Raw genomic sequence first — 131420 nt, forward strand, 5'->3', positions numbered from 1 at the left:
CAAAAACACATATGAAAAACCCTTCTTGGCTTTGGTTTCCCATGTTGGAGGACAAAGGGAATTCCAAGGGGAGCTGCAGTTCCCGGCATCTTTCCTGGTTTGGGATGAATTTCTGCCATGAAGAAGCAACAAAGAAGAGATTGTACTAACTTTTACAAAAATCTATCTACACCAGAGCTTCTCTAATGGTGAAGATATGCACATCTTAGCTGAAGTTTTCACAGAACTCTGAGAAACAGAGATAGCTTTAAAGTTTGCTTCCACATCCCCACTTGCCCCATTCCCAGCCCAGCCTAGGTCCAGGGTTTTGACTGGTCTTAATATTTAGCTAATTAGACTAATTTGATGAATAAGACACGGTAGGGATTTGTTAGCAAGTTTCTGCTGTTGCTTTACATCAATAGATTAAGATTCTCTAAAACAGGACTCCAAGGGACAGCAGGTCATTCTCTTACTCATTGAACAAGGTGCATTTTTGTAATAGTAAATCTTAGAGTTGCTAATGCATTGTGCAATTGCAGAGAAGAAAGAGGAGCAATTCAAAATTTTTCAGGTTGGACACTGACCACCAAGAAGAAGGTCAGGCTGTCCTAAGCCTGCTTCAGAGGGTTTGTTCTTTTATACACAGACAACGTACCTTGTCTCTGCCCCTGTTTCCCTACTGCACTCGATCCAGCAGAGAGGAATTAAACCTTTCCCCTCGTGTCTGACTTTGTATTAACCTTTTTGTTTTTACTGAGCTCCGTAAAGTCAGTGAGGCTCCACGGAGGCACAGCAGATGTACAAACAGCTCAGACAGCTCACGGCTCCCCTCAGGGCTCCCTCCGCCCCGCCTGGCTACGAGGGTCCCGGGCTGAGGCGGACGAAGCCGAGAGGGGTCGGGGGAAGGTGTGATGGAGCCGGTGCAGCCGTGAGGAGCCGTGTTGAGGCGGGGGAAGCCGTGAGGGGGCGGCCGGAGCCGTGAGGGGGCGGCCCCTGGGGCGGCCGGAGCCGTGAGGGGCGGCCGGGGCGGTCCCTGGGGCGGCCGGAGCCGTGAGGGGCGGCCGGGGCGGTCCCTGGGGCGGTCCCTGGGGCGGCCGGAGCCGTGAAGATGCGGCCCCGCTCCGCCTCTTCCTGCGGTAGCCGCGCAGTCGCAGCCATGGCGCCCGGCCGGGAAGCGGCTCTGCTGCTGCTCCTCCTCGTCCTGCCGCCGGCCGGCGCGGGGCTGAGCGGCTACTTCGGCACCAAGTCCCGCTACGAGGAGGTGAACCCGCACCTGGTGAGCGACCCGCTGTCGCTGGGTCCCGCGGCGGGCGGGTCGCTGCCCCCTTCCTGCGCTCCGCTGCAGCTCCGCGCCGTGCTCCGGCACGGCACCCGCTACCCCACGGCCGGGCAGGTGCGCCGGCTGGGCGAGCTGCACGCCCGGCTGCTCCGCCGGGCCGCGGGAGCCGCCGCCTGCCCCGCCGCCGCCGCCCTGGCCGACTGGCCCATGTGGTACGAGGAGAGCCTGGACGGGCGGCTGGCGCCGCAGGGCCGGCGGGACATGGAGCAGCTGGCCCGGCGCTTGGCCGCCCGCTTCCCCGCGCTGTTCGCCGCCCGCCGCCGCCTGGCGCTGGCCAGCAGCTCCAAGCACCGCTGCCTGCAGAGCGGGGCGGCTTTCCGCCGCGGGCTCGGGCCCACCCTCGACTTCGGCGGCGACGGTGAGTGCACGACACCCACCCCTTTCCCTGGGGAGCCCTTGGATTTTCCTGAGAGCTTCCCAGCTCCCCCGAGGGGACGGGCGACTCCTGTGCCCTCCGTGAGGGTGTGCCAGGTGCCCTGCTCCCTGAGGGGTGAGGGAGACTCCCATGTCCTGACTGAATGGCTGCCGTGTCCTCCCTGAGGGACTGGGGCAGCCCCTGGCCTTCCCTGAGGGATTCCCGGCTCTTCCACAGGGTGCCTCACACCCTCTCTGCGGGAGCTCCATCCTTCTCCTGAGGGAGCCCTGTGCTTTCCCTGAGAGCTCGATCCAACCCTGAGGGGACACCGTGACCTCCCTGGGTGGCTGGAAGAGTCTGATGCTCCCAGAGGGTTTTGGGATGTCCGCTGCCCTCTCTCCACAAGACAACCCACATCTCCCGTGCCAGGTTAAAGGTGACCCTGTGTCCCCTCCATGAGGACACAGCTGTGGTGGGTGGGCTGTTTTGTTGGCCACATGCTGGTACCCTTGGGGATGGCGGTGCTCCCCCTGATGCCCGCGTTTGCTTTCAGAGGTGGAGGTTGAAGTTAACGACTCCCTGATGCGGTTCTTTGATCACTGTGCCAAGTTTGTAGCCCTGGTGGAGGAGAATGATGCAGCCATGTGCCAGGTGAATGCCTTCAAAGTGGGGCCTGAGATGAAGAAGGTCCTGGAGAAGGTGGCCAGTGCCTTGTGTTTGCCAGTGGAGGAGCTAAATGCAGGTAAAGAATTCTGTTTGCAGGTGGCTTTGGCTCCAGGGCTGGCCAGGAACAACTTCCAAGACATGTAGTTATGCAGAGTAGGTAATTTAAGGTGGCTGTGATTTGGAGATGCAGTCTCTAATTATTAAAGCGCACAAAACTGTAGTTCTGTTTTGGTGTTGCAGCAATGAATGATTGTTGGATAGTGGTCAGAAGAAAAAGATGTTTGAATGCATATTTCCTGTGGATGAAATCAGCTTTTCCTGGTTTTAGAGGGATTTCAGTATTTTTCTTGTAGCTTTTGTGAAACCAGTTACAGTTCAAGCACTTAAATGACCTGAGGAAGAGCAGCGCTGTGGGTCTGTGTGGTAACTCACCTGTCCAGAACAGAAGTGCTGGGTTTCCCTGTGAGGTCAAGTGGTGGGAAAAGCTCCCCCAAAAAAGTGTTGCTGTTGGGATTGCAACACTAGGGACACGCTGGAAACAAAGTTCAGCCTGGTGCTGCTTGTACTCAGATGCTGACGTGGGAAGGAAGTTGTCCAAGACCTCACACCTTCTGTGTTGGCTCTTCTGGCCCGTGTGGCTACACCAGCAGCTGGCACCTATTACACATCAGCAGACAGGCAGCATGTTACGTGAAATGCTCTTGTTTTCTCCTTGTAATGATATAATGTGGAGAGCTTACAGTCCAAAATATGGATTTTGCACAACAATTCTGTTGAACTGTGTATTTCTGGTGTTTGGTCTTGGTCCTGCCAAATATTTATTTGATTTCATTGTTTGCATTGCCAAACACTAGTTGCAATTATTTTTAGAGGTAAACTGAGGAGAGGAAATTGCTACTTGTGTAGCAGTGGCTTATCTCGTGCTTGTTTGTTGGATTTATTGCAGATCTTGTTCAAGTGGCTTTTCTCACCTGCTCATATGAGCTGGCCATAAAAAATGTGACCTCCCCGTGGTGTTCACTCTTCAGTGAAGAAGATGCCAAGGTATGTGGGACTTGAAACCTGCTCTGGTGGAAAGTGTCTCTGTCTGTGGCAGAGAGCTTGGAATGAGTGATCTTAAATGGCTTTCCATCCTAAGCCATTCTGTAATGTGTGTTTTTCACATGATAGAAACACGTGATAAAAGTCACTCCAGGGTACATCAGGTGAGGTCTGTCAGGGCCTCTAAGGCTCTCTGTTTGGTTTTGGGGGCTATCAGCTCTCTAAGCCTAATGAATGCCTGTTGACAAAACCCAGTAGAACCCAGATAAGAGGAAGAAACATTTGTCTCCTTTCTTTCAAAACTGCTTGATGTGACTTTTGATGTTTGGTAAGGCTCCCCCAAGGCTCTTAAGGAAATTTGCACCCCTGGGAAAACAGGAGACCTTTGCATAGGTAGGTGTTTGGCTAAAGGGTGGGCAGTTAGGAATAAGTGATCTCCTGTCTGAGAGGATCAGGGCCCCCATGGGCTTCTGCTGAGACTTGCCCTCTTCAGTCTAGTTTTGAATAATTCAGCAGGGAGGTGGGAAATGACTTTGATGCCAGAAATTGTCAGGAAAGGAGCAGAGAACAAGGAGAGCACCATGTGCTCTTGCATAATTCCAAGGCACAGTTCTGTCTACTTGAGATGTGTACATGTCTCTGGAAAACAGACGAGCTGGGCTAAAGGTGTGGGATGGATTCTATGGGAAGAATGATGAGCCAAAGGCAAAATCAGAAGGGTTAAAACAAGCAGTGGATATAGTGGTTGTCTCATGATGTGCAGCACCTCACCTGACTGTAATTGTTGTCAGAATTGTTGCTGAATTTGGTCACTCTTTGGTCTGATCTGTTGTCTGGTTTAATGCTGGAGTGGTTTCAGCTGGAGCCTTGATGTTTGGGGTTGGTTTTGTGTCATTGCTCCAGGTTGGGAGCTTTTTGTTTTCCCTTGGTGCAGTAACAAAAACCTGTGAGCTCTAACTTTAGGTGCTGGAATACCTGAATGACCTGAAGCAGTACTGGAAGAGAGGATATGGCTACGACATCAACAGTCGCTCCAGCTGCGTTTTATTCCAAGATATCTTCCAGCACTTGGACAAAGCAGTGGAAGAGAGCAAAAGGTACATCAAGAGGCTTCAGTGCTTTGTGTGTGAGCTTTCTCAGTCAGTTCTGAGTCAGTTCTTGGTCAGTTCTGAGCTAGGTTTCACGTGAAAGGAAGCTCATTACTGTACTTCCACAAGTGGCAGCATTAGGAGACTGGAGCTAGGCGAATTTTAACAGTGAGAATACAATTTTTACTGGAGCAGTATTATTTGAAGAGTGTATTTTTTTTTTTTTTTTTGCTTTCATTGATGCTTTTGTGCTCAGCTAAAGTATCTCCATCTTTTAACTTGCTGATCTACACAGGCCTTCAGGGGACAGCCAAATGCTGTCTGACAGTGGTGTTCTCTTCCAGAAGTTTGAGAGAACATGGAGTTAAAATAATGAGCTGTTCTGTTAAAAAATAATTCGTTGCTTAAATGTTAATTTGCAGCCTACATGCCTGTTCTTATGTAAACTGAACAGTTACAAATTTGTGGTTAATAATCAGTCACTTGAATTTATACCTTAGCAGATGAGTATGGAAATTTTATAAAAGTACAGGACATCAAGGATAGGGCCATAAGATTGTACAATGGAAGGAGAGTGATCAATTTTGTTCCCTTTTAGTGTCATTTCCTCTTTGAGCAGTGAGAACCTTTCAATCCTTACATTATATGCACTAGTTGCAGCTGTGTGTCTCAACTGTATATAAAACATCCCTGTAGTTTAATAACAACAATTTTTAAAAACCCCAAAGCTGTAGCTGGAAGAGAGGGGTACAGATGGAGGTTTCTGATTTATTTGGAGCTGGATCAGTAGTTGCTAAATTGGGAGTTGAGAAGAGCAGGTGTGCAAGGCAGAGCTCCAAGCACCATGGTAACTTCGTGTCCTTTCAGCATTGGCTGTGGAAGTTCACTTGCAGCACCTGTGGCTCTTGTGTTGTTTTGCCATCACAGGGGGAAGCAGGCAGTGAGTGTAGCGGATCAGGACTCTAAATCCTGCAAAATTCTGAGCTGGGTGAGCAGTCTTCAGGATGAGCCTCATCCTAAACAGGAACCAGGAAGCCGAGGTAGCCAGGAGCGAACAGGAATGTGTTATTCCCTTCCACAACAGAAGGTGGCAGTCGTAAAGCACTGGAGATCTGGGAATAAACTGAGTTGGGAAACTCAGATGTGGGCATCTACCAGGGCCAGCTTGTCTCCCTTGGAATTTAGGGAGCAGAGATGCAGCCAATCCTATTTCATCTACAAAGAGATTTATCTCTTTTTCGTCTATGGAGAGAGATAACCTGTGGCAGTGTAGGAGTAGAATGAAAGCAAGAAAGCACACATACAGATAAAAAGATATGCCAGTATCTTCTTTCTTTTTATGGTGATGGTCAACTTCAAGGCAACAGGTTAAATATTTTTGTAGCATTTTCAGAAAGTGAGCTTTCGTGGTGATGAAGTGTCTTTCAGTGGAATGATGTTTCAATTTAACAGTGTTTTACATTGATTTGTAACTGGCTGATTGCTCTAGAAATTTAAGAACTAGAAATTTACTTCTAGGGCATTATCTTTACTCCAAAATCTTTTTGGAAAGCTTAGATTAGTCTATCCAGAAATAAAAAGGGAAGCATTTCTCTTCTGGGAAGAAGCCGAGGGATCTGGATTGTCTGTTTTGCTCCAGACTTGGCAGTGGAGAGCAGTGTTGGCAAAGCTGTTTTTCTGTGGCATACTTTATACATTTATGTTCAATAGCTTTGTTCTGTTTCATTTCCAGTTACAGTGAAATTCAAGAGAACCTGTTTCTTCCATTAAGTGATTGTTGCCCTTGCAAGCTTCTGACCAAACTTAGTTGCCTTATCAAAAGCTTGCTTTTATTTCCTTGGTGGAAAACCCTTCCTGCTGATTAGTCTATCCTTGAGAATATGATGAAGGTGGTAATAGATATCTGTTGCTAATTAGTCTCACTTTCAGTTTGCAGTGCAAAACTTTAAGGTGTTTTCAGGCTCTTCCATCATGTGAATTCCCATATAACTCTGGGGTTTGAACTAGCAATAGTCTCTTGTGTGCAGGGCTTGCTATACAGCAAGATGGTGTTAAAAGCTGTGAAAGGGATAGGTTGGGAGCCAGGACTCTTTCTTCCATACAAATTTTCTTAGTTGGAAAAATATAATGAAATGTATCACAAGAGACATATATAAAAGTTTCTCTTGTTCCATATTGAACTCATGTGATTTGCTGTACTGAAATGTCATAGTTGGACAGTTATCTTATGTCTTCTCAATTATAAAGTCTTCACAATTATAAAGTGTTATTATATTTTCCCAAGTCTGCCTGCTAGGGATGGAAAATAGCCAGAGAAGCTGGTGAAGAATTGCTTTTTGCTGCTGGTTTTCCTAGCAGTTTAAAATGACCAGTGTTTTGCCCACAGGAACTCTGATGAGAAATTCAGGTATTTTGGTACTTAATGCAATATGAAGCTGCTCATCTGATTTTCAGAATCTTTGCAGCTGCACGCTTGGGCAGAGGTAGATTTGCAAATCAGTGTGGCACACTTTAAAAGCATATCAGCTATTCAATAAAGCTGCTTTAGACTTCTTTTTTTTTTTGTTCCTTCTAGTTTCAAATATTTAATATTAATATTTCCTGCTGCTGGAAGAATATGAAATACCTGTTATTGCTTGTACTGTCCAAATGGCTCATAAGGCTCTGGAAACTGGGAGGATGCTTTGTGCAGCCATGTCAATATTTACAATGTGTGTTGATAGCACTAGCCTAGCTGCACATAGGCATTGCAAAATATTTGATGATTGTTTCCTCAGAAAGTAAATGGGTCCAAAGTATTAAAAAAAAGGTACTTATTTGAATATGATTCAAGATCAATTGAAGGTGATCTTTGTGAGATTACCATACAGCTTTGTGGTATAAGAGACCAATTTGGTAATATATTGGTAGCTTTTATTGTTGCATGTAATTTGCCTTCCTCTTTGCAGGTCACTTCCCAACACAATTGGTGACCTTTCAGGAGTCATTTACTGCTGTGCCTTAATTGTTCTTTCCAAACCTATGACTCAGTACAAAGGAATATAATGGATGATCTAAAACCACTTCACAGTTCAAAACTGTACAGAGGGAACTGAGCAAAAGGCTTCTGTGTATGCAGTAGCAATGAAATAATTAGGTTGAAAATCTCCTTTGCTCAGGTTCAAAATGTTCAATCAGGTGTTTTATTAAAACCCCTTCACTGCTGCTGGGATGACTTTCATTAATAAACAGTCAGTGTCTCAGTCAGTAGCTCTGTGTATGATTGGCTTTGACTGCTCCATCTTTCAAAGGTGGGACTTCTGACATGACTGAAGGGAGCTTTTGGGGAAGCCAGAGGTGTGAGATTCACCACAGATCCTTGTGGCACATTCAGCAGCTTCCCTGTGTCTGCATTTCTGAAGTATGTGTGTTTGCTGACTTCTCCCAGAGAGCTGGGCAGCCCAGGGTCTCTCCCCTGGGAATGTGGCTGTTCATCTGTCTGCCCAGAAGTAGAGATTTCAAGTTTTTCTTTTCAGACTCCCCAGCATGTCCTCAATCTCATATTAATTAGTTAATATATGCTTGCTCAGGATTGCCTGAAAAAGTAAAAGTGTCTGAGCAACTTTGATAGAGTCTTACCTTTTTATGTAAGAATGAAAAACCCAAACAGTGCCTAGACAAGAAACAGACAAATGAACTGGTCTGACCAGTGTGCACCTTGGGCAGAAAGGGTTTGACAAATGCCACCAGCCCCTTGCTTTGGTTTTGGCTCATGATGGAGCAACATTGAGCATTGCTGTGGTGCTGCTGCAGTAATGCATTTCACCTCTGAGGTTTGAAACAATGGGAGAGGTGGTGTCAGCCAGGAAAGAGCCTTTGAAAGTGCAGCAGCTCTGCAGTGAGACACAAGGAAGCCTAGCCTAATTAGCTCCAAGTGATTAAGTGTTGCAGGACTAGATAAGAGCCTTTTAATCAGGGTTTTTAATGAGTTTTGTGTAGTCCAGTCAGCTTTTCAAGTTGGCTTTTGTCATGAGTGAGCTTGTTTCTTGTTGCAACAGAAGAAAAATTTTCTCTTGCTGGTATTAGTGGAGGCATTTTGTTGAGTTGGTGCTTATTCTGGGGATGATTTGCTTTCTTCTACTTATGGTGGAAGTTTTGACATATGAGGACTTAATACTATCTGACAGGTGTTTTAAGAACTTTTTTTATTCCTCTTCCCACTGGTGAGAACCCTCTGAGCTTTAACACTGTTAAATATTTTTGTGCTGCCCTCTGAATGCCACCACTGCATTCCCTTATTTCTGCTGCTTCCTACTATGTTTAGGGTTTGTCCAGCTTTTTTTTTTTCTTCTTGAAATAAAAATAAATCACAAGAGGAAGTGAGAAGGATGAAGAATCCATCCTATAGTTGAAAGCAGGTTTTGGAGTCCTTTGACTGGCTTTTTATTAGAAAGAAAAGGGACAGAATGTAGTCTAAGCTTGCTTGTTAAACAGGTGTTAAAACTTACCTTTCTGTGCAGTTGTTGGAGGGATTTTTACATGAGGTTTGAAGGTTGGCCAGATGAGCTTTGCTGCAGGGAATGTTTCATCTTATCCCACTATTTCCTGGGGTTTGAGTTATTTCTAACTGAAAGTTCAATCAGTGCTTAGGAAATAAACTCTGGTTAAAAGAGAGTTCACTTTTACCATATGGAAAATGAACTATCAGTAGTCTTGGGAAGAGTAGGAATGGTCTGCTCTTGAGGATGGGTGAGTGGATGCAGAAGATTCAGTTAAACCCAAATCTGCTGAGATCCAGGAGAACTAGAATTTGCCTGGATGATAAATCCCACATCTGTGCTTCTCCATGATGCTTTTTTTTTCCCCCATGGTGAAACTTAGCTTTTGGGGTTGTGCTGCTGCATTGTTCAGCACTTTCTTCATTTTCATCTGTGGTCAGATTTACTTAAAAGATAAAAACCAAACCATGAAACCCCAGTGTGGGCAGTGCAGGAGCTGGCACATCTCCAGTGAAACCTTGTGCTCTGCCTACTAAGAGCCCCTTCTGCTCACTTGGAAGTGTCCCATGAAGTTATTATGAAACCAATCACTTTCAAACAAACTCTTAATATCTTATTCACAGTCCCTTCATCTCCCTTCAGAGGTGGGAATGAGATTTCCTCAGTGGGCTTTCCCAAGCTGTGTACTAGTAAATAAAAGGGAGGGACAAGTGGATTGAAATGCCATTAGTAATTGCCAGAGTACAATATTGAGAACTTTGATGCTTCCAACAAGATGTTGAGTCACAGATTGTGAGGGAAATTGAGTGTGGAAACATCTGGCCTGCCATTTAATATTTTATTAGCCTGTGCTACTGTTTATCAGTGTTTTGTTGCTTGTCCTGCCTTTATCAGAAATGCAGGAGCAGCTCTAACCTTTGCCTGTGTGTATTCATTCTCTGAAGAGGTGATCTGTCATCATTTTCCCCACAATTAAAAATACTGCTGTTTAACCTTGATGGCCGTTTTGATTGTCATTGCTGGGTGATAGGAAACCACATCTGACCCTGGAGAACTGAGCAGGGAGTGCTGGAGTGTGGGAAGTCACCAGCACTGGTGGCAGACCAGGCATGCTGTGCTAAAGAGGCTGTGGAGAGCTCAGGGTTGTGTCACATCAGGAAACAGTTTTAATCCTCATTTAACTAATCTAGTGGGATAGCTCTGAGTGGGAGAGGTTCATTTTGCCTCCCAAGGCTGTTTGGCCTGTTGGCATGAGGATTTCATGAGACTAAAGCAGGTGAAGGAAAAACTCAGGCTACACACAGAGTGAGCACCTTGTTTAGTCCTTTTTTCCCCACTTCTTCCCTTGTTCTTAAAAACTTACTTGTGCTATAATTTGTTTCCTGCTTTTCAAACATATGTGTTGCTGATACAATTATTTATTTTTTGCTCTAATTTTTTGTGATTTACTTCCATTTCAACACTTCTACTTAGCATCAGCTGGAAAGTAAAGCCAAACTTTGCTTAAAGCCAGCAATGATAGCCAGAAAGTTAATTTTTTTTTTTTGTCTTAACATTTCTGAAGCTTTTTTTGAATGGTGAGATGTGAAATCCATTCCCTATGGTCAGTAATGTCTATGTAAGGTTGTTTTGGAGATTCTAGAAGCATATTTGCATTCCCTGCTTCCCTCTTAGTTAACAAAACAATGACCACCATGCAGCTGTGTCGACATCAAAATACAAAAAATTAAATAAGAGAAAAATTTAAATACCAGCTCCAGGGGAGAGTCAGAATTCCAGGCCAGTTTTGTGGAAATAATGCTCCAGACTAGTACTGCTGAGCACCTTGGTGAATCTGAGAAGTGTTAGGATAGCTCTTTAAAAGGAAAATATTGCTCTTGGAGCTCTTGGGAGGGATCAGCAAATATAAAATAGGATGACCTGGTAGCCAGAGTCATGATTTCCAAACATCTTTATGATCAAGTTTCCTTATCTAAAGAAATGAAGCAGATGGGGTTAAGGGGAAAGGCCCTTACATAGGGGAAAAAATTGATTAAAATTGCAAGAAGTGGAGGGTAGAGACAGCTGATTGATTTTTCCTAGCAGAGATAGAGCTGGAAAGGCCTGACCTGTTTGGAATGTTGTAAATGACTGAGGAAAAAGAGGTGACAAGTTCAGTGGCATTGCAAACGTGGCAGTTTTGTTCAAGATAAATAAAATTAAGTGCTTCTGCTAGGAAAATTGTGAAAGGACCTGGTGAGTCTGACTGGGCTGGAAAACTACAGAGCTGTCAAGTAATCCACGTGGGGAAAAATGATCTTATCACCTGTTGGATAGAACTGGGAGAACCTATTGCTCAGAGGCTGAGTTATGAGATTGTTGTAGCTGTCTGAGATCTCAAACTTGAGGCAAATGGGGTTTGGAGCAGGCTGGTCTATGGAAGGTGTCCCTGACAGGGACAGAGAATTGGAATGAGATGATCTTTAGGGCCCCTTCCAATCTAAACCATTCAATTAATTCAGGAATTGAACAGAGAGCTTGTGGATATAGCATGGATTTCTGTGTAACTTAAGGTTCTTGAGTATTGTGCATCCTGATATTCTGATCTAAAGGGATATAGCTCATGTGGAAAATTGTGGTAGGATTTCTCAACTTGGAAAGAACACTATTGCAAAGCTGTGAGTAGAATGGATTAAATGGGATGTGGCATCTACAAACAGAAAAAATTAAGAGCAGTGTGTGAAGCTGTGTAGCTCCTTGCCAGGACGTTGTGTGTGCCAGAAATGCATGTGGGTTGAAGGAGAGATTTAGCAAAGGAATGATTCATTACCTAGAAGCCACCTCTGGCCCTGGAGATTTCTGAGCTGGAAATTGCAGGATCAAAGGAATGGCCTTCCCTTTCCTTCCATAAGACATCTGTGTCTTGCTGCTGTGGCAGGAGGGATGTGAATGTGTCTGTCCTAAAACATAAAGATACTTCCCTGCAGGTGTGTGTGGACAGGAATTGGCCAAGTGGACAAGAGAGGGAAGAGAAAGGGATTCAAGGATACAAAAGCTTTACAATTTAAAAATGAGTGAAGGGGTCATAAACAGCAAGGGGAGAACGTGGGCAGGAGCACTGATTTTGAAGGAGCTGGAAAAGTGTGAATGTAAACATCTTGGTGTTACAAAGCCATAGGTGGGAAAAAATACAATGTCCTTCACAGAGAACCTTTATGTGGTTTGAAGGCTGCTTCTTTTGAACAGAAGACAGAGTCAGGGTTTGGATATATTTTTTAAGGAATGTTTTGTCTAAGGGAAGAGTCAGAAGGGCTCAGGCTCACTATGGTGCAAGGTCTGTGTCAGACTGTACAAACACCATGGCTGCACTGAGCTGGTAGGGCCCATCCTGGCCCAGCACTGAATTCCTGCTGAGCTGATCAAAGTTCCAGTCTACAGGCAAGTCTCCCAGTTAACTATCTTTCCACTGCTTTAGGTTAGAGCAGAGGAAACACCTCCTTTTTAGACCAATCAAGATGTGTCTCCTGAAAGCTAAACCTTTATTTACCTGTGCTAGATCATGTGACTTGGGCCACTTGGAAATGGTCCCCAAAAGCCATCATCCTTGTCTGGAGCAAGGGTCAGATTGTCCTCTTGTCTGGTGTTTGCTGGCACAGCAAGCCAGCTCTTATCTCCCCTTTGGCTAAGCAGTGTATAACCTTTTGTTACATAAACTGTCCTCAGTCATAGTAGAAGTCAGTGGCTTGATTTGCTGCCCTGTTCCTGAGGGAGCATCATCTCCTGGACTGCTTGGTGTCCTCAGGAACTGGTAATAGCAGTATTCCTGCTGGTCATTTAGGCTGCTAAACTGGGGTGGATGACTGTCCTGCGTCACTGCATCTCTGTCTTCAGACTAAATTTGGTAAATGCTGCTGATGCTTTGAGGGAGACTCTCACATCCAGTGAAGGGCTTGATATTGTGTATGAGCCCCTTCCCTGGACACACTCCAGCCCCTCCAGGGCTCTCTGGCCACAGCCCTCGAGGTCCCTCAGCAGGGCCAGCCCAGGGGACAGCCCTGCCCTGGCTCTGTGGCCACCCAACAGCTGGCACAGCCCAGGGGCCATTGGCCTCGTGCCCCCTGGGCTCCCCTGGGCTCCTGTCCAGCCCTGGCACAGCACCCCCAGGGCCTTTCCCCAGGGCCCTTTCCAGCCCCTCTGCCCCAGGCTGGAGCTGCAGGGCTTGGGGTGACCCCAGGGCAGCACCTGCCACTGGGCCCTGCTGAACCTCACTGCACTGGCCTTGGATAAATCTCAGACAAAGTTTAGGAAGGTGCATTTGAAATGTCTAACAGACTGGAATTCCCAGATGGGTTTTCCCCAGGAGTAACAGGGGTTCAAGGTGTCCTTCGAGGTGGTCGCTGGCAGCTGTGCAGCGTGTTGGTGTTTTGTTTTAAAGCACAGCCTCTTGCTCATCCCTTCCACTTCTTTTCTCTTGTAGCTCCAAACCCATTTCTTCACCTTTGATTGTCCAAGTTGGGCACGCAGAGACCCTCCAGCCCCTGCTTGCCCTGATGGGTTACTTCAAAGATGACGAGCCTCTCCTGGCCACCAACTACGCCCGGCAGGCGCAGCGGAAGTTCCGCAGCGGCCGCATCGTGCCTTACGCGGCCAACCTGGTGTTCGTGCTCTACCACTGCGACCACGTCAACGCCTCCCGGGAGGAGTACCAGGTGCAGCTGCTGCTCAACGAGAAGCTGCTGTCCTTCCACCACTCCAACAAGACCACCTCCACCTACACAGACCTCAAGGACTACTACAAGGACATCCTGGAGAACTGCCACTTCAAAGAGGAGTGCGAGCTGCCCAAAGTCAATGTCACTGCTGTTGATGAGCTGTGAGGGAATGAAACGGTCAGACTGGTCTGGGTTTGGTTCCACAGGCCTTGGGAACAAGCACTTTGGAGGATTTGCTGCTGCTGTGTTGACTTTCTAACCTTGCAGATTTGGGGGTTTGTCTCAGCTCAGTGCATTGGTTCTCTGTTGCATAAGCAGAACTGCAAAAACAGCTGCTGTCATGGGGAAGTTGTGTGAATGTGTGATGCAAGGCATACCTGTGTTTATGTGTGCACATAAGCTGATTTCATTGGTCACTGCTGTTATGAATGGGCCATAGATGGATTTAACAGCTGGGGCAGCTGCTGCTTCATTGGATCTGAAGGTGGTTGAACTGATTCAGTGTTGCTTTGTTTCTGCCTGCTGTTTTTCCTGTGCCACGCATGAAATATTTCAAGCCTTTATTTGATCCTTTTCCCAAGCTTCTAGAAGGGAAAGGGTACATAGTTGTTCTTCAGAGCTGCACAACTTTTGCCTGGACAGCACCATTTCTATTTTTGGCATTTTAAAGCAGGAGTTCCTGCATGCATCACCTGCTTGAAAAGGGGCAAGGGATTAAAAGTCTTGAGGTCATCATTGACCCATCCTGCATAGCAAGATAGTCTCCAGGGTAAGTAAATTATCTTTAAAAAGAACTAGGAAAAAAAAAAAAGTGAGTGCAACATAACCACTCTTCCCATAAGGTGCTCTGGGACATGCAGTATTTAGAGAATAATACTCTGGAGTGTCCTTTAACACCATTCATTTCTGGTGTTATTTGGGCCAGGGCATTCATGTTAGGCTGTGCCATGGCTCTGAATCTCTTGGTCCTGGCCAGGTGTTGACAGTTTTCCTACCAGCTCTGGCTGGAAAATTCCTCTGTCTCCAGCCTCCTGCTTGAAATGGAATTGTTGCTAACTCTAAGTCCAGGTTTTTGAACTGTATAAAGATTGGGCTGAGACTTGACTTCTGCTAACTTTAAGGCATGAAACAAGCTGCCTCTTAATGTAAGCCTTGCACATTTGGTGTGCCACCTTGCTTTTGAAATGCAGCTGGTTTTAAAGAGGTGAATGGCATTGAAGGACTGGTGATATTTTAAAGCAACTGCACTTTAAGTAGGTTTCTTATGCCTGAAATCTGGGAAGTGTTTTAGAGCTCTGCAGTGACAGTAAAAGGAAAACTGAAGAAAACTGATGAGAAATCTGTGAATTAAGGTAAAGATTAGTTCATCACCTGCAAGGGAATGGCTGTTTAACCAAGTTGCCCCAAAGCAAATGTAGGTATGGATTTATGTTGCTGGTAGCTCTTGAAGTGGGCACTCTCATCATCTAATGAGCACTCAGATCTCACCCTGTAAAGTGGGGTTTATTTTGTTGTTTTTCCTGGGCAGGAGGTGAAGACTGGAAGTAAATGATTACCACAGTACAGCCTGCAGCAGTTGAGGGTATAAATGTCTATAGTGCACCTGATAAGTCCTTTCTGTAGGTTTACCCCCAGAACTAGGGACTTAACTGCTGCAAAAACAGAAAAAAGAAAGCCAAACTCCCAAGCTGAGAAGTTACACTTAGTGCTTTTTTTAAAATTTTTTTTCTTGAGGACTTGGCCTGTTGTCACTTTTTTCTTCTTAATATACCTTGTATAAAACCACTTCATGTTTACATACCTGTAAGTTAAGGAGCAATTGCACACCTGGTTTTTGCTTTTGCTCTCTGAGTTAAGGGCATTTCCCTACCTGTGGTTGAAGGGCCCTGTCTGATTAGTGCTGCAGACACCAAGAGATCACTGAAGATACTGATTCAAATATTTCAGCACGTGCCTGTGTTAAATCCACAGCTCTTTTTGAAGCTGGGGAAATGGCTAGGGAGGAGTTCAGTGCTGCAACAACCAGAGGAATATAGGTCAGGATAATTGTCAGCCCCTGCATATGACTACTGCTCAATCACCTTTGCATGTCTCCTTTTTCACATGATCCTACCTTGAGACTAAGTCAAGTGATGGCAGTGGTTGTGACAGATCCCAGTTAGGAACTTTGTTGCAACATTTGAGTCAGGCTACAAAGAAATGAGCCTTTGTTTCAAGGCAGTTAAGTTTGGAAAGAGCAGATACAAGAGTGAGAAAATCCGCCTTTGAACAAATATTTTTCTCTCCGACTCAGTGATGATTCATGAACAAAAGGTATAAAAGCCTGACTATGGGAGATGAATGGAGGATTCTGTTGTCAGTTCAGCAAGACTGATTTTTTGACATCACATTTGTTAAAAGATACATCCTTCTTCCTTATGAAGGGAGGAATCCATTGCTCTTGACTGCTTTTTTTATTGTGTGCCAGATGAGGTGCAGGAACCAAAAAATTCCTATTGTGGAGTACCCTTTGCATTAGCAGGTTGATTGTGTGTTTAAATTCTGTGGATGATGCCTGTTTCCTGTTCCACCTTGGAGCCCAGGTCCCTCATACTCCCAGTGTAACAGATCTCTCTTCAGTGACTGTTGGCACTTAAGTGGAGAGGAAAATGTGCTGTTGGTGCTCTGTGTTTTGAGGATGCTCTGACTCACTCCTCTGGCAGAATTAGAGGCTCAGTGTGGAAATTTTGCACCATTGTGGCACTACAGAGGTGTTGGGACATGTAAATACTCCAGGCACTTACTCTAATTCTTAACACTGGGAAGGTGACTTCACTCTGATCCTTTTGTCTAATAAACAAAGACATTTGTTTAGATAATTAGAAAAATTAAAATGGATCAAGATACTTCTCCAAAGTTGGGCACTAGCTCAGTATGCAGTGTTTGATCAGGCTGCCACATCTCCTACCAGTGTGCATTCCCACATTCTGCAAAAGTCCTGCAAGACAAATAATGCTTTCTCCTTTTTCCTGTGCCTCTGGAAGCCTCATCTCAGACATCTATCAAGGACTCTCTCTGCAACCTTTCTGAAACTGGAAACTTTCACTGATGGAAATACCAACAGTGTTCTTGTATGCTGGCCTTCAATATGTGTGATGTGCATTTTAATTTGTTAAATGTTTAATCTTTCTGGGAAGTGAATTTTTTTCTGTCTAGTAAGAGCTGCTGTTCTGGCTAGTGTGGAGCTGTCAAATGCAGGTTTGAAATGAACTGGTACTAACTGGATTAATTTGGAGAACCTGTGGATTTTTAGTGCTGTGAAATAAAACTGCACACTTTTTTTCCGTTTTCTGAGCAGCAATAATGACATGATCTTTGGAATCATGGTTGTGTTTTCTTTCAAAATACAGTTGGAAGGCTGCTGTTACATGTGTTGATGTCTCTGATTATTTTAAGTCATCAGATATCTTGGTGGTTAATAGCAAATGCCTTACTTAGGTTTTTATGCTCACATTTTGAGGGGACTAAAGACTTACTCGTTTCCAAGAACCCTGGTGTAAAAAGCAGCAACAATTTCCTGACAAGGTTTTTGCAGATGCCAAAAGGGTGTGGTGGCTGGGATGGCATCATCTTCAATTAAGGGCTGTTTCTGCATTTTTTTTTTGTGTGGATATATTAGTCTGTAAGGCATCTGGAAATTAAAAACAATAGAGGCTGTTTTGTTTAAAACAGGGAAAAAGCCCCCCAGACTGTGCAGTCCCAGGTAAAGGAGTGAAGTGCCTCTCAAATTAAGACACCCCATAGAACCTTTGGGGAAAAATATAATTACCATCCATCTCCCTCTCTCCCTGTTTTTTTGTCTATAATACATTCAAGAGTTGTTGTCTAACTTTTCAAAAGGAAGGTAGTGTTATCAGGTGCTGCTGAGGCAGGAATAATGGCTTATCTTTAAAGTGTTAAATTCTTGCTTTCATGGGCTTTAAATTATAGATTTTCTGGAGTGAAGGTCAGGACTGAGGAGGTTCAGGCTAACAGCATGAGGGGTTTATGGTGCTGGAGTAATTTATTTATTTTATTTAATAATTCCTTAATGTTTAAAGGGACCATTGTTTTTCTGACATTCTGCTGAAAGGTTAGAGCACACCTGTGTTCTGTGTTAACAGAAACAAATCCCCTTGTCTTCAGGGAAGGGATTATTGTGAAAGGAATAGTATGGAGTGAGTGAGATGGATTTTTGTATTGCTTATTTAGGGGTCAGAAAAGCTCTGCAGGCTTGTCCACATTAGTGACCTGTATCTCTCAAGCACCTCCCTGGCTGTGATAACAGGTCCTGAACCTCCTAGAGAAAGAGAAGGGGCCCAGGTGATCTGAGGAACCACTCCAGAAAGAGGATCCAGGTGGGATCAGGCTCAAGGCCCTTCAGCCTGGTGCCCTCTGGCTTTTGGTGGGACGTGATGCCTTGAGCATACAAACACAGCAAACATTCCCCATCTGCTCCTGATTGTGGCTACAGGGGTTTTTTGAGCTAAGGACAGCAGATTTGTTTAGCTTTATTTATTTCTCTTAAGGAATCTGTTCTACACAGCTCTCCTGGTGCTTTCCTAACCCAAAGGCAGGGTTTGCCCCTCTGCCCAGGTGAGACCCCACCTGCAGAGCTGCCCCAGCACAGGAGGGACCTGGAGCTGCTGGAGAGAGTCCAGAGGCTCCAGGATGGTCAGAGGGATGGAGCAGCTCTGCTGGGAGGAAAGGCTGGGAGAGCTGGGATTGTTCAGCCTGGAGAGGAGAAGTTTTGGAGTGACCTCATTGTGGCCTTCCAGGGCCTGAAGGAGCTACAGGAAAGATGGAGAGAGATTTTGGGCCAGGGCCTGGAGTGGCAGGACACAGGGAATGGCTTCCCACTGCCAGAGGGCAGGGATGGATGGGATATTGGGAAGGAATTGTTCCTGGCAGGGTGGGCAGGCCCTGGCACAGGGTGCCCAGAGCAGCTGTGGCTGCCCCTGGATCCCTGGCAGTGCCCAAGGCCAGGCTGGATGGGGCTTGGAGCAGCCTGGGACAGTGGGAGGTGTCCCTGACACGGCAGGGGTGGTACTGGATGGGCTTTAATGTCCCTTCCAGCACAAACCTTTCTGTGATTCCAGACTTGCTTTGCAGTGAGATGTGGTGGATGCTGGAGCTCAGCTGGAGCTTTGGGAAGGTCCAGCTCCTCTCTTTTGAGTCTCTGCTAGACTGTAATTTCAGTCACGTTTCCAGGAGCTGTGATTTGAAAACAGTGAAAGCTTCTAACATTCTCAGTTAGCAGAGTTAGTTACCATATGCAAATGGTGGGGCTTGGCATGTGTTCTGAGCAGCTCTTGTGATAGAGATCTTGTTTCAGTGTTTTTTCCTCTATGCCAGCAGTTCATTGGAGCACTTTTACTGGAAGAGGAGTTAAACATTTGACCTCTTTGCATCCCATTTGTGCTACTTGTGACTTTGATTTTCTTTTCCCCGCATGGGAGGGGCTCATCTTGCTTCTTTATTGCTTGTGCTGACGTTACTCTGTACTTCTCATTGCTACTTTGATTTTTGGCTTGGTTTTACCCTGTGCCTATAAATATGTTTCCTGGGCCACACTTGCACACAAGGTGAGGCTGTGCTGTTGACTTGAAAAGGAGTGAAATGATAATTCTTGTGAACTTCTGTAGGTTTTTATTTCACACTTCCCCCACATAAAATAGCATCCCAAAGGTGTCCTTGTGTATGATGTATTGCTCCTTCTTGCTATTAATGCTGTTTGCTGCTCTCTGAGGATTTTGATTGCCTAAAAATACTTCTGAAAATTGGAACAACTTTCTAATATTTATGAGTGTACAATAGCCTGTATTTTTTAATTATGGTAGTTTGAAATGAATAATTGGTTTGTTAGAATAAATATACAAGGGATGAGGTAGAGGGAATATTTTCAGGCAATCAGATAGTTCTGATAGTTCTGTCCAAAGCACAGGGAGGTGGCTCTTGATCCTCTGTGATCCCACCTTTGTGCTGGATCAGCCAGGACAGAGTTGGCTTTCTGGGCTGCCAGGTCATGTCCAGCTTCTCATTCACCTGTGAATTTAAAAACCCAACCCCCTAAGATCTGGTTCCTGGTTTATGTGCCAGGAGAGAGATTTGAAGTCCTTAGGGGGGTTGATTTTCAGCCTGTAATGTTATACTCACCCTTTGTCTCCCTATTCTGTGTCCTAACATAGTCATTGACCTGCCTGATCCCTCTGGAGATGCCACTTGCATCTCATTTCAGTCTTTGCTTTGCCAGATCTGATGAGTTGGTCCCTCTTCATCCCTCCTCCTCCTCACCTGACTTATTTTAAGTGTGTGCTGGCTTGTTTCACTTCAGTTCTTTTGAACTTTAATGATTGCCATTGTACTTGGTTTTCCAGATGCAGTCTAACAAACAGCTCACTGCTGGCAGGGAGATCTCCCCACCTTTCTTCTTGGGAAGGTTAATCATTAGGCTGATGCTAGTGAGGTTTTAATATTTATTTGGTAGGTAAGGGCTGTTTTCTGTGGCCCTTTGGAGGTTTTGTGCTCTGATTCCCATCTTCTGCTGCAGAACTTTCTCCACCAGATGCCACAGGTCATTTCTTGCACGCAGATTTGCATAGAGCAATTTTTATTTTTTTGCAATATAAAGAGTGTTTCTAGCTATATCATGTGTTTCTCTATTTGCCTGCATGCCTGCTGCTTTTATTATCCAGGGCCTGCTCCCCCAGGGAAGGCTAGGTGCTCCCAGCCCTCTCAAGCATGAAGCATATGCAAAGTCTTGGCTTTGAGGAAAGCCTTTGGGGTTCAGATTTCATCTCCCATAACCCAGAATTATCAGGCTGTTCTGCAGCCCTCGTGGTGTGGCACAGTAAGAACAGCACATCTTTGCTCTGCAGGGAGTGCAGGCTCTGCCCTGAACCCACCAGTGAGGTTTACAGGGGTTTATTATCCCTGGGGATAATCTGGAGGTTTCCTCTTTGCCTTTCTTCTCCTGGGTTTGAGGTCAGGTGAGATGGATCCTCCAGTGTTCCCATGGAGCAGATCTCCCCTGTCTCCATCTGCATCTTTTCCAGGCAGGATTGGGAGCAAATGCCACTCCCAGCATGCCATGGCCTGTCCTGTGCCCCTGTGCTCCATGTCCCTGCTCAGGAATCTTAAAGTTGAAAGGGAACTCAGAGGGGTTCTTGATAGGTTCAGGTTCTTTTTTTGTTTTGTTTTGTTTTCTTTTTCCTTTCCCCTAGGAGCTGCTGCATGTGTTGATCAACCCAACTTTGGACTCAGGGCTGGAGTTGGGTGTCAAAGCCAAATCTGGGGGTGTGCTTGGAGCTTCCAGCTGGATGAGGCAAGACAAGGAGCAGCAGAAGCTCATGACCTACTTCTTCAGCTCTCACACACAGCCTGCAGAGCAGAGACCTGAGCTGCAGGAGACAGCTCTGCTGGTAAATGAGGAATTGTTTCCATCCTGTGTGGCAATGGAGAGCTTTCAGGAGTTTTGAACTCTGTCATGGTTATTGGGCCACTTTGCCTGGAGAAGCTGTAGCTGCCCCTGGATCCCTGGAAGTGTCTAAGGCTGGGTTGGATGGGGCTTGGAGCAGCCTGGGATAGTGGAAGCTGTCCCTGCCCATGGCAGGGGATGGGCTGTAAGGTCCCTCCCAACCTAGACCTTTGAAAATCAGTGTTTGAATGAAGACCCACCTGTCACAAACAGTAAATGTCACCCTGTTTTTTTTTTTTTTTTTTTTAAAGCTTGCCACCTCTACCTAAGAATGGCTTTTCTATAAGAGTGGTAAAAAGTCTTTTCTGGATTTTTCTAAAAATAGCAAAATTGAGATTGAGTTTACTAAACCAGAAACAGTTTCCCTTCACATGGTTTCCTGTGAGAACAGTCACTTTTCTTAGTTGGTGGCAGCACACATCTGTCATGGTTGAGAGCTTGTCTGGAAATCTGTGGGATTTGTCACACAAATCCCCCTAGGGAATGGCACAGGGGGGAAAGTGCTACAATCCAGTAGTGTATTGCAGTTCCTAAATCTGCTTCTGCACAGGAGTGAAGACAGGTGAAAACAGGTGGGGACTGTGGGGTTTTCCCTGTGCTGGCTGGAAAAGAGCTTGGTGCTCCTGTGCACAAGTGTCTGGAGATGGAGGGAGTGACAGGTAGGAGCTGCTGTCACAGCTGGCTGCTTTGTAAAAGGATTAGGTTGAAATTAAACTTCAAAATGTGGTAGGTGCTGACTTCTCTACCTGTGCTTATCCAGCTCTAATGCTGCCTGGCCCTGGAGAGGCTGGATTTTCAATTGCCTCCTTTTAAATTGGATTTTAAATTTAAGTGATTCTGTTTCAATCACGACTGTCCTGGTGGCAGTTCTAGCCAGCCTGCTGTCTTTGTAGATATCTTTGGCCTTTTTTTCTGCCAGCCTGCTTTTGGAAGAAGACATAATGTGACTTATAATCTGAGTTCCTGAGATTACTGGAGGGAAAGTGAATCTGAAAAAATTCCAGGAGCTGAGATCTTTATTCTGGTATTGTAAAAGGAGCAAGGTAGGGATATGGGTCAAAGTCTGTGATAGGGATAAGGAATCACATAGGGCAAAGGCAATACACCTGTAGCAGATAATCACATTCAATAAATAAATATCTTTACTGCAACATGACACACCATGAAAGGATAAGAATCTTTGTTTTGCTTCCAATGGAAAATGTTTGTGAAGTCAATATTTCCTGCCTTGTAGAATGCTGTCCAGGCCCTGGTAGGAATATATATTTTGTATGTTATATATTTCCTGTCTCGGAAGTGTGGTGTGCAATCAGGAGAGCATGAGATCTGTCTGCAAGTGGGAGCTGGGATTGCTCTGGGCTCTGTGGGACAAGCAGGGAAATCTCAAAGGCACTGAAATTTTATAGATAGGCAAAGGGAAAAAGAGAATTATGAACATACAAAAAAAGAAAATAAAAAAGTGAGTGACAAAAATAAAGGATCCTGTCAGAACTTAGTTTATGGATCTGGTGGGCAGTGCCCAGGAAGTTCCACCTGGACAAGAGGCACAGCTTCTTCCCTGGGCACTGCCCAGCCTGAACAGATTGCCCACAGAGCCTCTGGGCTCTCCTCCCTGGGGCTGTTGCAGAGCTGTGTGCACACAGGGCTGTGCCCTGTGCTCTGGGATGGCCCTGCTGGAGCAGGGAGGTGACACCAGGTGCCACTGAGCTCCTTCCAAACTGACCCATCCTGGGATCCTGTGCTGAGCAGTGCTTGGAGGACAGGATACATTTGTACCCTCTCTAAGAAACAACGTGACAGAAGCAGCTGTGGGATTGTATATTTTGCATTTTTACCATTTCCTTAATGATTATGGGGATTTGGTATGTGTGAGATGCCATCCCCAAGCCTGGACCAGTTGCATTGGGAACCTTCAGAACTGTCAGCACAGCTCAGAGTGTGTGTGGGAAAGCAAGATCCTGCTGGGGAGCAGCAGTGGTTGTGTCAGTGGGGCATTAAAAACCCAGCCTGGCATTAAAACCTGGCCTGGCAATCCCAGCTCTGGGTTGTTTAAAGTGAGAGCTGCAGCACTGTGAGAAGACCCAGGTAGGTGCAGAGCCTGTTCCTGGCTTGGGCTCCTCTCTCCCGTTGTGAAATCCTGGCAAACTGGTTTTGAACTTGGTTTCTGTAGCAGTTCTCAACAGCAGTGGGTGTTGCCAGTGCTGGAGGCTTCAGTGGCTGATTTCTTGTCCTTTCTGGAGCTCTTGTTCTCTCAAACAGATTTCTGAAAGTTGGGGATGATCTTGTGTGCTTGAATTCTAGAACAAGGAAAGGAAAAACGTTTCCTGTTCTCATTAAGGTCCTGATTGTTGACTCCAGGAGGTAATGCCCTAAGCTGGATCTCTGGTGCTTCCAGCAGTCTGTGCTTTGCTTTCATAGCTTATTTCTGCTTTGACATCTCACAAGTGAGGCTTTAGGGCTGCAGATCCACCCACCCTTGACTTATACACAGAATTCAACCCCCTTTGTGCAAAGGGTGAAAGGTGAGGTGGATAAGCTGGAAGTGCTTGTTGGGGCAGTTCAGTATCTCTGGTATTTCTGCAGGCTGATGCCTGAGGAGTTACGTGAGTTCAGTTGGGGAGTATGCGGATTTCAAAGGTACTGATCCTAACTGGGGGACAGGATGAGCAGAACTTGTCACACTCCCAGTGACTGGAGGATGCTCCCTTAACTGGGTGACAGCTGCCCCTGGCATTTTGAAAGAACAAAGCCAGAGAATCTGAGAATAAATGGTGCTGAGGGCAACAACTTTGTCTCCATCACTTGAAAAACTAAGCAAGGCACTGAACCTTCATCTGCAGGTTCCCCAGTGCAGGAAAGCAAATTGACAAGAGCAGTGAAGTGCAGGGAGTAGTAGAGTGCTTTCCCACCTAGCAGTCATCAAATAAGGGAGCTCCTGCAAGGATTTAAAAGTATAGTTGTGCAAAGTCAGAGAGAGACAGTGACCTCCCTCCTGTATCTTCCATGTGGCAGAGCTCTGCAAGGCACAGCCCTCTCCTTCCAGTGTGCTTGCCCAGGGGCTGCAGCACTTCTGGGGCTGATAGCTCAGAGCAGAAAGGATGTGGCTTCTTAATTTCCACCTCTGCTGCCTTGTAGAAGGTGTCAGTGAACCCATCCCACTGGTCATGGCCAGCTTGTGACCATTGACATGAGTGTTGGTGGTTTGGGGCAATTTCTTGGGTAATTCTGGGATAGCAATTTCAACTAAGAAGGTGATTTGGAATGAGGAAGATGGATGGAGCAAATGCCTCTCAAGCAGCTGCTTGCTGGGCCTGTTTGGGGGAGTTATTCTGCTCTCTGTTAGTGTAAGAGGTTGCACAATGGGCTCCTAAGAGAGCTTTTTCACTAGGGATTTATTGTCCCTTTGAGATCAAGGTGTAGGGCACTACAGACTTGACAGGAAAATGCTGAATCCCAGTGCACAGGGCAGATCACAGGGTCATGACTTTCTTTTGTCAGGAGAGGAACAACAGTCTCCTGTAAGCAGAGTAGGAGTCCCCACAAATAAAAATACTCCCTGCAATCATGAAATCACAGAATGGTTTCAGTTGAAAAGCATCCTAAAGCTCATCCAATTCCACCCTGTGCCATGGGCAGGGACACCTTCCACTATCCCAGGCTGCTCCAAGCCCCATCCAGCCTGGCCTTGGACACTGCCAGGGATCCAGGGGCAGCCTCTGCCTGCTTTGCTGGCATCATGCTGCTTTCCCTGGCTGTGTGGGACTGAAGCTCTTCTTCAACAGCCCAAGAAGTTCTTTGATGAAAATTGAGTGTCACTAATTTGTGAGGCAATCAACTCGAATTTTTATTTCTTGCTTCATTTCCGACTGTCTCATTTGTTGCTTCCTTGAAAATCCCCACACAAACTAAAACTTGTGAGAATAGCCAAATATATTTAGTTACTGTAGCTTAATGTAACAAAAGTTCATGCCATTCTTAGCATTGAGCTTGGGAAAAATAAGTGAAAAACCCTTGGATCTTATACACAAAATATTAGTTGCTCAAATTCTCAGGCAGTTTATGAGCAGTCAGTTTAATTCCTGGAAGGGAAATAACTTTGATGAAGTTAGAAGTGAAGAATGATGCAACAAATGGAGATAATGTTGACTCATTTTCTGTCTCACTGATGGGTATCTAGGGGAAACATGGAGGTGTTACATGCTCTGGATGCTAATTTTTCTATTACATTGTAATTGTAATACTAATTTCCTGCCTTTCCCCTCTCCTTTCTACAGCTGACTTAATGAAAAAAAAAATGTTTTCCTTGAGAAGTGCCCTGCTAGAACCACTTGTGTGTCAGGCCAGGATGGTTTAGAGTGGTCAGTTGTTACAGAAGCCCCTCTTTGTGCCTTTTCTTCTTCACAGTCCCCTTTGTTCTGCTCCTTGTTCTTCAGTAAATGTTTCCCTGCTGCCCTTGGTTGGGCACCTTTTCCACCTTGCTGCTTTACTGGAGGTACAGAAAGGCAAGGTAACATGGAGAGGGAGTAAAGATGTGAATTTAAATGTACCAGGATGGACTTTTCCAATGGATATTGTATTCAGCCTTCTTTCCCTGTTCTTCCAACCTTACCGTGTTGCTCCTATGGCAGAAGTTTATTCTGCCCTTAATGGAGAACAACAATATTAGGAAAAGCAGGGAATGAGTGATGCTGAAAAGCGACCCTGGTATTATTTAGCTGAGTTAATCCCAAATGTAATGCCATGGGTTTAACTGGAATTACACTGGGGATTAGTTCACTTGATAGCTGATCACACTCTAATAGCTGCCTGGCTTTGGGAGTTGGTAGAGCAGGTGCTGTTGCCTCCTTCCAGCCCCATTCCTTCACCTCCATGTGTTCCCACAGTGGCTCTGCTCTTCCTGCAGCAAGATCTCATTTGAGGAACCCCATTTATCCTTTCACTGCTCCCCTGGGGTTTCCCATTTTATGTTTTAAGCATTGCAAAATCCCAACACCTTTTTCCTTTTCCTTCAAGGGGCTTCACTCAGGGCCCAGTCACAGCATCAATGATTTTAAACTCTGCTGGAATGAAGGACAGAGACTAAACAGGAGTAATCTGTGGACTGCTAGTGATCATGAGCTGAACAGGTCCCAGGAAGTAACCTCTGCAAGCTGGACCTGGAGGAAGCACTTGCTCTTCCAGGCACAATGAGCAGTGAGGTATCTCCTCCTAGAGGAGAGGCAGCACAGTTGGCACAGCCATCCTTGCAGCCCTGGCCATCCATGGATGGCTATGGAGCAGGAGGACAAGTACCGTGCTGGATGGGACCGTACACCTTAGGTGTAGATATACCCTCCCACCAGGATCTTCCCGTCTCTGTCCCTCGCTCAGGGGCCATCCCAGAGCTGTACTGTGGTTTCCCTCCACCAGGACATTGCCTGTGCTTCCCTCTGTTCAGCAGAGTTCTGCGACCTGAGCTTTTCCAGCAGTGGAAATCTGAGGATTTTGGGCAAAGCTGTCAGTCACGGGATTTCTCTTCCCCTCACCTGCTGCTCTTTTCTGGGAGGTTCTTCTGCGTTTCTTTTCAACTTTTTTGGTATTTTGGCCAAACCCTCAGGGTCCGACCTCCAGCACTGCTTGGTTTTAAACATTTTTATCATCATCATCCTCGGGAGGTGCTTTTCCTCCCAGCAGTGTCGTGCGGGCTGCTGTTCCTCCTCCCTCTCCTCGAGCCGGGCCGTGGCAGGAGAGCCCCGAGCGCTTCATTCTGGGGCACTTCCATCGGGAGTGCCGTGGCGCTCCTTCGGGGGGCTGGGGCGGCGCCCCCCGGCCCGCAGCGCCCTGCCCGGTTCCCCCGGGGGCCGGACCGGAGGAGGCGGCGGCGGGGGCGGGCGCAGGGCGAGAGGGGCCGGCCCAGGGCCGCGCTACGTGTCCCGCAGCCCTTATAGCCCCGGCCCGCCGGGCCCGCCGCCGCAGCACCATGTCGGGCCAGGAGAACACGGTAAGGGACGCGCCGGGGAGCGGGGCCGGGCGGATCCCGCTGGCTCTGCTGCGCTGGGATCCCCGGGCAGCGGCAGCGGGGCGCTTCGGGAGTTCCCCAGCCCATTCCTCCATCGCTCGGGATGGCAGCGGGGCGCTCCAGGAGTTCGCCAGCCCATCCCTTCCCTCCTCGGGGATGGCAGCGGGGCGCTCCGGGCGCTCGCCAGCCCAAACCTCCATCACTCGGGCCGGCGGTGATGGCAGCGGGGCGCTCCAGGAGTTCCCCAGCCCGTCCCTCCATCGCTCGGGCTGGCAGCGGGGCGCTCCAGGAGTTCCCCAGCCCGTCCCTCCATCGCTCGGGGATGGCAGCGGGGCGCTCCGGGAGCTCGCCAGCCCGTCCCTCCATCTCTCGGGCTGGCAGCGGGGCGCTTCGGGAGTTCCCCAGCCCGTCCCTCCATCGCTCGGGATGGCAGCGGGGCGCTCCGGGAGCTCGCCAGCCCGTCCCTCCATCGCTCGGGATGGCAGCGGGGCGCTCCGGGAGTTCCCCAGCCCGTCCCTCCATCTCTCGGGATGGCAGCGGGGCGCTCCGGGAGCTCGCCAGCCCGTCCCTCCATCGCTCGGTCCATCATTCAGTGCGCGCATCCCCCGCTCCGCATCCCGCGCCTGTCCCGCTGTGCCGACATCCACGGGTCCCCTCCAGGATCGTGCCTCGCTCGTGGCTTTTTGTGTGTCCCCTGCCCCGGTCCCAGGCGGGGGAAGGAGTTGGTGAGGCGGTCACCGCCGCCGTCAGGTTCCCAGCATCGCTGCACAGCCAGCGCTGTAGAAAGCGCACGGCAAAGCGAAGTAATCGCAGTTCAGTGAGAAATTAAAATTGCAAATCACAGCCGCAGCCAGACATCGCGTTCCGCTTGCCAGCTGCCCTCCCCTGCTCCTTGGATCTGGGATGGGAGCTCTGGGTCCCTCTGGCTGTGCGGACGTTTTCCAGGTTTTAAATCAGAACCAGAAGAAATCTTGACGTAAGTCTTTCGGGCTGCTTTTTGCTGGTTGATTTGGAGTTTTCTCTAAAGTTCGCCATAAACTTTTCCGATGGATTTGGTGCATTCTGGACACAGTGGTAATCTGTCCGGGGAGGAATGCACCCAAAACCACACGGAACAAAGCGCGCCTGTGCGGCGGGGTGTTCTTGGAAACGCAAAAACCTGTGGTTTAGGGATTATTTCAGGCAGGGGAGGTGCGAGCCGTGAGCTGTGTATGGGAGTTCTGTTTATTGCTGTGACAGGAGAGAGGCATTACTGAACTTCCAGAATAATCCCTCTCCTTTGCCTCCACCCTGGGCTGGAAAAATGACCTTTATAAGCGAGTTTGCGGCTGACCTTTGTGCCGTGGCTGTCAAAACAGATGCTATCAGCTTGACAGCTGTAGGCGGATCTTTGTGCGCTTATCCGCCAGGTATCTGATGGAGTGAGAAAAGGCGTGATTTCGCCAATTACGAGAGGTTTGGGGAGTGATGGCGAAACGGTGATGTCCCATTAGTGATCTTCCTGTCCCTTGCCAGGAAGATGCGGCTGCACGGAGCGTAAAGGAAGTTCTCTCCCCGAACTGCAACCTCAGCAGTTTCTTGGTTTCAGCCATCTCCAGTTTATATCAAAAGCGTGGATAAGGAATTTCACTTTGTTCAGGGTCCTTCGACCTTTTTTTGTGCCCGCAGACAATTTGTTGTGATGCCTTTTGTAGCTGTAACAGCCAAAGGTGTTCCATTTAAAAAGGAAGACACAATAATTTATCCTGTTGAGATCCCTATTGATACAGCAGTAGGATCATCCTTCTGTTGCCCCTTCTTACTCCCCATTCTTCATTCTCCCAGTGACACGAATCCTTATTTCTCCTAAAAATCCCTGTTGCTACTAAAACCTCAGTTTTATCACAGTTTCATGATGTGGGCTGTGCATTAATCTTTGTCCCACAGACCAGGTTTTGTGAGGCTGGATGTTACCAGCTGAAGGGATGTCAGAGCTGGGTTTTGCAGGTGATGTTGATCAGCTGTCACATTTTGGAAAGGCACAGCAGTGCCAGCTGTTGTGAGATGGACCACTGTGTTATTTGACATTGCTCCTCATTTTGCAGATTGGATAACTGGAAGCCCGGGATTTAAATCCTAAGTTCATCTTGAATGCTCTCTGGAGTTTGAAGAAAAAAATTATTATTTTTTTTTAATCTGCATGTGTTGTTATTATAAATGAGCATGGCACCTCAATTCTGCCTTGTGTGAAGACCAGAGTCTTGGTGTGCAGGAATCTCTTTGGCTGGTTAATGTGGAAACGCTTTATGCTCACTTCACTTCTGCTCCTGCCACTGCAAGAGCTATGAAGTCCTCTACGTGCCAGGCACTGCCCTCCTGTTCCCAGCCCTCCCTGACAGAAAGCCTTTATTTCTGGCCAGGTTCAGGACTGACTTTTTGGTCAGAAGAACAGTCTGTGTCCATGACCTTAAAGCCTCAATGTCCCTCACAGAGCCCTCCTGTGTGCCTGAGTGGCAAACCCCGCTCTCAGGAGCCAGCACACCGTGAAGGGAGCAGTGAGGGAGGTGCAGCTGCCCTTGTTCATTGTGTGGGCTCTTGCACAGCGTGGCTTTCAGGGCTGAGGGGTTCTTTGAGCTCTGTGGAACGAGCAGCTCGTTCCCCCCGCACCTGCGGCGCCGCCGGAATTTCCGCAGCCTGTGCCCTGTGCTGGGCGGCTTTTCCTGCAGGGCAGGGGGACACAGATGCTGCACTGTGCTCCAGGGAAGCTTTCCATCAGCCCAGAGTCACCTGGCAGGGTGACTGCCTGCGTGGCTGTGTGTCCCCAGGGCTGTGTGGAGAGTGCAGCTCAGCACATCCCATGGGATGGAGGCGTTGGGAGCCCTGCTCCCGGCCAGTTGAAGTTTCTCTTCACCTTGCAGGTGCTTGGGGAGAATGAGAGCCCACTCCTGAAACTGCCTTTTCCAGGGGAAGAGTTTCAGCTTTGTCACCTGCCTGGTGTCACAGCAGCATCTCCAGGAATCTGGCTGGTGTGGCATCCCTGGCTTGCAGCTGTAACTTCTGCTAGCTCACTTGTGTTTGTGTAGGGCTTATGTGCAAATGATGTGGGCTTATTTAAATTTATTTAAAGAGGAGCAACAAACCCACAAGATCAGATGTCAACCCTGAGGAAAGAGGCTTAGTTTCTTTGCCTATAAACTACTCCCATGTCAAAAAAACCAGAGCTGCAGGGCAGAGTTCAGATGGACTGAGTGATACCCCAGGCGAAGCAGAAACATCTCCATCAATTTAATTGCCAAGCAACATGAAAGAAAAAGCTTATTAAAGCACCCAAAGCGTGCATTCATCTCCTCTCACACTTACTCTTAATTGTTGCCTTGATCATAAGGAGCAAAACAACTTGAAAGATGTTTATTTTCAAAGCAGCTCTGAGTAGCTCATTGCAGTGACACTGCTTAGGGGACAGGGCAGCAAAGCCCTGATTTCAGGGAATTAACGTGGCTTGCTCTGCATTGAGTCTCTCAAGAAAGTGAGTTTTCTAAAAGCCATGTTTTATCCAGCGAGTCACAAGCTGCTTGTCCTTACAGCATGATTTATTCTGTGGAACACAGTGCCCAGCTCGTTGCCCCGTGACATCCAAAGGTGATTGTTTTCAGCTGCTCATCACACGCTTGGGATTTCTCGGTTTATTTCCTGTTAGTTTCTTTGCTTTATATCTCTTTCCTTTGGAGACCGTGGAAAGCTGAGGTGATTAACTTTTGTTGCTTTATTAATGATAACTTTCTCCCCTTTTCTCCCAATTTTTTCTGAAGCCCTTTGCTATTAGAAACTTCCCTTTCCAGTCTCTTGCCCCAGCATTGCTGTTTCATTCACCTGGGCTGCCAGTGTGCCAGACCAGTGTTTAACAACCACACTCAGCTCCTTAAGAGCAGGCAGGTTCAATTTGAGGGATTTCAGGGAAGAAAAGCCAGGAAAAGTTGCAGGTTCCTAAATATGAATGCCTTCTCCTTTCCATGCTTGAGCCCTCCAGGGGTTGGGGAACTAAATAACCATCTTGGTGTGGTCTGAGCACTTCTGCTGGTGGTGGTGGTGGTTGGAGTGGTGCCGCCATCCAGGGGGATGGCCAAGGCATCAAAACCCAGCTCTAGCTCCTGCAGCTCTGAGAGAGAGCACTGGAGTCAGCATATTCCTTCCTGTCCTGCTGCTGGACTCCAGATAAACACAGGCTGCAGCCTCCTCTGGTTTTCAGGCTGCACACACCGAGGCACAGCCAGCCACGAGTCCCTGCCAAAACCCCTAACACAGGTGTAGGTTTCCATCCCTGCCCCTGCAAGAGCATTTAGTCAATCAGCAAGTGATGCTGAAGGCTCCACACCAGCCAGGCATGTGCACTGCAGCTGCAGCTTAGACTCAGGCCACGGAGATTTTGTTTTGCTGGAGGGTTTTCAAGACAAACACTGGCATATTTGCTTTTTTATTTTATTTTAACTGGGCTGATGTTGATCCTGGAGGGTGCCTTTAGAAATGAGAAGCCCTTGCCTATCTGAAAGCAGGTGTTTTAGATAAACTTACAGCTCTATGTGCCCCCAAAAGATAAGAGACACACAGGGCCTGTGTGAGTGCTTGAACCTGTGCTTTGGTCACACTGCTCATACACTTTGCTTCCCCAAAACCCATTAAGAAAAAGGCTGTGTAATTCAGGTTGCCATTTATGAATTTGCTGTTATCATGAGCAGGGTGTCACAGCTGAAGGGAGTGAGAAATAGCTCCTTAATGGTTTCACAGCTTAATCATTTCCAAGTGAAAATTTACACAGAGTGTATCATTAACAAAAGGAGGGATGCAAAAAAAGCCCTGGGTGTGCGTCATGCCACGGGATGCTGGGAAGTTGGGATTTGCCTGTGGGGCTGGTAGTTCCTTGCTAGCACTGCCTCCTGTCCCTCCCAGAGTGGTCTTTGCTCCTTTGCTCACAGCCTGGCTCGGTTACAGCTCCATGTGTCAAAAGCTTTGTCTGCTGAGTGGGTGCCAAAGTGTGTTCAGAGAGCAGAGCTTGAGGAAGGAGTTGTTTTACACAGATTTGATTTTATTTTCTGTTAGCTGCAGCACTCTGTGGGTTGTTGAGAAGAGCTTTTTCTGTGCTTTGCTGGCAAACAACAGTCTGCACCTACATTTCCAAGGCTTTCTGACCTGGAGGTCTTTGTGGCCTCTCTGGCAGAACAAAATGTTTTCTTCGATATCAAACTGTGTTTTAGCTTCCCATTGTGGTGCAAAAAGTGTGGTTGGGCTGGAGGTCATTTTTCATCCCTGCCCAGCCCTTCTGATGGGAAGATCATTAGGTTGTGTTGCCAGTGAGCGTGGGAAGAGGGGGAAAAATTCCTTTTAGAGGAGGGGTTTTTTTAGAGGGCTGCTATGGGGGTCTGAGCTAGGCACCTGCCATGGCTGGGGCAGCTCATTGCATCTCTGGAAAGCTGATCTGAGACCCTGGGGATGGATGTGAGAGGTGTCAAGCCCCTGAAGTCCAGGGGAGCTGCTCTTCAAATGTAAATCATTTTTATGTCTTATATACTGTCGGAGCTGAAGTTTCCATCTGCTGTTGGTCTTATTCTCTACTTGCCTTCTGTGGTTGTAAAACTGGGGGTGATGCCACCCTCTGAGAGATGCTGGGAGTTTGCATGAATGTGTGAGGGACCAATTAACAATAATCTCCAAGGAAAAGGTGGAACTGTCCTTGGACCAGCCTTTTAGCAGAGTGGAATGACTAAGGGCTGTGCCTACACCTGCTTTAGGGAGGGGTGGGGAAATGCTGAGCAGCCACTCACTCAGGAAGAGTCCAACATCCTTGGTGCTGACTTAGGCCAGGGTTTAGGTAACCCTGTGTGCACCCACACATGGAAATCCCCTCTTGGAGCTTGTAGGGTTCAGGAAAATTCATCCTCCTGGTGTCCTCAACTTGGACTTGTCTCCCACAGCTGGTTTTGTGGAGCAGCACATTCAGTGGTACAGCAGTGGAAACAGCCCTGTGTTCACCCAGCAGGAATTCTGTGGCAGGGGCTGAGGAGGTGCTGAGTGAGGGAAGATCTGGCTTTGTCCATCCAGCAGCTGAGAGTGGGAGCCTGGAGAGAGTTTAAGGCTGGGACACCAGTGCATTGTCCCCCTTTCCACTGGTTTACAGCCTGAGATACCAGAGGCTGTGCCTTTCCTCTTGATAGTCCTTGATGAACTTTCCTTCCATGAATTCTTCATAAGGATTTTTCCAGCCTAGTGAACTTTTGGCCCGCCAGACAAAATTCCCCCATTTAACTGTGTCCTGTGTGGTGCTTCTGGCTGAGCTCCCCTGCTCTCCTTCCTGCTGCTGCTTTTGCACTTTGGAAACCCTAAAGGAGCTGCTGAGGTGGAGAGAGGTGTCCCATGATCTGCTGGTGACCATTGACCCCTGCAGAGTCAGGCAGGGAGAGGAGCAGTGTGGCCATGGCACTGAGAGCCCCCAGCCCCCAGCCTGTCACCAGGCTGCCACCAGGTCCTGCAGAGGAGAAGCCTCACAGAATAATGAGTTCATTTACACAGTCACAGAATCATTGAAAATCCCTCCCAGCCCATGGAGCCCAAGCTGTGCCCAGTGCCCACCTTGTCCCCAGCCCAGAGCCCTGAGTGCCACCTCCAGCCCTTCCTTGGACACCTCCAGGGATGGGCACTCCAAAGCTCCCTGGGCAGCCCCTGCCAAGGCCTGAGCACCCTTTCCATGCAGAAATTCCTCCTGCTGTCCAAGCTGAGCCTCCCCTGGCACAGCTTGAGGCCGTTTCCCCTTGTCCTGTCCCTGTTCCCTGGCAGCACAGCCCGACCCCCCCTGGCTGTCCCCTCCTGTCAGGGAGTTGTGCAGAGCCACAAGGTCCCCCTGAGCCTCCTTTTCTCCAGGCTGAGCCCCTTTCCCAGCTCTGTTCCCTTCCCTGGTATCAGAGATAGATGTATTTTAAAACCTGATGAAGCTGCTTGAGACACAGACCCTCTGTAACTCCCCCTCCTTATGAAACCACTGCAGCTTCTCTAAAGACAGAGGATTTCTTTCCTTATGCTGGGCATGGTAAAAAGGGGTGCCTTATCCCCATATCATTGAGAACTGTTTTCAGGTTTAGGGTGCCTGTCCTGCCACAGCAGGAGGCAGGGCATGTACAGTGCCATATTTACCATGGAGAACCACAGCCCACTAATTAAATTCCTGAATCTCATATTCGGAGGTGGGGGGGAAATTATTTACAATTCTACCTGGAAATCTTTTTGATACTGAAGTTAATGTGTAGTCAGAATCTGTACCTTTGCCCTTCTCCTCTCCTCCCTGCAATGTGACTGACTGATACTCAATTTCCCCTTTCCATAACTGGATCTTTTTCTCCAGGAGAAGGTAGAAAAGAGGGGCTGTGTGTTCTGGGTGGCTTTGCTGGCAGACATCAAACCAAGGCAGCTCTTCTGCAATGTCAAACCCATTGTTTGCAAAAGGAGCAGGGGCCCAACTGCTCAGGCAGGCTCATCTGGGGGAGATCATTTAGCAGAACTGCTCTGAAAATTAAACACTGGGCAACCACGGAGGGGTTTCATGTTTAAATTGTTGTTTTTGTCAGTGCCTGACAAAACGCTTTGTTTGTTAAATATTTGTTGCCCCTGCAGCTGTCCCTTGAGATTTCAGGAATGAAGATTGGGAGATTGTTTTTATAACATCTGTCCTGGCCTTACAAGTTTATCCCAAAAATGCAGGCACTCAGGATGAGTCACTGGCTTTTCTGCATCGAGGAAATTAGAGTAGTGATGTCACCTCATTCCAAGATAAGGGAACGCCTTAGCTGGGAGCCTTCAGATTCCAGTACCAACTGCTGATTTGGACTCACAGTATAGAAATCAATGATTTTGTTGATTTTCTTCTCTCTTTTTTTTTTTTTTTTTTTTTTTTTTTGTGTGCCAGTGTTGTATAAAACTTGATTGTGACAATCCATATGAATTCATGCCAAGAGAAAAATATTTGAGCTGCCATCAGCAAATAAGGTCTTGCTAAGAGCTCAGAAATTCTTGTGACTTAAGAAAACACAGCTTGAAAATCTGGTGTGTTTAGCAGGGTTTGGCAGCTCCAGCTGTCTGTCTGCAGGCTGAAAGGCTGCTTGTTTTGGGGCACTGGGATGGCTCTGCTGCTCTCCTTGAGGTTTTCTGTGTTCCTGGCAGGGCCCCGGGGGTGAGTGCCAAGGAGAGACTGAGTGTGCTGGGCTTTATTCAGAGCATGGGGTGGAGAAAAGAACCCCAGCCCAGCATCCTGCTCAGGACAGGGAGTGCTGGCAGCCCCTCAGCCTCAGCAGGGCTTTGTTGGCATGGCAGTGTCACTGCTCAGCTCAGTCTGGAAAGGAAACACAGTTTTCCTGGGATTCCTGCTCACCTCCAGGTGCTGGGAAAGGAGACTCATCCCTGTGGGTGGCACAGCAGGGACAGCAGCATGGGAGCAGGGAGGTGGGCAGTACAAAAGATGCTTGCAAGGTGCCACTTCCCCACCTGGGCTTGCATCCTGAGGGGTTAAACAGGCAAAATTTCCAGATTAACTCTGCCTTGCTGGGGTTTTTCTCTTGGGAAAGAATGGGGCTGTGTTTAAAGCATTTTCTGCCTTAGTGCAGTAAATGAATATTTGGGGAAAGTCCATGGGTTTTGGGTTACAAGAGCTAAGCTAGGATGTAAGAGATGCCAAGGTTTCTCCATTGTTCTTCAATATGATTGTAATCAAATCTTTGCTTCCACAGACAAAATCCCCCTTTTTCCTCTCTTCTTCCTTTTCTTTGGAGTATCAGTTTTGCTCTTTTTCAGCAAATGACTCTTTTACAGGAGGTTTTCCCCCTTGGTTGCCCATGGATACATGGATTCATCAGGGCAGCTCTGGTAGAAGAAAATGATTTTTTAAGAAAACTTTGATGAATAATTTTTATACATCAAATGCAACTGGTAGGAATAAATATTTTTAGTTTTGGTTTGTTGGGTTTTTTTGGGTTTTTTTTTCAGTATGCTGGCAAGAATTGGGAGAGTTTTTTTTAATGATAGGGTAGCTCAGTCTCCTGAGGCTTAGGGAAGTGTTTGACTGCAAACTCAGAATCACAGAATCTCCTGGGCTGGAAGGGACCCACAAGGATCATCAAGCCCAATTCCTGACCCTGCACAGGACATTGCAATAACCCCTCCATGTCCTTGATCCCACTGCTTGCCTGTGCAAGGCAAGTGAAGGCTTGCTTGATGATTCTATAATTTTAAAAGCCCATTCTACCATTTGCAAATAGGATCAGCTGAAAACATTTGGAAAGCCTCTATTTTTATTTTGATCTAATTTTTCCTTCCTGGAGACATGTCCAGGCTGCGGTACCAAAATAGGGTGTGTGTGAAACGCTTGACTGGAAAAAAAATGAATCATATTCCTGGTGCTGTGAGCTTGCCCTATAAATAAAAAGGCAGCTGGGGGAGTCCTGACCCTGCCCTGGCTGTTGGGTCAGGGTTTCCCCAGGGCTCTGAGTGCTGCCAGCTGGATGCTGGTCCTGCTGCTGAGCGAGCCGGACGTGTGAGTGACGTGTGCTCGGTGTGATCCCGATTTCGGGAGTGAGTCCCTCTCTGGAGCAGGATGCTGCTGCAGCCTGCCACGAGCTGTGGCTCCTGGACAGCTTCCAGATCCATGCCTGTGCCAGCTGCAGCAGGCAGGGGTGAATTGAGGGCAGTGTAAGGACACAGCTCGGACCTGATGGGCCACCACGATGGCTTCGTGGCTCTCGGGTGCCCCATCTCCTGCAGCATCAGCACCTTCCTGGGTGGCTGAGCCTGAGGGTGTTGTGTGCACTCAGGGGATCTCCCTAATGGCCTGCTCAGCTCCCATCTGTCCTTCATCTCCACCCCTCAGCTGTGGAACGTGGTGCTTGCAGTTGGTTCTTGCCATGCTCCCACTTGTGATGCTCCCAGGGAGGTGCTGGTGGAAGAACTGGGGATGTGGAGGCAGGAGGAGGTGCTGCCCTAAGGACCAGAGTTTATACTTGAATTCCTAGTGGGAGATGCCAAAACATCTGTTCAACTTGTTGGGACAACCCTAAACCCAAAGGGGCCACAGAGCTGGGGAGGGATTCTGATGAGGAGCAGCTGAGGGAGCTGGGGAAGGGGCTGGAGCCCCAGGAGAGGCTGAGGGAGCTGGAAAGGGGCTCAGCCTGGAGAAAAGGAGGCTCAGGGGGACCTTGTGGCTCTGCACAACTCCCTGACAGGAGGGGACAGCCAGGGGGGGTCGGGCTGTGCTGCCAGGGAACAGGGACAGGATGAGAGAAAACAGGCCCAAGTTGTGCCAGGGGAGGCTTAGACTGGATATTAGGAAACTTTTTCATGGAAAGGGTTGTAGAACATTGGAATGAGCTGCTCAGGGAAGTGGTGAAATCACCATCTCTGGAACTGTTCCAAAAACATGTGGATGTGGCCTTTGAGGACATGGTTTAGTGGTGGTGCTGGGTTGATGGTTGGACTTGATGATCTTGAAGGTATTTTCCAACCTTAGCACCTCTATAAGCCCATGATTATAAATGTTTCTTGTCTGGTGCATTTTCTACTAAAAGTGCAGTGGTTCTGCTCCCAACAAACACCAGTGATGTCTGGGAGAGCCCTGCACACCACGTGCTTGTAACTGCCAGATGAGAAGAGAAGATGCTCCCTGATAAGATCTCCTTGAGTAGTCACACATAATTTATGTGGGCAAGCACAGCTATTCCCTTCCAAGGCCAATAACTTCAGGAGGAGCTGAGGTCACTCTTTTGGACGCTATGAATTGAGCAATGGTGGCTCTCAGAGCAGAGGACTGATGGTTCCTGACCTCCAGCAAGACTCCCCTATCTCAGAGGCCACATCTCATTGTTCAGGAGGATCAGTCAGGAAAAACTTCCTGCCTCTGGCTGCAGCCTGCTTGCACACAGCAGGGCAGCATCTTGTCCCACCAGGGTGGTGATGGAAAGCTTCTTCCCTTTGGAAACCAAGCCAAGAGACCCTTGGCAGGCAGCTCAGTCAAGCCTGATCTTGGCATCTCTGTGTCCATGGAAGGGTTCAGGAGGAGGGGAAACCAAAAGCAGAGTTGGGATTTGGTTTCTTGGTCCTCTGCAGCCTCAGTCCAAGGTTTGGAGCAACGTGTTTGTTTTTTTTTCTCATTTCCTGGATGAGGTAAGGCAGGGTGGGCTGAGCACTGAGCTCATCCAGACAGGGCCAAACAGCAGATTTCCAAGGGATGGGGAGAGCGTGGCCATGTCATCTTGAACCATCTGTCTGGCAGGGAGTGCACAGCCCTTCTTTGGATATGATGCTGGGACATTTAGTGCCTTGTTTGGGCTGAATTATAAATCAGAAGCTCCTCTCCCAAATCTCATTTCCTTGACCCAGATTATTCCAAGACTTACCAGTGTCCTAAATTGTCCCTGCTTTAGGGCCCAACATCCAGCTGTCAGTGTTGTGATGATAATTGGATTGTCTACTTAAATGTGTTTGATTTGCAGTGACAGGGTTAAAAACCTGAGAATCAAATCAGTAGGACAGCCCTGAATAAACCCCATCCACTGCTTCTCTCTGCCTCCCAACCATCTTGCAGGATATATGCTCTTCCTAGGCAAAATCTCTCCAGGATTTGCCATTAATGATCAGTTTTCCTGGTGCCTTCACTCTCTTCCACCACCCTTCTGGCTTCCCAAACCATTCCTAGCTGGTGGATGATGAGGTGGGAAGTTGGTCTTTCCCACTGAAGAGCCCATTCCCAGCTAAGCAAGCTCCCAGCCCAGCCATCCCATTGCTCAGGGCTGGGAAGAGTTTCCTGGGAAGTTTATGAGCAGAGCAGGAAAATCTGAGGGATTTGGGACCATCTGGAGCTCCCAGCAGGTGGGAGATGTGTGACAGTGCTGCTGAATTGCAAAAATGCCCTCAGTGGTGCTTTCCCAAGCTCCCAAAGGTGCCAGTGTGCAAAATAACAGCTCTGAGATGCTCACACAGCACAGATTTATGGCACAGCAACCTGTACTTAGAACAATCTCCTTACATCAGCTGTGCAGGAATGTGCCAGATCCTGCATCTTCCCGAGGTATGGATGTTATCGTGGCTCATCTCCTGTGAGACACAGCCTGAACTCCTGGGAATGGGAGAAAATTAATCCATGGTGGTGCTGTCTTGCCTTTGCCAGCTCAAAATGTTCAAACTTTTGACAATCCCTTGCAAAAAAACCCCACAAAAAGCAACAGAGTGGAAAAACCACAGAAACCAAGTCATGAGCTATTTATCCTTTATTCTCTGAGTCACAGGATGTGTAGCATTCACTTGCCTTTTCAGGGGCAGGTATAGAGATGTCTTGGGTTTTTTATAGAAGCACAGACTGGTTTGTGTTGGAAGGGATCTTAAAGCCCATCTGATCCCACCCCTGCCATGGCAGGGACACCTTCCACTGTCCCAGGCTGCTCCAAGCCCCATCCAGCCTGGCCTGGGACACTGCCAGGGATCCAGGGGCAGCCACAGCTGCTCTGGGCATCACTCCCCAACCTTACAGGGAAGGATTTCTTCTGTATGACTAATCTAAATTTCCCCTCTTTCAGTCTGAACCCATTCTGCTTGTCCTGTCACTCTGATGAACAGTCCCTTTCCAGCTTCCCCATTGACTCCCTAATTTACTGGAAAGTTCTTGAGGTCTCCATGCACCCTTCTCCTCTTTCTGGATATGTATTCAGGATATATTCATATCCTTGTTCCCTCCTTGTTCTTTCCCTTGTGTACCTCAGTTGGGAACATCATCCTCACAACTAACAAGTACTTGTGGCTATTTCATGTGGGACATTCCTTGTAGAGGTGCTGTTGCTGGAGCTGCAGGGCACAGCCAGGCTGTTCCACCCTCAGCCCTGCAGAGGCTCTGGGGTCAGCAAGGCCAGGGAACCACCAGAATTAGGAAACACCAGAATTCAGGCCTCTGGCTCAGCGTTGTGCTGGTGCCCTGTTTGCTTGGGAATGCACATGGACACATCAGGGGTTGTTTCCTCTGCCTCCCATCCCATCCAGCTTGGCTCTGCTCCTGCCCAAGTGCAGTTCTTGTGTTACCCAGCCAGTAAATTAGCACCTGAAGTGGCTCTTGTTTTGCAAGCCTGATTAAAGTGATAGGTGAGTCTGTCTGTGTTTGAAGCTGTTGAGAAGGGAAGGAGGGTGTCTCTGCCTGCCTGCAAGGGGGGTCAGTCACCTGGCAGTGCTCCTGCAGCAAAGCCAGTCACCTTCTCCCTTCTCCCTGCTGGCATGAAGGCATCACCACCAGAAACACCCTAGCAGGGGCAGAGAGCCTCCAAAAAACGAGTCTGTGCTGCTGAGACACCGAAGCACCAGAGTGTTCACCAAGCTGGCTAGTTAATGAATTTTCATTTCTCTCCCATCTGTTTGTCCCAGCAGAGATTTCCTTTTGCACTGACAGCACAAAGGTAACAGAAGTGCTTTGCTCTGCTCTGTTTTCCCAGGGATCCACCAACGTGGTTTACCAAGCCCACCATGTCAGCAGGACTAAGAGAGGACAAGTTGTCGGCACCAGGGGAGGATTCCGAGGCTGCACGGTCTGGCTCACAGGTATTTTTGTCTGGGTGTGAAAGTGAGGCCTCACCTGTGAAACTCCATGAGTGTGGCTGGCAGGTGGGGATTTGGGATCTGCAGGAAACATCAGCGTTCCCTGCGAGCCGGGAATTGCAAAACATCCCCACGTGGGAATCGCAGCGAGATGTTCTCCCTGGCAGCTGCTGCCCATAACTAATGTCTTTATGGATTTCCCAGCTGCTATCAGGTTCCTTTGAACATGTCAGAGGCCCTCAGGGTAGCACTTGTTGTTCCCAAGTGTGTAGCTGAGGAAGCCTTGGCTCAAATCCAGCCAGTCTTTGGCAGGGGAAGGTACCCAGGGTTGTCCAAAACGCGGATGTTTTCATTCAGGAGTTGTGGGAAGTTTATTGGGACATGTAGGTCTGCTCTGTTTGAGGCAGCACAAGGCAGTCACCTTGTCTGGAGAATAAACACTCCCAGCCACAGAGTCACACTGGAAGCAATCCCTTGCATTTGTTTTGTCACCCTTCTCTTCTGCCTTGAAGTATAAACTCGTTGTTTGGGGATTAGGGGCTGCCAAACGTGACAATTGCATTTCTCATTTCTAATATTTAGACAAGTCTGTCTTTTTCCAGTTGTCCAGTTGTTCCTTTGCTTGTTAAATATTGGCATTTTCTTTGGCTGCTGGAGGGTGTTGAAGGACGTGCTTGGAAGGATTTGTAAAGCCATTCTGATTTGCCTTCCTGTCACCTTAAGTTGTAGGTGCTGGATAAAAGCACATTTCTGTTCTGTTCTCCTCAGTTTTGAAAGTGGCTAATCTGCTTTTCTACAGCTTCTGAAGCCAAATGCCCTACTCAAGGCAATTTCCTTCCTTTTTTTGAGTATTACTTAAAGGTTGTGTGTCTGAAAGGTTTGACCTGGCTTGGCTGATTATTATTCTTTGAAATACACACCTGGAGAAGGAACCTTTGCTGCTGGAGCCTGTCCCACTCCACTTGGTTGCAGCAAGAGCCTCTTCTTGGGTTCAGAATGGGAGAGCAGTTGCTCTTGACAGCAGGAGCAGGGGGAGGAAGAGGAAGATGCAGAGAGACCTGGAGGAAGCAGCATCCTTTCAAACCTGCCCTGCTTCCTGGAGCCCACACGTCCCAGCACGAGGGGCACTGCTGGGTTGGACCCCTCCAGAGGTTGAGCTGTGGGTGCTTTTCTCACGACATTAATGCCACCCCTTCAATAGTAAGGGTTGAAAAGGGCTCTGTGAAGGATGAATCCAGCTTCCTTTAGGAAAGAATCAAGTAGGGAACTTTGGGCAGAAGGAGTTTGGCCACAGGTGTCACAGCTGTGCTCTCGTTTTCATTCTCTTGACCCAACCCTGACCCCTCGCTTTCCTGCTGTCCTGGTTGGAAGGACAGGTGTCTGCCAATAAAGGCAGAAACTTCTCTTTGAAATGGAGAATGTAAACCCCCTCCTTCCTAATTATTGTAATTTTGAAATTAAGGGGCTCTCAGGGAAAGATATGGGAATTAGGAATAACAGTTCTTTACTAGGAAAATTAAAATAGAAATGCAGTATTACACAAAACAATCCCAAAACACTGCCAGAGTCAGAATCCAAGCTGACACCCGTCAGTCAGTCAGGGTGTTGGCACAGTCCCATTCAATGGTGGCTGCATCCTCCTGCAGTGGCAGATGTGGTTCAGCTGGAGCAGTGCTCCTGCAGAAGGTGCAGTTTCCTCTGAAGCTCCAGGGATGATGTGGAAAGGTCTGGCTTTCCTCTGGAACCCAGTGGAAAGATGGATAACTTGCTGTCCAAAATCTCAGTTTTTATCTGGGTAGGAAAGGCTTGGCTGCTCCCCTGGCTGGAGCATCTCCCAGTGGGATGATGGAATTTTATCAGTCATGCAGTGGGACTGAATGGGCCAGCAGCAGATGATATCTTCCTGGAGGGAGGATGGGCTGTGGGAAAGATAAAGATGATTGCCCCAGCTGGTTTAAAGATGGCCCATGAGCAGATAATATGTGCCAGGAGATCAGGGTCACTGCCCCACCCACTTCAGCAGATGGTGACAGAATTCACATTTCTGTCACATCCTGTATTGCAACCCAAGACACTTGCCTCCCCCAGGCCTTTCTGGAGCTGGCAAGACAACCATTGGCTTTGCTCTGGAAGAGTACCTGGTGGCTCATGGCATCCCGTGCTACTCCCTGGACGGTGACAACGTCCGGCACGGCCTGAACAAGAACCTGGGCTTCTCGGCACAGGACCGCGAGGAGAACATCCGGCGCATCGCCGAGGTGGCGCGGCTCTTCGCCGACGCGGGGCTCGTCTGCATCACCAGCTTCATCTCCCCCTTCACAAAGGTATGCTCTGGAGGGCCCCAGAGATCATCCTGCTCTCTTCTCAGCTTCTCACATGATGATCTATGGAGAGGGTTTCTGTGCTGGTTTGAAGGACAGGTGTCTGCCAATAAAGGCAGGAGCTTCTCTTGGAAATGGAGAATGTAAACCCCCTCCCTCCAAATTATTATAATTTTGAAATTAAGCGGCTCTCATGCAAAAATATGGGAATTAGGAATAACAGTTCTTTACTCAGAAAATTAAAATAGAAATGCAGCATTACAAAGAACAATCCCAACCCTGCCAGAGTCAGAATCCAAGCTGACACCCGTCAGTCAGTCAGGGTGTTGGCACAGTCCCATTCAATGGTGGCTGCATCCTCCTGCAGTGGCAGATGTGGTTCAGCTGCAGCAGTGCTCCTGGAGAAGGTGCAGTTTCCTCTGAAGCTCCAGGGATGATGTGGAAAGGTCTGGCTTTCCTCTGGAATCCAGTGGAAAGATGGATAACTTGCTGTCCAAAATCTCAGTTTTTATCTGGGTAGGAAAGGCTTGGCTCCTCCCCTGGCTGGAGCATCTCCCAGTGGGATGATGTAATTTTATCAGTCACACAGTGGGACTGAATGGGCCAGCAGCAGGTGATATCTTCCTGGAGGGAGGATGGGCTGTGGGAAAGATAAAGATGATTGCCCCAGCTGGTTTAAAGATGGCCCATTAGCAGATAGTACGTGCCATGGAGATAAGGAATCACTGTCCCACCCAGCTTCAACAGATGGTGACAGAACACACATTTCTGTCACATCCTGTACTGCAACCCAGGACAGTTTCCTAAACCCATCATCGGATGCTCCGTAGGACACGCAACCGCGCACAATCAGTGTTTGGAGGCCAGTGACCTCGCTGGATAAATAAATTCAGTGTTGCAAACTGAAGAATAGCTAAGAGGAGTTTAAGATCTCCCTGCCATTAACTCCTCAGAGGCAGACAAGAGTCACAGCAGCAGCAGTCTGTCCTAGAGCTGTCACTGCTCTTCTGGAAGGAGATTTGACTGCGATTTTCGCTTCCGTAGCTGCTGTTATCAGGCCGGTGCAAGCAGTTCCTTTTTTTGTAGGATCAAGAAATCTCTAAGTTTGGAAAAGACCTCTAAGATCATCAGGTCTGACTGTTTTGACATAGGGCAGATAATTATTCACAATCTAAAATTCTGCTGTCCTACCTAACGAAAAGATCTTGAGGTTTTACGTGGGAAAAAATGAAAACAGATCAAAGTTGTAGATTTTTGCCATTTTTTTTAAAAGTATCTTTAAAGAACAGGAGGGAAGTGAGATGAAAAACCCTTATTAGAATTAGTGAACATTTAATAAACCTACAAGAGAGATTAATTTACCTGTGTCAGGGAGGCTTTTTTGCTGCCATTCAGATTTTTCCCATCTTTCTTCTAACAGGATCGTCGAAACGCACGGAAAATTCATGAGGCAGCTGGACTTCCTTTCTTTGAAATCTTTGTAGATGCTCCTCTAAATATTTGTGAAAGCAGAGATGTGAAGGGCCTGTACAAAAAGGCAAGAGCTGGAGAGATCAAAGGTATGGAGGAGTGAGATCTTATTTTGCCTTTTTTTGCTTTCCAAAGCTTTGGATGCCTTGTCCTGGCAGTGCCACACATAGGAGTGGGTGTCTAAAGGCCCTTTGTAGTGCACAGGAGGATCCTGTTCCCCTAATCTTACTGTCACACATCACTGGTTGTACCCAGCATGGTTGAATGCCTCCCCCCTCATTGTTTGTACAGTATTCTTGGCTCTGAGGCACTGATTATCCTATTAAATAAATTTAATTTGGGGGTTAATTGTCCGTAGGGTTCACGGGGATTGACTCAGAGTATGAGAAACCCGAAGCTCCTGAGCTGGTGCTGAAAACAAACATTGCCTCAGTGTCTGAGTGCATCCAGCAGGTCGTGGAGCTCCTGCAAGCACAGGTGGGTCACTTCTGTGTCACTGTCCCTGGCAGCTTTGGAACCCTGCAGTGGGACATTGCCTTTTTGGTGTGCTGTGAAAACCAGCCTGTTACAAGTGCTGCCTGTCTCTGTCTTCCAGAACATTGTACCCCAAGGCTCAGTCAAGGATGTTCTGGAGCTGTTTGTGCCTGAGGATAAACTCAGCAGTGTCCGGGCCGAGGCAGAGAAGCTGCCAGCACTGGAGATCACTAAGGTATTGTCACACACAGGTTCTGACACTATTTAGCTGCTCCAAGGGTGGAAGCTTCCAGGAGGATGTTGCCAGAGGGGCCTGTGCTCCTCTGATGGCCCTGACCTCTTGTGGCTGTGGTTTATGGCAAGCTGAGGTGGGATCCTGACCCTCAGCCATTTTCTGCCGTGCCTCTACCCTGTGCTGCAGGGTGTCAGTCTCCTCTGCTGTGTCCATACAGCCCCACAAGTTCCAGCTGACAGAGGCCAGGGTTAGATGGGATATTGGGAGGCACAGGGTGCCCAGAGCAGCTGTGGCTGCCCCTGGATCCCTGGCAGTGCCCAAGGCCAGGCTGGATGGGGCTTGGAGCAGCCTGGGATAGTGGGAGGTGTCCCTGCCCATGGCACTGGATGGGCTTTAAAATCCCTTCCAACCCAAACCATTCTGGGATTCCAAGCTGTGCTGTGAAGGTGTGTGAATCTGGCTTAAAAAGCCCTGAGCTACATCCCCCATGCCCTTTCCCCTTATGAATGTCCTGTATTTGAAGCAAAACAAAATGAGAATGCTGTCTCATCAGAAGGGAAGGAAATCAACCTCTGAGCATGACATGGTGGCAGGGGTGTGGCAGGAGGGTGACCCCTTTGGGCTTGTTTTGCAGCTGGATCTGCAGTGGGTGCAGGTGCTGAGCGAAGGCTGGGCCACTCCTCTGACGGGATTCATGCGGGAGGCAGAGTACCTGCAAGTGCTGCACTTTGGCACCCTGCACAACGGTATGCATCCCTCTGCCCTCCTGTCCTGCCCTCAGGGTGCCCAAGGGCACCACAGCCCTGCCTCACAGCTCTCCTGGTGCTGCTCAAACCTTCCTGGAGCTGCTGAGTCTTGTGCTTGGCTGTAGCAGGGTAAATAGAGATGCAAACCCAAAGCTGGGGAAGCAGGGAGGCTGCCAGGCTGAGCTGCAGGTGGGAGGAGAAGGCAGCTGCTTCTTGGAAACAGAAGCAGAGCCTGGTTTTGCCCCCTCACCCTATTTCCCTGCCTCTCCAACATGAAATAAATCTATGCATTAGCAGCCTGTTAGAGGTGCTTCATCCCTGGAAGAGGCAAAGAGGGCTCAGGTGATGACCATCCACAGCTGAGGCTGGGGCACAGATGTTTCCACCCTGTTTCTCAGCTGTGCATGCTGTTGCTGTGACTTCACCTGCATGTGGTGTGCACATGCTGAGGTTTCTAGAGCTGGCAGAGATCCTCTCTGCCCTCAGGGATTTGGAACTGCAAGTCCCTTTGAGCCTTGCATGCCTTCTAGACAATCCTGTGGTCCCACAGGGCAGTGATTTGCTGCTGTTGCTCAGGTTTGGGCACGGTGCAGCAGAGGCAAAGCTCAGGACTGCTCACTTTGCACAGCAGGAGTGTCTGTGTGGGGGCTCTGCTCCCAGACACACCATAGCCTTTCACCTCCTGCCCAGTGTGCAAACAGCACTCAGAAGCACATGTCCCTGTTATCAGAGCCTCCTCTGTGGTCTTTGAGCTGCCTGTTGTGCCTGGGGAGGTTGGAGGTTGCAGAGAGCCCTGGGATGGCCACGTTGCTCCAGAGCCCCGTACTTTGTGCTGGAGGCTCATCCCAGAGCGTATCTGTTTTTGGGGTGACCCCCAAACCTGTCTGAGCTCTGTGGGCAGATGTTCAGGCTTTGTAGAGCTCTGTGGGGAGCAGGGACAAAGGAGAGCAGCTTTGCAGGGGGATGAGCTCTCCAGAGTGAGGTGTGTGTAGCAGAGGGCAGCAGCATCAGTCCCTGGTGCACCCTGTCTCCAAAGGGCTCTCCAAACCCAGCATCAGGCCTTCAGGGTGACATCTGAGTGGGAAAGAGAACCCCAGGTGCTCCTGGACAAGCTTTGGGAAGTGTTAGAAGATTCCATCTGATGGTCCTGAGGCTGGAGTGTGGCACTGCCAAGGAGAGGCTTGAGCCTGCTCCTCCCAGAGCCCTGGGGTGGGCGATGGTTTGGGCAGCCCCCGTGATTTTTGGGGGGGCTCTTGTTCAAGCCAGTGCTCTGCACTAAATCCCTCCTGGATGCCCCAGCAGGTGGGTGATGTGCTCTGTGTAGGGCCACCAGGAAGGGGGGTGGGATCTGCAGCAGTGCCCCAGCAACTCACGACTCTGTTGGGACAGGTGACAGTGACAGTGACAGTGACAGTGACAGTGACAGTGACAGTGGAGGTGTTGGACCACGCTCAGGGTGAGGCTGTGGTAGCACCATGAAGACCATGGCCACACCAGCAGGAGCATTTAAATGCTTTGAGTCTTGAAATGGTTTCTGAGTGTTAATGATCTTAATTATGTTTGTGTTCTCCCAGGAAAGAAGCGCTTGGGAGCTGGTATGTATGGAACTGTTCTCAGGCTCTGCACAAATTACCTCCACTGAGATTCTTTTTGGCTATAATTTTTTGAGATTTACAAAAAAAAAAAAAAAAAAGTTGAAATTATTATGAAATTATTCCAGCCATGGCCTGTTTATGATCCAGGCATGATGACGTGGCCTGGCACACCCCGTGTCCTAGGGACCAGCCTGCACAAAGATCCCAGTTGTGTAATTTTGTAATTATGTGCACTGGAGTGATCTTTTGTTACCTCTCCATCCTGCATTTGGAAATGGAGCCTGAAGATCCCCAGTTTCAGCAGCATTTGTTTGTTTCATAATGCAGCTTTTTTTTCCTGTGCTGGCTCCACTGACTGATCTCTATTAACATGATTTAAATGTATGAAGTTGATGTTGATTGGATCCCACGTGAATATAATTATGATTATTCATGAAAATTGCCGACTGGCAGATGAATGATACCCAGTTGTGAATTCAAAGTAAATGCAAATATTTGAATGGAAATTAAAGTAAAAATCTATATCATAGTTAAAATCATCAAATTAAGACTCTCAAGGGTCCAAACTGATTTCAGTCAGATCAGAACAAATTGAATCAATGATTTTTGTTTGTTATTGGAAACCCATCAAAGAGACTGATTCTCTGGTATTAACACTCCAAGGTATTAACTTCTCCAAGGAGAAGTGGGAGGACCTCAGTGGAACACTGGGAAATTGGGAGAGTTGGGTTAAAACCAGCATGATTTCAAGCTATTTAGGAATTAGAATTATGGAATTAGAAACTGTGTGTTCACTTTCAGACACACAGAGGACAGATTAAACATGGGCAGTGCAGGGATGTCAAGGAGGAGGAATAGCAGTAAAGAGAAAGCCAGAAAAAAAAAAGAGAAAAAAAAAAGGAAAAAAAAAACCCCAAATTAAAACTGAGTGTGGTGGAAGAGGCAGCCCAGGAGGTGTGCAGGAAATGGGGTGCTCCAGGGAACACCAGACTGGAGCCATCTCCATAGGGGTGGTTGTCCTGGAGGAGAAGGCATTTTCCAAGCACATTTTTCAATTATCCAGGGTTGCATTTTGCAGGCAGATTTAAATTTCTCACTTTCACAAGCAGCTAATGAAGAAGAACCAGGGAAAGGGAAGAGTGCAGGAACCAATGAGATGCTCCAGCTGTCTTGGAGACATCTTTTATATTCCACTATCACCACTATTTATTAGCAGTGATTTTCCACAAAAACTTCTGTTTACTGTGCTCCAGGAGCTGGTTGGAATTCCTGTCTGTGCAGGAGGGTGTTCAACCCTTCCCCTTTTAGGGTTGCAAGCCTAAAGCATCCAATTAAGACCAGACACTTAAACTATTTTCACTTTTAAGCCAATAACGAATCCCCCGCGACCCGCCAGGCGGGATTTCCTATCCGGAAATCCTGAGGGGCGGCCGGAGGGCGCTGAGCTCCCCTCTGTGTGTCCCTGCAGACGGCGTGGTGAACCTGAGCGTCCCCATCGTGCTGCCGGTGTCGGCGGAGGACAGGCAGCGGCTGGAGGGCAGCGCGGCGCTGGCGCTCAGCTGCCGGGGGCGCCGCGTGGCCGTGCTGCGCCGCCCCGAGTTCTTCGCCCACCGCAAGGAGGAGCGCTGCGCCCGCGTCTGGGGCACCACCTGCCCCCGCCACCCACACATCCAGGTGGGTCTGAGCCCTCCCTGCCACAGAAGGCACGGCCTCAGGGGTGGAAGGTGTCTCATGATCTCAAAGGGTGGATCCTCACACGGGGCGCGGCTGTATCGCCACCTGCCCCCGCCACCCACACATCCAGGTGGGTCCGGACCCTCCATGCCGTGGGAAGCTGTGCTGGTTGGAAGGACAGGTGTCTGCCAATAAAGGCAGGAGCTTCTCTTGGAAATGGAGAATGTAAAGCCCCTTCCTACAAATTAGTATAATTTTGAAATTAAGGGGCTCTCAGGTAAAGATATGGGAATTAGGAAGAACAGTTCTTTACTAGGAAAATTAAAATAGAAATGCAGTATTACAAAGAACAATCCCCAAACCCTGCCAGAGTCAGAATCCAAGCTGACACCCGTCAGTCAGTCAGGGTGTTGGCACAGTCCCATTCAATGGTGGCTGCATCCTCCTGCAGGGGCAGATGTGGTTCAGCTGGAGCAGTGCTCCTGGAGAAGGTGCAGTTTCCTCTGAAGCTCCAGGGATGATGTGGAAAGGTCTGGCTTTCCTCTGGAATCCAGTGGAAAGATGGATAACTTGCTGTCCAAAATCTCAGTTTTTATCTGGGTAGGAAAGGCTTGGCTGCTCCCCTGGCTGGAGCATCTCCCAGTGGGATGATGGAATTTTATCAGTCACACAGTGGGACTGAATGGGCCAGCAGCAGATGATATCTTCCTGGAGGGAGGATGGGCTGTGGAAAAGATAAAGATGACTGCCCAGCTGGTTTAAAGATGGCCCATTAGCAGATAATATGTGCCAGGAGATCAGGGTCACTGCCCCACCCACTTCAGCAGATGGTGACAGAACTCACATTTCTATCACATCCTGTATTGCAACCCAAGACAGAAGTGCAGCCTCGGGGTGAAAGGTGTCTCATAAGCTGAAGGTTGTGATTGAAGGTTCAATCCTCACACTGGGCGCCGCTTTATTGCATTTTATCTTCTTTTCCCTTCTGAGAAAAAAGAGTTGGGATTCAAAGCTCGAGAGATTCTATTTCATGTTCAGACTCAGATGTTTTATTAATTCTTATCTGTGTTACAGTGAGTTCTACAGCACTTCTAGCTAACAAGCTAAAAGTGTCGATGTATCTCTCTCTCTACAAGGCCTTTTAAGCCTGAACTTAAATTTAATAACAGACACTTAAATTATTTTTACTTTTAATCCAATAACCAATCACCCGTAACCCGCAATGTGGAATTTTCTATCCAGTTACTAAAGTACTGCCTAGAATCATGAAGATGAAGGTGAAGAAGAAACAAACCTCTGCTCTAAAACCTCCATCTTGCCTTCTATATATTACTGTATTCTAAAATCTTAAATTCTAAATTTTCCACCTTGTGGTATTACACACTTCTATTCAAACACCCGTGATCTTAGTTGTATCACTCAGTTTTGGAAGCCTTCTCCATGGCCTCACACTTTCCAAAGGAGACTGGAAGAGGGAGAAGGAGGAGTGTGCTGTCCCCTTTGCACTGAAGGTGTGTGTAATTCCCAGATGGTGATGGAGAGTGGAGACTGGCTGGTTGGTGGAGACCTGGAGGTGCTGGAGAAGATCAAATGGAATGATGGGCTGGACCAGTACCGCCTGACCCCGCTGGCTCTCAAGCAGAAGTTCAGGGAAATGAATGCTGGTGAGTGCCCTGGGTGACAGCAGTGACAGGCTCTTCCTGAGTGCCCAGGGTGACACAAGTTACAGGGCTCTTCCTGCCCCACAGGTGTGATCCATGACTTGCTCTCCAGCTCTCAGCACTTCCAGCTAATTCTGGCTGCTCCCAAAACAGGGCTGTTTGCAGGGGTGGGCAGTAAAGGGGACTCAGGGCACAGCCCAAAAAGTGCCAAGGGGCTCCTAGGTTAGGGCAATGCTTGTGATGGGCTGTGTCCTCAGTGCTCTGAGGGCTGAGCATCCTGCTCACATCTCCCCTGGCAGGTCAGATCCTCTCTGCACTGGCATTCTCAGCCTTCACTCCTGGGCCACAGTTCAGGTGTCTTCTCCCAGCTCTCTGTCCCATAGAATCCCAGAATGGTTTGGGTCTGAATGACCTTAAAACTCATCCCATTTCACCCCCTGCCAAGGGCAGGACACCTTCCATGTTCCCAGGTTGCTCCAAGCCCCAATGTCCAACATGGTCCCAGCAGGCTGGCAAGGGTCAGACACCCACCCATGCTTTGAGGAGAGAGCATTGGTCCTCCTGAAGGTGCCACTGAGCTTGGGGAGGTGACAGATCACCCAAGGCATCAGTGAAGGTGTCCTGTGCTGTGCACAAACATTGTAGGAGAGCTGATGGAGCTGAAATCAGCCCCAAAGGAAGGGAGAGCAGTGAAAACAACCTTGGCTGGGCTGTGTGTGTGGAGACAGCACACTCAGGTCTCTCATGGCTGACACAGGGCACACACAGCTCCCCTGACCCTGTGCAGCTCAGAGTGTGGGAATGAGCCCCGTGCCCCTTCCCTTCCAGACGCCGTCTTCGCCTTCCAGCTGCGCAACCCCGTGCACAACGGGCACGCCCTGCTGATGCAGGACACGCGGCGCCAGCTCCTGGAGAGGGGCTACAAGAACCCCGTGCTCCTGCTGCACCCCCTGGGGGGCTGGACCAAGGACGATGACGTCCCTCTGGAGTGGCGCATGAAGCAGCACGCGGCCGTGCTGGAGGAGCACGTCCTGGACCCCAAGTCCACCATCGTGGCCATCTTCCCCTCTCCCATGCTCTACGCCGGCCCCACGGAGGTAACACAGCCCTTAGCTGCTCAGCCTGTCCGTGGGGGTTGTGCTCCAGCTCTGGAAAACCTGGGAAAGGGGATGGAGCTGTGTCCTCACTCATGGATCCCTGCGTGGTCCCCGCAGAGCTCGGCTCCATCGGCTCCCATCCTCTCCTGGGCTGTGGAGGGCTGGGGGGGAGGGATAGAAACAGGCTTCACCTTTTTCTGGCAGGCAGGGACATTCATTTGCTTGCCCCCAGGGGTTTCCCTGCTGTCCCTAAACCAGTGGGATGAAAGGAGCAGATGCTGAACCTCCCCTCCCGTGTGCACTTTGGCACGTGGAAAATTCAAACTGCCAGCTCGGACCCATCCCGATTCCTGTGGATCCCCACAGGATCCTTTGCCCTCCCTTTCCCCCAGCCCTCAGTGCCCGTGTCCCTCCCCCAGGTGCAGTGGCACTGCCGGGCCCGCATGGTGGCGGGGGCCAACTTCTACATCGTGGGGCGCGACCCGGCGGGAATGCCGCACCCCGACACCAAGCAGGACCTGTACGAGCCCACGCACGGCGGGAAGGTGCTGGCCATGGCCCCCGGCCTCACCTCCGTGGAGATCATCCCCTTCCGAGTGGCTGCCTACAACAAGCTCAAGAGAGCCATGGATTTCTACGACCCCAAAAGGTAACCCAGCTGGTTGGAAGGTGTCTGCCAATAAAGGCAGGAGCTTCTCTTGGAAATGGAGAATGTAAACCCCCTTCCTACAAATTATTATAATTTTGAAATTAAGGGGCTCTCAGGTAAAGATAGGGGAATTAGGAATAACAGTTCTTTACTAGGAAAATTAAAATAGAAATGCAGTATTACAAAGAACAATCCCGAAACACTGCCAGAGTCAGAATCCAAGCTGACACCCGTCAGTCAGTCAGGGTGTTGGCACAGTCCCATTCAATGGTGGCTGCATCCTCCTGCAGTGGCAGATGTGGTTCAGCTGGAGCAGTGCTCCTGGAGAAGGTGCAGTTTCCTCTGAAGGTGCAGGGATGATGTGGAAAGGTCTGGCTTTCCTCTGGAATCCAGTGGAAAGATGGATAACTTGCTGTCCAAAATCTCAGTTTTTCTCTAGGCTTGGCTGCTCCCCTGGCTGGAGCATCTCCCAGTGGGATGATGGAATTTTATCAGTCATGCAGTGGGACTGAATGGGCCAGCAGCAGATGATATCTTCCTGGAGGGAGGATGGGCTGTGGGAAAGATAAAGATGATTGCCCCAGCTGGTTTAAAGATGGCCCATTAGCAGATAATATGTGCCAGGAGATCAGGGTCACTGCCCCACCCACTTCAACAGTTGACAGAATACACATTTCTGTCACATCAACCCAACACAGTAATGCAGCATGGTTTCTTCACAAACCCCAAAACCGTGGGGTTTGTGGGTGCCTTGGGCTTGAAGCTTTCCAGAGGACAGGGAAAAGCCACGTTCCTCCCAAGGAGAGGAATGGAGGGAGAACCTGGGAAAGCCACCCACGTTTTCCTCCCAGAGCTGCTCCCAGGTGTCTCATGAAACTAAAGATGCCACCAGGGAGGAAAAGCAGCACAGGCTGGAGGCTGAGAGGCAGCAGAAAACAAGCTGGGAAGTGCTTTAGGGACAGTCCAGCTCCTCTGGGATGAGGAACCCTGGGGGTGGCAGGCCAGCTGTGCTGATGTCACCTGTCTCTGTTTTGCACAGGCACGACGATTTTGACTTCATCTCAGGAACACGGATGAGGAAGCTTGCTCGGGAAGGGGAAAACCCCCCAGATGGCTTCATGGCCCCCAAAGCCTGGAAAGTCCTCACCACATACTACCAGTCACTGGAAAAAAAGAATTAACTCCTCCTCCTCCTCCTCCCTAGAAATACCTGTATTAAGAGTGAGCAATGATCAATTGATTCCCTGTGACACAGATCACTTGGCATGACCCTGGGATTTTCCTGCCAGGGTCAGAGTGTTTTTTACCAATCAGAAATACTTTGAGCCTGATCCTTCTCCCCCTGAAGCTGCTGGGAGTGTCCCCATGGAGCTGGAAGGGATGGGGAGCAGGCCCTTTGTTCCCAGCTGGTGCCAGGATGTGCCACTGGGATCGTTGTGGTGCTGCCAGGGCCAAACAGCAGCTCCCAGTGCAGAGGAGGGGACTCAGACCAGGATAATCCTGCCTGGAGCAGAAATGAAGAAGTGCCTTTCCACATCATGCCTTAGGCAGTTTTTGCTAATTAACAGAATTAATTAGCAGAATCTTTTTAATGCCCTCTTTTAAAAAGGACTTTTTAAGATCAGCTGTGACCACCGCTAGTTCCTTGTGGCTGAGCCAGCTCCTCACTGCTTCCTTCCCCCTGCTTGACCTCTGTGGTCAAACAAATCCCAGTCTGAGCATTCCTGTTGCTCCAAGTTCAGCTGCCTGTGAGATTGTGCCATGGTGATCCCTGCACTCACACCCTGTGCTGGGAGGCACCATAAAGCCCTGAGATCCCTGAGAAAGATCTGGACAGCAAGGAAAAGTCAGGGATGCTGTCACTGTGCTTTCAGCTGTCCTCCTACATGGCAGGATGGGATCCCCCTTCCCTCTGTATAATAAAGTACTGGAATTGTCTGCCCAGGGAGATGGTGGAGTCCCCATCCCTGGATGTGTTTAAAAAAAGATTGGATGTGACACTCGGTGCCATGGTTTAGTTGAGGTTTTAGGGCATGGGTTGGACTCGATGATCTTGAAGGTCTCTTCCAACCCAGTGATTCTGTGATTCTGCCCAGACTCCTGCCGTCCCAAAGGCAAAACAGCAATGACACAGCCTGAGGTGGGTCTGGAGAACCAGCTGGGAGGAGGCTGAAGCTCCTGCCCTGGTCCATGGCTGTGTGGGTACAGGTGACTGATTTATTCTGTGTCTGTGGGATGGGGCTGCTGGGGATGGCAGGAAAGCCCTCAGGGCCCCCAGCCCTGTGGGGTGCTGGTGCTGAGCTCCCAGCTCTGGCTGTGGAAAGTTACCCTGCACTTTACCTCCTTCCCCACCCTCATCCTGACATGGACTTTGCCTGTGAGTGCCTGAGGCTCTTCTGCTGACTCACAGCTCCCGTGGTGGCTCCGACTGACACCACAGCAGAGATCCCCTGGTCCTGCCCTGCCTCCCCAGCTGTGAGGTGTCACCAGGGGAGAACAACAAGCACTTGGTAATTACAGCAATGGCCTCACTCCATGAGTTTTGCACCTGGCAGCTGCCCCAGGACCTGTCAGGATGTGTTCCCAATGGGAATCAGTTCCTCTCTCCTTGTGCTTCAGTTTTCATTCCAGATGAAAAAACCAACCCTGTCCTGTGACCTGCTCTGCTGTGGCCAGGGCACAGCATCTGTGACTGGAAAATATCCTTGCAAAAGGGCTTTTTGGGTGGTTTTTAAGTAATTTTTTAAGTATTTGGAGCAAAGCTGTGCTTTACCCCAAGGCAAACGCTGCAGCCTCTGTGGGAGCTGACAGTGCACCAGCACCAGCCTCATCCAGCCAGGCCCTCTGGCAGGAAGCAAAAGGGATATTCCCATTTAGGATTTTTGAGTGAAACAGCACTGTTGCAGTTCATCATGAAATAACCCAGTGTTGAAACCTGCCCCCCTCCCCCAGTCAATCCAGGTGGTCACAGCAAAACACAGATGTTGTGTTATCATTTTAAACCAGCGTAGTGTCCTGATTACTTCTGATTAAAACACGTGAACTTGGGGGGTTTATAGTCTATTTATTAAAGACATGAGACTGGAATTTGTACCTCGACTGATGCATCTCATGATTTAATATCTGCTGATCTCGATACTCTACGAAACACTCACTTTTAGTACCAATAAATATTTATATGTGTAAGTAGCTCTCATTTGGTGATTTTTGGGTGGAACTTTGCTCAGCCTCGGCAGTGCTCTGCTGTCCCTGGAGCTGTGGGAGAGGGATCAGGCTCTTCCCCCCTTCAGAGAGGCAGAGGGTTGGACCATGGAGTTAAAGCAGCTACATTCCAAACCCGGGCATTTCGAGGAAGCTGCCGGAAGGTTTGTGCCTTGACAAGGATAGACAAGTATGGAAGAGTTCCTGGAGAAGCAGGAATTGCACTCCAGCTGCAGTAAGTGCCCCCAGGAGCAATCAGAAATAACTCCTGGTGCCTCCTCAGTCGGCCCTGAGGAGTTATGGGCTGCAGGGAAGGCAGCTCCAGGCTGCGGTGCCCAGAGCCAGGGTTGTGGAGATCCAGGCAGGAGATCAGAGCTCAGGCAGTGCCCAGGGGCTGCCCCGGGTCTGTTCTGCTCCTCCGTGGGGCGTTAAACCCCCCGAGGACACACTTCACTCTCATTAAAGCCAATCAAGACCTGCCCGCGCTGGGGTTTCACCGAGCAGGGAGCAGCCTGGAAAAGGCAGGATGTGCAGGAGGAGCTTCCCAGGCTGGGATTTCTCAGGTGGAACAACCCCGGAGAGGGGCGGGGAGCACGGCAGGGGGAGAGCAGCCCCTGAGCACACGGAGCACCTGGAGAACTTCCCTGGCACAGGCGCCATTCCAGCCTTCCCAGGGATTCCAGAAGGAGCACCAGTGCCAGGTTTAAGGTTCCTCATGGAATCCCAGAATGGTTTGGGTTGGAAGGGACCTCAAAGTCCATCCAGTGCCACTCTGTGCCATGGGCAGGGACACTTTCCACTACCCCAGGTGGCTCCAAGCCCTGTCCAGCCTGCCTTGGACACTTCAGGGATCCAGGGGCAGCCACAGCTTCAGGATCTCTCCACCCTCCCAGGGAACAATTCCTTCCCAATATCCCACCTATCCCTGCCCTCTGGCAGTGGGGAGCCATTCCCTGTGTCCTGTCCCTCCATCCCTTGTAGAGTCTCTCTCCATCTCTCCTGTAGCTCCTTCAGGCACTGCAAGGCCACAGTTGGGTCACCCCAGAGCTTCTCCTCTCCAGGGTGAACAATCCCAGCTCTCCCAGCAGAGCTGCTCCATCTCTCTGAGCATCCTGGAGCCTCCTCTGGATTCATTCCTGAATCCCAGGCTCAGCCAGAGCCAGCACTGGGCACTCAGCCCCAGCTCTAAAGTGACTTGTGGGATTAACATCCCAAATCCTGGACTTTTCCCATTTCCATAGCCCACCAGTTCTGCTGTGCCTAAATTCCTGCACCCTTTTGTTACAGCACTGTGCATTTCCCATTGCTTTGTGATACAGGGAAGAAGTCTAAGCAATTATTCAATTATTTTTATCCTCCATCTTCCTTCTGTTTGAAGATTGGAAAATTGGGACAAATTGAAACTGGGACAAACTCAGCCCTGCTGCATCAACCAGGCAACATTCCAGAGGGCAGGACAACAGGGAGCAGGCTGAGCTTGAGGGACACTCTCACCAGCCCCTGACACTGTGTCACGGCAGGGCTCCAGCCCTCCTTATTTCACTTTATTTTTCTTTGCAGTGCATTTGGTTTTACATCATTCTGTGCCTCCAATGTTTCCCTCCCCTCGCAGGCAGCAGAGCTGTGACACAGCATCCCACCCCTGGGCTTTGAACAATTAATTCCCTTTACAGATTTGGGGTCAATTAGTACACAATAGCACTATATGAAAAAAACTCAAGTTCTTGACTGTCTGACAATAACTTCACAAAAAAAACCCCAAACAAAACATTTTTGTCACTCACATTTGTAACCCTTGGCCTTTATCGCAACAGAACGTTACAAGAATTCACCAGAACTGGTACCAGCAAGGACAGCACGTTGCTAAACCACAGCAATAAGCCCAAAACCCATTTCCTTCTCTTTAAATTCATAGAACTGAGCATGGGACAGAGTCAAACATCACACAGTGTCCCCCCTGTGCCTTCAGGGGACAGTGCCACAGTGGGGCTTCCAGAGACCGAGGGAGAAGCAAGTCCTTGGGACAGTGCACAGGAGCTCAGAAAGCTCAGGCTCCAGAGAGCTCAGAGGACGTGGGGCTTTAGGGAAGAGCAAGTGGGATTCTAGTCTAGCTGCTCATGGGAAGGGAAAACCAAAAATAAAATCAGCCTTCATTTAAAAAGCCTTCAAAAGCAGAATTCATAAAAAAATTAAAAGTATTCAAACATTCTTACAGAGTAGTTTACTATCTTGACTAAATGGCACCAGATTTCAAGTGGTCATGTGGAAGAAAAATCAGTAGCATTTCAAATGTTGCTTTGTTCTAGGAGCAGTTTCTATCCTGGCATTTGCTGCTAAAAGGTAGAAGTGAACTGAGTATTGAGGAATCTTTCCCCTATGCAGCTTCGGATTTGGTTTGCTTCAGGAAGTAGAAAAGATTTTCCATACTCAAGTTATCTACAGATTATGTCTACATATAAAAAAAAGTGTGGCTATGTACAGGTCTTGCATTCACACACCCATCTGTACACACACAGCCCGTGCCAGGTCCTGCCCCTTCCCCAGGACCACCCACTCCTGCTGGAAGGCTCCAAGGGATCCCTAGGGACAACACACAGGCACTCGCTCTTGGTCTGGGCTGAATTGTTCCACTCATGATCTGTGCTTCCACTTCCAGTTGGAATTGCAATAACTTAGAGGTTGTTGTTGTATAAAAATGTAGAACTCCCTTTGCCACCCCCCTGACACTGGTTTTGCTAACTGATTACAGAAGTCAAACTAAATCACATCAGGAACTGCAAACACACTCTTTTGTCTTAATCAAACACGATCTCCATGGCCAGGTTCTGCATGGAGACATCCTTGGATTTCCTCATCTTCTCGATGGCCCTGTGGAGATCCTGCTGCTGCACGGGCCGGATCTCATCTTCATCGTGCCTGGGGAAGAGAGAGAACAGCCAGGTGAGGGTCCAGGGGCTGTGCTGTGACAGCTGTGCCAACAGCCAGCAGCCATCCCTGCAAACAGCACTTCTGACATGGATCCAGCATCATGCTGGAATCACAGAACCACTGAGGCTGGAAAAGCCATGGAGCCCAAGCTGTGCCCAGTGCCCACCTTGTCCCCAGCCCAGAGCCCTGAGTGCCACCTCCAGCCCTTCCTTGGACACCTCCAGGGATGGGCACTCCAAAGCTCCCTGGGCAGCCCCTGCCAAGGCCTGAGCACCCTTTCCATGCAGAAATTCCTCCTGCTGTCCCAGCTGAGCCTCCCCTGGCACAGCTTGAGGCCGTTTCCCCTTGTCCTGTCCCTGTTCCCTGGCAGCACAGCCCGACCCCCCCTGGCTGTCCCCTCCTGTCAGGGAGTTGTGCAGAGCCACAAGGTCCCCCTGAGCCTCCTTTTCTCCAGGCTGAGCCCCTTTCCAGCTCCCTCAGCCTCTCCTGGGGCTCCAGCCCCTTCCCTGGACACGCTCCAGCTCCTCAATGCACCCAGGACTGCTGCAGGTGTGGCAAATACCAGCGAGATGTCCCAGCACTGCGTCAGCAGCACTGAAGCCTGGCGCTAACCAGAGCGGCAGCAGCACTTGGTAGCTCAGGCTGCCTCCAGCTTGAGCACCTTGGAACAACCAAAGTGCTGAGCCAAAAGGAATAACAGGAACGAGTTTGTGGGGGGCAGTTTGTATACAGTGGCAATCGAGCATGCAAACAGGACCCTCCTGCTGTGTGTGACCCTCCACCCCACCCCAATGAGGCAGGGGCAGCAGGAGCAGGGGCAGCAGCAGCAGCAGGGAGGTCAGCAGCAGCAGCAGGGAGGGCAGCAGCAGCACAGGGAGGGCAGCAGCAGCACAGGGAGGGCAGCAGCAGCACAGGGAGGGCAGCAGCAGCAGCAGGGAGGGCAGCAGCAGCGCAGGGAGGGCAGCAGCAGCAGCAGGGAGGGCAGCAGCAGCAGGGAGGGCAGCAGCAGCAGCAGCAGGGAGGGCAGCAGCAGCACAGGGAGGGCAGCAGCAGCACAGGGAGGGCAGCAGCAGCAGCAGGGAGGGCAGCAGCAGCACAGGGAGGGCAGCAGCAGCAGGGAGGGCAGCAGCAGCAGGGAGGGCAGCAGCCCCACGTACACGTCCTCCTCGCAGGCGCTGTTGACGTACTCCCGCACGCACAGCAGCGCCGCGTCCCGGCACATCTCCTTCAGGTCGCTGCCCGAGAAGCCGTCGGTCTCCTTGGCCACCTGCAGCAGATCCACCTGGCTGTCCACCTGTGGGAAACTGCAGGTCAGGCCATGGACACCCCAAAACCACTGGCCTGGGTCACCAGGACAAGTGACAGTCACCTCCAGGAGTTTCTACCCGCTCTGAGCTCATCTTCATTGACATTTTTGGGGAGCTCGATTATTCCCTTACCCTTTGAACTTCCAAGTGGTTCACACCGTTACAGGAAACTGATGTTACAGCTCATCAAACTCTGCCATTGGTTCAAAACCCCACCAAAACCCCACCCAAACCCCACCAAAACCCCACCCACCCCACTGGTAAATCCTGTAGTAGCCACACTCCTGCACGGATCTGCCTGGCCAAAGCTGGATCCTAGGAGCCCACATCAGTTTCTCAGAGCTCTGCTGTCTGGACAGCTGTTCCTGCTTTACACAGCCCCAAACCAGGGGATTTAGAGACAAAATAATGTGTCTAACTCAGTGCACTCAGTCAGTCGAGACCATGCCAGTCAAGACCTCAGGTTTATTCCATTTTTTAATGAAATTTCTGATTCATTTTCCACTATGGGCATCATTTCCTTTTCAAAAAGTTAAAGCCAAGGCAGTCTAATAAAAGGGTGAAATTCTGTGATGACTTCTTTCAAGAGGGAAACTATTCCATGGTTTAAGTCAGGCAAGGAAAAGGGAGGACAGGACTCCTCTTGTCATGTGAAGTTTGGGCTTGAGAGATCCAATTCCTCCTCCTGTGGGATAACCAATACAGTCTGTTTTTTATCTCACTGAAAAACTGGTGTGGTTCCCTGCCAGATCCTGGTGAGCTGCCATTTTCAGGCCTGTTCAAAAAATTTAAGTTTGTTTTACTAATAGAAGATATTTATTAGGCTGGAGCTCAGCCCAGAGACACTTTGCAACATTAACTTGAAGGCAATTAGTGCTGACTAAATTTGGGAGGAAGCTCTGGTGACAGGGGTCCCCTATCCTGCCACAGACACTTTCAGGTGTGCTCACACATAATCCTTCCCCTCTCCTCTGAAGGAAATTTGAATTATGAATCAAAAGCAGCACTATCAAAAAAAAGTCATTCCTCCTTGCTTAAGCTAAGAAAGAGTTAAAGAGTCAGCATCTCCTCCCTGCCTCATGAGGACTTGAAATTTCCTTCCTTGATCTAAACATGATTCACCTTCACCTTCTTTAGAGAGAGAAATCTCTTCTCCTGTTACAGAAGCAGCAAATGGAGACAGAGGGGGTGATTCACCACACAAGGCAAGGCTCCTGCTCACAAAGGAGCCACCTGCAGGGCTTTAATGTGAGGCCACACCTAAGCCCACAAAAGATTCTCACCAGAAATGCCCTGGCAGATCACCTCAGCCCCACTGAAGGCAGGCAATTACAAACCACATGTTCTGCACTGGTGGCAGTAATGCAGCCATGAGCCACTAACAGGAGGCTACTCACATTTTCATTCTTCAAAATCAGCTTCAAGATTGCCTCTCTTTGCTTCAGAGCCTGAAACAGAAGAGACTGAAGTTACCAGAGGACAAAAATAAACACTTGTGACATCCCAGGGATTTCAGTCCCTTCAGTGTCCTCACCCAGGACATGTGACACACTCTGAGGAAACCTCTGATGACAAATTCAGTTCCACAGGTGATGCTTGGGAAATTCTAAACCAGATAAATTACACACTGTGTGTGAGGAGGTTACTGAAGAATCTGCTGAGTCTTGAGCAGATCCTTCCTAGGAAGTTCAAACACAGGGAACAAAGACTGGGTTTTGTGCCTGCCAAACCCCATTTACATCATTAAAAGGGGAAAAATTACCCCACAGATAATCTGGCAGCTGAACAGTTGCTACTCTGTCCCAAAACCCACTTCTGCCATTTCCCTCTGCTTGGCAGGTAATTTTTGATGAGTAATTTGGGGCCTCCCCATCTCAAACTCAGTTATAAAATCTGCAAGGCTTTCACTCCTGCCCATGCCTGCTCCCAATCCACAGCACATCAATTATTCCACCCTCAGCAAGAGTCAGGGCCAAAATGGGTTGATCACAAAGCAAGAGAGAAGCAGTAAGCTCATGGCAGGGCTGCAGTGGGGTAGGGAAAATCTGTTCCCTAAATGTCTCCTCTTGTGGTAACTCTGATCCTGGGAGAGGGAGCCAATCCCTGTAATATCCCAGGACACATAATTCATCCTTCTAATGATGGGGCTTGATAGAATGACACAACAAAGTACTCAAATCCACATCCTTGTCCCCTGCTAACTCAAGGAACAGTTGGAGGTGAGGATGGTGTGTGGAACAGGTATGGATGCACAGCAGTTCCCAGGATATAAATGTTAATTCCAAAGGGATCCACTCCCATGGCAGTTCCAACACAGGCCTGGGTACACAACTCCTCTCTTGCAATAGACTTTTACTCCTGCACTTTGGTCTCTGAGTTCCAGCAAAAATGGATAATGAATTCTGTAGCCAGAATTCTGACAATCATGACTGAACTCCTGGTAACACCAACACAAAAATGTCTGGTGACATCACCAGGTATTCAAAGGTGACTGAAACACCTGGAAAAGGATGGCAAGAGCAATTTTTGAAGTAAGGACACCCTTGTGAGAGCTGCCTCATTCATTGATAAAGACTTAATAAGTGGGCATAAATCATAGAATCATGGAATGGTTTGGGTCCTTCAAGACCATCTCATTCCAAGCCCATCACAGGCAGAACAGACCAGGTTTTCCACACTGTCTGCTCTGGAAAGGCCTGAGCAGAACACAGTTACAAACCAGCCCTTCCCAGCATGCAGCATCCAAACAGCTCCACTCCCAGAGAAGAGCAGGGGTGAGAAGCTCATGCTGTTGTTTCTCATGGGGTTGTTTCACATAAAAGACCCGAGAGATCAAAATTTCACATTAAAAATCTGAGTTATGGACGTGCTTCAAAAACCCCTAAACCCAGCTGAGCAGAATGCAGCATTCCCTGGGGGAAAGCCCCAGAGCTGTGGGTTTCTGGCTGGGGGGGCAGGGCAGGCAGCACTTACAGGCTGGTTGATGTGGAAGCGGGTGGGCATCCTCCTCATGATGGCAGAGTCCAGGTCCTGGGGCCTGTTGGTGGCTCCCATCACAATCACCTGTGTGACACCAACAGACACCACTGAAACCAGTGCTGGGAAACATCCACAGGCTGGGAATGGCAGCACCAGCCATGGGATCTCCCCCACTGTAACAGCATCAACGTTTAAAGAAGTTACATAAAGCTTTCCTGGCAATGATCTCAGCAAGGGCAGCTGGAGAGAGCCTGGGGCCACAAACACCACCTGGGGGGAGATTTCTGCATGAGCCCAACTTGAAAATTCAAACCCTAAGAAGGAACTTAAAACTTCTGCTTGTGATGTCACTTTTGGCTCCTGGTGGAATTTAAAAGGAGATGTTTCGGGAAGGTATTTAAAATTGTTTTGGTTTTGTGCTGTGCTAAAAAAAGAATCACTGGAGGTCTGGGTTAGAAAAGACCTTAAAGCTCATCTTCTTGCAAGCCCTTCAGGGGCAGGAACACCTTCCAGACCACCACAGCAATGGGCTCACCTGGCAAAATGTAAAGGCCCAAATGGTGTCTTTATTATTTTAAACATTAAAAAAAAAACATTCTCTGAGCTACAGGTCAGCAGTAGCTTAAAGGCGTCCACGGCAAGCCCAACACCAGGACAATGTTTACCTCCCTGGAGCACTCCCGCTCGTAATTCCAGAACAAATTTACTCCCCATTCACAGCAGCCTTGTATCCCTGTTTCTTACTCTAAGCTGTGTACAATGTAAACATCAGGAGATTGAAAAACAGAAGCATGATTAATCTGGGCTCCGGGAGGGTGAAAACCAGCAGGGTGATTAATTTGTGCTCCAGGGGGTTTCCTGCCCTGCTCCTGCCTTCAGGCCAAGCCCGGCAGCTCCAGGAAGGCGGGCCAGCAGGGCTGGTGGCCCGGCAGAGCCACCCTGCCACCTAGAGGCACTGGGATTGCTGGCTCGGGATGCTCCAGGCTTCCCTGGGCATTATTTTCAGCCAAAAGGCACATCCTTCACCTGCCCGAGTTCCTGCCACACTCCAGATCCATCCTCAGCAGGTTTAGCCCACAGCTGAGAGTGGCTTCCAGGTGGAATCAACACATCCACCTCAACATTTCCTCACAATTTCCTCCAAGCATTTGGGATTCTTGTTGTTCTTACAAAATGCAAACGCTGCTGAACTTGAGCGATCCCAAATTGTCTCACTGCAGGGAATGAATAATTGCATTTGCTCCAAGAAACTGTCAGTGGATTGGGAAAAAAAAAAAAGGTTCTTGGAAGATGATATCAGTTTCCAGTGAAGGGTTCACACCACTGGCTTTTTACTAATGGGAAGCTTTAACCTTCCTCAGTACACACATATGTATCACTGTTTTTTACTCATTTTGGGAAAAATCAGCTGAAAAGCTCTTCAGCACCAGCTTGGGAGAGGAGAAAAAGTCATTTATAGAAAAATACACATTAAAAAGGCTGAAAATTTTTAACTTAGAGAATAAATATCCTGTTTAAGGGCTTTAAGAAGATCACCCCAGGAGACAGTTCAGAACCATGGCATGCAGGCTTTAAAGCCATTTAGAATCCCAGGATGATTGGGATGGGAGGGATCTTAAAGCCCATCTCATCTGAAAAGGCCACTTCTTGATTAAAACCAAAATAAGCACGAAGCCAAACTTCTCAGGAAGAACAATGATCTGTGGATACAACTCTCCTCATTCCCATGAAGTGCTGGGAATCACTGGCAGGTGAAGAAGCCTTTGGCAAGCCCTGCTCTGTGCACTCTGCCCCTGCTTCCATGCACAATGTCCCAGCTGAGGGAATGCCAGCCTGTCTCCCAGCAGCCTGAGGACTCACCTGGCAGTTGTAGTCAGTGTCCAGCCCATCCCACAGGCTCATGAACTGGGCTTTCATCATGGCTGTGGCCTCGTGGTCGGTGCTCGATCGGTTCCGCAGGAAGGAATCTGTGCCAGGGGAGGGGAGAGGTCACTGCCAACCCAGCTCCTCATGGGAATGCACACTGGGCTGCTCTCTGACCCCAGAAATGCACCTTTAGCCACCAGTGTCAGCAAACAGCTGCTGCTAAGGGTGAAAGCAGCAAGGGGCACTCTCCCCCATTCCTAAGCCCCCCTTTCACAGGGCACCACACAAGCGTGCACCCATCACAGGAGATTGCCCCACATCTTGTGCTCCAAGTTTTCACCTCCCTGAATTCATGGAAAGCCTCCCCTCCTACTCTTCAGCCTTATGAAACCAGTATTCCAGAGCTCTCCTAAAACCGTATTTTACTTCCCAGTATGTGCCCAGACAGCAAAAGCACTGAAGTATATTTTTTGCTGGGTTTCCTCGTGAACCAAAAATAAGTAGAAACGTGTTTCATTTGTGAATTCCTCCACTGCCACCAGGAAAAAGCACATTGCTTTTCCTAATGTACCACCACTCCTTTAGAATTCTATTTCTCTTACTGAGCCTTCACTCTTTTTAAAGAAAAGATGACAGCAGATCCATACATCATTGAACCTACAGCTCAGTTTCACTCTGCTATAGCTACTGATAAAAAAAAAATAGATTTTTACCTATTTCATCAATAAAGATGATGGATGGCTGGAGCTTTATGGCCAGGGAGAAGACAGCAGCAGCCAGTTTTTGGGATTCTCCATACCATTTATCTGTCAGCGTGGAGGGCTGGAGGTTGATGAACCTACACCCGGCTTCCTTGGCTGTAGCTTTGGCAATCAGGGTTTTCCCACATCCAGGGGGGCCATACAGGAGGACTCCTGGAAAATTCACTGTGTTAATGCTTTGCTAGGACAGACCTGAGGTGTCCAGGCTTGAGTTTGATTCAGGTCTTAAAAGGTAAGAAAACCAAGGAAACACCATTCCATCAAAGCAGAGATTTTAAGATAATCTGTTAAATTACAGCAAAGGCAGGAATGGTGAAGCTGAGAGGAGACATTTGAAAGATGACTGGTTTGTTGTCCCTGCCCATGGCAGGGGGGTGGAACATCATCTTTAAGGTCCCTTCCAACCCAAACCACTCCATGATTCCACTTCATTCCATTCCCAGGACTACAAAGGTTACATAAAATTAACCCCTGTTTATGTCCTGTCAGCACCTGACAGGCCTTGTTTACAGCTGCTTTCAGTCCTGCTAATAAAACTTAGCACAGAGGAGTGAGGAAAGGAAAAATCCATCACACAACAGACCCACAGACATTTAAAACTAATTACCCACAATTAAATATGACATCTTGTATTATTTTTAAACTTGTCACAGTGCAAGAATTCACAGGAGTGTTTTTCTAACAGTTATAAAGAAAACAATTTCAAGAGCAACATTTAGTCAAAAGAGCCCAAAACACAGGGAATTATTAAAGTTTTTTCTCTGTTTATGTGAGTGAGGCCCACAAACATCATTACTCTGGAGCAGTGACTTCCTATTAGCTCCCAGCAAAAGCCACTCATAAAACTGGGGAGAAGCCTGAGCTGGAAAAAGATAAATAAAAAAATCATTTTTTCCTTCAAGCTTATTAGATCATGGCACTCATGTAATTTTCCAGACAGCTTCAGTTTGTGACTTACACAGAAAGCAGCCTGGAAAAAGTAAACCAGCTACCAAAGTGCTGCATTTTCCATCCCTTGGGACACAGGACTGAGGTGGTCACAGATCCAGGCAGTAATTAAGAGCTCCAGAAACCAATGTTCCAGGGAAAAAAGCAGCAAACTTGGGGGTTTTGTCCAACATTTTAGGTTTTAATTCTGATTTTTTTTTTTTTTATAACGTACAATAAATATAGCTGTAGGGATTTAAACAGAGTCCAACTTCTGTTTTACTGTGGAAAATGAATCCACCACCTGCCTTAACACTGTGCAACCCAATTCCAGAGTGAATCAAGGGATGTCCAGAGGAAAAATGGGACATCTGTCTTGCTGAATGATGGGAATTTCTAGGATTGTCAAAGCTGCAGAGCAGAGTTAGAGCTCAGCTCTGCCAAAGGACAACATGGGGTGTAAAGACAATACAAATTATAATTTAGGCAGTTAAAAATGCAGGACACATGGAGATTATAACGGCCTGGAGTGATGGGATGAGGGGAATGGCTTCATGCTAACAGAGAGGAGGTTTGGAAGGGATATTGGGAAGGAATTGTTCCTGGGAGGGTGGGCAGGCCCTGGCACAGGGTGCCCAGAGCAGCTGTGGCTGCCCCTGGATCCCTGGCAGTGCCCAAGGCCAGGCTGGATGGGGCTTGGAGCAGCCTGGGATAGTGGAAGGTGACCATGGCACTGAACGGGCTTTAAGGTCCCTCCCAAGCCAAATAATTTCATGATTCTGTTATTAGTGCACAAAAATGGACCATCATAACCACAGTGCAGCTATTGCTTCATTGTTAAGATGAAACTTGTTCACCAAAGCAGGAGAAGAGGGAAAATTTGAGGGTTTTTCCTGGCATCTGTCCTAATGTTTGCACTTTGACCTAACAACCCACTTCCTCTTCCCTTTCTGAGAAACTGCACCTTTATATTTTAAATACCAAGGTATAAATCCACCACATTATTCCCTTCCTACCTTTTGGGGGCTGTAAGAGCCTGGAATTCTCAAACAAGTATTTCTTCTTGATGGGCAAAATGACAGTGTCTTTCAAATCTGTGATGACATCATCTAAGCCTGCAATATCACTCCAGGTGACCTGCAAGGCAAAAACAGTGTTGGGAATGATCAGCCAAGGAAAAGCACCCAGCAGCTTTCAAAGGAGTGCCTTGAAAATAAAAGAGAAACCCTCTGCTCTCAATGTAGTTTTAGATCACAGGAATATTTCCTGTGTATTTCCACAGAGGTGCAAATAACGTAGCCCAGAGACAAGGGGGAATTTTGCAGGGAAGTTGCTCACATGCATGCTGAGTGGGTCCACCAGGTGGGCAGCAATGCTCATCTCATACTCAGTCAGCTTGACATTCTTCACTCCTATTTGCTTCATCAGCTTTTCAGCCTGGGGGAAACCAAACACCAAGAAAATCAAGGGAAAGAAACTTCACTGAATGCTTCACTGAAAAATCAGCTTTTTAAAAGAAATGCTGTTTGTGGTTTGAGAAGATTCTCCCTAAGAGGTGAAATCTTGTTTTAAGCAGAAGGTTCTGCTATTTCCTAATGACTTTGTTGTCACTGAGTGAAACCAAGTCAGATGTCTCAGTTCCCATCAAACAAATGCTGGGGCCTTGACATGCCCTAATCCACAATTCCTCTGTTATGACCTAAGAAACAACCAAAACAAAGCTTAAAACACAGAGTATGCCCCCCCAGTTTTCACAGCACTTGGAGATTCATCTATTTTCACATGAGTCAATGAAAAATTAATGTATTTTTAAACTCCAAGAAGCCAGTCAATTTCTAGTATGTGCTCAGTGGGTTTTCCCTAATTTACAAGGAAAACTCATTGCGTCAACACACTTGCACAAGTCAATTTCTCTTTCTTTCTCTTACTCAAACTTGCAACAAGTCCAACAAGGTTTTGGGACAGTGCAGCCTCTTAGATAACAGCTGGCACTGAACCCATTGGGAAAGCTGGTTTTCATCTAAAAGCTCATTACAGAAGGAAAACCAGCCAACACAGATTTAAGTTGGTCAAAATCTGTAAAATTCTTGTCAGTCAGAGACCAAACAAAAGAAAGCTGTCACATTTCCAAAGCAAACCTTAAACTTTTGGTCCTAAAGGGCCCCAAAAGCTTTTCCAGAGCACAGATTGTTCCAGTTCAAGATAAGGAAGGAGGCTTTTTGCTTTTTCCCTCCCCTTTCCAAGGCATTTTGACTGCTGGTGGAGATCTCTGCCACTAAGTTGCCAGAAATGCAGAGCTTTCAAGTTCTCTTTTAAGTTAAGAATTAAGTTACCTCTGCTCAAGGTTTTCAAAAGCAACCAAGAGACTGATGATTTAAGGCCACTGCTGCTCAGCAAAGCTGTCAGAAGCAGAGAACAGAATCCTACCTGCTTCTGGGCTTCCACTTTCTGCTTCCTGGTGGGGTCAATGGCATCCACCATCCACTTGATGGTGAAGTAGGTGACAGCCCCAAAGATGGTGAGGCGGAAGATGAGCCCCACCACCTCATTCCTGCTCAGGGGCCGCGAGAACGCCTCGGCGTGCACCATCCTCCTGCCAGCTCTGAGGGAAAGGGAGGCACAGGAGGGACAGAGGAACATCAGAGCTGAGAAACACTGCCTCGTGTTCAAGTGTTGTTTGGGAAAAGCTGTTTTGTGGGGATTTTGGACAAGGGGGAATGGCTTCCCACTGCCAGAGGGCAGGGATAGATGGGATGATGGGGAGGAATTGCTCCCTGAGAGGGTGAGGAGGCCCTGACACAGCTGTGGCTGCCCTTGGATCTCTGGAAGTGTCCAAGGCCAGACTGGAGCAAGCTGGGATAGGGGAAGGGGGAAATCTAAGGTGCCTTCCACAGAACCCTGGGATTCTGTGCTCACAGCAGGCACAGAGTTGCCATTCCCATCGAGGCTGACATTTTGGGACTGCTGTTGACCCTGAATGCTGAATCCTGGAGCCAGGGAACTCCATTATTTAACCAGAGAGGTCTTTTCCCTCAGAGGAAGTTTACAGGAAAGGCACCTGGCTGCTACATTAAGGAGCAATCAACGACTCACATTTGATTAAATCGAGGTTAAGAGCTGGAGCCTGCACCTGGCAGGATGTATGGGGAGTTATTAATATCCCTGGAAACCTGAAAATGCTGGATGTGGCACACAGCTATCCAGGGAAAAGCCTGACTGCTGCATGAGCCAAGCCCAGAGAGAACAGCACCCTCAATCTTGGGAACATAAGGCACAGAGGAAACAACTTTGCTAAAACACTGGAAAAATGACTTGTAAAATCAGGGTCCACTTCCCCCTCAGCTGATGGGGGGGATCTGCTGAGGAATCCCCAAATGACTCCTTGGGCACTGCCCCATTTTCCTGCTGCAAGGGCACAACCAGCAGCAATTCCTTTGGCAGCTCCTCACGCTCCCTGGCTACTCTCCAGACCAAGCTACCAGCCAGGGCAATGCTGGAGCACCCACAGATAAATCATCCCTGGATCCCCCTCTCCAGGGCAATGCTGGAGCACCCACAGCCAAGTTATCCCTGGATGCCTGCTAAAGGATCTAAGGAAGTACTCCAGAGCTGAAGGATTCTGTGTGTCCCCGTCAGCCTGACTTATTAAAGTATAAGGGCTCTCTAGTCACTGAACAAGGAGGAAACCTCCCCAAAAACTCCGTGCAGAAACCTCCTTCTTATGCAACCCATGCCCTGAGCGCCAACCGAAAGGAAAAGCTTGGACACGAGAGAAATTGAAGCATAACCTCGCTGAGCAAAGTCCTATAAGGCAGAAACGCTAAAACCTGTAGGAACTCAGCGTTTCTTTTTCCTGAGGCGAGGACTCTTCACTCGGGCCCGCAGCGGCTCCGCTCTCCCCATACCAAAGGGAAACCAAAAGCGGCAGCGGCGCTGGTTGCTGTTCCGCTCCGAGGGCAAACTGAGGCACTGCCGGGGAACCCTGGCCTGCTGGGGGCCCGGCCCAGCGCGGGGATCCCCCTCAGGGCCGGGCAGCCCCCGTCACGCCCGCCCCGGGCAGGGCCGGGCCGCGCCGCCCGTGACCTTCCCGCCGCCCGGCAGGCGCGGCGCGCCGCTCTGCCGCTGTCCCGCCGGGTCACTCACCGTGAGGCGGCTCTCGGGGACGCGGGGCGGGACGAGCAGCGGGAGGAGGAGGAGGAAGGAGAGGAGGAGGAAGAGCAGGAGGAAGAAGCGGAGCAAAAGCCGGCGGCAGCAGCGAGGGCCCGGCAGCGGCGGCGCGTCCGGCGCTTCCTCCGTCCGTGCGGCGCTCGCTGCTCCGCCCAAAGGTTCCGGGCGGCGGCGCCCCGCGCGAAGGTTCCGCCCCCCGGGAAGCGGCAGCTCCGGGCTGGGAAGGGCCGGGATGAGCCGGGATCGGCCGGAGCGAGCGTCAGCGGAGCGGAGCGCCCAGCGCCGCTCCACCGGCACCCCCTGGGCCGCGGCTGCCGGTTACAACGCCTAAGGACAGCGGCAGCTCCCCACTGGCACATGGAACGCATGGAACGTAGCATGTACAACATGTTAAGAGAAATAGAAAGTCATACATATTAACAAAAATAAAAAATAATTAATATAATACATAAAATATGCTATATTATATTTATATGCATATAAAGCATGCATATATATACACACATTATATATAAAGATGTAATTTATGTATACATAACCGATATAAAACGTATCTAACGTATTTACAATATGTACACAGTGAAAGAAGAATGTCCAGGAAAAAGGTGAGAATGACAGGATCTAACAGCCATAATTAACTCAGAGTTTTGGCAATTTCTCTTCAGCCCTTCTGCTCTCAAGCCAAGATTTTCCAGCGACAGGACAAGAGGAAATGGCCTCGGGCTGTGCCAGGGGAGGTTCAGGTGGGAAATCAGCAGGAATTCCTTCATGGAAGAAACAGTTTCGATTTGATCAGGCAAGCCCTCCCTTTCTGCTTTGGTGGTAAAAAGAGATAATAATATTCTAGAGGTTTTTGTTTTCCAGCTCACGTGGACCATTGTGTTCGTTCATTCCTGGAGGAAAATATTTAGGACCCTTCTGGTTTTCTTCCCACTCCTGAAGAAAAAAGTGACATCTGTTCTGCTGCAATTAAGGAGAAATGCAAACACACACACACACACACAGGAGGAAAAGCAGCTTGAAACTTATGTTTTGTCACTGCTGTGGTGGCAACTTCTGAAAAAAATCCCTTTGTAAAATACTTTTAAAAGATGTGGGGAAGTGCAATTTTCCAGAAGCCAACCAGGGTCGTGGCAATGCAGAAGCTGTGATTAATTAATCAATCCAAATATTGAGGGATTGTGATCAGGATTGTGACTGACCTCCTTCCCAGAGTTCACACAGGCTTTCCATTCATAGCTCCAGTGAAATGGGCTGTCTGGAAAAGAAATGTACTGGGAATCACGGGGTTATACTGGGGGGAAAAGGGATGTCCCCAAGCCCTTGGCATGCCTTGGATCATGGGGGATGCTTCCCACCTAAAGAGAGATCCAGAAGGTGGGAACACAAGCAGAATGAACCAAAACCCAGCTCATTCCACCCTGTGCCATGGGCAGGGACACCTTCCACTGTATCCCAGCTTGCTCCAGTCTGGCCTTGGACACTTCCAGGGGCAGCCACAGTTTTATCAGTTTTGGGTTTGCAGCTGGAAGAAAGGGGCAGTGTGGAAATCCAGGGGGCTGAGAGAGCACAAAGTGCTCTTTGAGGCCAGTGTTAGCACAAGGATAAATGGATGCAGACCAGTCCCAAATATATTTAGCCTGAAAACCAGGAGAAGGTTCTGGGAATAGTGATGGCAAAACATCTCAAGATGCAACTTGATACGTTTCTGAAAGGAATTATATAATAGAGCATTTGCAAAGGCTGGAGCTGCAGCAGCTTGGGAAATCCCTCCACCTGAGGTTCCACTTTATTTTGAGCCCTTAAAGGTCATTTTCCTGCAAAACATTAACACTGCTAATTCCCAAAAAGTTACTGTTCTCAGCTTAGAGTGTGAAGAGCCTTGTACAATGGGGTTTTAAAGAGTTACAAAGACTGATTTAGGGATTTATAGACAGGGTTTTCTCCTTGCCAGGATAATTGTGGGAAGAATGGAGTGGGACAGAAAGCTCTATGGAAATACCACGGACTGCTGGGCCCGGCCTGGGGAGACTGTTGTGTCCCTGTCCTGGAGCTTGGATACCGCGAGGACAGCAGGAGGAATTTCTGCATGGAAAGGGTGCTCAGGCCTTGGCAGGGGCTGCCCAGGGAGCTTTGGAGTGCCCATCCCTGGAGGTGTCCAAGGAAGGGCTGGAGGTGGCACTCAGGGCTCTGGGCTGGGGACAAGGTGGGCATCGGGCACAGCCTGGACTCGATGATCCTGGAGGGCTTTGCCAACCTTTGTAATTCTGCGATTCCGAGGGCAGCAGGTGGCCCAAACCCCATTTCCCTCCGCGCCCCGGTGGCTGCAGGAGGCGACAGGCGCTCGCTCCCCGCGGCTTCTCCCGTCCACGCCAACCTCGGGGGCCGTGAGGGGAGCACGACGAGCGCCCTCAAGACGATTATTTCCCCGCGGGGCCGCACCGAGCCCGTTCTTCCCCTTGCCTCCTTCCCTCCCAGCTCGGCTCTGAGGGGCTCGGGCGGCTCAGAGAAGCTCGGGGGGCGCCAGCACCGCCCGGGCCCCTCACGGCCCCTGACGGCCACTTCCGCCCGCGGGGGAGGCGCCGCCGCCAGCGCCCACGTGACCCGACGCAGCACCGCCGCCGCCTCACTTTACCGCCCGTATCCCTCCGCTCGCCGCTCCCCGCTCCCCCGCCCCCTCCCGGGGCCGAGCTGGGGCCGGCGGGCGGAGGGGTACGGGCGGCGCGCGCAGTGCGATCCGGTCCCCCGCTCCTCCCGGCCCGCCGCTTCTCCGCCTCTCCGGCGGCGGGGTGGGAGGGACTACTTTGTGTGGTGGCGGATGCGTCGCGTGGGCGTGGCGGCGCCGCCCGCCGTCCCTCTCGGAAGCCGCGGCCATGATGGGCGCCCCGCGCCGGCGAGCGCTGCGGGCCGGGGGATGAGCGCGGCCGTGCCGCCCTGAGGAGCCGCCGCCGGGAAGAGCCGAGGGAGCGACCGCCCGGCCCCCGGGGCGGGGAGCGGAGCGGGGCCGGGCCGGGGGCGCGCCCCGCGCCGCTGTCACCATTGCCGGGGCCCGGAGCGCCGCAGAGCTGCTCCCCCCGCCGCCGCCGCGCTCGCCCCAAACACGGCGGCGGCGGCGGCACCGCCCGCAGGGGCTCGGCGCGGCTCCCGACGCGCTCGGAGGAGGAGGCGGAGAAGGAGGAGGAGGAGGGAGCGGCAGCCGGTGCCGCCGCCGGGAGCCGGGCCCGCCCGGGGCTGAGCCGCCGGAGCATCAGCGCCCGGGGCCGCCCGGTGGTGCCTCGCGGCCGCCGCCCGGGCCCTGCGCGCTGCCCCGGAGCGGCCCCCGGCTGCCAGACATGACCGCCATCATCAAAGAGATCGTCAGCAGGAACAAAAGGCGATACCAGGAGGATGGCTTCGACCTGGACCTGACCTGTATCCTCCTCCCGCTCCTGCTCCCGCACGTCCCGCGATTGCATCAGACCCGCGCGGCGTTACCTAACGCGCTGCCCCCGGCCGCTCCGCCGCCGGGGCTCGCCCGGGCCGCCGCGCCCTCCCCCGCCGCCGCCGCCGCCTCGGCCGCCTTTTGTCCGGGCCCGGCAGATTAACGGGAGCTCCAGGATTAACGCCAGCGCTCCTTGCCGGCCGGCCCGCGGCCCCCCCGAGCCGCCGAGGGGCCGTGCCCCCCCTTCCCTCCCCCCGGCCCCGGAGCCCCTGCCCGCTTATCTCCGGCTCTCTTGGTTGTTGGGCTCACGCAGCAAATGCGCCCGACCCGCCGTGATTTGCGTCCACAGCGCTTTATATATATATATATGTATATATTTTTTTTTTTTTTTTTCATTTTTAAATTTAGTAACTCGTCTCGAATCGCGATTACAGTTATGGCAGGCCTGTGGCTTTCCTCGGCTTGCTTCAGTCGAAGCCTGTGTCCTCTGCCCTGATTTCCAGCCCTCCACTAAGGCAGCGCTGTACCTTAGGATGCAGCAAGGCTCTCCATGACAAGAGGTGGCAATAGCTCCTTCCAAATTAAAAAAAAAAAAACAACCAAAACCCACCATTTTTTTTCCCCCCGGTGAACTGCACGAGGATGTGTCGCAAACGAGAGTGCATCGGGTCTCATCGAGGAGGATTGCATAGAATACTTGCTCTGGAATAAGTAATTAGTGTGCAATTACGGCTAATGAGGCAAAACCCGGTTTGTAGTTTTGGTGGCCTTTGGAACAGATGTGCTGGAGCAGCGTCAGGGAGATGTTTAGCTTTGAATGCCCTAAGGGGTTCATGGTGGGTAGGGGCTCTGCTGTGGACAGGGTCTTGCTCCGTGGTGGGGAAGGATTGGTGCAGTGGGAAAGATTTTGGGGCAAGAACTTCGCTTAGAAGTTGGAAAAATGAATATTGGCAGTAGTGCTCAGAGCTGGCCTTCTCCCTGTGGAGAGATGTTTCTGTTCTGCAACAGGATTAGGTGGAAATTTATTGGGTTTTGGAGCAATTACATTCAGGTCTGAGCAAGTGCTCCAAATAAATCCAGTTTTTGAGCAGGATAAAAGCTGTAGCTAGTGCAGAGTTCCTGGTTTTGCATTGAGCTTTGGCCTAAAATTTTGGTGGCTTTAAAACAACCTGAAAGGTTCTGGACTTTATAACAAGTAGATGCTTAGCTTTTACTTAAAAACCCAGCAGCTCTGGTTTGTTATTCCTGCACTGTGTTTGTGATAAAAATACTTTTAGACCTGGATTTTTAGGTGTTTGCACTTGGTGATTTTGTTGGCTGTTGGGTTATGGAAAGAGTTAAGTGGTGGTAAAACCAAAAGGTTTTGCCTTCACAGTGGAAGAGTTTGGTGTTTCAGGTATCTTTGCCTAGATGTGCCCTTGGTAGGGAGAGATTATTTGACCTAAGCACATCTTTCAACGGGTCATATGCTCCCAGCAAGAAAAACAGTGAAGGCTGAACCTCGACTTTCTTGCTCAAGATTGCCTAATGATGTGTCAGATGGAACTGGTTGCTTATTTTAAATTTTTATTCTTAGAATTTTGTGTTAAAAAACAGGCCATTGCGCTGGCCTTAGGCTGGCATTTCTAAAAGGAGCAGCTGGCTGCAGTTCTGCCATGAAATTTGTGGAAAAGATGATATGGTTTCTTTTTTTAAAAAAATCATATGAAGATTTTGAACAGATAATTAACAAATGAAGACTTCTGCCTGTGCAGTGCCATGGCTTTGCTTGAAGGCTGATGTTGCTGCAGAAGTGAAAGTCGAATTTTTTAAATCACTTCGTGTGAGCTTCTTTGTGCAGGGCTCTGATGGAATTGTTCCTCACCATTCCTGGGAGCTGGGAAATAACCTATTTATTCCTTACACACATGGCCATGGATTTAGCTCTCCAAACAGGTGATGTTAAGGGGGGAAAAAGAGCAAATGTGAAGCCCAGGTGAGCTGTTCAACAAGGCATGGCAGGAGGACCAGGTGTTAGAGATGCCTGGTTAGTTCAGCATAGCTGCCTCTGTCCAGCTAGAAGCCAGGAGTTGGGCAGCCCAGAGATTTGAGCATTTGGCTGGGACATGGGAAATGGAGGTCTGGCTTCCTCCTGCAGCTCCAGAACACTCAGCAGCTGGTGCTCACCTGGGCTTTGGGAGCTGGAGAGTGAAAGGAATTGCAGTGAATCCAGGTGAGGTGCCTGTGTTCTGTGCTCTGCCCTTTCTCCTGCCTGTCTCTGAGGGAGGCTTGGTTCTGGTGTGGCCATTGACTTTTGGGCATGGATATTATCCCAAGGCAGGCTGGGTGAGGTGCTGGAGTGCCAAAATCCTTGGTTGGGCTGTGTCAGATCCTTTTAAAAGTGATCTTGATCTATGTGCAGTACAGGGCATTGTGCTTGGAACCCTCAGTTCCTGAGGAGTTGGTTTAATCCTTGTGTGTGTAGTGTGGGATTTCAGCAAAGGGAGATAGCATCTTCCCAAAATCAGTGCAGGGTATGAAAATGGGCCTCTGTGTTTTTAAAAACCACATTGCTACTGCCTTTCATCTAATCAGATGTTCTCTCTGAGCAGTCTTTATGCACATCTTGGAAAAAAATATTTTGAACTTAGAAGAAGAAAGGGTTTAAAGGTGGAGACCTTAAATCAGCTGTTTAATACTTCAGATATTTCTTTCTGGTTTATTTGGGTTTCTAATGAACCTGTGCAGTACTGGATACTTTTGGGTGCACATGGGTGAGAAGGAAAGTTTGGATTCATGTCTTTCTTCTCTGATAGTTGCATTTCTTGATGCTGCAACTACCAGAATGTTTTCTGAGGCACTCTGTGTGTTGTTTTAAAAATTGTGCAGCTTGGTGATGCCCCCTTTACTGCAGGGAACAGCAGAGAGGAAACACTTACATGCAGCAGTGCATGGATTGCCTATGTCTTAAGAGCTCTGTGTGTAACTGAGTTTAGCAAGTGGAAAAAAATCATGTAGCTGCTTCTTGTGCTCATCCTAGCTCGGGTTAAACTTTGTCCTGTGTCCCCAGGCTTTCTGGTAGGGGTGAAAACAGGCAGCTAGGCTGAGCCCAGGGCTTGACTGAAGCATGTGGAGCTCGTGACCTACATAGTGGTACAAACTGCAGCAACATTCAGGCGAGATGAGATGTTGGGTGCAGTTTACACGTCTCACACGTCGTTTGTCTCGTGGAATGAAAGGCAGGGAATGCTGAAATTGCAGGAGGAAGCTGCTTAGGATCTCTTACTGCTTTCTATTATTTGCAGTCCTAAAGCTCTTTGCATTTTTAATGAAATTTTAAATTATGGGACTTGACTCAAAATGGCTCAGCTTCCAGGAAAAAAAAAGTGAATTAGTGGCAAGAGGTCCATACTGTGTTTAAAAATAGAGCCCAAGCTGGAAATGCCATTTGTTTAAAAGACTTGGTCTCATTTTAAAATTGAAGTTTGTTAGAGGTTTTGTAACGAGTTTGTCTTGCACACAAGCACGGGGAGGGTTTAGAAGAAGCTAGAAGAGACTAACTGGCAATGCATTTTATTGGTGGGAAAGTATTTCTTTGTTCTGAAGTAAACCATGTCAGTTAGCAGTGTTCAGAGCCCAACAGACTCATTTTGCTCCTGGAGCCTGGGATGATGTTGGGTTTTGGACAAGGTTAGTGCCAGTTTTGCTCTGAATTCATCTCAGAAGTCTGTTTGCATAGACAGCACTCCACAGCCCTGCTGGCTGGGAAACTCATCAGAGTTTCAGTTCCCTGCTTGTTACAGGATGTGTTTGATCCCAGGAAGATTGCTCTTTCTGCACTTAGCAAGGATGAAGGGTTTTGACCTCTCCAGAAGGAGAAAGCAAGGTGGTGATTACTGCAAATGTGGTCCTGCATTTTCTCTTCTGGGGTTAGACATGGACTAGGTCGTTTACTGTTCCTCACAACCCAGAAAATCCCAAACCCAATGACATACTGCCATAGCTGTGTGGATAGGGGTGTTGGACAGCTGGAGCCTTGAAGGTGCTGTGTGGTGCAGTCCCATCCAGAGTCACCCAGCCCCTTCCTGCCCTGCTTTTTCACTGCTGTTGTTCAGAAAGGAACTTAGAAGAAGCCCTCACAAATTACAGCTCATCTCTTTGCACTTGTTTAAATGCAGTGCAGCATTCTTGGGGAAATGCTTCAGCTTGGATCATCAGAGATATTTATTCAGTGCACGTGGAGATTATTTGCACAAGCTAAATTCCAAATTAAAAAAGACCTGCCTGTGCACACTTTTAAGTGGACAGAAGCTGCTGGAGTGGTGGCTGTATGTTCTCCTCAAGGAGGGCAGAGAAATGAGTGGACCCTCCATTGTATTTCTTACTCTTAGAAAAATCCCAGATGAAGTGATTAATGATTGGAGCCTGGTTTTAAGCTCAGCTAAGTGTGTGAAGTCCTCAGAACATCCAGAGCTTCACTGTTAAATGTGAAGAGGGAAATGCTGAATCAAGTCCTTTGCTAGGACCAGCACTGGGTCTGAGTGTTCCTTTTTTTAAAGGAAAAATCCAAGTTTCCTCTTGCTTACACCGAGACTGATGAGGTGTTGGCACTTGAGGAGTTACTTTGTGAGGTTTGCTCGGTGAGGACAGTTCTGTCAGTGTTGAGGACTTGTGAAAATCCCACCCCACGTTTACTCCGTGTGGTTGGCTGGCCAGCACCAACGCTGGCTCCAGCTGGAGTCCTGGAGGGTGGTGAATTTTGGAAATGCATCTTTCTAGGAATCTGTGCTAGTCAGGAAGGCCTTTCTGTCCATGGGATCATCCCATGTGCCTCGACTGACCTGGGAGAGGATGTAGCCTTGAGTGTGGAGCTTATGCAACACTGGAACTGCTGCTGCAGATTAGTTGGCTCTTGATGACTGCTAGGCTGGGGCTGGCAGGTTTCTTTGGGCCACAATTCCTGTTGCTACTCAGTGCTACACTTAAGACACCAAGAAGAACTTGCTTGTCTTACCAAAGTGTTCTGGAGCACGGTGACTGCTGTAGAGACAGTGAGTACTGATGTCTTAAAACACTGTGTAGAGGGGTACAGAATTGTCTTAATTTTCTCCCAGAAGAGAGGTGGCTGTATTTTCCATTCTCTTCTTTGTAGGTTGGTTTGGACACCTAAGTCCTCTTTGTTGTGGAAGCAATTGATATAATTTATTCAGTAATAATATGGCTAAAAGGATGTTATGTTAAAACCTCCCTGTGCTAAAAAGCATAAAGCCAAAACTAAACTTCAGGGAGTACAAATACAAAGTTGAAATTTTATGTGTAAAGCTTCTGTCTACCAAGTTTTTGCTGGTTGTGATTGCTGAATAGTTCCTTAAATGAAATTATATTTTTAATGGATTAATGTTGTTGCCATATTAATGCTGCATAAGATGACAAATTATACCCTGGTAGCTTAGCCAGAGTCTTCCCCTGCAACAGGTTTAAACATGAAAATGGTTGTTGTATAATGATTTAAAGGACAATTGTTGTGTTCTGACAAACTGGAAGAGAGGGAATAGGCAGCTGAGCTGTCAAATCCCTTAATTACATTAGACACCAAAGATACTGTCATTACTCATAACTAACTCCTTTCCAAAGCCCAGCTCCTTTCTAGTTTGGAGCAACTCAAAACTCTGTGATTTTTATTCCTTTACTGTGCCTGATACAGGGTGGATGTTGAAGGATAATTTATTGCATGGCTTTTTCAGGGGAGAAAATAGGATATAGCCTGGAATTGTGTGTAGTAATTCCTGGATGTGCCCTGTGCCTCATCTTAAGTGGGGAAGGTTAGACTAGGGGAGGTGTGGGCTCCCTTGATTTGGCACTGGGGTGAAGCTTTTTTGGGATTAAAGCTGTGCAAGTTAGTACTTTCCTGTGAGTTAATCAAATGATGGTTTCTGGGCTGTGAGAAGGGAATTTATATGGAAATGTGTGGCCCTGTAGAGCAGGATGTCTTCTGAAACATGGATTATTTGTGGGTGGTTGACTCTGCTTTGGGTTCTGTTAGTTTTTGGATGAGTCCTAGGCCCAGGTTGATATTTCAGATGTAAACAAATCCTTGTTCCAGTTTCTAATTCAAGCCAGCATCCTCTTTGCTCCTGTCGTCATCTGCCTCGTTTGCTGTCTTGCCTGTGAGGCCCTGGGAAAAAAAAAAAAAAAAAAGCATTTTTGTAGAATGGAAGTAAATAATTGTGCAATTAGGCCCTGTATCATGCTGCATAAATCTAGGTTATCTTAATAACGATTCTTAGGCAATGTAGCTCAAGTGGTGGCTCTGTGATTCAAATGGTAATTGACTGTGCAGCTAAAAAAATTAAACTCAACTGCTCTGTGTTTGGGATGATGACTATTGCAAAAGCTGGCATTGTTCCCTTTAAAGATGAACTCCCAGCTCCACAGCCCCAGCGTGCAGCAGTGCAGAAAAACTGCTTAATATCCAGTTTTTTGTAGTGAAGTGCTTAAGAAACATCTTTATAAACTTAATTCTGCCTTTGTGGGGCTGTAGTATAATAGCTTTTAATTGCATGATTAATTTTCTTAGAGGCCTCTGCTTAATTCATTGCATTGCCTGGATATCTATTGGGCTGCATCTGAAGAGTTGTGTATTTTCTGTTCTTTCATTCCTTGTGTGGGTGAGTTAGACAAGTAATGCCCTTTTTTATGCTAACATTTAGAGGAGGGAAACACCAGATCTCATTTGGATGAAATTATCTACTTGGGGCTTATTGTTTGAGGAGTGGTTTATTAGAATGACCTTGTGTCTTATTTTGCCATTCACCTTTATCTTCTTTTGATCCACCCCATGCACATTAAGGTTTGATAAATCCATACAAACCCTACTTTTTGTCATTTCTGTTCTGTGAAGGCTTTTAGTGTGCTGTATTTTCCTCCAGCCCAATAGCTATTTTAAATTCCCTTGTGTTTGAAAGTTTTGGATGTTCTTTCAGGCTTGCAAAAAGTTGAGTCTGAGCCATTTTTCACTTCCTGTCAGTAAATATCAAAGTAGTGACTCTTCTGTGCTGGCTTCTCTTTACTGAATAAAATTCTTGTGTTTTTCTGGGGGTGTTTGAGGTTAGGACATGCTTAAGTACACAGTGGTGGTTCAGGGAGATCCTGCAGAGTGGGGTGGTGTGCTGGGAGCACATGGTGACATCTCATAGCTCTGATTGAAAAGGTTCATCCTGAGTCGGGCTGGTGGTTAAAACAGGTCAGTTTGGCACTTAAAAACTCAAATTGAGATGTGGTGTCCAGCTTCTCACAGCATGGGTTCCTCTGCTCAGCCCCTGTCCTGCCTCACGTGCACACCTGGATGTGGCACCAGATGCTGTGGTTTGGGTGACAGGGCAGGGATCAGTCCCCAGTTGGATTTGATGATCCCAGAGGATTTTCCAGCCTCAGAGATCTGGGATTCCTCACCATTGTCCTTGGGCCACCATGTGTTGTTGCAGCTTGTTGAGATTCCTGTGGAAAGATGGGATGTGGCCTCTTCCAAAAATGTCAGCAGAAACAAAAGCACTTTCTTTGCTGCACCTCTGCAACTTTCCCTCTGGGAATGTGTTGGGATTGTAGGTCTGGACTTGGGGTTGGGTTAAGGAGTTGAGGCCCAATCTCTGCCTTCACATCTGGAGAGTTCAGTCAAACTTGGTACCAATAATACAGAGTCTGATGCATCATTTGTTATGTTCCCATTTGCTCTTGGCCCTTTCTGAATGGGAAGGGCAGCTTTTCTGTGTTCTTTAATACAGTCTAGCTGTTTTAGAGGGGTTTCAAGAGTTGGAAGGGTTTCACAAGGATCTTTAAAGTCCAGCTCCTGGCCTTGCACAGGACACCCCAGCAATCCCATCCTCAGCCTAACAGCATTGTCCAAACACTTCTTGTAGCTCTACATAGAGCTCATGTTTCCTTTACTCTCTGAATGCTTTTATATCTTTATTTATGATTCCAGACGGTTTTGAAATTGAAGATTCAGGTGCCTTTTTCTTAGCCTTTGTCAGTACAAGCTCTTCTCTAGAGCAGCCATCATCTTTCATGTCTTTGTTAGCATTTTTTCTATTTATGCTGTGAGGTCTGTGGGTTTTTTCCCCCCCATCTTAACGTGACCCCATTAGCTCTTCAGCAGAGTTCCTGGACACAGGAACAGATGAAGGGAGTGACTCTTTGTCTGAGATGACTTCCCAAATGCAATATAATGAGGTCCAGAAGTGAGCTGTGGATGTAGACAACCTGGCATATCCTCTTGAGGCATCTTCTGATTTATTTCTTTATGCTGTGGGAATTTGAGTTCCCCTCCAGACCTGTTGTCAGCCCTGTGACCTCATGTGGACAGGTTTGCCTCCTGGACATGAAGGAGTTGTAGTTACTCCTCATCTAGGTTGTTGCATTTAAATTGCAGGCTGAAAGCTTAAAAAACTAAAAAAAAAAAGGGAAAAAAGGAGTCCTTGTTGGAATATGGAGCATTAAGGGGTTAAATGCATTTCTTCTAAATGATAAAATGTTTCAGCCACATCTGAGTTGGTCCCTTTGCTTGTTCTTTAAGGCACAGATGGTGGAGTTGACAAGTGCAGCTGGCTGGCTACAAGGAATCCTCCTTTGCTCTGAAGAACTTTCTTCCTGTTCATTTCCTCTATACTTCCTGATGATCCAGGCTCATCGAAAAATACGAAACTTATTTTGCATTTCATGCTGTCTAATGGAAATGCTGCCTATTAAATAAAGAAGGCACTCATGGGTACAGCTTAAACAGTGTGTATGTGAGCAAAGTCTTCTAGATTTGTCTGGGTAGATTTTCTTGTGTCATTTTCTTTTTTGTTGTTGGGATGCTGTCAAGCAAATGGCACTAATAAGAGCTTGGCCGTTTGTCAGGGCTCTTAAATCTGTTTGAGGATGGAGTGTGGACACTTCTTATAACACTCCCCCCGTAGCTCCAGGCTGTCAAGCTGTTGAACAGTTAGAACAGTGCTGGTTTTTTTTCTCCCTTGCTGTTGCTCTGTGGACTTGTTTAAGCTGGAGTTAAAGGGCTGGAGGTCACCAGGCGAGCGTTTCGTCGCTGGCAGGCCCAGCTGCGCCGCCAGACCGCCTCACACAGCTCCTGCAGCCAGAGTTCCTGAAAACTGCAGGCAAATCCAGACAACAAAGCAACTTTGGGAGACTTCAAAGCCACTCTGTGCCTCTGCTCCCGGGCTGTGCTGTCAAATGGGACTTGGCAGTGACAGCTTGGCCACCCCGCTGGTGGCTGGGTCCCCTCGCAGGCAGGAGGGCGAGGGTGACAGAGCAGGGCTGGCAGCACATGAGGAGTGGGCTGGTGGGGAGCAGATTAAAGCAAGGCCAAGCCTCCCCTGCCTGAACTGGAAGTGAAAATTAGCATTCCTGGTAGTTGTGAAGTTTTATTTCAGGCTGTAGGTCCCCCGATTTAAGTGTGTTCTCTGTTAAATGAAACTGCTCTTTGGGAGCTGGAAGCTGAGGGTTGGGAGGAATGGACTCTTGTTGTTTTATTCAGGTTCAGGGTGTGCAGTAAGGTTCTTAGCTCCAGAGGACAACTTGAACATCTCCATCATTGACAGCTTCAGGAACACTCAGCTGCTTTGAAATTTCCTTTCTAAAGAAAGATGAAATCTAATGCTTGGTAGGTCTTTCTGAATCTTTGATTCACAGAATCCCAAAATGGTTTGGGCTGGAAGGAACCTGAAAGCTCATCCAGTTCCATCCCTTGCCATGGGCAGGGACATCTTCCATGGTGCCAGGTCTCTTCAAACCCTGTCCATCCTGACCTTGGACATTCCAGGGATTCAGGGGCAGCCACAGCTTCCCTGAGCAGCCTCTGCCAGGGCCTCCTCACCCTCCCAGAGAAGGATTTCTTCCCAGTATCCAGTATAAACCTACTGGCTGTTAGTGGGAAGCCATTCTCCCTTCTCCTTTTTTTCCAGGCCCTTGTAAAGAAAAAATATTTGTAAAATTGCGAAGGGCTATGAGTTTTCCTTTGGGTTTTGATGTAAAACCTGTCTCAGTATCAGGTTTGAAAAGTAAAAATGTGTGTAAATTCTGGACCACTGCATGCTCTGGCCTGCCTATAAAATAGGAGATGAGGTAATTTGCTCTTTGTTTTCCTGTTACAGAAACCTTAATGAGTGGAGTGAGGATCAGGGGTTAAATACTTGGAAATACAGGACTTCATAAAATCCTCAGACATTCTAATGATGTTAAAGTTACTAACTGGCAATATTGATTATTGCAGGAAAAGCTGCAGCTGTTGGTTTTTGCAGCTTCCTTGTGACTGTTTAAGAGTTAAGAATTGGTAAATATTTTGCTATGCTTTTTTGGTTACCTTCCATTATTAGGAAAAAGTCTGAATTTGTGAGCAAAATCAGTTACAGGACCAACATGAGTAATTCACTTTTATATCTCTATGTATGTAAAAAATTGCAAGTGTATGCTGCATATTCTTTAATTTGGTCTTGGCATAATGTGAATATATAGACAGCTATTTTTGAAAGTGATTATAACAGCTGATTTGCATAATGATCCAGGATTTTTCTCATAGCAACTGGAAAGACTGTCATCTTCAGCAATGTGGGAATGATTTCAAGCTTTAAGGGAGAGTGTTTTGTTCAGTCTGTGAGCAGCATTAGAGCAGAGGCATTTCTGAAGTGGCACATGGATTATTTCCATTGGTCTGGTTTCAGTATTGATGAAGCATCATTGTGGCATTGGGTGATTTAGCAGATAATTGAGTGTTGTGATCTTAAGGTTCCTTAGGCACAGCACAGTGTTGTCTTGGCTCCTTTGGAAGTGGAGTTCTGTAGTTGGTGATACGAACTTGAGTGGAGGACAGTGTTCTGGTGTTCTGCCTTGTGTGTTATGGGGCACCAGAGCACAGAAAAGATGTAAAGCTGCCAGAGAGTGACCAAAGGAGGGGCACAGGGATGGGGAAGGGTCTGGAGGGGCTGCATGAGGAGCAGCTGGGGGAGACTGAGATCAGACCTCACCAGGGGCTGCAGCTCCAAACTCTGCTTGTGACAGGACCCAGGGAATGGCTGGAGCTGTGCCAGGAGGGTTTAGGGTGGGTACCAGGGCAAGGTTCTTCCCCCAGAGGTGCTGGCACTGCCCAGGCTCCCCAGGGAATGGGCACAGCCCCGAGGCTGCCAGAGCTCCAGGAGGGTTTGGACACCAGGGATGCACAGGGTGGGATTATTGGGCCAGGAGCAGGACTGGGTGATCTTTGGGGACCCCTTCCAGCTTAGAATATTTGTGCTTCTAGATCATGAGTCTCTCTAATGTATTTTTATTTTTATTTTATTATCAGCACTAACTAAAATCCCAGCTTCTATGTTTACAAGACTGAGAAAGGAATGAGTACTTTAAAAACTGTTAGAACTATTTTTGGGAATTAGTATCTTAGAAAAGAGCTACTTTGGCAAAATGTGGTGGGATGTATTTTGTGCTGTTTAGAAAGCCCATTCAACTCCTTGTGGATCCTTGTGGGTTCCTTCCAACTTAGCATATCCTATGATCTCATGAAATTTTGGTAGTTACACCACTTTGGTTGACTTTGTTTTTGCATGTGTTGAACAGCATCAGTAAATGACTGAGACTTCTTCCATTTTTGTTTTCCAGTCTTAAAAAAAAAAGCTTGGACTTGATAATGAGCTTGTTGCACATTTTAAATGATCAGTTCTCCCAGATTTCTAAAGTTAGCAGTATCGTTACCAATTTCATGATGACTCAGAGAGTTCTTCCTTTGAATGGAAGCCCAGCTTCCCAAGCTCCTGTGTAAGAAATTTCATCTTGGTAGTGAATATCTTAATTTCAGTTTTGGAAATCGATATTAAATGAAGTAAGGTGTGAAAAGGGGTGTCTGTGAGCTGTTGAGTGTGGCTGGTGAGAGCCTGCTGAAGCTGCTCAGTGGATGGTTGCTCCTGAACTGGTCCTTGCAGTGATTGAGGGCTGGCCCTGTCCCTGAAGAGGAACATGATCCCCCAGCATGGGGATAAAAACAGGCTGGGAGGGATGCAGGAACAGCCATCCCCTTCACTTGCTGCAGGTCTTAGGGTATCTTTTCACAGGATGGGTGCAAGAAGTTGCCTTTTTGACAGCTTTTCCATTTAAGTGATGAAACTTCTATTTCTGCTCAGAGATTTAATTCATCTGTGAAAACAGCAGCACCACTTCCATTCTGTTCTTCCATCTTAGTGCTCCCTAAAGCAAAGGCATTCTTTTGTTGTTTGCACCACCACAAGAGCTTCAAAGCAACACAGAGCTCCAGGAGCATTTGGGCAATGCTCTCAGGGTTGCACAGGGTGGGATTGTTGGGGTGTCTGTGCAGGGTCAGGGGTTGGACTGGATGATCCCTCTGGTCCCTGCCAGCTCGGGATATTTGGTGGTTCTGCATCTCTTCACCATGCTGTCAGGAGCACGTGCTGAAAAGACCCAAAATTCTCTTTCTCAGCAGTAAGAATGGGTTTGTCATTGCTGCTCCGTGCTTTCCTTGGGAGCAGATGGAGCCTGGTGCCTGGAAGGGCGTCGCTGAGGCCGTGTCCTTTGGCACCAGCCCTGTGCAGACACCAGGGTGAGTCAGCAGTGGCTGTGAACTGCATTCCAGTCTAATGCTTTGAGATAATCACTGAGGTGCTTCAGGACGATTATATTTAGGTGGGGGAGATATTGGCTTGCCTGTTTAAAAAAATAATCATGTTTTTCTAAAAGCAGCCCTTCCTCCCCCTTAGGCTCGCTGCTGGATATTTAATTTTGAGCAACACTTGTGTTTTTGTGCTGTCAGGTTGCAAAGCCCAGAGCACACAAAACACTTTTAGTGAATCAGCATCACAGGCTCACAGAATGGTTGGGGTTGGAAGGGACATCTGGAGATCCAGGCAGGGTCACCTGGAGCAGGTGATGCAGGAGCACTTCCAGGTGGGCTTAGAATGTCTCCAGAGAGAGATTCAACACCCTCCCTGGGCAGCTGTTCAGTGGTCTCTTACCCTTCAGGGAAGTTGTTCTTCCTCATGTCGAGGTGACCTCAGTAAATAGATTCATATTTCCCCCTTCACACTCCTTGCTTGAAATATTTTTTTCATTGTCTTTCCTTACTGGCATATTGGGGAACACCTTTTGCAATTCCCACTTTTGGTTTTTTGTCATGATCACAGAATCATGGAATGGTTTAAGGCACCTTAAAGCTCATCCAGTGCCCTGGGCAGGGACACCTTCCACCATTCCAGGCTGCTCCCAGCCCCATCCAGCCTGGCCAGGGGCAATCTATGGATCAGCTTAATCGATCCCAGTGATTCCTGGTTGACAAGGTGAGATGAGTCCGAGGATCCCTCTGATCCTAGAGGGATTTCCCAGCCTGCTGGATCCCACAGTGGCTGTGAGCTGTGCCTGCACCCTGTGCATGCCCTTGAGCGAGGGAGGGGAGCAGGAATCGCCCCGGTTATTTTGGAACTTTTATCTCCCTGTGCCTGCGTGTTTGGAGGCTTTGGTGTTGGGAGCAGGATGGGAACGCTGCTGTTAAGATGTTCTCTTCCCTTGGCTCGGGGGGTGTGTCTGCCTCACTCCCATCTTGCACCAGCTGGGAATCCTGGAAAGTGTCTCCTGTCTCAGCCCCTCGCAGAGGAGAAGCATCTGAGCATCAACCACAGGCTGCAGTGCCTGAAAAAATGTAGGAAAGCTCATGATTGTAAATAGAAATGTGAGCAAATCACTCACAATTGGGTGAAGTTTGGGCATCTGTCCCATGAGTGATACTGTAGCTGAAACTGAGTTTTGTTTTGATGTGTCAAAGTGAAATTGTTTTCCCCCTGTTGCCAGCACCAGGGCTTGTCTTGCAGGAGAAGTGCTGTGGAAAGCAGACTGATGCACTGGGTTATTCTGCTGTGGTAATTTACAGTTTGTGTAGCCCTGCTGAGTTCAGGCTTTGGAGGATAAATGCTGGAACTGGGAATAGGGAGGAATCAGGCTGAAATTGGGAAGGAGAAGGGAGTGATGAGGTGTATTAGCCAGATAATTCACAGTTAATGTAATATAGAACCAGTTTCTTCTGCTTATGGCAAGGAGTAACTGATAAAACAGTGAAGACTTTGCTAATTATATAGCACCTTTTGTTAATTAAAGAGGTGTGAACTGCTTGCTGAGTAAAATAGATCAGAGGGAAATTTAAAGTTTGTGCTTTGAGGTTATCCCAAGCTCTGTAAGTTAAGCACTTTAATGTTTGGTTGGGTTTTTTTTTTCCCTCAATATGCGTTTTTTTAGTGTTTGGACTAGTACAGAATAAACTGGAAACCAGACACAAACCTGTTTCAGTGTCTGTATTTAAAACAGCCACAAATATTTATTTGGCTTACTCCAAAGCTTTTTCATAATTTTCTCTTTGTCTGTACAAATAATCTGTTGAATGTCCCAAGCAGACCTATGTCTATTAATACTTGGATTACAACACAGTAAATGCTAATTTTTTTTTTTTTCCACGAGTACAAAACATTATTTCCGTGTATTCAGTTCCTAATGTTTTTCTGAAGCCTTGCAGTTAATGGTGTCAATGCAGAACTTGGTCTGTGCTGCTCTGCTCTGAGGACTTGTGGGAATTTTGCAAGGGTGGAGTAAAGTAGTTTGTGTCCTACTTGAGGCATTTCTTCATGCACAAGTAACTGGAATTTTAATATCTTGGAAGCTGATGCAGTGTCTCTCATTCTGATGTGATTATTATTTGGAACTTTGGTATATTTTGACCATGAAAATAAAAATGAGTCTTAAAAGGGTGGGATAATTTAGGTTGAGAGGGCCCTCTGGAAATCACCTCCTCCAGCCCCCCTTTTTAAAGCAGAGCCAGCTTCAAACATATCATGCTTTGTTCTTGCTCCTTCTAAAATTAGTTTGAGGAGGAGTATGTTAATGTGGCAGGGCTGTTTCGAGCTGCTGCTTTCATTTCTGGTTTGCTTTTCAGCTGAGTTTTTTCACTACATTATCATTTCTAATAATGTTTTAAACTTGGGAAGACTTTCTTTTCTGGAACTGTGTTAAAAAAATCCATATATCATTTCACCACAGGGAAAATAAATACCAGTAATTTTCTAGCAGTTGTGAGTTCTTTACTACATCAGCTCTAAATGTAAACTTAAAATTTTCCTATTTGCCCTTTTTTCCTTAGCATTGATTTGTTTGGCTAGGAGGTGCTTTTCTTAAATTCTTTTATCCTGGTTGCTTTTGGCAGGTAGTGAATTGCAGGTAGCTCAGATTAAGAAATGAGGATATTTGTTCAGAAGTTGGTAATTGTTGGGGTGTTTTTGATAGGCAAGGTATATAATCCTTTTCAGATCTGCACATTCCCACCTATTGCATGCAGTCTCTTGAGTTGTTGCTCTGATTTGGGTCCAGCTACACATGTGATTAATATCCATTTAATGCTTTGGTAGAGATTTCATATGTTTTATAAATATTTCCCTAACTTGCATATTCAGATATTTATCCAAACATAATTGCTATGGGCTTTCCTGCAGAGAGGCTTGAAGGAGTGTACCGGAACAACATTGATGATGTAGTAAGGTAAGGCTTGATTTTTCTTTTCCTTAACTTACAAAACTTAAAATAATCTTTCCTCCACTCATATATGTCCTGCTGAGGAAAGGCTGTGGGTTCTGACTTGTACAAATGCTGAGATTTTTTTACATCTTGTAGATGTTATCTTAATAGCTTTCCTGAAAAATATTGGAAACAACAAAAAACAGCCAGGCTGCTGTTCTGGGCTGATCTCAAATACATATAATCTGCTTTTTTAGTGGGAAAAATTGACTGCAGTAAGTTGTGTTGGAGTAAAAAAAGGTTATTTACTTAAAGAAAGACATCAATCCATGCCACTCTTCAGTGTCAAGAGGTTCCTCAGGTTGCTGATGGTATTTCAGGATAAGTTTGCCCTTATCCTTTTTTCAATCAATAAATGAAATGCTCTATAAGTAAATTTTGGTTTCAAGTAGTAAATATGGGTGACTTTATTTAAAGGCTTTTACATTTGGTTGTGTTGGATAATTATGGACAAGGAGAAAGATGACCTAAAATCTGTTACTGCTGGTAAAAAAGCCCCTATAGGTTGTAATTTTTAATTTTAAATAAAGTTGTTACTCTGAACTGCTGTCTGCAATTGAGGAAGAGGTGGGGAGTGTTGTAATTAATTTAGTTAAATGGAGAGGTGAGAGGTTGCATTAAAAACTGAACCCTTGGTAGAAGCTGCCAAAAGTTGGTGGTTTTAGGATTAGAAGTTGTGATTTTTGTGAAGTCATGATTCTTTGGAGATCATTTGAAGTCCTGAGCACAGTAGCTCCATGAGAGACTCAGCCTTTGGGGCAGGGGGATCACAAGGAAGGTTTTGGGATCAGGAAGGAAGGTTTTCAGGGAAGGCAGTGGCTGTGTGTGAGCAAGGAGGTGCCAGGGGGAGTGTCCCATAATTGTGCAAAGTGTTCCCACATGGCATCCTTGTGTCTGAGCTGGAGAGACCTGGATTGGATGGCTGGAGCATCCAGTGGACACAGCACTGGCTGGGTGGCTGCAGGGAAAGTGCTGGGGGCACAGTGACAAGCAGGATCTCAGAGGGGCTGGTACTGCTCAGCAGCTCTGTGGGTGACACTGACTGTGGCAAAGTCAAGTGCAAAGTCTGCCCCTGTGTCAGGGCAAGCCCTGGGATCAATCCAGGCTGGGGATGAGCAGCTGGAGCAGCCCTGGAGAAGGACCTGGGGGTGCTGTGGGTGAGAGCTGGGACCCAGAACCCCCCTGTGCCCTGGGCTGAGCCCCCACTGTGGGCAGCAGGGGAGGGGGGATTCTGCCCCTGTGCTCAGGTGAGACCCCACCTGGAATTCTGGTGCCTCCAGCATAAGAAGGATGTGGAACTATTGGAGCAAGTCCAGAGGAGGCAACTGAGTTGCTGATGGGGCTAGAGCCATGGCACTGGGTGGGCTTTAAGGTCTTTTCCCACCCAGACGTTTCTGGGATTCCATGATGCTACAGCTGTTGGCAGGCAGAAGTAGGGCTGCTGGAATTTCTGTGGGGATTGCAGCCAGGTTGGTACAGAAGTGAGCTGAGCTCCTCAGTTCCCACCCTGGGAACGCCAGCCTCACCTGACAGTGGTCTGGAGGCAGTGGCTCCCTGCACAGCTGCACTCAGCTGGGCTCCAGGGGGTTGGTTTTGCATGTTCCCCTGTCATGACGAAAATCACCATCCACAAATAGCACTGAAAGTGTCAGAGCCTGGAGCTGACCTGGCTGGGGGAAGTGCAGTGCCTGCATTCTCTGCTGTCTTGGTGAGAAGTCATTGCTTCTCCAGAGCTGGGCAGATCAGTGGGGTTCAGTGCAGCAGGCAGGAGACACTCAAACACTCATGGAGAGAGCGTGTGTCTGTGTCTGCTGGAGCTGTTAACAGAGGGGGAAGCTGTGTTCTCTAATTCACACAAAAAAACATTGCTTGGGGAAGCTGGGGCTGCCCCTGGATCACTGGCAGTGTCCAAGGCCAGGCTGGATGGGGCTTGGAGCAGCCTGGGATAGTGGAAGGTGTCCCTGCCCATGGCAGGGGTGGAACTGGATGGGCTTTAAGGTCCCTCCTACCCCACAAACTCCAACTTTCTTCCCCAGCAGTCAGAGGCACCTTTTCATGAAGCTGATGGGATATTCAGTCCCTGATGAACCTCTCCTTTGACAGCTGTGGGATAGGGCCAAAGGCTGGACTTCAGATAAATCACAGAATAGTTTAGGTTGGAAGGTATTTAAAGCTCATCTACTTCCACCCCTGCCATGGGCAGGGACACCTTCCGCTATCCCAGGTTTCTCCAAGCCCCATCCAACCTGGCCTTGGACACTGCCAGGGATCCAGGGGCAGCCACAGCTTCTTCTGTGCCAGGGCCTGCCCACTCTCATAGCCAAGAATTTCTTCCTAATATCTGATCTAACATGGGAATAATGTAAATAAATATTGATAGGTAGGAGTCTTTGAAGGCCTTCCTCCATTCACAGCATTGATTTCAGTAGCTTCTGGATGAAGGAAAATACATTTTAGTGGTTGACTAGGTAGATATGTGTAAACTAGATTTTAGTAGGGGAATGCCAATATAATTATTAAGCTGTCCATAAACACTGATCAAAAGGAGCAATGATCACCTAAAAGCATCATCAACCAAATTAAGATAAGCAGAGATGTAGATTAAGTGGCTGCAGGGAACTGGATGCTCAAGTAGTATGACATCTGTTGTCTTGTATTTTTAAACAAGAATAAAATGTGATCATGCAGCATTCTGCATGTTGCAGTCCTCATCTGCTCTGGTCATAGGGGATTTTTTTTCCAAGTGCTTTTTATGCAGAAATCCAAGGTGCTTGAGCTCCTGAGCAATTGGTATTGAGCCAGGATCCAGCAGTGGGCTTTTTCTGACTAGCTGGTACCCTGACAAATTCCAGGCTAATGCTGGATAAGAAGTACAGCCTGCACTGCTGGCTGTCTCCTGTGACTGACACTTGGAGAGGTTTTGGATGGAATTTTGTCCTTAAAAAAATCCTTGCCTGGAAGCTTATACTCCACTTTGTGGATATTCCTGGAAAAGCAGAGGCAGCTCTCTTTGCTCTCCAGTGTGTGTTAACAAACAGGAACGTGTCCTGAAACAAATCCCTGTGTCCACCATCTTCCAGAGGCTCTCCAAGGCTGCCAACAGGGGCACCAGTGGGAGTCGGAATTTTTTTCCTCACTCAGTGTTTCACACTCGGTGCTGCACAAGGAGCACTCACATCTGTTCCCATTTTAGTGCAGGCCTTTAACCACAGGGCTCTTCTAGGTTCTTTTGGAATATTATGACTGATAACCAGAGCTTGTTTTTGCTTGAGCTTTCCAGGATTTTAGCAGCTAGTGTTTCTTTTCAATTTGAACAGCATGTTCTGTCATGGCTAATTAAATTCCTTCTGGCTGATGTGCAGATACACACTGTTGATGATGTTAAGTGTAAACATTTGCATGTTATTTTTTTCTTGCACATTGCCAGGTGACACATCATATATAATCACAGCAATCCTGATGAATCATGCTTGCAGTTTGGCTCGCTGAGGCTTGTATGGGAAATTTGTGTTCCAAAGTGAGCATGGAAATGAAATGGGTGTGAAAAAGTGTAGTGGTCCTCCTTCCAAATCCCAGAATATCACTGGGGACAGACTTCAGTGGCAAATATTAAAAAACCTGGGATTAAAGTGAATAGTTCTGGCTGGAACTAAAACACAAGAGTTACTTTAACTGCTTTCCTTCCTTATGGCAAAATATTTCACATAGGTGGTTAAATAGGAAGTGTTAACAGATACCTGGTGCAGTCATTGCTTTCTGTTTGAAAATAACCAAGCCTTCCCCAGCTTCTTTACTGCAGGTGTTTTAGGAATCAGGAAATCAGTCCATGTACAGTAAATATTTCAGTTTCAGGTCAGATCTTGGTTCCCTTAGTTGCACTAGTCATGATATCAATCCTGTTGGATTGTTTGGATGAGATTTCCAACATGCTGCCCCCTTGATTTTTGGGGCACTGCAGGGCTGGGACTGGGAATGCAGAACTGCACATGCTGGTTGGTGCTTTAAGGATGCTGTAAATTAAGGTCAATATTATTCAATGTATATTAATGCATACTTTTTTTTTTTTTTCCTCTTGAAGGTTTTTGGATTCAAAGCATAAAAACCATTACAAGATATACAATCTGTAAGTATGCTCTTAAAGATGCATTCTCCAAAATAATGACTTCTAAAAATAGCTGAGGAGTGCAAGTGGCTTGTTGCTGTCCTGAAGCAGAGCTGGAGATGTTTTGCACATTTCTTAAAACAATTAAGCCTGATTGAGAGCACTGGTACTTCATTTAGTGGAGCTGAGTGAGGTTAAATGAAATGCTGGTGTGTATTCGAGTTACTTGAACGCTTTTAAATGACTTGGCATCCAGCCCATCTGGAGCTTGGGCCATGTGATTAAAAAGTGAAAAGTAATTCACAGCAGGCTTTCTGTTCATGTATTAATGTCCAGTTGCCAAATGAATATTTTCCTGGGTTTTTTCTCAAATTTTTTAAAAATCAAACTGCATTGATACCCAGGCTCTGTTTGCTTCCTCCCTCTTTTTGTCTGTCCCTGTTTATTACCTTGAAAAAGCTGTTGGAGCAATTGGTGGTGGTTTCTGACTTCTCTCAGTGTAATGTTTTCATGTGAAAATTTGGTTCTGCAGAAAGGCTAATTTCATTTGTTTAAATGATTTGGTCATGTCAAAGAGTTATGGTTTTCCTACCCCTCATTTTTTTCCCTAAAAATCTAAGTTGAAGATTAATTCTCTGAATTGTTACATCTTTATTACTTTTTTTAATGAATATGTTTTTAAATAGCTACAATTAATAGAAAAATTAGTGTAGTACTGGAATCCAGGCAATGCATGACATTGTAATCTGTCAGTCACTAAAACAAGTATTTAAAAATAAGGATTTAAATGTGCCTCTAGATTAGCTGAAGGATTGTGCATCAATCAAAGTTGTTCCCTGATATTGGAGAGAAGTGACAGTAGAAGCTGAGGAACCTTCCAGTGGTCATTGAAGATGTTTTGGAGCAGAAAAAAATACATAAAAAGGAGAGACATTGGTCACCTTTCATAGTGTTCAGTAGCAAAATTATATTTTCCAGCTTAGGAGCTTTCCAGAGTGTCCTTTTAATAGATGGATACAATTTCTGGGTGGAAAGGCCAGTGCTTCCCAGAAGAGCTGATGGCTCCTTGGCATGCTGGTGCAGGTAGAGGAGGTAAATCCTGGCTCTGTTCCTGTGGAATCTTCTGGAGCTCAGCTCTGGAGATCTGGAACATTTAAAATCAAACCTTGGTTCACCAGCCCTCCCCAAAGCCTCCTGCTTGTTTTGAGGATCAAAGCAGAGCACAGCTCAGTCCCTCAGCCCTGCACAGGAGCAGCTTTAAAGTTTGTGAGTGAGAAGAGCAGTGGTGAGACAAATGCATTTTACATTTTTGTTGCTGCTCTGTGTGTTTTCAGCTGTGGAAAAAACTTGCCCAGGTGTGCCAAAGGTTTTTGTTTTCAGGTTCTTTATATAAAAATTGATTTTCTTGTTGTTAACTGCAAAACAATCACAGATGAGTGTTCCTAAAATTACTTCATTCATTCCAAGATGAAAAATTTTGGGGGATAAAACTGTCTGGAGAGATCTTAATGCTTGTGCAGGCAAAATTTATACACATAAAGTGCCATCAGGTGAATTGTGGCAATGTTTGGTCAGGAGATGGGAAGGAATTGCATCCATCAGGTATTCCTGAGAACTCCATTTCTTCAGATCAAGCTGCTCTTTTGTAAATAAGGATCTATTGTCTGTGTTTCAAAGGAGGAGGTGGGAGTTCAGGGGAGTTAAGTGATTATAGTCAGAATTATTTCAGAATCTGTCATGGGATTTGAGTTCCCTTAAGGTAGCTGTTCCATGAAGTTGATAATAATGTATGTATTGAGCAGTTTTATCTAAAAGGATTTTGAGATTTTTTTTCTGAAACTATGCCAGTTATGCCCCATCCTCACATCTTGGATTTTAACTTCTCAGCAGTTTGAGCAGTTTAATTTTCCTTCTTGTGTTGCTTCTCTCCTGTTTGCCTTTAACCCTTTGCTATTTCTCCAGTATTCTCTTTAATTCTGTTCTTCCACTTGGATCTCTTACCTTCCCATGCTGACAGATTGTCACCTGCCCTGTTGTAATCACCTCCATCTTCTCCAGTGGGTTTCCTTGAACTGTCCTGCAGGCAGGTGGTTAAAGAAAGGAATTATGATGAAAATGAGGATTTTCTGTGCTTGCTGTCCCTGGGGCTGGGCTCTGGCAGAGGAAGCCCCTAGTTCTGTCAGCAGTTGGACCATGACTGATCAGGAGGATGCCTGGCTGGCAGCACTCTGCTTCTGGGTTGCTTTAAACTCACTTTAATGCTAAGGAAGAGCCTAAGAGCAGCCAGCCTCCTCCTTAACCCCAAAAATGCAAAAAAAAATATTCAGATTTCATCTGGAGATCTGATGCTGTTTGAGTTATTATAATGTTTAAAAGCCTCACCCCAAATGCACTTGAAGCATTAAGCCCCACTGATGTCCCCAGAGTGTGTGTTGGTGGGATTTCTGCTGCAAATACACACAAATTTAGTGCAGCTGAGCCAGGAGCTCTACACTGGTGGTGTTCAGCTCCCAGAAGAGGGCAGAGAAAGGGACATAACCATGTGCTGTGCTCAATTTCTATCCTTGGTATCAACAAAACTCTTTTTTTATCCCTCATGGTATCCTACTTGATGATACTCTCTCAAAGTTCCAAATTTGATGGGTTTTCTGCCCGTTTGTAGATTTTTTTTAAATGTTTTGAAGATTTTCATCTTTTTCTCCCTGTTTGAGCTGGGTGTTTCTTTAGAAGGAGGCAGGAAACTTTCCTGGGTTATGTTAACTGCTTTGCTTCCTAGCAGCTTGCAGAGTTCCTGTGCTGCTGGCTGCTCCATCTCTCTTGGATGTACATCCTGCATCCAGCCTCTTTCTCAAAGGCTCAAGTGCAGATAATATTTTTGTGAGTCCCCTCTGCCAGCTTAACCTGGTCACTTCTGGCCCAGAGAACGTGTCAGCAAAGTGATTGGAGCTGTGAAAGCTGCCAGGCTTTTCCCTAGCAGAGGGCAGAGCCAAGAAGACTCTGGAACTGAGGGAAAGGGAAGCACTGAGAGCATGTACAGCCCCAGCAGAGCTGCCTGTGTCCCTGCCTGTGGCTGTGTCGTGGGCAGAGCTCAGGGCAGCACCGGGGGGCTCCAGTTACAGTCACACAAGGAGCAGCCCAAAAGTCTGAGGGTCTGAAAGTGTCAGCTAAGCTCCACATGGCTCCAAAGGCTGCAGTCATAACATACCTGGTAAGCAGAGATGAGTTCATAGCAGTCCTGAAGCTGGTGTGGGATTTGGAATCCTGTGAAGAGTACAGGCTGTAATCAGAACCAAAGATCTAGGTGTGATTTCTCTACTGAAGTGACTCCAGTGGTTGTTTCAACCTGGTGTCCTTTTTCACAGAATCCCAGAATGGTTTGGGTTGGAAGGACCTTAAACATCATCTTGTTCCAGCCCCCTGCTGTGGGCAGGGATGCCATTCACTAGATCAAGTTGCTCAGGTTCCCATCCAAGCTGGTCTTGGCAGGATTCTTCTCAGTTTTCCTTTCTGAACTGCACTTCCACTCACATCATCTTCCCTGCAGGGAGCAGCTCCAAGGGAAATTCTGGAGGGTATCCACTCTTGCCTTGCTTCCCCTTTCCCCAAGATCTCATCTAGTTCTTTAGTATGCTGGTTTGGCTGGTTAGAGCCCAGCTGAGGGGTGGTTTGTCTCATCACTGGTGTTTATCCCTGGGCAAGGCAAATCCACTGTGGTTTGCTGTCCTGTCTACCTGGAGAGGGTCTCTGAGTGGGGAGAGACTGATGCAGCTCCAGAGCCTTCAGAAATGTTCTATTTCTCAGGTCTGAGGGGTTTCCCAGGCCTTCAGGGCTCTCTTAAATTCAGGAATCAGTGCCAAGTGGCAGAGCAGTGTCCCAATCAGATTGATACAGTGATTTTTGGGATAATATTCAGTGGGGCTTGTGGTGCTCCTGCAGTTTCCTTGTGATCCCCATTGCTCTGAGCACCCATGCTGCTGCTGAGGCTCCCTGACCTGTGCTCTGAGCTCAGCATCCCCTGGATGAAGGTCACAGCTGCCTGCTCTTCATGTGTTTGGCAGCAGGAAGCTGCTCCAGTGCTGGAGCTGCTCATGCCCAGGGTGAGAAGGTAATAATACTTGCATGAATTGAGTCACACTGACTAAAACATAGCCATGGACTACAATTACCAGAGGGTAAGTATTTGCCTTTCAGTAAAATAATTCACATTTTAGTGAGCAGTCTGCTGCAGAACAGTTTTTTGTGTGTAACCTCTAGTTTTCAATGATAAAGGTGATGGGCATGCATGATTTTCCAGGGTGTGACAGATGCTGGGAGTGCCTCAGAGACTTGTCTAGAACTCTTGTCTATTTTTCTTTTTCAGATGTGCTGAAAGACATTATGACACCGCCAAATTTAACTGCAGAGGTAGGTTTTTACTGCCTAATGTGTGTTCTCCTTAAACCTCAGTGAATGAAGGCCTAAAGGAGGAGCTGGTGAATAGTCATGTAGGAGATTTGGGCACAAGGAATGATGTCAGATTGCTTTGAGTCATTGGAAAAACTTGCTATATTCTTGGTGCTTTCAAAGAAGTGTGTTCCTGATAGTTAAAGATCAAGATCTAATAAAATGTCTACAGTTGCAAAAAAAAAAAAAAAAAAATCTGCAGACTGGGTTACACAGAAGTTTCAGTTCAGTGAAGTACAAACTCCTTGTACAATTTACATGTGAGGCTAGGAGGAGTCTGGTTTTTATGAAGGATGAAAATGGAGAACACTTAAGCCACTATCACTATGTGTATAAAGCAGCTTTTGGAAGATCTAGCAGAACCTTCAGATGCTAAAAAAAAGTTAATTCCCATGTGATAGTCTCTTAGAGATGAGTTGAGTCTTAGACATTCTGCAGAGCTGCCAAAAGCAGTGGGGAATCTTTCAGGGGTGCTTTTTGACCAGGTCCTTGTGAATGGAGACTGATATAGCTGTGGTGTCAGTATTACCTCCCCAGGTAATAAATAAATGAATACAGATTTACCTTTGTTCTTTGAGCAGAGGAGCATTTCTTGCTCAGAAATTGTGGTTCCTGTGCTTCAGATGAGGGAGATGAGGAGTCCTTGTGCCTACAGAATCGTAGGAGATTAACAGGTTTTGGGCTTATTCTGCATCATAGCAATGGCTCAACTTCTATTTTTCATTATTATTATTTTAAACCATCCATCTAGTTATGAAGAGGGTTTAGAACGTGACCAAAAATGTAATTGGCTGCCTTAATGTCTGAATATAGAAGGACTGAAATTGTCTTGTTGAAGTCGTCAGTGCTTCTGATTTGCTCTTACAATGCTGAATGACAGTGCCCTGAAACCTCACTCCATACTCACCAGCAAGAAAAAAGTATTTTAGGATCTGCTTGAGCAGTGCTTTGGATAAGAAGAGAAGAGGACATGTTCTAATATGGCCAGAACATATGTTTGCTTGAATTTCTGCTTTTTGCTACGGGGGTGCTCAGCTCCCTTTGCTGTCAATCCCAGCCTCAAAGGCTGTTTGTGACAGCACCTTTCACAGCTCCTCTGCACAAGACATGCTGTATTTTTTCATTTTCATCCCCGAATTAGTTAACCTCAGATAACCAAATTGGTGACTCAGGACTTCCCTTAGCAGAGGAACAAAAGTTCTACTTGAAAATCTCCTGAAGTGAACTGACTGCAAAGGGAACTTCTCATTTGTACTGAGCCTGAAGCACCAGAATAGTTCATTATTCACCCAGGATGATCTTGCATGACATTAAACCCCAAACACTGAAAGCTCTTCATCTTCTTTGGAGTAGCTTTGTGTCCATGGTTTTTCCAGTTTCTGAAATCCTTCCATGCTGGGATTGTCTTCAGCTTTGCCACAGACTCCTTTCTTCTTTTAAACTCTGTGTGCTATGGGATTCTTCTTGCAATGTGTAGGGACTGGGAGAGCGAGCAGGATTATTCTCCAAGCTGTGTGTTCCGTTGTAAGGAATCAAAATCTGTGGAGGAACTGCACCTTCTCAGGCCCTGCTCAAGACACTGCAGCTTAATGTTTCTTTCCTCTTAATCCCTCTACAACATCCCAGGGCACTCATTTCATCTTCCCACTCCAGCTTTGAAGAAAGTACCATAAGGTTTGCCTTGATTCCAAATCATGGAAAGCATCTTCAGCATCCTGTGACTACTTGGGAGTTTTCAGGCTGTTCTTTCAGGACTTCTTTACTCCCTCTTTCATGGAAACCTTGCTGGCTGTAGTTGTGATAGACTCAAAGCTGTACAGACAGATTTGCATCACTTTTGCAGCTGCTTTTCTTAGGGATTTCTAAACAAATTTCATATTTAAGTTCACATGAAACTTTGGGGATCATTTGGGGAGCCTTTGGATCTTCCATGTGGAAGAGTTTGTGTGTTAATATTTGTGAACATGTGTTGCCTCTTTAGCAAAGATTATTCACTTCATCAGCTTCCTCATTTGTTCTGGGACATGAAGGGGCAGTCTGTACTGTGAGTGAATAAACTTGTTGAGCCTTCCAAAAGGCTGTGGACTTGTCCTGCAGTCCTTCAGCAGTTCCATAACTTCATTCCTCACTTGTGCTCTTGGAGTCCTTGGGGATTCATCAAAAGGAGCCTTGCATGTGTGACTACAGAGTGGTGCTTACAAAACCAGTACAGACACTTGCCAAAAAAATGAAATGTATTCATTTTTAGCCCAGAAAAGGAAATGGTGTTTCTAGCTGAGAATTTTGAAGTGAAGCAGAATTGTGTTTTTAAGATCCCAGGGCTGTTGGTGTGGAATTGGGGTGCACTTCGAGTGCTGTTCTGCACCAGAACATTGTGTGCAGTTCTGCTCAGCAGGGTGATGCTGTCCCTCCTTTGATCTGAGCTGGGAGAAGTTTGGGTGCTTCTCTCTGCTTACTGCTTATTTTTTGCTCTCTTGAGTTTTCTTGCATTTCCTGCATTGCTTGAAATTCTTTCCATCCCTAGATGGAAAAGTGTGTTTGAATACACCCATCAGAAAGGACAGCCTTGCTCAGTGCTTTGACTAAACTCCATAAGTATTGCCAGTGCCTTACCTGAGATTCTTTTTGAAATATGGAACTGGCAGGTTTTTGTTTCACAAGGCCTTTGAGCAGATTCTGAGACTTTGTTCCCAGTGTAGACCCAACTGTGTTCAGTAATTTTTCTGCAAAGTTCCTGTTGTCTGCTCAGTGACTGAGGTCTGGCCCTGTTCTCTCTCAGCAGGTAGTTTAATTATTGCTGGAGTAATGGCTTTTCACAAGGTTATTCTGTGTGCCAGCATGCTCTTAAATTCTAGAAAATTCATGTTACAGAGCCTGTGCAGCTCAGTTCAATAGAGGTGTGAAATACTTGCTCTGTGGAGCAGGATGCCTGTTAACAGATTAATGGAGAGATGTCTGCAGTGCTTATGATACCCTGAATAATAGTGGAATTAAAAACACATATCAATATGTAAGATAGGGGGGCTTGCTGAATAACTTAATTTTTCCATGCTTGTCCCAGAGGTGACCTGGGCTTGCTTTGCCTTTTGAGGTTCTGATGAACTCCTCCTTCTCCCTGCAGTTGCACAGTACCCTTTCGAAGACCATAACCCACCACAGCTGGAGCTCATCAAACCTTTTTGTGAAGATCTTGACCAGTGGCTAAGTGAAGATGACAATCATGTGGCAGCAATCCACTGTAAAGCTGGAAAGGGACGAACTGGTGTAATGATTTGTGCATATTTGTTGCATCGAGGCAAGTTTTTAAGGGCCCAAGAAGCCCTAGATTTCTATGGGGAAGTAAGGACCAGAGACAAGAAGGTGAGCTGTTGCTGTTTTTCTGTCCCTCAACCTTTAACTTGCTGCTTTTCCTTCTTGAGATCCATTTGATGCTCAAACCCTTTAAGTGTGATATCTGATTTAGCTCCAGTAGGATTGGATCAGTGCAGTTGGAAATAGAAAAGCTTTCCTAAGCAGCAGTAGCCTTTAGTCATAACACTAAACCAGGTTTTAACATGTCCTGTTCAAGAAGACCTGGTTTTAAATGGCTTTTTCAGCACTGTTCTGCTGCTTGGTGCATCAGTGGGGCAGTGACCTTTCTCATTCAGCATTTTCAGCTCAAATGAGAGGATTGTTTCAGCTGATTTTGCCTGAATGGATAAGTTGTTCATCTCCTCAGGTTCCCTTGGCTGCTGTCATGGGGTTTGGAGATGCATATTTCCCAACTGGAAAGCCCTTACTGTTGGATGCCCCTTGTCAGTAAGGGATAGTTTACCTTTCTGGCAGAGTTAGGTCTCATCAATGAGAATTTAACCTCCTTACTTGAAATCTTCTCCAGAGATAAGATGTGACTTTTAAGGTCATTTTAGCAAGTTTCCCTGCTCATCTTCCATTATTTCCCTGAGTGTATTGGTTGAGGATCCCAAGGGGATCATCCTTGCAAGCCAGTTTCAACCTCCTCAAGCAAAGAGCTCTCCCTGTTCCTGGAGTATTTACACAAAGTATTAATTTCACAGTGTGTTGGTCTCTAATAAGAGCAGCTTCGTGTGTGAAGGCTGTTGAGAGCAGAAGTGTCACATAAGGAATTTTAGAATTTGGCAGTTAGTTCATTGGAAGGAGCAAGGAACTCCTCAGTTTGCTCTGCTGACAAGGTGGAGCTGTTATTCCATGTACTGCTGAGTTAGTTAGACTTAGTGGTGTAATGCTGGAGTGGAGACAAGGTCAGGGTTTCCCATCAGAACTTTGTGGCTTTTGGTAAAAGTGCATGAGAGAGACTGGGAATGAGCAGTAGATTCCTCCTGTTGATAAGGGTTATTTCCAGAGCTGGATAAAGCAGCATGAAAATGACAGAACTGAACAAATACACAGTGAAATGCTGTGCCTCAGTTTCCCTTTTGTGAAAAGAAGGTTGTGTTTCTGCAAGGTCAGTTGGGTGTTTATCAGTAACCCAGGGGTACCTTGGGCATCTTGGATGGGAGAGAGAACTCAGTGAGCAGGAGGAGTGAGAGCCTTGTTTACTTGTCTGTAAATACTGTCTGTAACCAGCCACTTGTTTTGGTTTCAGTGTCTCTGACTTTTCCCTTCCCAGCTTCACTCGAGCATGGTTATCTTGATGTGGCCAGTGGGCAGCATGTGATTCACATAACCCTTCAGTAGTGTTTATAAACAGGTATTCCAGTGCAGGTTTCTGGAGCCTTTTCTTCCCTTGTGGCCCATATTTCAGCGTGATATGTCAAGTGCTGCTCTCTGATTTGATATTTCACCACACCTTTGTGTAACTGACTTCCTCAATTCAGAGTCAATGAGGCATCCAAAGAGCTGTTTGCACAAAGGGACAAGCAGATGCCTTTTTTTCCTTTCTTTTTGGGCCAACATAGGTATGGTAAAGGAGAATGGCTTTAATAGGGACCAGATTTTCTTGGTTTAAAGCAAGAACAAGGTGCCCACTCTGCACCTGTGGCTGCTGAGAACAGCCCAGCTACAATCACTGCTGCCATTAATGCTCATGGCACAGTGCTGCTGCGAGGGCTCAGGCTGTGCTGGCAGGAAGTGTGAGTCTAATTGCAAGAGGAAGTATGACTAATTGGTCAAGAGCACAGCCCTGAGTACTTCTGGAGCCAGCTTTTCCCAAGTGTCTGCTGGGAGAAGCAGCTCCAGGGAGGCCTTTGCACCATCAAGTGAGAGTTGTTGGAGGTGAGGCTCAGAGTTGCTGCACAGGCTGTTCTTGTGCTGGGCAACAAGACATGGCAGAGCCCAGGCTGTCTCTGACCAAACCCTCTCATGGGGTATTTTATTTCCTCTACAAGCTGCCCTTTTGGCTTCTGAAGCTCATTGTGGGGGGGAGCTTATTCAGAAGAAGGGAGAGGTGAAGATTAGGAAGTGTGGGCTGCATGGTTGTGTCTGTCAGTCTCCACTGCTGTAGAACAGGAGTGACTTTTATTTTCCTTTTGAACCAGAGGAGATAAACTGTTTTCTGAAATGGGATAGAGAGCTCTACTTGTCTGTCAGAGCTTTGGGAAGATGTAACCCCCCCAAAAGTCCTCTAAAGAAGCTGCTGCTTCCACTGTTTGTAGGGATTGGTTTATCCCACTTTTTCCTTGTGGTAGTTACTGACACACTACTGTGATGACAAAGGCTGGCAGCTTACCTTCCTACAGCTGGAGAAGGTCTTTATTTATTCCTGCTTCTGCCTTGGAGGGTTTTGTGGTGAAGATTAGGCTTGGAAGGAAGCTCAGTGGATAGGGATCAGCTATTCAGGTGCTGGAGATGTTCCATTCAGGAGCATTCTTTGAGCACCATACACTTTTATTTTCAAGGATGGCTCCTAAGAGTTCTCATATGGTGAAAGGCTGAGAGAACTGGAGTTCTTCAGCCTGGAGAAGAGAAGCCTTGGGGTGACTTAATTGTGGCCTTCCAGTACCTGAAGGAGCTGACAAGAAAGATGGAGAGAGACTCTTTACAAGGGCTTGTGCAGCTGTGGCTGCCCCTGGACTCCTGGAAGTGTGCTAGGCCAGGTTGGATGGGGCTTGGAGCAGCCTGGGATAGTGGAAGGTGTCCCTGACATGGCAGGGGGTGGCACTGGATGGCCTGCAAGTCCCTTCCAACCCAGACCATGCTGTATTTCTGTGGTTTCTGTAACTGAACAGGAAGTGAAAACCAATTACTTTGTGTGAGGAAGCCTCAGAATGACCCTCTGAGCAGAGCAGAGATCCCATGTCTGATGGCAGCTCTGGTGTCTGTTCTGAGGCTGCAGCTTCACTCTCACAGTAGGGTGTGTTCCTAAAGGGAGTGTGGAAATACTGTTTCCAAAATATTTGTTCTTCATAGTCCTGCCTGTGCTACCTTGAGAGGAGCAACACCTGACAGTGTTTGGGATGCCCTGGGAAGCTCTGGCATAGGGGCCAGATAAGAGGAGCTTATCTCACATCAATTTTAAAATGGTGGTGCTGGTAGATGGGAAATACTTGAACTGCTTTCCTGTCCTTATTCTTCTGAAGTAAAAGTGAGTGGTGGTTGATTGCACCCCTTGGAATATTGTTAGTTTGTTATGAAAGATTTCTGCTTGGAATTCAGACCTTTGGAAATTGAAGTTCTGAGTTCTGCTGCAGGTGGGACTGGTTTTAGGGCCTCAGGCTCTAAGGGCTGTGTCTCCAGGCAGTCACACTGTGGCTGGAGAGCTAAAACTGCCCTGTTGGACAAGTAGTGGCTTTGCTGTGACTTTGAGTATCAGGGTAAGAGTGTTCCCTTGGTTCTGGTCCTGGCCTTGCTTGTCCTGGCCAGATGTCCTGGGGTTTTTCCATAGGATGCATCCATTATGGCACAAGGAAGCTCAGGGCAGGGAAGGAATGTGTTCTCCTCACCTCTGTGCTTCCCTCCTGCCTGGCACTGCTGGGATTTGCCCAGTCCTAAAGCTCAGATCCCAGCAAATAGAACTTGAGAGCTCCCTTAAGGAGTGGGTGTGATAAGCACTGGGGACATCTGAGCCAAACCATGGCCAGTGTACAAGACTGCTTGGGAAGGTCATTGTACAAGTGCTGCAGGGAAAGGGCTTTTGTGTAATTTAGAAGCAGCTCAAGTGATAAGGAGACATAATTATCAACTTTTTTTTTTTTTTTAAATGGCAGGAAGTGGCTATTTTCATGTGTGCAGAATAGAGATTTACTAAATTAAAAGCACTTTGCCTACTCTTAGCTCCTGGCTGTTGTGAGGTGAAGCAGGTGAAACTAAAAGTTTCTAGAAATATGTGGTCTAGGTTTTGTCACCAAATGCTCACAGACTTGTGTATGAAAAATTTTTGTTTATCTCCAGTTTATTCCAATTCCATATTCGGTTTTAATCAGAAAGATTCCTTCCTGATGCTGTTGCAAGTTGTTCTAGACCATGTAATGTATTTTGTGGGAAATTAAACAATTTTTCATCTTTATCAATTTTACTTGAAAGTATTGGCTCAAAGAGCTTTAAGACTGTTCCCTTGTATGTTCCCTTTAATCTGATTTAAAATTAGTAATAAAAACATTCTTAAGTTTTATGCTGTCAAAGCAAATGTTTACCTCAGAGTTTGAACACTTTGGGCTGTTGGGCCTGTTTTAACAAAACTTTCCACATTTTTGGGAAAATATTCCAGGATGTTTTGTAAAGAGAAGGTAGCATCAGTCTTGAGTACAGTGATATTAGCAAACATTAGTCTTTTGATTTAAAGTGCTGTCAGAATGTAATTCCTGTAGTGGTAGATTCTAGGATTCCTAGATGTATTGATGCTTTAGAGTATGTTCAAGGCACCTCCTGTTGAACATTTGATTCTCTCCATCCCAAAAAAGCAGCAGCAGCATGAGGCTATTTTTGACATGACCCTCAGGGTGTCTGTGATGTTTGTTTTTAAGAAATGGCAAAAATCTGCATTCTTTGCTTCATTGCTGGAAAAGGATGTTTGGAGAGCACAGAATCACAGAAGGGTTGGGGTTGGAAGGGACCTCAGAGGGTAGTTCCAGCCCTTCTGCCACATCCATTATCCAGGATTGCCCCAAGCTCCATCCAGCCTGGCCTTGGACACTTCCAGCCACAGCTGCTCTGGGCACCCTGTGCCAGGGCCTGCCCACCCTCCCAGGAACAATTCCTTCCCAGTATTCCCTCTCACCCTGCCCTCTGGCAGTGGGAAGCCATTTTCCTTGTCCTTGTCATTCCACATTCCTTCTCCATGTTTCTTGTTGGCCCCTTCAGGTACAGGAGGGCCACACTGAGGTCACCCCAAAGCTTCTCCTCTTCAGGCTGAGTGACTCCAGTTCCCTCAGCTTTCCTGGTGGGAGAGGTGCTGGAGCACCTGGAATGACCTGTTCCTCTGGGCTTGATGTGCTCCAAGGTTTCTGACTCTTGTTTTCCCTCTGTTTAGGGAGTGACAATTCCCAGTCAGAGGCGCTACGTGTACTACTATAGCTACCTGTTAAAGAATCACCTGGATTACAGACCAGTGGCACTGCTGTTCCACAAGATGATGTTTGAAACAATTCCCATGTTCAGCAGCGGAACTTGCAGTAAGTACCAGCACCCCTCACCTCTCCTAGGGAGCCTTGTTGGCATTTGGGATGGGGTATACACCAGGAGCTGCACATCTTGGGGGAAGTCATGTGTAAACACCTCACAATCCAAAATCTGCTGACTTGAAGTAATTAAAATCTGTGGGCTCTGCCCACTGGGGTCCTCCCAGGTGTAGTCTGTGAAGGACTCATGGTTGTTTTACTACAGTTTTAAATTGGCAAGTGTGTTAATGGTTTGAAGATAAGTGATTCCATGTGTGGAACCATGAGGCTGGGAGAGACCTCCAAGATAGAGTCCAACCTGTGACCAGTCCTCACCTTGTCACCCAAACCAGAGCACTGCCACATTCACTCGTTCCTTGGACTCCTCCAGGGATGGAGACTCCACCACTCTATGTATATTTGGGTATTTTCTCCTTACTGTTATGAAAAGCCTCCTTCTTTTTTAGCACAGCAACTCTTGGGAAACATGAATTGCTGAAAAACATTTGCCTAATGGCATGTTGGCTTCCAATGCAGCAACATCATTCTTCCCATGATGTTAAAAAAAAAAAAAGAATCAGTTCAACTGGGTAAATATCTTATTAACTGTGGAGTAAACATTTCTTTATGTGGAGGTTTCTAAAGCATTAATACACCTGGTAAATGGTTAATCTCATCTGCTGATACACTGTGTGAGTAAGGAACAGCAGATTTTGTGAAGCTTTGAAATACAAAAACAAATTCTGCTCTGTCCTGTGGGCTGTGTTTCAGGGCAGTGACTGCCTTGTGTTGCGTGCTCTTTTTTTGTTGGTGGAAAAAATCTAATGGTTTTGCTATGGGGATTACAGCAATGTGTAATTAATTCCAGTGCCTCCTGTGGCTTTGATTAAACTTGCCCTGTTAATATTGTTGTGAGACAGTACCTGAACATTGTAACACACACCAGAAACAATGGAGCAGCTTGTCAGGCTGTACTGGAGGAGGCAGGGAGGAGCCTCTGCCAAAACCCCTCTGCCTCAGGGAAGAGGTGTGGAGGTTACAGATTTCTGAAGTTACACTTATTTAATGTTTTGGATGAACTGTGCTGTGCTTGTGAGTCTGAACTGCTCAAGTCAGTTGACTTGTGTGTCCATGGGAGGCTGCTGGGGTGGTGTTTTCACAGGAGGATGTTAGGATAGACAACAGACTGGCCAAGCACCTGAGAACATAAATTAACTATCAGGCTCAACAGTTGTAGGCTGCAGTATTTGAAGGTTCTGTGGAGTTCTCAGTGATTTTTCAGTATGTGCAGTGCATGGTCTGTGTTGCCAGCTGTGATGGCAGTAATTTTACCAATGTGATAACTTCCAGGCTGCCTTCCTTTGTTACCATTCTGCTGCTTTAAAGTCACTGGCAGAGCCCAGCCTCTAGGGCAGAATGAGGGGATGACAGTTTCACAGCTCTGAGGATTCAAAGGAGAGAAAGAGAAGGCACAGCAACTTCCAGGGTCTGAAGAGGCTGCAGGGAAGCTGGAGAGGGACTGCAACAGGAGCTGTGGTGATAGAATGGGGAGGAATGGCTTGATGCTGTCAGAAGGGAAATTTAGGTGAGATATTCCTGGGCAGGCCCTGGCACAGGGTGCCCCTGACACTCGTTGTGGGGGAGAGCTTAGTCAGAAGAAGGGAGTGGTGAAGATAGGGATAGTGGAAGGTGTCCCTGCCCATGGCACTGGATGGCCTTCAAGGTCCCTTCCCACCCAAACCATTCTGGGATTCTCTGAGCCTGCCAGTAATAGTTTCATTGCTGGGCCCTTCAGCAGGACAGTGTGGGTGTGTTTAGTAGGGGCTTCCACAGCTCAGGGCTGACCTGACCATTTCCAAAGCAACTCCTCTAAACTGGACCAAAACCCCTCTTAATTTTGGTGTTACCCCTGCAGATTTAATTGAGGAAGTTATGCCAGGGTTGGCACTTCTCTGGTGATGGTTTACAGACCAGCTTAGGCTCTGCTGGTGCTGGTTGTTTTTCAGTATTAATGTTCAATTTTGTCCATGTGTTTGCTTGTTTGTGTAAGAGCAGAGTCAGTTTGTGCTGGCATGACCAGCCACTCTACAATTGGAAGAAGAGGCAAGAGAGAATAAAACCTCTCACTTTGGTCTGTGTAATAGAGAGGAGAGGGAAAATGCAAAGAACAGTCAAGCAGTTGTCTCATTTTACAGTCATTATATTAAAAAGAAATAACGTTTTAGGAGCTCCCTGGTGACCTGAAAGTGAAGGACAGACATTTTTAAGGTTTTCCAGTAGCATCTGGCAAAGTTTGATCCCCTGTGGTGTTAAACCCTTCACAGAAGTTTAGTTAGCTTTGAAAACACCACAGCTCACGATTTAATTTCTGCTACCAATATTGTGCTTTTTGACACTTTTGAGGTTTTTCTCACCAAGTGCCATTCTGTTTTGCCACACAGATCCTCAGTTTGTGGTATACCAGCTAAAGGTAAAGATATTCACCTCCCCTTCAGGACCCTCACGACGTGAAGACAAGTACATGTACTTTGAATTCCCTCAACCTTTGCCGGTATGCGGTGATATCAAAGTGGAATTTTTCCACAAACAGAACAAGATGTTGAAAAAGGTTGGTTTCCTTTGCTTTTTCTGGAAAATGTTGTCAAGCCAGCCCCTGATGCTGGGGGTTGGGATGTTGGTTATTTTTTCAGGGCTGTGTAATCACGGCATTTCATTCTTTGATGTCTGGTTTTCCCAAGGAGCCAATCGACCACAAAATGAAAGCTGGATGTTTGGGGAGTTGGTGAGATTAAGTACAAAGGTTGGGTAAAAATGATCCTGGGTCTGTATTGCAGTCGTTTGGGTAGTAGTGAGTAATCTAATTGAGGAAGAAACATTCACCTTCTAAAAATAGACTTGCATACTGAGCAAGTTAACTCCAGCTGTTTTCTTCACTAAATTTTCCTGAGGTTTGAGCAGGCAGAGAAGATCCTGTCTGTGCTGTTGGCTGATTTGTACCCATCTGTCAAATTTAGCTGGATTTCTGAGATAATTGAGTTCCCACGCACTTTGTGAAAAGTATCTCTGCAATCTCTTCCACCACCTCTGTGTTCCCAGCTGCAGTGCCTTGACATTAGAGAATTCCCTCAGAGCTGAGGATTTTGGTAGGGTCTCAGTTGTGGAAAAAAAATAGTCTAAGACTTACTTTGAAACCAAAGTCAGCCAGTTCTTAAAGCTGAATCCTTTCTTCAGTTCTGGTGCTTGTGGAGCCACTTTGGATCTACCAGAGTGAAAAGTGAGGATGAGATTGTTCTGATTAAAGGCTACCTTGGTATTTGCTACTTAAAACTCCTCATCAGTAGTTATGCCCTCTTGAATGGTGGTTAGAAAACTTAGGAGCATTCAGTGAGTGAATTCCTAAAAGTAAGAAATGCTAAAGTGGATCAAGAGACAAAGAAGTGATGAGGTAACATCACTTAGAGCTGTGCACACAGGTTGTACCTGCCAGCTGTGTGTGAAGATACATGCACAATGTTGTGTGGGTGTGCTTGTGTGAACAAGTTGAATTCATGTGCTGGTATCTGCAAAAGTTTCTGGACAGTTCCTTAGTTGCCCTGTTTTCCTTCTCTGCCTGTTTGATGAGATGTTTTGAGTCATTGCAGTTAGGTGCAGTACAGAGACTGTAAAAGCATTTTAAAAGTAGAAATTCTGCTTCAAAGCTGAGATTATTGATGTGCAGCAGCCAGTTTTGAGAAGGTCTTTCAGAGGAGCAGCCATGTAGACATGAGGGGTGCAGGGAGGAGGTGATGCAAAGCCCCAGCATCTGAGACAAGGTCCTGCTTTATCTGCTCTCTCCTATCTGGACTGTGAGTTTGCTGTTTCTTTGCCATCTCCAGCAGCACATGGATTGCAGGCATACCTGATGGAAGTGCTGCCCTGCCCATCCCTGAAGCACCAGTTTGCAGCTCAGCTGCTGGATCTTGGCTCTGTAGCCCTAGGAACAAACTCCTGTATTTGTTTTACCCTTGGAGAGAGCACTGAGATCCAGAGACCAGAGCATAATGAGAGCATCTTGTGAGCACACACACTTTCTGCAGTATGAATTGGGTCTTCAGGAGCCTGTAGAGGTGCAGAGCCACAGCAGGAGGATTGCTGTGCTAGAGTTTCATTTCAGAGTTGTCAGATTGTGGTTTCATTTCTTGAGAATCTTTGTAGTTTCTGAGTAGCTGTTTGGCTTTGTGTTTTTTTTTGGTTTTTGATTTTTTTTTTTCTTTTTGTCTATTCTCATCAGATACCTGAACTATTTGGGTTCTGTGGATTACAGATAATGCAGAGGTGCTCAGTTTCTCAGTGGTTTTGGCCTGGTAGAGCCAAAGAAATGGTGAAGGTGGTTCTTTTCACATCTGCAGCCTTTTCTGAGATGGAAACTGCCCCTTCATTACCCAGTAAAAAAAACATCTTGATAATCTCTCTGAAATATCTGTTGAATCAAGTGTCTTATTGCCTGAGCTTTCAGTATGAATCGAGGACAAAGGAAAATAGGTGTGAGAAGTTCCACAGTTCTGGTAAGGTCACCTCTCTTAGCTGTGCTGCAAACACAGGAGCTCATCCTTCCACATGGTCCTTGGACAGGTTGTTGCAGAAAAAAAAGGGGTTATTGGTGCCAGAAGAACCTACCTTGGCTCAAATTGAACACGTTTCTCTGTTCAGCTGTTTCACATCTGTGCCTGTTCCTTTTCTACATCAACTGTCTACACAGCTTTTACCCAAAACCCCAAAAGTGAAGGCCCTCCACTGAGGAGACTTGTATTTTAAAGATGTCTCTATGCAGTGATCACCTAATGCATGAGGAACAGCATAATTAGGAGTAACAGCATCTTACCTTTCAGAGATTCTGGTTTATTAACCAGGTTTTTGAAAAGTGGAATTATTAGTCTGTTGCTTTGTTCTTCCCAGGTTTTCTGTAGCAGATTATAGGTAGCTAAACAAGTCTTAAAGACATCACATATTGACCAGTCTGTATTTTAACTTTAGCATAATAAAAAAACCTGATGAGATCAATTATTGGTTATTCCTGATCCATTCTGAGCCTCAGTCTGGAGCATGGCTGTGTCTCATCTGTGGAGATGAGGAAAACTTCTTTGCCCTGGCTCTGGTTTGTTGTTTGATAACACTGATCTCAGATGTAAGTGCCCCAGATTCCCTCACCTATACTTGCTTCCAAATTTCCCAATCCCTTGAAGAGCAGGATTATCTGCAGAGTTTTCTGTAGGGAGGGCTCTCCTCAATTTTGTTAAGGCTCATTTTGGATAAAATTATTATCCATAAACCAGACCAAATCAGAATGACCAAATGCCTTCAAACACCTAACCTTGCAGAGTCAGTGTGAGATTTAAAGTAGCCAACTGTCCTTTCTTTTAATGGCAAAAGTTAATTTAAGCAAATTCAGTGGCTTTTGGGAGCCTACCTCAGCCACAGCATCACTGGTGCCACTGGGGTATTGATACAGGGCTGACAGCCTTGGTAAAGTTTCATCCCTTCCATAGTTTCTGCCACCTGGCATCAGTTAGGAAGTCCCAGCTCTTGGTCTTGTCTTGTCTAATCAAGTTGTTTACTGTATTCTCAGAGTATTTCTTCAGTGTTCTGAAGCTACTTCCTTTCAAGAATGAAGTGCATGCCCACATGAGAACAAAATGGCTTGAGGCTCAAGTGCTGTGACTGTGTATGAATTTCTGATGGGTAGAAGTTAGTAATTTGGGGATTTTTTTTTTTAGCATGGTTTTTTGTTGTAGCTTGACTGTTCTTCCATCTCAGATGCTGCTGTAGTCACTCTAGTTTTGCTTCCATGGATCTCTGCAAAGCCTTTTTCTTCCACCTATTGATGTTGACGTGATAATCTGAAAGTATTTCAGAGTATCCTTAGATCACTCTGTTCAATGGGAGTTTGTTATAAAAATACAGAAATACAGAAATCTCCTCATCTTCCTGCCTCCAGAGCCTGGGGGTGAAGGAGACCTTTTTTTGGGAGTCCTCCCAGTAGAGATGAGAGGGAAATGTTGATGTGGGTTTAATTTGTGAGAGTCAGTGGTGTGTTATCCCCAGGCTCCAGTGTAGGAGGGCTGTCAGCATTGTTTGAGCAGTTGCATTTCATCTCTCGAGTCTGGAGATAAGTTCTGCTGCAGAGTTCAACAAGACTTTGGGCAGTTGCTGTTAAGCAAACGCTGAGGAATGAACTCTGAAAATGTCAGAAGACTCAGTGTTGATCTGAAAATGGTACAGGAAGTTCCATCAGGCAGGCCTAGGGAACAGGCTGAACCATGATCTCCATTCTTGGAGAGCATCTCCAGACCCTCAGTGGGTGCTGCAATAATGGCTGCAAGTGCCTGTAGATCTCTCTGCAAAAGTTAAACTCTCAGGAGGGCATGGGAACTCCTGACTGATGGCTTAAATCTTGGATTTGGGTCTCAGTCTGCAGCTAGAGACCAGCTCTAGAGTGGAGAATGTTTTTCAGTCAGTATGAGAAACTGCACAAGGTAGGGACAAGCAGTGTTTGTCAGAATTGTGGGATTAAATCAGCCTCTGTCTCATCTTATACTGCACTGGAGATTTATGGCACAGATTTGGTTGTGGGAAGAAGTACATCTGTGGTTTATTTTTTTTTTTAAGACAGATGTCTGTGATGTAACTGGAAGTGAAGCAAAACACATTGAAAAACAGTCTCTAATACTTTTTTTTTTTTCCAGAAGTCTATTCATTAGCTTGTGTTATGTGAGCACTTGGTCTGGTATTTTGATTTGCTATATAAAGCCTGAGTTCAGTTCATGCCTTGATTTTTAAAATTCCTATCTTTGGCCCATATTACATCATCTTTCTTCCTTGTCTCCCATTAAATATCTTGGATCCTGATGCTTTAGCTGAATCCTCACTTTGAATAAGGGATTTGCTCTTCAGTGAAAACAGTGACAAGTTATCAGCCTTAAGAGCTAATTCCAAAAAACATGACCAAGTCTTCCCTCAATTTAAGTGGCCATGCCATGTTCCAAGACCCATGAACTCAGTTTATTAGGCTAATTAAGTTGTGTAGTGGGAAGGAAAGGAAAATAACTTGATGCTTTAAAAAGCTGGAGGGAGATAAAAGGAAAAATGACCAGCTCAGCTGAGTTGTATTGTTTAGTTTGAGTCCCTGAAGACCTCTGCAAATTTATCCTGAGGAACACAGATTAAAAGCTGTCTAGTGAGAGGTTTGTTGTCTGTCAGCCCCTGTCAGTGAAGCTGAGTTCCCCCAGCCCCTGAAGTGCCAGCTAAATCCCTCCTGGTTCTCCACTCATGGAGCTGAAGGTGAGGCATGACAAAACTGTGCCTTCTGCTGGCTTTGATTCCCATCCCGTGGCCTCTTTTTCTCTGGCACTGCTTTCCTGCTGGTGACAGGAGCCATTCTCCAACCATCCATGGCCTGCAGTGTGTCCTCCCCTCCCTGGAGTGACACAGGAGGCACTGGGGACCAGCACCAGAGGGGTTTTCAGCAGGAAAGCTGCTGCTTGTCTCTGTTTGACCTGAGCAGGTCCTTTGGTTTGAGCAGGAATGAACATCTCAGCTCCTTGGAGTCCCTTCTTAGGGTGTGAGTGAGGAGGAGCCTGGATTGGAGTACCCTGATGTTTTCTTCACAGGGATTTTGGCTGCTACCTCTTCCTCTGGGAGAGAGGCATCAGCAGAGTGAGCCCAGGGTATTCATCCTCAACTTCCAGACCCAGGCAGGGCATTTCTGAGGCTGTTCTGGGGGAAAGAGGAGGAGGTGAAATGTATAAGCAGGGCCTGGCAAGAACTTGCTAATTGCTGCCTCCCATGGATGGGCTCCAAGAGGGCTTCTAAAGAGATGGGATGGCTTGAAGGGACTCAGGGGCAGTGGGAAACATCTGTTAGACTCCCCAATTTGTTAGATGAACTTGATTCCCAAAGTGCTGGAGAGAGGCAAGTGGTGAAGTGAGGAACTCAGCTCAACTACTCAACTAGCCAGTGGTCCTGGATGGATTTTTAACTTCTGTCTTGGGGTCTCTCAAGTGCTTACAAAAATGCAGACAAGGCAGAAGGGGTTTTGTAGGCTTTACCTAAAATACTGAAAATCTGTCTGCTGACCTGTGGTGGAGAGGGACTTTGTGAATTCCCAGTATCTTGTTTGAATAAATTTGTGGGGAGGATGAGTGTGAGTTAAGAAGTAGTCCAACTCTTCCCTGCCTTCTTTCATTGGCTCAGGAAAATTCTGTGGTATTTTGCTGCTGCCAAACTGCCTTCAGCAGGAGGCCTGCTTGTGTCACACACACTGGAACCACTTCTGTTCCACCTCTGATTTCCCCCCTGCTTCCTTACCAGCAGAGATTAATAGAAAGATAAGGCAATACATGGATTTTCCAGTAAGAGACTGGAATTAGATCTCATTGGTAAACCAAAATAGGTAAGTTAGCTCAGAAGGAGTGAGTTTGTGTTCTTGTCCTGTGTAATACCAAGGAAGGTTAGATCCTGGAATGGGTTACTTTCCTGCAGCTTTAGTAGCAGTGCAGGAATATTGACCATTGTGGGAAGAACTGGCATCTTGGATTTTTGGCCTGGAAAGCCACATCAGAGTCAAACAGAAGATTTTGTGTGTATAGAGCAAGTGGATGTTGCTCAGTGTTAGATGGAGAGGGGTTTAATGTGTGATCAGGAGAGAGCTGACCTGGGAAACATCAGCTCTGGGCTGGCAGAAAGCTGCTTCTCCAGAGCCTTCAGGGTCTCTGATGCAGGGATTTCCTGCCTCCTGGTACAGCTGGAGCTGTGGCAGAGTGGAGAATCAAATCAAAAAGATGGTTGTCTATTAAGTTCTGCTTAGGCTGAACATCCTTCAGCTGTCACTGCCTTGGTTTTTTGGTTTTTCCCTCAAAACTTCCTGCTGAGTGGCAGAACAGCAGGCACTGGCTCTGCCTTCCTCTTAGTCCTGCTCAGCAAAGGTCTGGATAGGTGAAAGCATCTCAGCAAAGCACCCATGAATCCTTTACTGTCATAGTGGATTTGTAGTTTTGCTCAATTGTATAAAATTAGCTCAATTTTATACAATTCTGTAAAAGAATAAGAAAAGCTTTCTGTTACAGGGGAGATTCAGTATTACCTCAGCTGTTGAGGTTGTCTGTTGGGTTTAGGGATTGCTTGGCAAGGTGTGAGTAAAAAGAATGTATTTATGCCTTGTGCTGGCAAGTTTTAGTTTATTGAATTTATTATCATCTGCTTTTATTGCAGGTATGATAGTTTTCAGCCCAGCTCTCCATGAGTGATTGCTAAAAGCTTAATTGGTTAAAATTGAGCTTGATGAATGCAGATTTTTGTGTGTTGTCCAGGAGATGTGGTGAAAATGTCTTTGCATGCAATGTAACAAATGACATACTGTTGTCCAACCAAGTTTTGCCTGATACTCCAAATCTGTTTTTGACCAGATGCTGATAGCAGACTAATTAACGTGCCATTAGTGAATACTAAAGCAAGCTTGTTTTCTGTGTTCTTCCTCCCCCAGGACAAAATGTTTCACTTTTGGGTAAATACATTCTTCATAGGACTGGATGAAAATTCAGACAAAGTAGAAAATGGAAGTCTAGTTGCAGATCAGGAACTTGATGGTATTTTCAGTACAGAGCGCTCAGATAATGATAAGGAATATTTAATCCTTACATTAACAAAAAACGATCTAGACAAAGCAAATAAAGACAAAGCCAACAGATATTTCTCTCCAAACTTCAAGGTCAGTATATTTTATGTGTGGGCAAAGCTGAAAAGCTGCATGATTTGTTTGTCTTGCCTTTGGAGGGACCATGTGAAACTGCTGTGTAGAAGCTGAGTTCATGTGTTGGTGTTGCCATCACTTAGCAAAGCTTTGAGCTTTGTACTTTCATCTGCTTTTTGGGGAGCTGATGAGAGGCTGGGGTTGAAGTCTTGAGGTTGTTCCAGATGTTTGTGGAAGCCATCAGAGGTGTGGGAGAGCTGGTGACCAGGTGGGATCTTCCCTGCTCCAGCAGCATTGCCTGAGGTCTGGGCTGGGCACGCTGAACTCCTGAGCTGATTTGCAGCAGTGCCTGTTCCATGGGAAGCAGAGGGGCCACAAGGATGATTTGGGGTCTGGAGCATCTCTCTGATGAGGAGAGGCTGCAGGAGCTGGGCCTGGTCAGTCTGGACAAGGGAAGGCTGAGGGGGGATCCCATCAATAGAACAGACATCTCCAGGGATGGCAGAGGGGGTGCCAGGCTCTGTTCAGGGGTGCCAGTAACAGGATGAGAAGCAAAGGCCATGGACTAAAACATAAGTTCCACCTCAACAGGAGGAAGAACTTCATTCCATGAGGGTGGCAGAGCCCTGGAACAGCTGCCTGGGGAGGGAATCTCCTCCTCTGGAGACTTTCCAGGCCCACCTGGGCTGGGTCATTTCCAGAGGTCTCTTCAACCCCAGCTGTCCCATGATTCTGGGAATACCTTACCCTGGCAGTTGAGTTTTGGGGAATATGAGCCATTGCCAGCAGTGTCTTAAACATGCAAAAGGCATTTGTAAGAGTTCCAGCATTTTCTAACTTCCTCACAAAAAATCAGCTGGTCCTCATTTGAAGGGTATGGTCATAGCTGCTTGGAATATTGCTTGGATCAGGCTTCCCACATGCCAGTCACCATTAGAGAGTGTTTTGTTCATTCCTGTGCACTCTTGCTGCAGTCTCCTGGTGCTCTGGCAGTTGTGGAAGGCAGGAGGGTGGTGTGGCCTGGTGTGCTGGGATGTCCTGCTGCTGCAGGAGCACCTGAGCACTCAGCCAGACACAGTTCCTGCAGCTGGGCTGGAAAATCCTGCTGCTTTGCCAGGCCTTTGTTTTGCAGGGATGGTATTGAGAGGCTGGCAAAGCTCTCTCTGGGGAGAGGAGCATGGGTGTGACTCAGCATGGCAAAGGACCTGTGCTGTTAAAAATTGCTTTGTTGCCTGTGCTCAGTTGAAGTCCAGGTTCCCTTTTTAAATGTTGTTTTTTCCTTCCCCAGGTGAAGCTATTTTTCACAAAAACAGTAGAAGAGCCATCAAACCCAGAGGCTAGCAGTTCAACTTCTGTAACACCAGATGTTAGTGACAATGAACCTGATCATTATAGATACTCTGACACCACTGACTCTGATCCAGAGAATGAACCTTTTGATGAAGATCAGCATACGCAGATTACAAAAGTCTGAATATTTTTTTTATCAGAGATAAAAAAAACATACAAAAAAACCAACCATGAAGAGAGACAAACTTGAATAAACTGAAAAAAAAAAGGACCTTTCTAAATGGCAAAAGGACATAGTGTCAGATTACCAATTATAGGAACAATTCTTTCCTGACCAATCTTGTTTTGCCCTATAAATCTACAGGGTTTGACACTTGTCCAGTCGGGGGGGAAAAAGAAAGGTTACGTAGCTCTTATATGTATATACCTTTTTGTGTCAAAGGACATTAAAACTTCAATTAGGAACTATAAACATGGCACTTTCCCATTTTATTCCAGTTTTATAAAAGTGGAGACAGACCTAATGTGTATGCGTAGGAATTTTTCCTTTTGTGTTCTGTCACCAAACGAAGTTTCAAAAACCGAAAAAAAAAAAAAAAATATTTACAGGTTCACATCCTGCCCCTTTTTTTGCACTTGTGTGGCAACAGAAAAGTCTGCAGTTGGCTAAGAGATGTTTCTAGAAGGTTTTTCCTACATTCTAATGCATGTTTTTTGGATGGGGGCTGGAAGGTGATGCTCGGAAAGGCGCGTGGCCTGTGTACCATATCCGGCTGTTCCATGCACCTTTCCTCAGCATGCTGCCCTAATTCATCCGGGACAATGGGTGAGGAGTCGCCGCTGTCACTGCTTGTTGTTTGTGCATTTTTCATTTTTTTTAAGTGTAATGGTGCTAGAAAAGGCAGCTAGAGGGAGTGATTCTGTCTAGGGGTACAGGAATGAACCTTCACGACACCCACGAGACCCACGCAATGAAGGGAGACAAGGAATTGGGGTCACGAAAAACAAAACAAAAAAAAACCAAAAGGAAACACAGCAACAATGACTCAACCATACAAATGTGGAGGCTATCAAACTAAAGTAAGAGCTTGAAACAAATGGTTACAAAATTTGACAATGATTTATTGGGATTTTTTTCTGAATTGTAATGGCTGCTCCATCTCCTGTGTAATCAAGGCCAGTGCTAAAAGTCAGATGCTCTTAGTGCAAAAACATCAGTCAACATCTTACATTTATATTAGTAGTTTTTCAATCATATTCCTGCTGTGAATACTTCATGTGCTGCCTTGCAAGCTTTTTTTTTTTTCTTCCCTCTCTTGAATATAAAAAGATTTTGTAATGGTGCACAGGAAATGTCATTGGAGACTCTCCAGGTTAGTGTTTGTTTGGAAGATTTCTGATGCATTTATTCAATCAAACTTCTGTCAGCCGTTCCACCCCTTTGACCTTACACATTCTATTACAATGAGTTTTGCAGTTTTGCACACTTGTTTTTTTTAAAAAAAAAAGTCATTAACTGTTAGGGAATTTTACTTGAATACTCATTACCTGCAATGTTTAAAAAAATGGACATTACACACCAGAGACAGGAAACCAGTGTTGCAGTAAATTCTCAACTGCTAATGAAAATTAAAAAGCAGAACTTGTCCCAGATACATTACTATAAAAAATGTATTTTTTTTCCCCAAACCACCCAACAAATCGTTTTTTCAAACCAAGTGGCAGTGTTGGACTTTTTTGTTCCTAGGGACACAAGCAAGGGCAGGGCTCAAAGTTGGCTTCTGGTGGCCAATTGCCATGCCCAGCCTGAGGTGACTCAGGAGTCCAGCTGCTGGCACATCCAGATGTGAAGTCACTGCCAAAACAGGCCCCTCTAGGTGGGCCTTGAACAGCTGACCCCAAATTGATTCCTTTTTTTAGGATGTAGTACACACATCCCCCTGCTTAATTAACTTCTTGGTGCTGACATGGAAGTTCATGAGCTGTGTTCTCAGCCAGAATTATGAATGGGATCTGTCAGAGCCCTGTACAGCAGCATTAATGGTTGGAATTTGAACCACACAAGGCAGGACTTCCACTAATCACAATTGGTTAAACCAAGCTGTAAAGGGCTTTAAAAAAAAAAATTCCTACCTGGTTTCTGTTGGTCAATTCTGCTCCTCAGATTCATGATTCTGACTTCTGACCAAGCTGGTAATACGTTCTGACTTACAGGTTTAATTAGAGTTTAATGGATCAAGGTTCAGTGCTCGCTGTGGTTTTCCCTTGGGAACAGGCATTTTAACTCTTACCCTTCCAATCATGTTTCACCCTGTCTGGTTTATAACAGTTGAAAGTTGTGTTGGCTTAATAAACCAAACTGTTCCTGCTGCGTGTCCCACTTTGGATAATCAGGATTGGCTGGTGCAGTTGCAGTCGGTGACGCCGGATCGGGAACCAGGATGCAAGGATGGGCTTTTGCACTGTTATTTTTCCTTTGGAATGTGAAGGTTGGAATGAGGGTTTCGATTTTTTTTTTTTTTTTAAATAATTTTTTTTTAATGTTTCGACGTCTTTGAGAAGCCTTGCTTACATTTTATGGTGTAGTCATTGGAAATGGAAAAATGGCATTATATATATATATTATATATATAAATATATATTATACATACTCTCCTATACTTTATTTCAGTTACCACCCCCATAGAAGTTGACAAGAATTGCTATGACTGAAAGGTTTTTGAGTCCTTATTAAAACTTTATTTATGACAGTATTCATAATTAGCTTGAGCTGCATTCTGTAGGTAATCTTTCCTTGAGTTTCTGGACTGTAGCTTCAGCCTGTTGGGATGTGCAAGAGCTTACATGTCTGAAACTACTTGAAGGCATCACTTTGGTAAGAGCTTAACTGCAAGGCCCTGAAGCATCCCCTGGGCTTGGGCAGCCCCAGTCAAAATCTTTGCCACAGCTCCTCCAGGGCAGCTGTGCAAATCAGCCTCCAGATTCCTCCCCGGGGCACACATCGTAAACTGGAGTTTACATGCAGCATCAAAATCAGCTTTCCAAATTAAAACAAAATAAATAAAAAACCCTTCAGATAATCCAAACAGAGGATGCTGGTGTGCAAGTTCCATGTTTAGTCCTAGCAAATGTGTGCAATATGTTAACGATGCCTGTGGTTGCCACGAAGTGCCTCGTTTACCTTCTCAATGCTGATGGAAAGTGTCGTGCATGCAGATGGATGGGGTGGGACTGTGCACTAAAAGGGGCTCCAACTGCAGCGTTTTGGCAGAGCTGCCTTTCTCTGCCAGTTCAAATTTCCAGTCTGTTTTCATATAGCATATATATATATAGATACTAAAAGAAAAAAAAAAAAAATCAGTCTGTTAAGCAGCCTTACTCTGATTCAGCCTCTTCAAATACTATTGTGCTGTGCAACAGTGGCTCTGTGTGTAACTGAGAATACACAAAAACCAAGTATGACATGTACAGGATAATGCCTCATACAAATCAGATGTCCGTTTGTTATTGTGTTTAACAACCCTTTATCTCTTAGTGTTAAAACTCCACTTAAAACTGATTAAAGTCTCATTCTTGTCACTGTGTGGGTGTTTTATTGCAGTGTTCTGAGCTTGGCAAGCAGCTGAGACGTTGTGCTTGTAAAGCTGTGGAATTTGGAGTGTGGTGCTTGGAGCCAGGGGTGCTCCTCGAGCATCCAGGGATTTGAAGGGAGCTGCAGCTTCAAAGCCTGCTGTGTTCCAGAGGTTTCACCAGTGCAGCAGTGGAGTCCAGATGTGTGCAGGGATGTCAAACCCTCCCTTTGTTGTCCTGGTGAGGGGCAAGGGCACCTCCTGGGGCATCACACCACCCAGCAGGTGTCTGTCCCCAGCACCTGAGGAGCTGCAAGAAGGATGGAGACACCCCAATGACAGAGGGAAAAGGGGAATGGCTCTCCCCTGCCAGAGGGCAGGGATAGATGGGAAATTGGGAAGAAATGCTTCCCTGTGAGGTTGGGGAGTGGTGCCTGGAGAAGCTGTGGCTGCCCCTGGATCCCTGGAAGTGCCCAAGGCCAGGTTGGACTTTGGAGCAGCCTGGGATAGTGGAAGGTGCCCCTGCCCATGGCACTGGGTGGGCTCTGAGATCCCACCCAAACCATTCTGGGATTCTCTATTTAGTCTCCAAGAACTAATTTCAAAATTCACCTTATTTATAAGGTAATGTTGGATCTGCTGCATAATGAGACGTGAGACCCACCTGAGAATTCTCTTCCTAAAGTAGCTTTACATTGACATTGAGATGTGTGTTTCCCTATGGAATCAGGATTGTTAAGGCTGGAAAGGCCCTTTGAGATCAAGTCCAGTCTCAGCACAGGCTCATTTTTTCCACTCTGGTGACTGATGTGGTGACAGAGCTTTGCAGAGGACAATCCCTGTGCTCCATCCCACACCTGTGGTTTCCATGTCCCTGAGCCCCCTCCAGCTCCAGGGCTGAGCTTTCCCAACCCCTGGCATCAGCAGGGAGCAGCAGCTCAGTTGGTTCAGGTCCCTTTCCAGGCAGCCACAAGGGATGGTTAATAATTAATTGTGTCTTCTTTTAAAGCTGCAGTAGAGTTATAAATTGTGCTCTTCTAAGAAGGAATGATATTGGTAGGAGAATTTCAGACTTTTTTTCTGCAGTTGGTTGGCTCTGAAATGAGTGATGGCAGCTGCCAGTGATGGTGTTTGTGTCAGTCTGACCAGATTCCCTTAGTGAATCTGGGAATTGGGGTGCAGTGGGAGCTGGACTGAAAAAAAAAAGCCCAACAAACTATTCCTATAGATCAAGACTTGATGCAAATGGAGGGAAGTCAAATAAGGAGTCAGTTTAGTGTCTTCTCAAAAACAGAATTTCTTTTTTGGCTTCTCACCCTCATTCTTTGGTATCTTCTCAAACCCCATCTTTCCACATCTGTCTCTGGCAATTCTGCTCCTTTTTTTTTTTTTTTTTTTGTTTTGTTTTGTTTTGTTTTGTTTTGTTTTTTTCCATACAATCCTGTGCTAGGCAAGTGAGAAAATTCCTTTATTTTGAACTGAGGGGCTCACTAAAATAAAACCCATTACTTGTTTCTTTGCCTTTTGCTCCTTGTTCTTTGACACTTTTCCTACTTGGGCTTTTTTATGGCATTTCATTGTTTGTCCACGTGTTTCTTCTCATTTTCCACTTATCTTCTGTGCTTTCAAACTTTTCAGCCACTGCTCTGTGTTGCAATGTAGGACAGGTAATTATTTTTGCCTGGGTTTTTTTTGGTTGATTTTATTTGGTTGTGTGGTTTTTTTTTGCTTTTTGTCTACCAAGCTTTATTCTGAAGGCATAGCAAGGAGAAATGCTTTTAGGTTTTTTTTTTTTTTTAAAGTAAGAACAGCTCTGAGAAACATCAGGGCTGTGCAGATGTGTTTGCCTTGGTGAGCTCCTGGTGCTCTGCACAAACCTGGATGTGTTTATCCAGCCTAATGGGAACAATGAGCACATGGATTGGGCTTGTGATGAGCAACCTGAATAGAAAAACTTGCTAATGAACTGCTGGGCTGCAAATGTTGCTCTATGGGCTGCACTGGCTGCAGAAATAATGTTAAAATGGGCTTAGTGGGGTTTGTTTTTATTTTTTGAGGTAATTTACTTTGTCTCCCATCACTAAGCTCTGAAATAAGGTGGCACTTTGCTTTCATGATTTCCTGTTCATGGGGGAGTTTTAAGCTGATAAAAGGTGATATTTCAGAGGCTGAGCTTTGTGCTTTAAACTACCCTTTGTATAATTCAAGCTGCTTCAGGCCCTACTGGTGGGTTTTTTTCACAAAATAATTGTAGAGTTGAGGTTATGTGGGGTCTGGAAGAGGCTGAAAGCAGCTGGGAAATGCTGGATTGAGGAATTCCAGCAGCCTGGACAGGGAGATCAGAGCTGCCCCATCCTCCTGTGGCAGGAGGAAAATGGCAGAAGAAAAAGGGAAGGATTCTGTCATGGAAATCTGTGCAGGAACGAGCCTTTTAAATGGAAATTAATGAGTTTGGAGGAGAAGGCAGCAAAGGCTTTAATGTAAAGCAGGGTTTGGTAATGGCAGAGTGAAACCTCGTGGGTGGAGGCATGGAACTTGTGAGGAAAGGGGTGATGGCACATGTTTGTAGAGATTTGCTGGGGCTTTGCAAGGATGGGATGAAACAGCTGATGAGAGGTGTCTGGGAGGCATCTGGAGGGCGGGAGATGCTTTTGAGAGGTTGGCTTGGGGCTTGGAAAAGTGTTTGAAGCTATGGAAACAGGAGGGCTGGGAGCTCCAGGCTGGAGCTGGGACTGCAAGCAGCTCAGGAAAACATTGGGATTTGTGTTGGAGGATGGCAAAGATCACACAGCAGTGAGAGGAGACTGATAACATCCACTCACAGCACAAGAAGGAGTTATTCCCCTTCCCTGAATAGCAGCTCTTGGGAGGATGTGGCTTTTCCCTGAAATCTGCATGTGCAGAAAAGCAGCTCTGGTTCATGTTTTTTGGGTGTCTGAGGGCTCAGTGGTTCTCAGCCCCCATTCACAGGAGCTCTTCAAACCAAAACGCAGCTGAGGCACGCGGGGAGGGCTTGGAGGATTCCTGGAGAAGCTGCAGCCCCTTGTGAAAGGGCTAAACGAGCTGGGAAGCACTGGAGGAGCACAGAGCAATGATAAAAACCAAATAGGAAGGTTTGCATTATTTTTACCCCAGCTTGTCCATCCTCTTGGCTTTCAATTTGTCTCTTCTGTGTCAGAAGGAAGGAAAAGCTTTGCACCACTGCTCCCATCTCACATGTCTGTGCCTTGAAGCAGGAGAAGGGATGGCACCCAATGTGTCTGTGCTGCAGCACTCCAGGGAATGCTCTGGCTTCCCCTGAGGTTGAAGCATAGAAGAAACATTCTGCAAGGAGCATAATTTGCCACCTTCACCTCTTTGTCATCTCCTTCTGACAAGCTTCATTCCCTGAGAGAAAGATCTGGAGAGTTTATTGCAGAGGAGTATGATCAGATCTGCCAAACTCTGACATTGATACTGGATAAAGCTCTACCTGTTGGACAAAAAACTGAGCTGTGGCAAAGCATCTCCTGACCAATACCTGGAAGGAGCTGGATGCTGGAGGTGGAAGGATGAATCACCCTAAGCCAGCCCTTTGTTCGTGTTGTGTCCTTGGTGGAGCTCCCAGCCTGTGATCAGCAGCTTGCTCAGGTCTGTGTGCTTTGCAGAGTTTTCCCTCTCCATCCATCCTCATCCCTCTTCCCACCTGGAAGCTTTGATCACTTTGAGCAGTGCAAGGGCAGCATTTCAGGCCCCTCTGGGGAGGAAGGGTTTGGAGGTGGATGGGTGGACACAGTCCCAGGCACCCCTGAGGTGGCTCCTGGCAGGGAGGTGGGAAAATGCACAGGGGATGGATGTGCCCTGGAGTCACTTCCACCAGCCAGAGTGGGGCTGAGTTAAGCAACTCAGGAAAAAGGAAATAATTTGGGAGATCTGTGAAGTCCTCTGAGAGCAGCTGGGGACCCTGGGGCAGTACCTGCACCCTCATCCAGATGCTGTGGCAAGAGGTGCTGCCCAAATCCCCCATTACCAGCTCCTGTCAGGGTGAGCTTTGACACAGTGGCAGTGACCTGATGTCCTCTCTTCAATACTTGCCTTTCCTTTGGAAGATGCACCTTTCTGACAAATCTCAGGACCTTTTTGGGCTGGAACACTGTGCCCAGTTCATCTGTGGCTGAGCTTTCCACAGAGCTGCCTGGCTGGGCTGGTCCTGCATGGTTCCAGCCCCAGAGCAGAGCTCAGGGCTCACACCTCTGGGTTTGGTGCAGCTCTCTCCATCACCCTGCCCTGGGATGGCTCAGGTGGCCCTGCTGCTTGTGTCCCTTCCTTTTGGCAGACCCCTGGTGCTGGGCTCTCGCACATCTGTTGGTGGGGCTGGGATTCACTCCCAGCCGTGCAGAGCCGAGCTCAGCAGAGCCGAGCTCAGCAGAGCCTCTGAAGTGCTGCCCGAGCCCTCCCTCGCCTCCTCCCACATGGAGCACTTTCTTAATGAAGAATTAAGAGACCTCAGGGAGCAGATGCAGCTCAGTGATGGAAAGAGTTGCACAACAGAGTGTTTGATTAATGCCTTCTGACTTTTACAAGAGTCAAAGTCCTCCTGACAAAGCAAGCTTGGCTTAACTGCAGGGAGAGGGGAAGGCAAGAGGAGAGGTGAGAAGTCTGGACAGGAGGTGTGAGGAAGGTAAAAGGAGTAGAATATCCACATAATATCTGCAGGAAAACCTGAAAGAGAAGAATTGAATGGCCCACTGCTGACTACTTGCTTTGGGTGGTTGGTTCTGTGGTTTTACTTAGCTCAGTGTCTTGCTGTAAAGCAGTTTTGAACATACAACCATGTAACTGCACAACAATCTGGGCTTCTGATGTCCTGCCCTGTGGCTGGAGGTGGCTCTTCAGGGATGAGGAAGAGCAGGGGATGCACATCTGAGACCAGCCCCTCAGCAGACCCAGCTGGTGGCCAGGGACTTGCTGAGCCTGGAGAGGTTTGTGCATCCAGCAGCCTTCACTTACCTTTCATTTACTAAAAACATTAAAAACTACTGACTTACTTATCTTAAAACTTAAACTCACACCTTTACTTTGTGTATGAGTGGCTTAATATACTTCAACCCATCCACAGACTAGAATTCAATCCCTGCCCTCTGATTTCTCTCTGAAGAATTCAGACACTCCCAACTCACTAACTCCAACAAACTCTCATCTTCAGGGCACTGCTCCCATTTCCCCTCAAACTGATGCACAAACTCTTGTCATTTTCTATATTTTTGGACAAGGGGTTTCACAGGTGCTGTGGAGGAAGGGAGTGCTCCTGAATACGCATTTTGGATTAATGAGCAACTCTAGCCATGCCCATGCCTCGTTTTTTCATTTTTGATTTTTGACCTCACCTGTTTTCTCCCTCTTTGCTGCTTTTGTGAGATGACCCAGCCTTTTACTCCTTTGACTTGCAGGGGGAGGGTTAATCCCCCCTGCAGGGTGGTTTAAACAGGGGTGATGTCTGTGCTCTCAAGCCAAGCCCCAGTGAGGATTTCACTCCCTGTGTCCATCTGCTCTTGCAAAGAGGGTGTGCACAGTCTCTGGGCACTTTGGTGTCACCAGGGCTGAAGCTTTTCTGTCTTTCTGTCCCACAAGCTGACTTTTTATCTGATCTGTGGTCCTCCACCACGAGCTGATGTGGTCCCTGCTCTGATTTGTGCCCTGGCCTTGCTGTGCTCAGAGCAGGAGACAAGCTGTGGTCTCTCTCAGCCTGCTTTCCTTCAGCCTTTGTGGCACAAATGAATAAAAGCAGAGCCCCTCTGTGCCACATGTGCTGCTCTCACTCTCCTTCTGTCCATTTTTATCCCTTTGGATCAGCTGCACCCCTGTGATCTGACCTCCTCAGCCTCCCCCAGCTGGAGCTGCATCCTCAGCTTGAGCTACAGCATCCTCAGCTTGAGCTACAGCATCTTTTCAAAGGCTTTTTCTCTCTTTTCCAAGGCAAAATATGCTGATATTGGACCACTGGAGGTGGCAGGCACCTGGCTTTCACCCAAGGGTTTTGTGGCAGGAGCCAAAGCTTGAGGTTGAATCCATCACCTGTGTACCCCAAACCTGTGCTGATCCATGGAAATGCCATCAGCCTGGCTCTCTCCTGCATGGAGAAGCTGGAACCCTGTGCCTGTGGAGCACAAGGTTTGTCCTTCTTGCTGTGGCCACTTCCCCCTCCTGCTGATCTCCCACCCAGGGTTTGTGCTCCTGGGGCTGGTGTCCTCCCCACCTTCCCATCTTCCCCTTTCCCCTTTTTCCTGCTTTTCTGATTTAGCTGGATCCCTGGCAGCACATCATTTTTAATAATTTAATGAGTTAGACCCTAAATAAATGGCCTGAGCTGAGTTTTCTTCCCTCTCCCTCTCACTGTCAATGACCCTGCTGCTTGCACAGAAAATCCCTGCTCAAATGGATGCTTTCCCAGGAGAAACTGTTGCCAAATCAGTGATTTCCCCCCATCAAAAGAAAAATAAATCCTGAGCTGGAAAGGTCCCTCACCTGTTCAGTTTAACAGCAGTGAGCTCACAGCTGTGCTGTAAGATCTGCCCACAAGTCCACTGAACAGAATAGGAAATTTTTTTCTCCCCCAGTAAATGGAGATACTTTCAGGAGGCATTTGGAGGTATTTTCACCTCCCAGAGAGGGTTGGTAGCACAGTTTTTATTCCAGATCCAGCTCAGATAAAGGAAGGACCAGAGTGTGCAGTGTCCAGCCCAAGGGCTGGGAGCTGATGCTGCAGGAGATTATTTGGGAATTAAATCCCCCAGAGTGACCTGAGGGGACCTGATGCTGCTGGAAATCACTGGATCTTATCCAGGCACATCTGCTTGACCCACTCTGAGCTCTCCTGTGCAGGGATGAGGTTTCCATCCTGTCCTGCTCTGGGGATGTGGGAGCTCTGCCCCACTCCTGGCTGTGCTCCTTGCCCTTCCCCAGCTGCCAGGGCAGGATTTGGCTGCTTCAAAGGTGGGATATTTGTGCCATGTGGTTGTCATGCTCTGCCCAACTAGTGTAAATCGTGCCAGAGGTTCTCCACATTTTATCCATGAAGTCTCCAGCACAGGTCCCAGGAACTCAACTTGCCTGGAGGGATTCAGTGTAGCTAAGGGTCAGTGAAATTTGGGATTTGCCCTTCCTCTCTCTCTCAGAAAAGAGCTCAAAACACTGCAGATGTCTTTGAAAACCAACCTCCCCATTTGCCTTGATGTCACCCAAGCTCATGTTGCTGAAGAAATTAAATTAAACTGAGAGCAACTCCTAGTGAAATTCAAATTGGGTGATTTGTGACTGACTGGAACTGAGTATTTTCAGTTGGAAGGGACCTGCAATGATCAAATTGAGTATTTCAAGATCCCTGAATATTTCCCTGAAAGTCTCCTCTCCACAAACCATTGAACATGGTTTCATGATGATATACAATTTTATTCACTGTTTTATATAGAATCACTATTATAGGTAACTTGTGTTGCATACAGCCAGGTGAAATGCTGTGTATATTCTAACAGGAAATAAAAAATGATGTTTTTAGCCTTGGGAAAAAATACCAGTGCTGGTGGTTGTGCTTAGTGCTCTGAACAGCATCACATTTGATTTGGGAGGTGTTTTCTCTTTAAAATAAAAAAAAAAAAAAAATTAATAATTCAAAAGTGCCTGTGGGGAGCAGCCACCCTTTCTCATGGAGCAGGATGCAGAAACAGGCTCGTCACTTCTGCTTTCCTCCCGCAGAATGGGAGGGATCCCAAACACTTTCCCACTTTGCAGGACCCTGGAGCAGCTCTGGGATGTCACTGGTGTCTGTGAGACATCTCCTGACCAATGCTATTTGTCTGAATTCCCAGGAATGCTGCTGCTTCTTCTTCTGACTGGAAAAATGTTCTATTTTTGGCCGTGGCAACTTTTTTTATTTTTTATTTTTTTTTATTTTTTTTTTTTTTAATTCTCGGAATAAAAGGATTCAAACAAAGCATGGCAAGGGTTTGTATGGGTCTGAGTGGTGTGGGATGGGGCTGGAGGGAGGCAGAGCTCCAGGCAGGGACAGGAGGAATCTATTACTGCTCTCCTCGAGTTTAAGTGGATGGTGATGGAGATCCTGGTGTGGCAGAGCCAAGGCAGACGTGGATATGTGGGAAAATGTCTCTGGGAGCAGGGAAAAAAAAAAAAATATCAAAACAAATGGGTAAATAAACACAGGAGCATATGTCTCAACACTGGGGGGGAAAAAAAATATGAGATTGGATCAAAACATCATCATTCCAGAGCTTGGATGAGCAAAGGCACTGCCAGGAATTGTGGCTGCCCCTGGATCCCTGGCAGAGTCCAAGGCCAGGCTGGAATTTGGAACACCCTGGGATGGTGGAAGGTGTCCCTGCCCATGGTGGGGGTGGAATTTTGGGTCTTTAGGCTGCATCCCAACCCACAGCATCCTGAGATTCTGCACCATCCTGGTCCAAATCCCAAATTTCTTTAAGCTTTGCAGGTAGAATGGAGCTGGAATCCCCAGGACCAGACTGGATCATCCTTTTCTGGGTGATGGCTTAGGGAAGGATTTGAGTGGTTTGGTGTTCTGCTGATTCCCTCCCCTGTGATTTGTGATGCCCTGTGTTCAAATGATTCATGGAAGAACCTTTTCCTACCCACCTTTGAGACAAAACCAGCAAGTGGGGAATCCTGGAGCCCCAAACCACCCTCTGTCAGACACTGCCCTGCTCAAGCTCTGGGTTGAGAACTCCCAGAAACTTTTTAGCAGGGCTGGAGCAGGAAGTTCATCAGAGCTGCTTTGATATCTCCCAGTGTGTTTTAACAGCTGCTTTGGAGGCAGCTCCAGCAGCAAGAGCAAGGTTCAGCTCCTGCTCCTAAAAGTCCACTCTGCCCCTACCAAAATCCCTCTGTGCCATGGCATTGCTGCTTTCTTCCTTTCCTGAGACCTCATCTCCTTGGTGGGGGCTTGGGAAAATGAAATGGCCAAACCTTATTGACTGCAGCTTGTAAAATTATTTTTTAAGTAGTAATAATACTTTTTAAAAAGCTGCCTTGATGCTGGGGTGTTGCAGGCACAGTCTGAAACTTCCCTGTTTCTCATTTCTGTTTTCAGTTTGTCTTTCTCCCAAGTCCTCCAGCAGGCTGACATTTTCCATGGCTTGCTCACATCTAAACAACTTCCCAGGATTTTTTAAAATGAAATCATGGCAGTGAAGAGGTTCAAGCTGTCTCTTCTTGGTGAGGAACCTCTGTAAAGCCCAAAATCAGAGGTTTTGGTCCATCCTCCTGGGGGAGAACCCTCAGCTGAACTCTTTGTTGTGGTGACTGAGGGTTGATTGGCAATGTGCTGCTCTGTCATGGAAAATAAACAGCTCTTCCAAAGTTTTTTTTCCCTCACTGTAGCTGTAACCTTTATCCTTTCTTGTCTTTTGGTTGATCTTCATTCTTATGACTTGATTTTTGGTATGTTTGTTACCATTTTTTAAAAATCATCATAAAACCACAGAATGGTTTGGGTTGGAAGGGACCTTAAAGTTCATCCCATTCCCACCCCTGCCATGGGCAGGGACAATTCCCACTATCCCAAATTGCTTCCCTCAGTCACAGCCCACATTGGGTTAATCTTCAGCAAGGCCAAAGTCTGGGTATGGATGTTAAATGAAAAAATGAAATTATTTTGGTGGCTGTAGAAAGCCAAACAAATAAAGCAAAGGAAAACAAGGGAGTTTCCAGCTTCCCACCTCTTTTAGCTCAGTGCATTGTGCCTAAAACTGGGGAATAAACATCTGGGAGTCACACAGTGAGATCTAAAATTGGGGAATAAACATCTGGGGGTCACACAGATCTAAAATTAGGGGATAAACATCTGGGGTCACACAGTGGGATCTAAAATTGGGGGATAAACATCTGGGGGTCACACAGTGGGATCTAAAATTGGGGGATAAACATCTGGGGGTCACACAGTGGGACCTAAATTG

At 47.2% G+C, this 131420-nt stretch overlaps 4 protein-coding genes across 5 annotated transcripts; 3 read left to right on the forward strand and 1 right to left on the reverse strand.

Moving 5' to 3' along the window:
- The first annotated feature begins 1099 nt into the window (after positions 1 to 1099).
- Positions 1100 to 17046, forward strand: MINPP1 (multiple inositol-polyphosphate phosphatase 1). Its single transcript, XM_056495531.1, has 5 exons — positions 1100 to 1679; positions 2230 to 2418; positions 3289 to 3386; positions 4347 to 4480; positions 13406 to 17046. Exons 1-5 carry the CDS (start codon positions 1139 to 1141, stop codon positions 13803 to 13805), a joined length of 1362 nt encoding a protein of 453 aa, XP_056351506.1. The 5' UTR covers positions 1100 to 1138; the 3' UTR covers positions 13806 to 17046.
- A 9973-nt stretch (positions 17047 to 27019) lies between these two features.
- PAPSS2 (3'-phosphoadenosine 5'-phosphosulfate synthase 2) lies at positions 27020 to 55822 on the forward strand. Of its 2 annotated transcripts, XM_056495532.1 has the most exons (13): positions 27020 to 27115; positions 40612 to 40717; positions 42803 to 43038; positions 44456 to 44594; positions 44864 to 44982; positions 45101 to 45214; positions 45849 to 45960; positions 47535 to 47555; positions 49024 to 49229; positions 50758 to 50893; positions 51719 to 51987; positions 52407 to 52636; positions 53676 to 55822. In XM_056495532.1, exons 1-13 carry the CDS (start codon positions 27095 to 27097, stop codon positions 53815 to 53817), a joined length of 1851 nt encoding a protein of 616 aa, XP_056351507.1. In that variant the 5' UTR covers positions 27020 to 27094; the 3' UTR covers positions 53818 to 55822. The 2 variants fall into 2 exon arrangements, with proteins under 2 accessions (XP_056351507.1, XP_056351508.1); XM_056495533.1 differs by lacking the exon at positions 47535 to 47555 and having other exon boundaries at positions 27031 to 27115.
- ATAD1 (ATPase family AAA domain containing 1) lies at positions 55354 to 71116 on the reverse strand. The gene is made up of 10 exons (XM_056495534.1): positions 70749 to 71116; positions 69033 to 69207; positions 67944 to 68042; positions 67622 to 67742; positions 65631 to 65831; positions 64912 to 65018; positions 63046 to 63135; positions 61470 to 61520; positions 59923 to 60059; positions 55354 to 58753 (listed from the first exon to the last, which is right to left on the reverse strand). The coding sequence occupies exons 2-10, from the start codon at positions 69192 to 69194 to the stop codon at positions 58633 to 58635; spliced, it is 1089 nt and encodes a 362-aa protein (XP_056351509.1). The 5' UTR covers positions 69195 to 69207; positions 70749 to 71116; the 3' UTR covers positions 55354 to 58632.
- Positions 71117 to 73704: 2588 nt separating this feature from the next.
- On the forward strand, positions 73705 to 121468 carry PTEN (phosphatase and tensin homolog). Its single transcript, XM_056495535.1, has 9 exons — positions 73705 to 74183; positions 89658 to 89742; positions 93857 to 93901; positions 98241 to 98284; positions 101445 to 101683; positions 106749 to 106890; positions 109317 to 109483; positions 116393 to 116617; positions 117888 to 121468. Exons 1-9 carry the CDS (start codon positions 74105 to 74107, stop codon positions 118071 to 118073), a joined length of 1212 nt encoding a protein of 403 aa, XP_056351510.1. The 5' UTR covers positions 73705 to 74104; the 3' UTR covers positions 118074 to 121468.
- Positions 121469 to 131420: the final 9952 nt, after the last annotated feature.

Source organism: Oenanthe melanoleuca, chromosome 6 (genome assembly GCF_029582105.1).
Source record: "Oenanthe melanoleuca isolate GR-GAL-2019-014 chromosome 6, OMel1.0, whole genome shotgun sequence".
Lineage (NCBI taxonomy): Eukaryota > Metazoa > Chordata > Aves > Passeriformes > Muscicapidae > Oenanthe > Oenanthe melanoleuca.

What these genes read in the sequence shown, in the direction of transcription:
- PAPSS2 (XM_056495532.1), top strand. Translation starts at nt 27,095, where the DNA reads ATGTCGGGCCAGGAGAACACG. An exon ending in CCCGCCACCCACACATCCAG is followed by an intron (nt 49,230 to 50,757) that starts GTGGGTCTGAGC and finishes TGTAATTCCCAG; the next exon opens with ATGGTGATGGAGAGTGGAGA. An exon ending in TCTACGCCGGCCCCACGGAG is followed by an intron (nt 51,988 to 52,406) that starts GTAACACAGCCC and finishes TCCCTCCCCCAG; the next exon opens with GTGCAGTGGCACTGCCGGGC.
- PTEN (XM_056495535.1), top strand. Translation starts at nt 74,105, where the DNA reads ATGACCGCCATCATCAAAGAGATCGTCAGCAGGAACAAAAGGCGATAC. An exon ending in CATTACAAGATATACAATCT is followed by an intron (nt 93,902 to 98,240) that starts GTAAGTATGCTC and finishes TTTCTTTTTCAG; the next exon opens with ATGTGCTGAAAGACATTATG. An exon ending in CGCCAAATTTAACTGCAGAG is followed by an intron (nt 98,285 to 101,444) that starts GTAGGTTTTTAC and finishes TTCTCCCTGCAG; the next exon opens with TTGCACAGTACCCTTTCGAA.
- ATAD1 (XM_056495534.1), bottom strand. Translation starts at nt 69,194, where the DNA reads ATGGTGCACGCCGAGGCGTTCTCGCGGCCCCTGAGCAGGAATGAGGTG. An exon ending in AAGTGGAAGCCCAGAAGCAG is followed by an intron (nt 68,043 to 69,032) that starts GTAGGATTCTGT and finishes GGTTTCCCCCAG; the next exon opens with GCTGAAAAGCTGATGAAGCA. An exon ending in GCTCTTACAGCCCCCAAAAG is followed by an intron (nt 65,832 to 67,621) that starts GTAGGAAGGGAA and finishes TGAATTTTCCAG; the next exon opens with GAGTCCTCCTGTATGGCCCC.
- MINPP1 (XM_056495531.1), top strand. Translation starts at nt 1,139, where the DNA reads ATGGCGCCCGGCCGGGAAGCGGCTCTGCTGCTGCTCCTCCTCGTCCTG. An exon ending in AGTGGAGGAGCTAAATGCAG is followed by an intron (nt 2,419 to 3,288) that starts GTAAAGAATTCT and finishes GATTTATTGCAG; the next exon opens with ATCTTGTTCAAGTGGCTTTT. An exon ending in GCAGTGGAAGAGAGCAAAAG is followed by an intron (nt 4,481 to 13,405) that starts GTACATCAAGAG and finishes TTTCTCTTGTAG; the next exon opens with CTCCAAACCCATTTCTTCAC.